This window comes from Astyanax mexicanus, chromosome 12 (assembly GCF_023375975.1).
Source record: "Astyanax mexicanus isolate ESR-SI-001 chromosome 12, AstMex3_surface, whole genome shotgun sequence".
NCBI lineage: Eukaryota > Metazoa > Chordata > Actinopteri > Characiformes > Acestrorhamphidae > Astyanax > Astyanax mexicanus.
Genome location: NC_064419.1, coordinates 4,598,287 through 4,726,612, shown reverse-complemented (window position 1 = coordinate 4,726,612; position 128,326 = coordinate 4,598,287). Strand labels below are relative to the sequence as shown.

The 128,326-nt window shown below is 38.3% G+C and overlaps 6 protein-coding genes across 12 annotated transcripts in view; 3 read left to right on the top strand and 3 right to left on the bottom strand.

Moving 5' to 3' along the window:
• Positions 1 to 8,442: 8,442 nt before the first annotated feature.
• abt1 (activator of basal transcription 1) lies at positions 8,443 to 12,959 on the top strand. 2 transcript variants are annotated; one of them, XM_022670185.2, is made up of 4 exons: positions 8,443 to 8,596; positions 9,493 to 9,843; positions 10,367 to 10,542; positions 11,544 to 12,959. In XM_022670185.2, exons 2-4 carry the CDS (start codon positions 9,495 to 9,497, stop codon positions 11,922 to 11,924), a joined length of 906 nt encoding a protein of 301 aa, XP_022525906.2. In that variant the 5' UTR covers positions 8,443 to 8,596; positions 9,493 to 9,494; the 3' UTR covers positions 11,925 to 12,959. The 2 variants fall into 2 exon arrangements, with proteins under 2 accessions (XP_022525906.2, XP_049341958.1); XM_049486001.1 differs by having other exon boundaries at positions 8,448 to 8,596; positions 9,422 to 9,843.
• A 2,004-nt stretch (positions 12,960 to 14,963) lies between these two features.
• On the bottom strand, positions 14,964 to 31,561 carry comta (catechol-O-methyltransferase a). Of its 2 annotated transcripts, none has more exons than XM_049486003.1 (6): positions 31,334 to 31,561; positions 22,993 to 23,149; positions 22,271 to 22,388; positions 19,913 to 20,106; positions 17,978 to 18,109; positions 14,964 to 16,597 (listed from the first exon to the last, which is right to left on the bottom strand). In XM_049486003.1, the coding sequence occupies exons 2-6, from the start codon at positions 23,146 to 23,148 to the stop codon at positions 16,418 to 16,420; spliced, it is 780 nt and encodes a 259-aa protein (XP_049341960.1). In that variant the 5' UTR covers position 23,149; positions 31,334 to 31,561; the 3' UTR covers positions 14,964 to 16,417. The 2 variants fall into 2 exon arrangements, with proteins under 2 accessions (XP_049341960.1, XP_049341959.1); XM_049486002.1 differs by lacking the exon at positions 31,334 to 31,561 and adding an exon at positions 24,471 to 24,590.
• A 6,515-nt stretch (positions 31,562 to 38,076) lies between these two features.
• cdk16 (cyclin-dependent kinase 16) lies at positions 38,077 to 95,426 on the top strand. Of its 4 annotated transcripts, XR_007441427.1 has the most exons (19): positions 38,077 to 38,512; positions 52,644 to 52,824; positions 57,705 to 57,869; positions 60,918 to 61,051; positions 61,968 to 62,093; positions 67,676 to 67,732; positions 68,766 to 68,880; positions 69,217 to 69,311; positions 70,353 to 70,415; positions 70,692 to 70,815; positions 71,735 to 71,855; positions 73,506 to 73,603; positions 73,922 to 74,027; positions 74,967 to 75,009; positions 76,695 to 76,785; positions 79,964 to 80,041; positions 82,258 to 82,296; positions 85,969 to 89,844; positions 89,879 to 95,426. XR_007441427.1 is itself a non-coding variant. In XM_022670884.2 (18 exons), the coding sequence occupies exons 2-18, from the start codon at positions 52,704 to 52,706 to the stop codon at positions 86,004 to 86,006; spliced, it is 1,614 nt and encodes a 537-aa protein (XP_022526605.1). In that variant the 5' UTR covers positions 38,077 to 38,512; positions 52,644 to 52,703; the 3' UTR covers positions 86,007 to 95,426. The 4 variants fall into 4 exon arrangements, 3 of the variants coding, with proteins under 3 accessions (XP_022526605.1, XP_022526607.1, XP_049341957.1); XM_022670884.2 differs by having other exon boundaries at positions 85,969 to 95,426; XM_022670886.2 differs by lacking the exon at positions 57,705 to 57,869 and having other exon boundaries at positions 85,969 to 95,426.
• Positions 95,427 to 96,546: 1,120 nt separating this feature from the next.
• tsr2 (TSR2 ribosome maturation factor) lies at positions 96,547 to 102,554 on the top strand. Its single transcript, XM_007245819.4, has 5 exons — positions 96,547 to 96,655; positions 98,229 to 98,319; positions 98,522 to 98,613; positions 99,335 to 99,502; positions 100,613 to 102,554. Exons 1-5 carry the CDS (start codon positions 96,551 to 96,553, stop codon positions 100,751 to 100,753), a joined length of 597 nt encoding a protein of 198 aa, XP_007245881.1. The 5' UTR covers positions 96,547 to 96,550; the 3' UTR covers positions 100,754 to 102,554.
• On the bottom strand, positions 102,400 to 123,639 carry srpk3 (SRSF protein kinase 3). The gene is made up of 16 exons (XM_007245817.4): positions 123,560 to 123,639; positions 122,812 to 122,923; positions 121,416 to 122,017; positions 120,756 to 120,864; positions 120,380 to 120,467; positions 119,948 to 120,035; positions 118,805 to 118,911; positions 118,451 to 118,616; positions 116,606 to 116,631; positions 111,554 to 111,752; positions 110,058 to 110,288; positions 108,887 to 108,984; positions 108,319 to 108,426; positions 106,906 to 106,975; positions 106,673 to 106,765; positions 102,400 to 103,177 (listed from the first exon to the last, which is right to left on the bottom strand). Exons 1-16 carry the CDS (start codon positions 123,573 to 123,575, stop codon positions 102,993 to 102,995), a joined length of 2,298 nt encoding a protein of 765 aa, XP_007245879.2. The 5' UTR covers positions 123,576 to 123,639; the 3' UTR covers positions 102,400 to 102,992.
• Positions 123,640 to 124,868: 1,229 nt separating this feature from the next.
• Positions 124,869 to 128,326, bottom strand: part of plxnb3 (plexin B3) — a 151,461-nt gene continuing 148,003 nt past the window's right edge. For both annotated transcript variants that reach the window (XM_022670889.2, XM_022670890.2), the window contains one exon: positions 124,869 to 128,326. This exon is cut by the window's right edge and continues 1,916 nt beyond it. The gene's annotated coding sequence lies outside the window, so the exon portion shown is untranslated.

The following is a 128,326-nucleotide window of genomic DNA, read 5'->3' as shown; positions in this document are numbered from 1 at the left end:
TACACTAGTGCATCTCAAAATAATAGAATATCTATGTATTTGAAAAAGTTACTTTATTTCAGTAATTCAGTTCAAAATGTGAAACTCATATATTATATAGATGTATTAAACACAGAGTGATCTATTTTAAGTGTTTATTTATGTTATTGTTGATGATAATTATGGCTTACAGCCAATGAAAACCCAAAAATCAGTGTCTCAGAAAATTAGAATATTACATAAGACCAATTGCTACTTTGGCAGTTTGGGCAGTGTACCAAATCCTGCTGGAAAATGAAATCCACATCTCCATAAACATTGTCAGTAGCAGAGGGAAGAAGCATGAAGTGCTGTAAGATTTTGTGGGGAAACAAAACTGCACTGACTTTATACTTGATAATAAAACACAGTGGATCAACACAAGCAGATGACATGTCTCTTTATCCAAACCATCACTGATTGGTGGAAACTTCACACTAGACCTCGAGCAGTTTGGACTCTGTGTCTCTCCACTCTTCCTCCAGACTCTGGTCTCTTGATTTACAAATGAAATATTTAAAATTTACTGATGGTGATCAGTGATGGTTTGGAGAGACATGTCTGTCATCTGCTGGTGTTGATCCACTGTGTTTTATTACCAAGTCTAAAGTCAGTTGATAAATTAAATAGTTAATAGCATACTGCATGTGATGTATATGATTCTGAATGCTGCACTAAAGCTTACCTTTAGTCTTACCTTTATTATCTGTAAAATTGACTCCTCACGTTACACAGGTGGTCCATTGTGCAGATGTGAGAATGGGATATTTGTATGTGCGGTAGCGTATACGCTCCTCAGTGTGTGTGTATATAGCTGGTGTTGTCACAGGGGTCCAAGCAGATGGCTGCGTGTTTCTGGGTCCAGGCTGGTGTTAGCGATGCTGTTTGATGTTCACCAGCGTGGTCCGAGCTTCTGATTCAAAGGAGATGCAAACAGCTCTTAAATATTCCACTGAATTACAGGCTCTGCTTTTGCTTTGCAGTCTCCACACAGTAACTGATACCACAGGGGGTAAGCGCTAACCGCTGCATGAATGCTAATCATCCCGAACACAGCAATGCAAACAACGCAGCGCATCTCCGAGTTTATTTTTCATGACTGTCTGTCAATCATTTCTCATGCCGACACACTCGTGGTGCTGTAATGTAAAAAATCTCATCAATCCTGTGCTACACTGATTAGGAACTAAAAAAGGGTGGTTAAACAACTGAAAGTGTGGAACGAGTGATGAAAAAGCATTAAACAGATGAGTGATGCGAGATGCTAGGTCATATAGCTGTGGATTTGATCTTGGGAACCTGCTTTGAAGGAGTACATAAAGTTTGGAGGCTATCAGGGCACAGAAACTCTACGGCCTGGACGTGTAAGAAAAGGAATGGGAGTGAATGGGAGGAACGAGGGATACCTGAAGTCTGATGGCTTCCGGGACACAGAAACTCTATGGATTGAGCATGTTAAAAAATGAATGGGTGTAATGACTGGAATGAGGGATTAAAAAATGACAAACAAGTGAGTTTGGGTTAGTCAGGTTGTGGAATAGACTATAGGCCTTGGCCAGAGTCAAAAAATGTATGAGAGTAAATAGGAGGAACGAGGGATGAAAAAACAGCAAATAGACAAGTGCTTGTTAGTGCAGCTGTGGGTTTGAACTTGGAAACCTGTGCCAAAAAAGATAATTGCGCAGGTGAAAGGGTAGAATGAGTGATGAAAAAAGTCAAACAGATGAGTGGTAGTGTTAATATAGCTGTGGATTTGATCTTGGGAACCTGCATCAAGTTTGGAGGCTATCAGCGCACAGAAACTCTATGGCCTGGGCTTGTGAGAAAATAAATGGAAAAGAATGGGTGGAACGAGGGATGAGAAAAGATAACAAATAGATGAGTGCTGGTCAGTATAGCTGTGCATTAGAGCTTAAGGACTTGCCTTGGTGAAGTACCTCAAGTTTGATGGCTTCCGGGACACAGAAACTCTATGGATTGAGCATGTGCAAAAATGAATGGCGTTAATGACTGGAATGAGGGATGAAAAAATGTCAAATAAGTGAGTGCGGATAAGTATGGTTGTGGACAGCGGCGTAGCAGCAAATTCTTGGCCCTGTACACTCTCAATGTCAGTGGGCCCCTATCCATGCCAGTACACAAAGAACTGGAACAAATCAGGATTTTCATGGGCCCCTCTCTCTACTTGGGCCCTGGGTACTTAGGTCCACTTTTCCCCCCACTACCACACCCATGGTTGTGGATTAGAGCTTGGGGGACAACAGTTTGGTACGTACATTTTGGTGCCTGAGGGTCAAATATAACAATAGCCTTGGCCATAGTCAAAAATGTATGGGAGTAAATAGATAGAAATAGTGCTTAAATAAGAAATAAGTGCTTGTTAGTGCAGCTGTGGATTAGAACTTGGAAACCTGTGCCAATTGAGGACATTAATAAGGCTATTTGTATTTCTTTTGTTTAATAATAATAAAATTATAATAATAATAATAATAATAGTGTTTTACTGAGTATATGACAAAATATTTCTAGAGCCCCCTTTTAATGAATGCATTGAACAAACAGCTTGTCCCTCAAGAGATATATTGGCAATAGAATAAGACATTTGGGTGCCCTAAGCACAAATGAGCTGTTCATCAACTCAATATTTGTAAAAGTATTACCTGTAGCGATTCTTTTTTTCAATACACAATAACATACTGTACGTGTATGTTCATAGTAAAAAAAAATTAAGAACAGCTGACTTTGAGAATAAACTCAAAAAAGAAGTAAAAAAGAAATATGGAATGGCATTACGAGAATAAAGTCATAATATTACAAGATTAAAGTCGTAATGTTATAAGAATTAAGTCGTAATATTTTGAGATGTTGAGTAATTAACGGTTTAGGTCTGCAGTTAGCAGAATGCTACTTTGTGGGTTACAGCAGGCTATTAGCTTCCATAAACTGTTAGCCACATTAGCCTTGTAGCTTTAACTCACAAATAAACACCTGTGGAAACTGTGGAAATGTAATTGTCAACTCTCTCCTGTATTCTCTCTCTCTCTCTCTCTCTCTCTCTCTCTCTCTCTCTCTCTCTCTCTCTCTGGTTGGTTGTTGTTTCTCTAACTGCTTGTCAGAGGAGATTCTCGGCAGGCCGTATCTGCAGTGGTTTGGTGCGTGTACAGATTTGGTGGACAGTGCGCTGTCACATGCATGTCTTTCGCTGTCAGTCACTCTGGGAATCCGGCGCCCTCATAAACGCTCTCGGTGAGGCGTTCCACGTCGTTCACAGTTCTCCTCCATCTGCATCTCAGCTGCCCAGACCATCTTCATCCGGGAACGGCGCTCATCGCTCACATTGGCTACAGTCTGCGGTTCATATTAAACATGTTCTCGTGTCAATTTAGCCGATTTGTCACGTCTCTGAATCGGTTTGATTTTTATCTCTAGTTTTAATATGTACAGCTGTGTTGGATAAACCAGGGGTTCTCAGCCTTTCCACCTCACGACCATCCTGTTCATAACTGGAAAGTGTAATTTCACATTATTTTAAAACAGTTATGGTTGGGTACTGTGGTGGGATGAAGGTGGGTACTCTGGGTATTACTGAAAAATGAGAATTCCTTAAAAAAAAATTATTACACAGAGAAAATAAAAACACCCCATACAAGCTTAGCATGATCACGCCTGTGTTGTAACATAAGTTTTTCACTAGGCTCAGTTTTTCTTGTGCACACAACAATAACACAACAATAAGCTCCTTTTTCAGTGACCAAAAACAGCGTTTTCTTGTGGACGGGAGTTCAAAATGGCAAAATCCTGCATTTTTAAAAACAGTACCACTCTAAATTTTGGAGACACTCTTATGAACTTATCCTGTGCAACAGAGGTAACTCTTGGGAGCCCTATTTTAGCTATCTATAGGCGAGTGTCTCAGCAGAGGAAACATTCACACTGTGAAAGTGTATGAGCAGGTCATTCACAGGAACAGAAATGTTATTTTGTATTTTATTTTGTATAATTTTGTATTATTATTTATAAAAGTGACCAGAGTGTGTGCTGAAGGCTGAAGTCTTAAGCACTGTAGTCACAGGTGAATTCAATATTCTGGTGATTTGCTTCCTGTAGGTGCCATGTGCAGAGTCAGGTGATCAGTGTAAGTTTGTGATGTCGTGGTGTGGTGCATTCTGGGTGATGTAGTCTGGAGATTGAAGATCACAGGAAGAGCTGAGTGCAGAAGGGACAGGTGTGCTTTTAGCGCCAGGCATGACATTTAAAGACAACATGGAAGCCTTTATAGCCTTTATAGTCAAGTATGTGTTGGTATTTTGAAAATTGCATTATTTGTACACATTGCATTACAAAGTATTAAGGTACCTCGTTAATTGATACCTCATTAATTTATATATAGTGCATTACATAAGTCATAAAACCATGGTTTTTACTATATATCAGATTTCCACATATAAATAAATGTAGATAATGCTGTAGTACAGATTACAGCAACATTTCTATCTCTGTATGGACAGAAATATTTTTAAAGTTTAAAACTAAGGGGAAGAAATCTCTGAAATATGTGTTTACATGACCTCAGGTAGGCTAATTATTTTCTATTGTCTTCCATTATTTAGCTGGTTTATCCTTGTAGCTCTGGTGCAAAACTAAAATAGAAACTTCAGACACCAAACACTTACTTCTTCACTATATTTGGGTTAAAAGAAAAGGTTGTGCACATTTTATTTATAGCTAAATCATCAGTTAAAGAGAGAGAGAGAGAGAGAGAGAGAGAGAGAGGAGCCTGAAGGAGACTGTGATGTGGAAAAGTTAAATTCTGGTACTTTTTCCCAACATTATGGATTTTGTCTGCGTTCAGGTAAGCGTGAGCATTAGGACGGCGTGGGATTGCTGGAGGATTTCATCACCAGCGTCTATGTATCTGGATCAAACAGACTCCTGACCCAAAGCTTTATCAAAACAGTCTGCAGTTTTCACACAATACACAAAAACAGTCTGAAAAGCAGCATCAGATGTGCAGGCCGCCAGCAGACGAGCACTTCTAACACACACGCCACTCACCAGAAGTTTCAGGGCGTCTGGATGTTCAAAACGATTTATTTATGTTGGACATGTTGTCAGTTTGTGATAACTTAAAGGACTCACACCATGGAAAATCATGTTTTATCGTGTTTTTGATTTAAAAAGTTTCTTAGCTGTGTGAGGATTGGTGAAGTGTAAAAATCTAATTGAAAAGGGCACATCTGGTCAAAAGATTAACTGCGAATAGTTAAGCAACTTTAGCATGGATATTACGCAACACATCCACTAGAGGGATATTCAGAGTTTCTGACAATAGAGGATAGAGTTACAGGTTTAAGGTTTGGCCACTAAAATGTGCTTTTTTTGGCAACTTTTAAAATTGAATTGTGTCTACCAAAAAGCCTTCAACCTCAACCTACAAACCTCTGTTTACTTTGTTTACTACTGAGACAAACCAAAGCTACTACAGTCCAGTATCATACTACAGTATCATATAACAGACGAGCACAGTGATATTTGAGAAGTGTAATGAAGTTTATAGGATTTACAGAAAGTGTGCAATAATTCTTTAAACTAAATTAAACTAAATTTGAGCACCCTTGTCTTTTGTTGTTCTGAATAATGTAAGCACTAATTATTGGAACACAAAACGTGTTTATTAAGCTCATTGACCCTTGACCTACAGTGCATTCACACATGTGAATCCTGAGAATTATGAAAAAGGGTCAAAGAGTCAATCGCAAGTTTTTCTCCTTTTTGCATATTCTCTGAACATGGGCAACATGGGAGCCTCAAAACAAAACTCTCAAATGACCTGAAAACAAAGATTGTTCAACTTCATGGTTTAGAAGAAGGATAGAAAAAGCTCAATAATCTCAGAAATTCAGCTGTCAGTTTCCACTGTGAGGAAACAGAGTGAGGAAATGGAAGAAACACAGGCACAGTTCTAGTTAAGACCTGAAGTGGCAGAACAAGAAAAATCTCAGATAAGCAGAGGAGAAGGATGGTGAGAACAGTCATAGTCAACCCACAGACCTTTAGAGCTCCAAAGACCTACAACATCACCATCCTGCTTCAGATGGAGTCACTGTGCATCATTCTACTATTTACTATTCACTATTCAGCGCACTTTGCACAAGGAGAGGCTGTATGAGAGAGTAATGCAGAAGAAGCCTGTTCTGAGCACACGCCACAAACAGAGTCGCTTGAGGTATGCTAAAGCTAAAGCACATTTGAACAAGCCAGCTTGAGGCAGCATTTTGGAATAAGGTGCTGTTGGACGGATAAAACTAAAATTGAGTTCTTTGAAGGGCGGTTATTATTTATGCATGGCGGAAAAAGAACACAGCATTCCAAAACAAACACTTTACAGCTCCCCACAGTAAAATTAGGTGGTGGTTCATCATGCTGTGGGGCTGTGTGATCAGTACAGGTACTGGAATCTTGTTGAACTTGAACTTGGTCTCATGGATTTCAGTCAAAACAACGACCGTAAACAGTAAAAAACTGACTACTGACTGTTGCTTATCTATTCGCAGTAACAGAAATGTTGTCCAGCGTACTGAACATTTACAGACTCGTCTCTTTAAGAGTCTCCATCTCTGTGGGCCCCGACCTGCTGAGCTCCTGGGAGGGTCACTTAGGTCAGTGTTAAAAGGAAGAGATTCTCTCATCCTCCATTCCTGCTTTTACATAACTGTGCTATCTAATATGAAACATGGCATCTCTGTGCCGGGGCCCCGGGGAGCACGGCTCCAGAGCTCAGGGGTTATATTTAAACTGTTAGGAGGACCACTGGCAGCGCTGCAGCCCAGCACACAGCAAAAGCCCAAGTCATCTTCTTCAATAATGCAGAAACACACATGTGACTGGCACATGGCCATGCATATTAAAACCGATCAGCTCAGCAGGCAGGAACACACACACACACACACACACATACACACACAGGTACATTTACTCACTCCCGAGCAGCTCCCAGGGAGTTCATAATGGTAAGTAGGAGGGCTGGCCTGGAGTGTGTCTTCATCTCCAGGTTGAAGCATCTCCACTGTGAGATTATGACACTGTGAAAAGCCATTAAAGGGTTAATCTGATGAGTTTTTAATGTCTGACTCACAAACAGCAGTTTTATTCTGTGTGATGAACTGTCCAGACATGGTTGAGACAGAGACTAACATGCTTTATATAACATATCATGCAAACATGACATTTATCAGACGGGGTTATATTATGCACGTCTCGAGCTGCTGCTATTCTTGAACTGGGGCTATTCGTGGAACAGTCCTGAATTCTTTATCTGATAATAAAAAGTGATGAACGTCTTTCAATAATAATAATGTGAACTGCATAATAACATTCCCTAAAGCTCTGTCTCCACCTAGTGTTCAGAAGCGTTATAGACAACAGGAACAATCAGGACATATAAGAGGCACATTTACTGATCTTTGTAAATTTGTAAATTGTGTGTGAAACTTTAACATTATCTTTTAAATAAGTATAATAAAAAAGACTTTTGGGAAAAATGTAAAAAATGAAAAAGTTATTTTCTCAGTTACTTAGTCTGATATTTCCATTTTTGCACAACCTTGTAACAAAAGAAGGTTTAAATTATACCTCTATAATTTTGTTACAAAATGCAGAAATTTGAACAGAAGCGTTTTTCATTAAATTCAGTGTGAAATTTAAATATATATATATTTTTACAATACTTTTAATTTTCCATTTTATTTCATTTTAGATAATTTGTTTTCCTTAAAGGCCCCGGCAGTGTGTAAACGGCGAAAATATAAGAAAAAAACATTGGGGTGTGAACAAACTAAAATGGAAATTAACAACAAAAAAAAAAGAAGAAAAAAAAAACGTATTGTAAAAAATATATATAATTAAAAAAAAATAGGTGTGCTGTAAAAGTATACTGAAAATCTGAATTCCAAGATTTTATTTTAATATATTGGTTAGGTAAGGAAATTCCTCTATAATTATGATGACCCTTTATTTGACCACAAGGAGAGGCAGACTTATATAATTATATACACACTTGGCAAATGTTCGACTAATAAAGAATAAGAATGGTTATAAATTCATTGATATTTTGAAGTTTTTCAGTTTTATTTGTATCCCACTTTTTTCTGTTGGTTTGCTTGTTTAGATTTTTGTTTTGTTATTATTATGTTATATATATATATATATATATATATATATATATATATATATATATATATATATATATATATATATATATATATATATATATATATATATTGGTTGTATAAGCTGTGAATTTGACCTAATTTTGTGTCTATTTCATTATGCTGGACTGTATTATATAAAAAATAATTAATAAAGAAGTTTCTGGAAGCAGCCCCTGGATTCAGCGCCTCTCTCAAACGCTTTCTCCGTGTTCTGCGCATTAATATGACGTCACCTTTAGCCGCACGGAACCACACGTGTGTGTATGTTGGGCTGCTAACCGTCTGAATTAGAGCAGATTTTCCTGTTTTATCGAGGGTTTTATTGTATCGTGTTAATGGAGGAGAGAACCGTGTGACCGCAGATTCAGGTAAAACTCTGATTTTTGTTTATTAGAGGGTTTTAACTAAGATTACTTACCGTCGGTCCTCAGATAAACAGACCGAAGGCTGCTTTCACACCTAGCTAACGTGTTTGGTCCGGTGTTCTGTCGAGTTGTGCTACCTTGTCAAACTGGGCTACCCTAGTGTTTATGTAAGTGTAAAAATACAAAAGATATTAAGGCATGTTTCCAGTAGAAGTCCCAGTAGATGTAGCTAGTGCATTTGGATTGCATAAATCACTGTATTATGGTTAAATCATGACTATTACAAACTGCTTTTGTAATGTATATATGATTATATGTTGTTATTAATTACCATATGCACTTTTGTGCAATGACAGTGAGTCCAGGTTGTTGTATGCACAAAACAAAAAACAGAAAACAAACGCCAAGTCCTGCTGGAAAATGAAATCCACATCTCCATAAAAGTTCAGCAGTGGGAAGCATGAAGTGCTGTAAGAATTTGTGGACTGTGTTGTTTTGGTCCTTCAGCAAAAATAGGTAAAATGACTTCGTATAATAAAAGTCTGTGAGGTTTAAAGCCTAGTTTTAGAATTGGTTACAAGTGTAAACACTTGTACCATAAATAAGATAATTTCCATAATATTTAGGTAACATTACGAGGCTGGAGGCAGCTAATTCCGGTTGTAGTCAGGTCGTATGGATCAGTGATGTTAACAGATGATAATTATTCCAAAGTAGAGTAACTGGTATGCTATTTTCTAATTTTACCTCTGTTTTTTTTCTTCAGTTTTATTGCTTTAAGTTCCCCAAAGATTATAAAACATTTTTTTTTCTCTCCCATTTTCCAAGGCTAAAAGAATCCCTGAAGCATGTAAGTGTAGTGATAATGTAAAATTAAAAAATGTCCTTCCTCTCTGCAGTCATGGCTGAGAAAGAAGAAAGCACTGTGGAGATGGAGGAAACAAACACAAACAGCAGAGCTGAAGATGAGGAATTGGCTGATGGAAAGGAAGATGGGCTGGAACAGGAGGAGGTGGAATGTGCTAACCTAGAGGAAGGTGGAGGGGATGAGGATGAGGATGAAGATGATGATGATGATGAAGATCAGATAGATAATGAGAGCAAGAAAAAGACTGACCAGGACAAGGGGAAGAAGTGTGTCCCGGGCATTGTGTACCTGGGCCACATTCCCCCGAGACTGAGGCCCAAGAACCTGCGGATCATGCTGGGTGCTTACGGAGAGATCGGGAGGATCTTCCTCCAGCCTGAAGGTGAGAATAATAGAGGAGAGGAGAGAAGCAAAGCTGCTTTATTGTGCATCTCTTCAGCTATTTCTTTGTATATGAGCAGTTTATGTGTGAAGGGTGTTTTTTTTGTGTAACTGAGTGAAAACTTCAGCTACACCAACAGTCTTTTATTGTATACAGTCAGTATTGCTGCACATTATTTTGTCTTAGGGATGTTTCACAAATGCACTTTAAAATATGCATATAGAAGATGGGAATTATGGGCATTATCAGATTTTTTAAAAATCTATCTATCTATATAAAATTACCAATTTTTTGGCATGTGAATGCACAAGCATCAACATATTATTGAAGCTGCTATTTTGAGATAAAAATACTAAATATTGCTGCTTTAAGTAAATGTGTCTTACGTGCATATTGTGAAAGTTCCTGACCAAGACTTTCTTTGCATTTTTCTTGTTTCAGTTGATTAATTTGGATAATAAATGTTTTATACAGTAATTGTTTTGCATGTTCTGAGACTTATAGTGAGGATGTTTTATTCTAGATCACTCTGTAACGAGAAAGAAGAGAAAAGCTGGCAACAATGGGAAGAATTTCATTGAAGGCTGGGTGGAGTTCAGAGATAAACGTGTCGCTAAGAGAGTCGCAGCCAGTCTGCACAACACGCCCATGACCAACCGCAAGAGGAGCCAGTTCATCAGCGACCTCTGGTCCCTTAAAGTAGGTGATAAGTTCATTTACTCATCATGATCTTTACTGCAGGGGCTGTTTGAAGGTCAGGGCAGTAGTTTCAAAACTACTTAGTTTTGAAACCAGTACATTTATACTTTTACTTAGAGTTTAATCTACAGAGTTCTTTCCTGAAAACTGTTTGAGTAATTAAAGCACTTCCATTTATTCACAGTAAGCTTAGATTTCCCAATTTCTCCAGCACTCCAACCTCTAACCACTAGCGGCTCCTCCTAGGTAGCTTGTTTTAACACGGTTAGCATGCAGACCACAGTTGAATATACTTAGCCTCTGAATGGCGAAGTAGCTAGCGCTTAGCGGCTAATGCTGCTCCAGCAGTGCTAGCCGGGGTTAACAGCAAGCTGGTAATACACACCTCTAAATGGTGAAAGAGCTAGCACTTACCGTGGTTAGTGGCTAGTAGTGCTAATGCTGCTCCAGCAGTGCTAGTCGGGGTTAGCAGCAGACTACAAGCCGATAATACTTACCTATGAATGGCAAAAAAAAGCTAAGAGTTTAGCACGGTTAGTGGGTAATGCTAATGCTAATGGCAATACTGCTCCAGCTTCGGTGCCTCACGCTAAACTGAAACTCCTTTACAACTCTGTACTTCAGTGAAGTGCGTTTACATAAGGCGCACCGGAATATACGGCTCAGTGTCGATTTTGGGGGAAAATCAATAGTGTGGAAATATGGTATTAGGAAATAGACAAATATTTAGCTGTCTTTGTTTCTAATGAATGTATGAAACTCTCATTTTAATATTAATTTTGCTACAGAAATATATTAAAATGAAAAAATAAAAAAATAAAGGTTTTGTCATACCGCCAATAATATCCTGAAATGATGTTAGGACCATATCTCCCACCCTTATTTGCCCCCCTTTCGTCCACCAGTGCTTCCAGTGCTTGTTTATTTGTAATATGTCTATACATGTGGTTTTTAGCTCATAACTGACTTTTTATTTCCCTGTTGGTTGTTTTTTTCTGCAGTATCTGCACAGGTTCCAGTGGTGCCACCTGAGCGAGAGGCTGGCGTACGAGCAGACGGTCTATCACCAGCGCATGAGGACCGAAATCTCACAAGCCAAGCGCGAGACCAACTTCTACCTGGCCAGCGTGGAGAAGAGCCAGACGCTGGACCGGCTGAGAAAGAAGAAGCAGAAGAAGGGCGAGGCCGTGCAGGACAAGAGCTGGGACTTCACGCAGCGGAGAACGGAGGATGAAATGAGGCTGGAGAAGATGAAGAAGAAAGGCCTGTCCAAAAAGAACCTGCAGAAAGCTCAGGAGAAGAGCAAAGCCATTCAGGAGAAAGCCCAGTCCAATGTGTCTCTGCTGGCTAAGATCTTCAGCAGTGGAAGATCTAAGGACTGAAGGATTGTTTATAGAATTTAAAGTGAGAACTGTACACAGACTTGTACTTGTAGATGACTTTCAGTGTATTTGTACTTATTTCAAGAAAGAAAACTTCCAAGACAGACTTTGAGTAAAAAGATTTTTGGTATAGTATGATATAATCCCAGATACTTGATGAAACAAAGGAAATAAGATCTATAGAAAATATATATTTAAAAATATGTCAGTTGTTTTCTCTTGCCTTTTAGAACATGATTTAAGTGTGAAGAAAAAAAAACATTATTTCTAATGTATTGTCCATTTAAAACAGTTGATTCTAAAGGCTGCAATGCATAAAACATTTATTCATGTATGAAAATACATTTTGCTTATTTCTCATCTCCATTTATACAGTCTTATAATCATTATTTAGAGGGTCTTAAGTTTATATAGGACCATGACCATTTAAAAAACATTTAATTGCACATGTTCTAATGAATGCATTCAGCTACTTTAACTTGCAGCACCCATTTGTTCTTAATTCATCTTAGTTCTTAATTTAAATGTTATTTTTTCGATCTTTTTTAATTGTAAATGCTCGGCTGGCATAAAAAAAAAATAGGGTTACCCTAATTTATTCCAAAGTGAAAATAAATGTAGGTAGGTTGATTGATTGATTTAATTACTAAATTAGCCAAATTAGACTTTTCGTCATTTCGTGTTTAAAGGATATTGTGACAAGGATTCAGTCAAAGCAGAGTTGGGTTGGGTTTAAAAAAAATAAATAAAAAATTCCAGGCCAGTTCTTAAAAGATATTATGTGTTTTTATTTGATAGAAGTGATAACAGCCTTTTTATAAGCAACAACATTGTTAAAGTAACACGTATATATGTAGAAAGGTTGGAAAAAAATACATTTATTTTTTAGAATATGCTACTGTATGAAAATCCAAGGCAATCAGTCAGTTTGAATTATGAATTTCTGTACATACTGTAATTAAAATACATGAACATAATGCACGTGTGGATAAAACACAGTACACTAAACGAATAAAGAACAGTCAGTGGTTGATACTCTTGGGTGATGACATCTGTGATGTAGTCTGTAGTTTATTGAGGAGAAAATGTTAATTCCTCATTATTAGTACTTACTGTTGTGCATCTTACTGTACATTTACACTACCAGTCAAAAGTTAGGACACACCTCCTGATTCCTTGTTTTTATTTATTCCACACATTGTAAATGAATACTGAAGTCATCGAGACTATGAAGAAACAAATATAGTAGCTTAAAAGTGATAAACAAACCAAAATACTGAGTTTCTGAGGCTGGTAACTCTGATGAACTTATCCTGTACAACAGAGGAAACTCTTGCTCTTCCTTTCCTATGGCAAACCTGATGAGTGCCAGTTTCATCATTCATTAGTAGTTGTTGCTTCTCATAATCTGGATTAGAACATTATTTAAATATTCACAATTCACTGTATACCTGTAACTCTACCTCTTCACTACTTTACTTTAACTGATGCTCTCAAACACTTTAAGAGACAAGAAATTCAAGTAATTAACTCTTGATGAGTTCAGCACAGCTGTTAACTGAAAGCCTGAATTCCAGGTGACTCTACTTCATAAAGCTGACTGAGAAAATCCAGCAGAGATGTGCAAAATTGTTTAAATCTAAGCAAGAGGTGCTACTTTGAAGAATCTAAAATATAGAACTATAAAATATTCATACCTGTCAATTTTTAGATTTAAAAATAAGGGATATTTTCCTCTGTCCGCTTAAAGTCGTCCCACCAGCCCAACGAAGGTTCAGTATCCCTTCCATTTTAAGACAGGTATTTTTAAGCAGCTATCAGACAAATCTCATCACAGTTTACATGATTAGCCTACCGTTACCTTTCTTTTAGAAAAATCGCTGTATATCCAGATCTGTTTTAACATCAGCAGCTCCAACTAGCTGCCTGAACTCAGCGACGAGGGGCTTCCCCACACTGACCCTCCTTTGCAAGCTGATTGGCTGTTTCTCCTGAAAGGCGGGACTTTCTCTTTGATCCGGCTCCACGATTGGTTAGGAGACACAGAGCGGTCAGTGCCCTGTCTCTATATCTTTTTATTTTAATATAATACGGGAAATTTACGGGAAAATACTAATACGGGAGGACGGCGGGAAAGAGGAGTAAAATCCGGTAGTTTCCCGGCCAAAACGGGAGACTTGACAGGTATGAAAATATTTTGTTTTGTTAAACACTTTTTTCGTTTACTAAATAATTCCATGTTTTTTTTCTTCATAGTTTGGATGAATTTAGTACTAATCTACAATGCAGAACATTTTATGATGTTATGTAATAACAAAAGTTTGGGAGAAGGACCACGCCGTATCAATCAACCGTCCTATAAATACCTCCCCTAACTAACTACCTCTCGTGACGAAACTTCGCAACCCACCTCCTCCCCAACAACCCCCTTTTTTCTACTCTTCCACTTCTCATTAAATAAAAAGGGGGGGATATAACTGCACGCTTCTTCAGCACGCAGTTCAGAACTCCAGCCCAAATTTCCCCGAGTTCCCTCCCCTTTTTCTTCCTCCTTTTCTACTTCTATCAGGCGTGGTCCGCACTTAGCAAAACAATATTAGAAAACCACAGAATATTAGGTGTGTCCACCTGCTGTTGTTTTTTCCACCACTGGGTGGAAGCAGTGGATTAGGTGGGACAACTGAATGAATTCAGCTTTGTTGTGACATTTTTTTATGAAATAAAATATGTTTTTGGAAAAAGCATCTTATTATCTTATAAAAATACTGATGCAGCCTAAGAATGTGTTTTAAAAAAACAGAACCAATCAAATATATTATAATATTTCTGTCTAAGCCCTGCTTAAATGTATGAGTCTAAAAAGGTCTTTTTGAGTTTAAACATTTACTAAAACCTGACAAAAGTGTTGAACTATTTGATGCTGTTTTGTGTTGAGGAATTGAGAGCAGTTTTCTGCAACAAAAAGCTATTAATCACAATTTAAACCCATATATTTTGGAACCATAGTGTCTGAACAAACCAGAAAACATTTTAAAGGGGTTTACAGATGTTACAGATAGGTTTTTTTTTATTGTCCTTTATGGAATATAGAGAAAATATAGAGATCGCCCAAGCCTAATGTATATGGATTCTTTGGGATGTTAATCATAGATTGTATAAAAGAGTAGACATCTTCTGTGCCCTCTGGTGATTGGCTGCAGTATTTATCCCCTTTTAACTTTTAACCCTGCCTTTTTTAACCAGTTGTTTTACTTACTCACTTACTTACAATTACATTTATATATATAAAACGGCAAGGATGCCTACAATTACATTCTACACACACTGGAGAGAAGCAGCAGCCAATCGCGCACAGCCTACTCTCAACCGGAAATGACTGTCCACCCAGAGGACTGCACCGGGCACTCGGGAGTTTATCCAGCTCAGAGTGTCAATCCAAATCTAGACATACAGTCACACATTCATACATCCACCCCTGTCACCTTTGTAATGTGTGTTTTATAGAAGTTATTTGATGATATTCAAAAAGGGATGGCCCTTAATATGGGTTATAAAATAACTTGTGTGGGCAAGCAGATAAACAGCTAATACTAAGCATCTGATATTGTGAACCCACTGGTATTTTAAAACATAATCTAAAAACTCATTGACTTCCATTAAAAGCTAAGAGTGTTTTATCTCTCTCTTGTAAAGTTGCAGTTTAAGAGATGTTTTTCTTTGGACATGTTTTTTCATGTTTTCTCGTTTCTGATAAAATGCGATTCGATTCGATTTAAATGCTTTTAATATAAAGACATGGGGAGGTTTAAATTTAACTCTACTGTAAAAGCAAAAAAGTGTAAACCTGATGGCTTCCATAAGCTTCCATTTTGGACATCTGTTGGCTTCAGAACATTACAAACAGGAATGTACTGTCCACTTTTATAAACAGGCTATTGTAGGTAGGCCTGTCACAATAATTACATTATCGAATTATCGTACAATAAATGGCCATGAGCTTAATAATTTTTGCAGGCCTCAGTATTGCCTATTTTTTGTTTTAATTTAATTTGATTTACTTACATACAGTATTTAACTTTCTTATATATATTTATATTTCTCTTTCTTATTATTTTTTATCTCTTTTATTTGCATTACTATGCTATTTTATCATCATTATACCAGTGGCTTGAATTGGTCTTTGCAGTAATCACAATATTATACTATAATCCAATAGATTATACTGTAGCTATTGTGACAGGCCTAGTCTATGGTATCAATGTGTGCACACGTGGAAAAACAAACAGTAGGTCTGATGCCATGTCTTTTCCGAGTGTACCACATCTCTCACACATTCTTTTTTATGTTTTAATCCACCTTTACTGAACCTAACCTCCTCACATTCAACACAGCAGCCTTTCTTTGACTCCTCTGACTGTAAATTTGGTCGTTATCCATGATTTTCTAAGCAGAGCTACTGCTTACAGTTAAAAACCCTCTCAGTCTTCTCCTCTCTAACCTAAAAACACAGATTTTTCCAGGCCGTCCTCCACTCTGGTGTACTCCAGGTGGGCTGGGTAGTATCGGCTCTCGTAACGAGGGCTCTTCCTAATGTACTCCAGATATTCCGGTGCTCCCGGGCAGATGACGTTATCAGCCAGCAGGACCGTGCCTTTCCTGAGCAGGCCACACTCCTGGAGAAAGACATTACATTACATTTAGTGACTTATAAATAATGATATATATTTAGCAATAAAGGACATAGAAGTTCAAGGCAAAAACTATTTTAGACAGGGCCTAAAGGTGACAAAGGTGAATAGAGGAGGAAAGAAAGAAGGAAATGAGGTGAGAAGTAGTTAGTTAGTTAGAGGTGTTAGGAGAGTACGTACTCTTTGAAGAGCTCTGTCTTCAGGAGTTTATTATTAAAGATAGTGAGAGATTCTCCTGATCTGGTAGTAGAAGGTAGTTAGTTAGAGGTGTTAGGAGAGTAAGTGTTCTTTGAAGAGCTCTGTCCTCAGGAGTTTATTAAAGATAGTGAGAGATTCTCCTGATCTAAGGTAGTTAGTTAGAGGTGTTAGGAGAGTAAGTGCTCTTTGAAGAGCTCTGTCTTCAGGAGTTTCTTAAAGATAGCGAGGGATTATCCTGCTCTGGTAGCGGTAGGTAGTTGGGTAGGGGTGTTGGGGTAAAATTTAAATACAGAGGGAAAAGAAGGGGAGTTGGGAATGAGGTTAGCAGTAGTAAGTGTGGTTAGGAGAGTTAGGGGTGTTAGGAGAGTAAGTGTTCTTTGAAGAGCTCTGTCTTTAGGAGTTTCTTAAAGGTAGTGAGGGACGCTCCTACTCTGGTAGTGGAAGGTAGATTGTTAGAAATCTTAGGGCAATATTTGGATAGAGAAGAAACAGAGAGGGAGCTGGAAATGAGGTTAGAAGTAGAGGTTAATTCGTTAGAGGTGTTAGGAGAGTAGGTGCTCTTTGAAGAGCTCTGTCTTCAGGAGTTTCTTAAAGATAGTGAGAGATTCTCCTGATCTGGTAGTAGAAGGTAGTTAGTTAGAGGTGTTAGGAGAGTAAGTGCTCTTTAAAGAGCTCAGTCTTCAGGAGTTTCTTAAATTTAAAAATAAATCTTAAATAGATCTCACATCACTTGATAATGTATATCACCTTGCCATGAGCATGCTGGCCAGTGTTCAGCCTCACTCACTCAGGAGAGCACCTGGTAACTTATACTTATATTGAGTTTTATTGGCTATTGGAACTAGGCTTTTTTGGAAGTTAATTAATTAGACAATAATGCAAAATAGAGCTAATTTATTTAATTCTCAGACGTCTTATAAATAGAAATTCTTGAGGCAGTAGATTATTATAATACACAAGTATTAAACCCAAAACTAGAGCAGTAGTCCAGAATCCAGTCCACAGTTCTCCTATAATCCACATCCTTATACCAGTCGGCTCAGACAGCCGCAGAACGATGATTAGCCTGTTTGATCAAAGTTGGATTAAAAAAAAACTGTGGAATGTCTAAATCTCCTCAAGGACTGGCATGGAGACCGTGTGCCACCCTCAGGATAATGTTCTCACCTCAAGCAGCTTAGTGTCGGGCACGTAACGGTCTTTCCAGTGGTCTAGAAAGACGAAGTCAAACGTGGTGATGCCAAAGCGCTCCTTCATTTTGGGGATCATATCGCCGGAGGGACCCTCCACCAGGAAGACCTGGAGAACAGAACAGAACAGAGCCAGGAAGGCTGGTGTTCAAATCCCTTCATTGTGTTTTAAGCTCAGGCTGTTTAGCTTGCATATTTGTGCTCAGACCATGTGACATTTCAATCCCACGCATTATTTCATGCTTCTTATTCGGATGCTGATTTCTGCTCACAGAGAAACACAGCAGCTTATGGTGGTTCCAGCTTTCTACTGCATAAATTACACACTGTTTTACAACATACACACACATATCAGTCACACTCTATATCTCAGCAAAAAAGAAGCACATTTTGTATAAAAAGATGCTGTACATCAATGTAATCATAAGAAAACCTCCACATCTCTCATAAGGCAAAGAAGAACCATAGAGTACCCAGCTAACATGTTAATGAGGGACTTGGGTGTTTGGAACATGGGCTAGGTGGGTTTCAGGTGTGAATGGGCTCTGGGTGGGTGTGTACATGCACTGTAAAAATGAAAAAGTTGAGAAAACTCAAAATTATAGGGCAAATTACTGCATTAGATTTTATTGAAGTCTTATTGAAGAAAACCACCACCAGCTTTGCCAACTAAAAACCTTAGTTCAGATAATTAATTTTTATACGTATAGAAATGTCAATATGAGAAAAGTCTCACCAACTTTTTTATTTATAAAAATTTACTTTATATTTTTAGTTGGCCTAATTTAAGTTCTGCTGACTTTAGGATCAACAAAAAAAAATGTGCCAATGATGTTTTACATTTTACATTTATTAATTTCATGTAGTGGGCACAACAATATTTTTGTTAATTTAAATGAATAACTGGTAATTTATGACTATTACATATCTGTACGTATTGTCAGTTATATAAACTTACAGCTTTGGAAAAAATAAGAGACCACTTAAAAAATATGAGTTCCATTGATTTTACTAAATTTAAAACCTCTGGAATATAATCAAGAGGAAGATGGATTATCACAAGCCATCAAACCACCAAACTGAACTGCTTGAATTTTTACACCAGGAGTAAAGCAGCATAAAGTTATCCAAAAGCAGTGTGTAAGACTGGTGGAGGAGAACATGATGCCAAGATGAATAAAAACTGTGATTAAAAAACAGGGTTATTCCACCAAATATTGATTTCTGAACTATTAAAACTTTATAAATATGATCTTGTTTTTGTCTGTTTTGTTATTTTAGATATTTCTCGTTTTCTGCTATAGATAAATGCTCTAAATGACAATTTTTATTTGGAATTTGGGAGAAATGTTGTCGGTAGTTTATAGAATAAAACAACAACGTTCATTTTACTCAAACATAAACCTATAAATAGCAAAATCAGAGAAACTGATTCAGAAACTGTGATCTTATTTTTTTCCAGAGCTGTATCTACGTAAAAGATTAATCACGGATGATGAAGTATTAAGATACTTTTCTAGTACTGGCTGAGCAAACTGTCTGTATCTAAGAAAAGGGAAAAGTTCTGTTTGGCAGAACCATTAGTATACTTTGGACAATTTTAATAGGTCACATGATGTAAAAAGCTGAAAAAAATGCCAGAAATAAGAGAATAATATAAATATAGTTTTATTTCTTCTTATAATCTGTTAAACCTTATTATTTTTAGGGTCTTTTTAAGTCGTAGTGTTAGACTACACAGAAGTTTGAATGGAGTTTTACTATTGAAAGGAAAATGTAGTTTAATACTAGGATTAATCCCTGTTCAGAAAACAAATCCATAATGTTTAAATTGTTAATAATAAGGTTGTATTTTCTCACTGTGGGACTAATAAAGGATTAACTTGTCCTACACACACACACACACACACACCTTGTCTTGTAGCCCAGCGAAGGCTATGATCTGGCGGGCGATGGCAGCATTGGCTGGGTTAAACTCCAGGGTGATGAGCTTGCTGCCGGGGGACAGCAGACGGGCGATCCTGACCGCTGAATAGCCGCAGTATGTTCCCAGCTCCAGCACCGTGCTGGGGTTCACCTCACTCACCACCGAATCCAGAATAGAGCCTGTGTACAACCACACACACACACACACACACACACACACACACACACACACACAGGGGATGAGGGGATGAGCTGATAGGTCATTAAGAGAGGCAATCAATGACGAGCCTAATGGCTGACTCAAAACATCATTACTGGCCTTTCCGCACCATTAACCCTGTCCTTAGTCTTTGTTATTGATTATTAATCAGCTGCTCCCTATGTGACATGTACTGCTGGTCTATGTAGACAATGAGAGACATTGACTTGTGCCCTATGTAGTGCACAGGGTTAGGGAGTAAAATCCTGTACTTCTATTAAGTGACCTCTTCATAAGAACCACTCAACTTGTATGTATGTATGTATGTACACTAACAGGCCACTTTATTTAAAACTCCTAACTTGTATGTCCACTCACTGGCCACTTTATTAGAAACACCGACCTTGTTCATCCACTAGCCTTTCACTTGCACTTCAGTACCAAGTCAGTGATTAATTAATTAATTAACCATGCTTCATGCAGCTTTATTTAGTGAATGTTAGTGTGTCTTTGCTATCATAATGACAGGAAAAGTACACCTTGTGCAGTTTGAAACACGCAAACGACATGTTATAATTATCTTAATTCATCATGGGTTTGTTATGGCAGTGCAGTCAGGTTCGCTCTGACTTTGGTGGATTGGTATTTTAACGGCACAGTGCTTTGGTGTGTCTCAGCAGAGGAAACAATTACGGAAACAGCAATGTTATTAAGTTACCTTGAAAAAGCTAATCTGCTTATTATTATTCTATTCACGTTTTTTTCTATTTTATGTCACTTTTGGGGGAGGGGGATTTTTCCCGGAAAGCGGGAAATCCCCCTTCCACAGCAACCACCTAGCAAAACCACAGCAACCACCTAGTTCTATTTTGTATTATGTTTATTGTTGGTGTAAAAGGTGGGTTTGTGCACTGCTGTGTGTACTTGTATATGTGTAACATCCGGGGTTGTATGTGTGTGTTGCCAAGATAGCAATGAACATCTGGTGGTTAAGTGTAGTCTATGTTCATTTCAGTCAGTGGTGCAGCTGTGTTTTTTTTTGTTGCCAAGGTAGCAATACACCAGAAATTTACCTAAACACATCTCACTTCCTGACCAACATGCCCAATCAGCAGAGATATGTTCCTAAGCTTCATTTCTATTTAAAGAACAAGTTTATTAGAACCCCCTACTTTGAAAATCTACTAACTGTACTATCTACTCCTCTTTATAAGAAGCAGTTAACATTTACATCAACTCACTGGCCAATTTATCAGAAACCCCTACCTTGTAAGCAAAGTATCTGACCACTTGATTAGACACATCAATGCTGCAAATTGACCTACTTTTAGACTTTATTACTTTACCACTTTATTAGAAAACCCTTTTCTGTACATCTGCTATGTGGCCACTTTATAAGAAACACCTTGTTTATCTACTAAGTGAGCACTTTATAAGAAACATCAATTAGAACACTATGTTTTTCCACAAACTGACCACTATATAAAGAACAGTACATTGAATGTACACTCTGTTCAGAAACTAACCACTGGAAGAGTGTATTAGCTGAAAGATACTGAAGCTAACACAGTGCATAAAGAGATGGGCTACTGTTTCCGAGCTTTAATGTAGGGGTTTCCAATAAAGTGGCCACACTAAAGGTACAGGCAGGTAGAAGGGTAATTTGTTGCTCATTCTTGGGTTAGGAGTTTCCAATAAAGTGGCCACAGTGATGTTATAGGCCAGTCGAAGGTAATGTTGCTCACTCTTGTGTTAAGAATCATTTTCCCTTTGGTCGGTATCTTTGCTGTGTTTCACTGTTTCACCAAGGAATTCCATGTAGTGCTGCTTCACAGAGCAAATAATACAAGCGCATTTTTGCATGTGTGTGTGTGTGTGTGTGCAGCCATGCAGAAAGCTCATTGACCCAGAAGCTGGGCGAATGCCATCATGTCACATTCATAAAGCAGACAGTATGAGAAGCCTCCAGGACTTCCACTCAGGATCAAGATAGAGAGAAAGAGAGAGGTAGAGAGAGAGACAGACATAAACAGATAGTGATAGATAGATGGAAAAGGAAGGTAAAGAAGTGAAGAGCACAGGAACGCTACAGGTGAGTGCAGGTAGATGGGCATGAGAGGATAAAATAAGTAACGAGATGGGCACCTTTCTCGTCTCCCACGTTCATGGCCCATTCAGAGTGCTTGCAGAAGTAGTCGATGGCGGAGATGACGCTCTCAGGATTTCCCTTAGTGGCGTTCTTCTGGACCGCTTTCAGCATTCGCTGTTCAGAGAAAACCAAAAAAGAAACAAAAAAGATCATAAATTAACCTTTGGGGTCAATCATCTGTTTCTTAGAGGGGTTTAAAGCCAACATTAAAAGAATACAGTATCTGATTACAGAGTGTTTTTGAGTTAACTCATCTTTAATGATGGTTTGTATCCATAATTAAACAAAAAACAGTGATTTTTGCTTGATTTATGTCTTACTTCACTCATTTTAAGACTTTGCGTTGGATATTTTATGAAATCTTACTAAGAAAAATTAGCTTACCACATTGACAGATTTTATTGGTTAATATAAGCTTATACAGCTCTGGACCAGTACATCCAGACCAAGACCTTCTCAAATTTTCATCATTTGGTCCAGACTGTGGTTCACAGCAAGTTTTACACTTGTTATTTTGGTTTAAACCAAACTAAAAACTCTCAACTAAAGAAAGCACCCTTAGTTGAGTTATTACTGAGTTAACGTTCTGTAATAAGTTACTGTATCGTTTTAATTTCGCCTGAATGTTTTTACAGCGTGAGACATGGAGAGAGAGAGATACTGAGGAAATGATGTGTAATGTGTAAAACAAATGTGATGAATAACAAATTAAGGTCACCTGAGGTCGCGTGGTCTGGGTGAACTTATCACGGAGTCGCTCGGTGATGAAATCGTGCCACATAAGTGCCCAGAATGCACTCTGTTTAAACCACTTCAGCAGTACAAACAGAAGAGCTACTATCCCAACAGCCACCAGCATACACGAGCACTCCATCCTGAACCAGAGAGAGAGAGAGAGAGAGAGTGAGAGAGAGAGAGAGAGAGAGTTTGGTAATACAGCAAGGTTTGAGAGAAAGGTCAGAAAGAGAAGTTAGTCAGTGGATAAGTAAGAAACAGAGAAGTAGAGAGGGAAGAAGGGAGTAAAGGGAAAGAGAAATGGACAGGGGGAAAATATGGGTAGTAAGCAGGAGAGAAAGAAAAGTAATGAAATGTAATGTAAGAAAGAAAGAGAGAGGATAAGTGAGGGAGAAGGAGAGAGACAGACAGAAATGTAAGCGAGAAAGAGAGAGGATAAGCGAGAGAGAGAGAGAGAGAGAGAGAGTGAGTGAGAGAGAAGATAAGTGAGAGACAGAGAAGATAAGAGAGAGAGAGAGAGAGAGAAATGTAAGCAAGAAAGAAAGAGTATAAGTAAGAGAAAGAGATAGAGAGAAATGTAAGCAAGAAAGAAAGAGAATAAGTGAGAGAGAGAGAAACGTAAGCAAGAAAGAAAGAGAATAAGTAAGAGAAAGAGATAGAGAGAAATGTAAGCAAGAAAGAAAGAGAATAAGTAAGAGAAAGAGATAGAGAGAAATGTAAGCAAGAAAGAAAGAGAATAAGTGTGAGAGAGAGAGAAATGTAAGCAAGAAAGAGAGAGAATAAGTGAGAGAGAGAGAAACGTAAGCAAGAAAGAAAGAGAATAAGTGAGAGAGAGAGAGAAATGCAAGCAAGAAAGAGAGAGAGAGAATATGGCGAGAGAAAGAAATGTAAGCAAGAGAAAGAAAAGGTGAAAAAGAAAGACAGAAATGTAAGCAAGAAAGAAAGAGAATAAGTGAGAGAGAGAGAGAGAGAGAGAGAGGATAAATGTAAGCAAAAAAGAAAGAGAATAAATGAGACAGAGAGAGAGAGAAAGAGAAAGACAGAGAAATATAAGCAAGAGAGAGAAATGTAAGCAAGAAAGTGAGAGGATACAGGAAAGAGAGAGAGAGACAGGTAAGCAAAGGAAGTGATACAGGCAGAATAAGGTAAGAGAGTGAGGTAAAAAAAGAGATGTTAGCAAAAAATTGTGAAAGTTAAAGAGCAAGGGTAGAGAGAGGTGAACAAGAAAGGGAGAGAAAGAGAGAGAGAGAGAAAAAGAAAGACAAAAGGAAGGGGAGAGAAGAAACGGGTCAGTAATTCAAATTCAGCACAGCTTCTCCTCTCGCTCTGCTCTACAGTTCTCCTCCAGCCTGGACCTCCTGCAGCATCTCAGCTCAAAAAATGATGATTATTATTCACTATATATTACTATATACTGTATATATATATATATTAGTATGTAATAAATGCTGGATTACACACCTGGCTCTGTTACTCCAGTGCCACAGCAGCTGCTGTCTGGAGAGGAGAATCTACTGGTTTTGCCGATCTACTTAAACAGGACCTGCTGGGCTGACCTTTGGACCCGGTTGGACATTTGTCTTCAGACCAAGTTACTAATCAACCGGACCACATGAACACAGTAAACAGTGGTGATGGTGAAATGGGCGTGGGTCCACTCGGCTGTCCAGCCCAGGTTCAGCCTGATAACACACTCGCAGATTCACACACTGCGCTGCGGAGAGGAGAGAGTTAACAGAACCTGACTCCTGATCTCTCAGCGGGTACAAATGCCAAACTGCTCCCCCTTTACTCTCTCTCTCTCTTTCTTTCTCTCTCTCTCTTTTCCCTTCAATTCTACTTGTTCTCTGTCTCCTTTATTTTCTCTTTTGGCTTACTCTCACCCTTTTTTTTCCTCTTTCACTTTAGGCCCCTCTGCCTTTCTATATGCCCTTTTTGTACCACAGCTCTCTCTCCCTCTTTTTCTTTCTAATTCTCTTTGGACCCCAATGCCCAATGCCTTAAAAAATTTTTTAAGATCCTTAACTCATTTCTTTTTTTCTGAAACCTTTGAAAACTTTCTATTTACCCTCCTCCGATGTCTTACTCACCCTCTCTATCTACCCATTTTATGCTTCTATTTGGGCCTTCACATCTTTCTTTCTTTCTCACTCTGTTATTTATGTTCTTCTCTTTCACCTTTAGCCGTGCTTCCCCTTTCTTTGCTCTTCTTCTCTTTAGGCACACCTCTTTCTTCTGGTCATTCTCTTCAGACCTTCTCTACTTTTCTCTCTTTCTGTCGTCTTCCAGCTCATTTTTTGCTGTTAAGCTACGAATGTCTCTCCCCACCATCTCTCTATCTCTCTCTCTCTGCTGCCACTGCTTGTGTCTCTCGCTATCATTCTCTTTCCCCTTCCCTATATTATTTTTTTCTCCTTCTCTTGGGTTCTCTTTGCCTCTTTGTTCCTCTCTCTCTCTCTCTCTTTCTTTTTCTCTCTCTCTCTCTCTCTCTCTTCCCTTAAATTCTACTTGTTCTCTGTCTCCTTTATTTTCTCTTTTGGCTGACTCTCAGCCTTTTTTTTCTCTTTCACTTTAGGCCCCTCTGCCTTTCTATATGCCCTTTTTGTACCACAGCTCTCTCTCCCTCTTTTTCTTTCTAATTCTCTTTGGACCCCAATGCCTCTCAAATTTTTTCTTCTTTATTTCATTTTTTTAAGATCCTTAACTCATTTCTTTCTTTCTGAAACCTTTGAAAACTTTCTATTTACCCTCCTCCGATGTCTCACTCACCCTCTCTATCTACTCTTTTTTATGCTTCTATTTGGGCCTTCACATCTTTCTTTCTATCTCACTCTGTTATTTCTGTCCTTCTCTTTCACCTTTAGCCGTGCTTTCCCTTTCTTTGCTCTTCTTCTCTTCAGACCTCCTCTAATTTTCTCTCTCTGTCGTCCTCCAGTTCATTTTTTGCTGTTAAGCCCCTACGAATGTCTCTCCCCACCATCTCTCTCTATCTCTCTCTCTGCTGCCACTGCTTGTCCTTCTCTTTCCCTTTCTCTGTCCCTATATTATTCTTTTCTTCTTCTCTTGGGTCCTCTTTGTTTCCCTCTCTCTCTCTCTCTCTCTCTTTTTCTTGTTTAGGTTCAGTAGGGTGGGTTGAGGAAATCTGGAGAGCTCTTCAGCGCCACTTCCTCAAAACCTGGTGCCAAAAAAGGTGTTAAAATCTGTCGACACCACTTTTCTCACTGTTCTCACAATCTGACCACTGACACGACACTCACGTGCACTTCCCCCTGATAAATCAGCCGGTTCAGATAACAAGAGCAGCATTGATTCAACACACTCACTTTATCTTTAAGAAGACACTACTTATTAATATTTATTACTGATGACTATTTATTGAACACTGATTAATAATATTAATAATAATTATCTTTATATATTTAATGCCCTGTATGATATTTTATAATGAACATTGTTAGTTTTAACAACATTTCTCCCAAATAAAAATTTAGAGCATTTTTTTTTTTTGCAGAAAATCAGAAATACATAAATGAGAAAATGAGAAATAATAAAAAAGATGCAGAGCTTTCAGAACTCAAATAATGCCAAGAAAACAAGTTCATATTCATAAAGTTTTAAGAATTCAGAAATCAATATTTGGTTTGTTGGCTGTGATCATCCATCTTTCTCTTGATTACATTCAGAGATTTTCCATTTGGTAAAATCAAAGAAACACATAATTTTTAAGTGGTCTCTTATTTTTTTCCTGAGCTGTATATCAGGGATATTATCTGTGCTTACCTAGATATTATCTTAGCTTACACTGACCTAACTGTTCACTTCTTTATATACACTGTTAAAACCTGTTAAATTGTGTGCAGCAAAGCATGAAAATGTTTTAGAATGGCTGTTTTTAAGAATCTACCGTTTATGTATTTTGTATGCATGTCAGTACGTTGTATTATGGAAATGTCTTTAAATATTGTAAAATAATATTTTTACCACATAAGCTCAATCAGTACCACAGGACTTATAGATAAAACCCAGATTAGTGTATTACTGTTATAATTCACAGTCTGCCTCAATTCACTTCTGACTCCAGTAGAAAGCACCTTGAACCTGGAACAGGCTGCTCCATCTCACATGACAAAGAGCCGTATTTAATAGGCCGGATTTAGCCCAGTCCTTCACCAGAAAAGATTTACAGTGGAGAACTGGCACAGTAACTGAGCTCAACACTGGCCATCATCTGCATCCAGAGGACCAGATCATTAATGGAGGAATCTGGTGTGATATGGACTTGGGATGTGATAAAACATGAAAACGAGTACAAATCCACCTCTCTTCACCCCCAGCATTCTGAAATACAGAGCTTTTAGACAATGCTCCCAACTAACAGGCTTACACACTTAATTTATCCTTTTACTGCACTACCTCATATCTAAGACTGATTACTTCCACACTTTGTATTTATATATATTTATGTATATATTTTTAAGTCTCAGTTTAGAATTTTATAGTTTAGAGTCTTATATCCCTCACTGTGCTCTCGTATTGTACTACACTTATTGATTTCTACTGTGTATTGATTGTTTCTACTGTGTTGTGTAACTGCTACTGGCTGCTAAGTTTCCTACAGGATCAATAAAGTATCTATCTATCTATCTATCTATCTATCTATCTATCTATCTATCTATCTATCTATCTATCTATCTATCTATCTATCTATCTATCTATCTATCTATCTATCTATCTATCTATCTATCTATCTATCTATCTATCTGGCTTTTAAAACAAGGCACTGAGAATTTAGCTAATTAAAAAACTATTTAAATTAAATTTAGTCATGATAAGTCGACTGACAAGCACAAATGCATTGTGGGGATATGGAAAAAGAGTGCAAAATTATAAAGATGTTATAGAGATTATTCAGCACCAGTTGGAATTCATGCTATTTTCTACAGGATTCATTTAGCAAACTGTTCCCATCTGAAGCTTAATTCCAACAAAACTCAAAATAAACCACAGTCTACCACCAAACTTTTTTTTAACCCCATTTTCTCCCCAATTCACAAGTCAAACTCTGCCTTTTTTCAAACTGCTGCTGATGCAGCATTAGTGAGGCATCACAGCGCACTCGGAGAAAAGCACAGCGACTCGCTTTCGATACATCAGCTCACAGATGCAGCCTTGTGCTGATCCACATCACCCTTTGTGTGATGAGGGGAAAAGCGTCATCTACCATCCTAGAGAGAGAGAGCAAGGCCAATTGTGCTCTCTCAGGGCTCCGGCATCTGACAGCAAGCTGCATGAACAGGATTCCAACCAGCAATCTCCCAATCTCTTGATCATAGTGGCAGTGCTTTAGTCTGCTGGACCACTCGGAGCCCTGTCTGCCACCAATCTTTACATGTGAAAGGAATACATTTGAAAAATATCGTTTCTTTCACTTGTAGGCCAGGTATTACTCGCTGTTAATGTCTGTAAAGTGTGAACTCCTCTGTAGAGCTGATGAGATAAGAAGCTCGACAGGGCAGAACATCAGCCCAGCAGCTAAAGCAGCTGGAGCAGCTGGAGAACAGGCACCTGTTCAGAGCTGCTTCAGGTTTAATTAAAGATTCTATCAGTCCCGCACTGCAGACGCCTACAGACGCTCTACACTCTCTGCCTTTATGTTCTGCTGCAGCGTTCGCTTGCCCGCTTGCTGTGTGGTGAATATAAAGCTGGTCAGAAGGTTCCAGAGGAGCTGGGTTCGCTTCAGTGTGAATAAATTATTAGAGGTTTCCTTTGATTCACATTAGTGCTGCATTTCCTTCAGGAGAAGGAGGAAACACTGCAGTAGGAAATTGAGAGAACATGCCATTTAATGTTCAATGAAATAGAAATGGCAACACTTTCTATGAATGTAATCTTTTTTATACTTTATAAACACATTCATAACATTATAATGCATTCATAAGGCATGTTCATAAACATGGCTATAATGGGTTATGCATTTTTAGAAATATTTATAGCCATGTTTATAATACTATATGAATGCATTCTAGTATGTTATGAATGTGTATTTTTAGAGTCTAAGATGCATTATGAATGTATCATGAAATAGTAATAGTATACAGTATTGTGCAAATGTTTTAGGCACCTGTGGGAATTTCAGTAAAGGAAAAGCTTCTCATCTGTGAAGTAAGTGTTTATTAGCTCAATAAACACTAACTTAGCATTACAATAAATACAAACAGCAATTTTACAAAAAGCAGAGCAGCTTTTACAACCCATTTTTTAGATCTCCTAATCTCTCATCCTCATCTCCTCAGTTTAATAGAGTTATTTCTAGTTCCCATCATATTAATTAACACCTGGTTTGGTAAATTGGTAAATTAGGTAAATCAGGTGAGCTGCTAACGGAACTTAACATAATATATACATATAATATATATGTATATATTATTATTATATATACTTAACTAAAAATGAGAATTCCTTATTGCGTTTTACTGTTTGTATGTTTATTTGCATCTGTTCAAATCATATGTGGTGCTTTTTCCAGGTTCCAGGTAAATTAGTGATTAGTGTAATTTGCTTTGGTGCCTAAACCTTTTTAAACAGTACTGTATATCTATCATTAATAACCTAGACCAACAATAAAAGTCTGTCACTTAACTTGAAGAGCACAAAGACCTGTTATAATACATTATAAGTGATTATAACTAATATTATAATCAAGACAAGTATATTTCATGAGCAGTTCAAAATAATTAGAGCATTATTAAGGGTGTGTTTGTAATTTTGCAGCTTTTTTATTCATAATGCATAATTCTGCAAGTTGGGACTGAGTTTCTTGGTATTGATGTTTAACATGCTATAAACACAGCTAATGATGCATTATGATCACAATTCATAATATACAATAAACGTGGCTATAAGGGGTTATACTGTACATACACCCCTAATGTTGAGTAATACAAATATGGCCCCTCCCTCCTCCTAGTCTAATCTGACGTCCTTTAAGCTCCATCTTTACCATGTTCAACTTGTGCACCATAATGACTCCTCCCATTTAACCCTGTTATCTTACACCTTCCTGGTTCCACTTATCAGAGAGAGAAAAAGGGGGGGGGGTCTCACTTCCCACCACATGCTGAAGTTCACTTCACTCCCCTCACAAATATAATAAATAATCAGTAGCTGTTCTATGAAGTGCCTTAAAAAGTACATAAATTATGCTATTTAACCAGAAAGGCACAAACCTTTGCACTATATATTTATGTATATATGAATTATGCAAAAAGTGTGGCTATCATAAATATTGATTAATGTTAGTAATCAGTAATTACTACGGATGACTATTAAATAACTAAATAATATGAGTGAAACCTCTTTAATACAAACAATAATAATATTTTCAACTTTTAGTAAATATGTACAGTAATATAATATTTAAGAATATAGTTTTTGAGATGTGGTTCTAAGGAACAGACCACATGCACACACACACACACACACACACAAACAAATAAATATAGTAAGTTACAGTGATTATGTTCTTTAAAAAAAATACTGAAATTATTAAATAAATATATTAATAAGTAAAAGGGTGCAGAGTCTTTTTATCTATTATTTTTTATATTAATATTTTTAAAAAGGCAGAGGCAACATACACGTGATGGAAAGAGGGAGACTCCCTTAAGTGGCCTGTTTACACACGCACACACACACACACACACACACACACAGGAGACTCCCTTAAGTTGGCTGTTCACACACATGCAAACATACACACATACCAAAAAAAAAAAAAAAAAAAAAAAAAAAAAAAAAATATATATATATATATATATATATATATATATATATATATATATATACATATATAAACACAGATACAGATTCATAAATACAAATGAAGTAAGTCTCAACAAAAAGCTTGTTCTACAGGACAGACCACATGTATACACCCCTACACACACTCACACACACACACACACACACACACACACACACACACTCAGCACACTGCACGGTGGATTATAACAGCTGCTGTTGTGCTTATGGTGCTCCACAGTGTTAAAGTAATGAGCTCTTCACACTTAAGCCTGTATATGCACACACAAACACACACACACACACACACTGAGCTTTAGGTCAGGCAGGAAAAAAACAGCAAGTGCTGGTGTAGTAAGCAATGCAGAACAACCAACACACACACACACACTTCAACACAGCTGCACAGGAGAATAAAAGCAGCCTCTGCGTGTCCTAGAGAGTCACAGTGCAAACACAAAAGCCTGTTTCGGTGGTGTATCGGACCACCGAAACAGGCAGAATGGACAGGAGTGTGTGCTTACTTCCAGCTGCAGCTGTGTCCACACACCACCAGTCAGTCCCTCTGTTCCTCTCGGTGTCTCTCTGCTTTTTCTCTCTCTCTTTCTCTCTCTCTTTCTGTCTCTCTCTTTCTGTCTTTCTCTATCTCTCTCTGAAAGTGTTTACTCTATGAACAGCACACACTCCTCGTGTTTCTCTCTTTCTGTCCCTCCCTCGCTCACTTGCAACACCTCCCTCTTTTAGTCGTTCTCTCTTATTATGGCGTTCTCTCTCTCTCTTTCTCTCTTTTTCTCTACGCTCCCTCGCTGGTTCTCCCAGTTTGTATTGATGTGAGTTGAATGTGCAGCTCTAGGTCACAGTGAAGCATGAGGCAGGCTCAGGCACACACACACTCACACACACACACACTCACATAGACACTCTCACATATATACACACACACACACACTGGCTCAGTCACATACACACAAAAGCTGAGGCAAACACACACACACACACACACATAGACACACTCAAGCATTAATCATGCTCAGGCATGCACACACACACACACACACACACACACATCCAAAGCTACTCATTTACACACACAGACACACACACACACTCTCTACGGTAAGAGAGAATGGGTGGAGCAAACTGGGCTGGGTTTTAATCCCCCTTTAGCCAATCATGTCATAATCCTCCCCTTTCTTTCTTCCTCCCTCTCTCTCTCTCTCTCTCTCTCTCTCTCTCTCTTTGCTGACAGATAGGATGTCTCACCATTTAAACACATTCACAGCCTCTCCACAGCTTATAGCCACAAGCAGCAGGGATTTCACAACAGCACAGCAGGAAGGGGGGGGGGGATTCACCAAAACACCATAGCTCTGACCACCAGAGACGCCCCCTCTCAGACACTCCATTTACTCAAACACTGAGCTCTACTAAATTATTATCCAATTATATGTTATATCCAATTATATAACATATGTTCAGACATTTTCTGTTTCTGTTAATAGCCTGCACTATATTTAATACTATACAAATTTGTAGATATATTCTGTGCCCTAATACATCAGTACAAGCTGTATATCTACCTATCTATCTATACACACTCTATGGACAAAAGTATTGGGACACCTGCTCAATTATATTATTAATAAAGGGTTTTAAAAACATATGTATTTTCGCAATAATGATACTGTTGGCAATATGACGAAACACTGATTTAAAATATATATATATATATATATATATACATTTTACTATTGCATACAATATGATAAAGCACATCCCGAACTGTGATATTAAAACATACAAGAATTCTATCAGATTTGTATCAGACGTCAATGATCCAGAATGTCATGATACTAATAATAATGAACTCCATATATATCCATATATCCAGGATTAAAGTAAAATAAATGATACTGGACAGATAAGCTGTCTCTAGTCGATATATAATGGGAAATAACAAAAGTGTGAATTTTTCTTTTGCTAAAAACAGCAAAAAATTACAACCCTGATAATGATAATTAGGGGTGGGTGATATGGCACAATATTTCAGGGTATAATATCGTTCACCATATACTTAAAAATGTTGGTGATATTATTACGTACTTCATCATTTTATGTTTATCTGCTGCAGAGAGTCCTATTTTATTGCCAATACTTCACTATGTGCACTAGAAAAGCTGTTTTTTAAGTTTGTTATACCTTTGTTATACCAATAGCAATGGAATTGTGTATATTTGATAAATATTATATACAGTCCCCTGGTTCGACTAGAGCTTGAAATTCTGTGTATCCTGAAATGGCAGAGACAAAACAATGGCACACTGACCTGAGACACACACACACACAGACAGATACTGAGAAAGAGAGAGAGAGAGGGAGGGAGGGAGCCAGAGAGGCTGAGAGGTTACAGGTACTCTGTGTTTTTTCCTCAGTATCTGCCATCTTCACTCCTCATCACAAACTGCAGAACTCTACTGTTATCTGTTAGTATATCTGTAATGCTGATTCCAGTGGATGTACGCCCTACTTATGTACAGTTTATGCATCAGCAGAAAATACCTTTATAAAAGGAACTCAGCATCAGCATCAGATCTACAATTCCAGTATCAGAGCATCTCTGTAAAATAAAAATTAAATTGGATTAGTGCATATCGTAACTGTCTAATGAAAAACATGTGTATCAGAAACTAAATTGACATTTTAGAGAATTAATTGATATTGATCCATTCCTCAAGAAATTTTGACACAGTGTCAAGGACAGCTGTGGTGTTCAGATTAGCAAACATACCATAAACAGGAAACAGTCCATAGGTCATACACGAGCAGGCAATTTCAGAGATACGGCAGAATTGAGGTTGAAGTTAACAAAAGAGGACCACAGGGTAGGAAAAATCATGGTTGGAAAACTAGGATAAACTCGTATGTGGAAAAACAGCAATATTTAGCAAGGTGTGTGTGGCGTAAGGGTGTATTTATATATGGGTGTAGACAGGTGAATTCAATATTCCGGTGATTGACTTACTGGAGGTGTCATGTGCAGGGACATGTGGTCGCGTTAGAAAGTGACGTCAGTGCGTGGTGCGTTCTGGGTAACGTAGTCCAGAGGATGGAGAGCTGTGCTTCCGGCGCCAAACGCTATAGAACACCACAGAAATAAAACATGGATATAACTTACAGTAGTCAGTCTATAACATATATAGCAGTGCAGATTTACTGGCTCACCTCTGAAAAAAAATAACTTCATTCACTGCTATTAATGTCTAAATATCTGGCAACACAAGTGAATACACCTCAGACTGAACAGTGGCTCTGTGCTTTGATGGCAGTAGCCAGCCCTCGACCTCCTTACTAAACACTGCCTACAGCTGGCCCACAGTGGAAGTTCACCATTAGCATTAGCATTAATTAAGCCAAGGTCAGACGTATGGGCTTGGCCTTGCCAACAGCTAGTGTTGCATTTAATTAAGTTCAGCTGCACACAGTCCACACACTGACCAGCTTTTAACCGAGACTGGAGAACATTGCCCACATGCATGTGCATTATTTACCCCTCTTTCCCACTATTTACACTCTACAGGCATGCTATTTTTTCAATCATACTGATTTCATTGTTATATTTTATGATGCTCTTTAGGTGCTATACACCAATAAGTCATTACAATAAAAACACTGACTGATAGTTAAGATAAATAACATCTAATGATCCGGTCCCAATAGAACCTAAAAAGAAGTGAGATCTGTAAATTTTATGCAGCAAGTGAACAGTAAGTTTTTGAAGTTGATGTCCCTTATAGCAAATTTACTCTGGTCCAAATCTGGCCAAGACCACTGATAACATCTGTAACAAATCTGGCAGATAAATTAGGCCTGGCTTATTTTTGCACAGAGAGTTCAAACTTGCACAGATATGTTCTGCACATCTTATTTGATTGGGGCCAAAACTAGCACAGCTCTATACTGAATTTTATTCTATTATTTTTGCACTATAAGGATTATAAGGCACATTATGCGACAATAGTAAGGAACATGGGTGTCACCATGTTTTCCATCCAATTCAGCAGATCTTGCCGCTGGGTGGTGGTGGGGGGTAACTGTTAATTTGAGTAAGTAAAGCGCTTCTTTTTATTTACAGTAAGCTTAGATTTCCAGATTTTCACTAAGGCTGGGTGCAGCACTAGCTGTGCTTAGTGCTAGTAAATGTCGCCTGACAGCGATACGCTGAGGAACCCTATGTGTTCCGGTTAGCCAGGGTGATATTAGGTAGCATTTTTTTCCCACACAGCTTGTTTTAACATGGTAAACACGCAGACTACAGTCTGATATACTTGCCTCTGAACAGAGAAAAGGCTAGGGCTTTGCGCGGTTAGCAGCTAATGCTGCTCCAGCATTGCTAGCCAGGGTTGACAGCAGGCTACAGGCCAATAATACTCATCTTTGAACAGCGAAAGAGCTAGCGATTAGCGTGGTTAGCGGCTAATGCTAATACTGCTCCAGTCTCGGTGCTGAAAAAACTTCACTGAAACTCCTGTATAATTCTGTACTTAAGCGGAGAGGCTTTACTGCTCCTTACAACCTGATTAGTAAAATTCATACATAAGGTGTTCCAGATTATAAGGCTTACTCTTTATTTTTGGGAAAATTTGAGGGTTTTAAGTGCCCCTTACATATAAACATGCTCTAATAAAATATTAATTGATTTTAATGTCCTAATGGAAATTACTTGAATCAAAGGAAAAGCCTACAAATTACTTAAATTGTTAGATATTAAAAAAACGAATAAACATATTAATAAACTGTTTTAAACAGTAACTTACACACAGAAATCCTCTAAATAAGTGTTTGTGTGTCTGTGTTTTACTACTACCTGCTGTTGTGTGCTACAGGTAAGTTAGCTAGTTAGTTAGCATTAGCATTAGCTCAGTGTTATCTCAGACATTTAGTTAGCTAACTAACAATTGCTAAGTATAAAAAATGTAGCTTACCTGGAAAATAGTGTGAACTCCTTCCTTTTCCCCCTCAGTTTTGTCCTTCCAGCAAAATTGACGCCCAAATTATTTATGCACTGTGACTGGAACTATTTAATTAATGTATATATGATAAACATTAAACATAAATATTCTAACAACTAATGATATGTATATTTATTAACAATAAAATATATATTTTTTTTTACCTACATTGTAAATGAATATTTAAGTCATTCAGACTATACAGGAATGCATAAGGAATCATGTAGTGACTTAAAATGTTAAACAAACCAAAATACTCTGTGAAGCATTTAGGTGGTTTCTGAGGCTGGTAACTCTGACAAACTTGCTCTTTTAGTTTTATCATTACATTTTTTAAGGGTCTATGCAACTGCAGTTGAGGATTCTTTTAATGTTCTTGCCATAATATAGATTAGAACATTACTTAAATAGGTATATTCACTGTATACTAACTCTACCTCTTCTCAACTTTACAACTGATGCTCTTAAACACATTAAGAGGCAAGAAATTCAGGTAATTAACTCTTGATACAGCACAGCTGTTAACTGAAAGCCTGAATTCCAGATGACTCTACCTCATAAAACTGACTGAGAAAATCCAGCCAAGATATGCAAAGCTATCTCTATCTAAGCAAGAGGTAAAAAATATACAACATAATTTTTTTTGTTTATTTAAAATAATCCATATGCTTTTCTTCATACTTTGGATAACTTTAGATTTCAGTATCTACAATGCAGACAAATGTTAAATGACGATTAACCACAGATTTTTAAGTGCCTTCAAACTTTGGACTGGTATAGTATATTTTATTTAATATTTAGTAAATCAGAATGTTCTTTTAGCATTTTTAGCTGCTTTTATTGGAACTCTTACTTGGAACATTCTGTCTCACTCTCTCTAGAGGAGAGTCCGGATTGGTAAAAAGTGGAATATAGTGCACAAAAGATGTGCTCCAGGCCCACACTCTTGCAGAAGAGTGCTTCTAGGGGAGAGTGAAGGAGAATGAGCAAAAAAAAAAAAAAAGAAAGAGGGAGAGAGAGAGAAAGAGAGAGAGAAAGAGAGAGAGAGAGAGAGAGAGAGAGCACTAGAGCTGCTGGGGGCTCTAGTGAGTGCATGCCAGAGCTGTGAGTCACTCAGGGGCTCCACTGGCCTGGTTCTGACACCCCCACACCACTAACACACACACTAACACACACACACTCTACTTTCTCTATCTCACACACTCTCTCTTACACACCACATGGTCTGTAGGCCGGTCAAGCTTTCCAGGTTTTAGGTTTCCCCTCCTCGTCCCCATTCAAAGGCCACATGGCCACGTTGACCCTTTATAAATCAATATTTTAAAATGGATATTGATAACCAAGCATGCTTTTAGAATCACAGTAATAACACACAGTCACATAAATGCTCTCTCTCAAAATGGTATGCTCTCTCTCTCTCTCTTGCTCTCTTTCTCTCTCTTTGTCATATACAGTCTCTCTCTCTCTTACACACCACATAGTCTGTAGGCTGGTCAGGCTTTCCAGATTTTAGGTTTCCCCTCCTTATCCCTGTTCAAAGACCCCATGACCCTTTATAATTGAATATTTTAAAATATGTATTTATAACAGGTCAATCTTTCTAGGATTTAGGTTTCCCCTCCATGTCCCCATTCAAAGGATACAAAGTATGGGCTTACCTTCTATAGATCAGTATTTAAAACTGATTTAACACTAATAAACAACTAGAGCTGGATGATATGGCCAAAAATTAAACCACATTTTTTACACACATCTTTTTGAACTGCTGATGCAGCTTCGCGGAGTAGCACCACAGTGCGCTCGGAGGAAAGCGTACCAACTATCTTATACATCAGCTCACAGACGCCTTGTGCTGATCGACATCACCCTAGGAGTGATGAGGGGAAAGAGTGCCATCTACTGTACCCACCCAGAGATAGGGTTCCAGCAGCTAATGGCTAGATGCATGACTGGAATTAATCATTTCAAACTTAAATTTAAATTAAAATATCAGTAAAAAATATAAAAATAGATACAAATAAAACTTGAGGTTTCATTGATAAGAAATTAAGATCAAAAGAAGATAATAATAACAACAGCAACCTGTGTAGAACTTCCTGCAGGCCAGGCTTAACCACTATTGAGCGGAATCCCTGCGATGAGAATTCCTGGCTACAGAGGAATCTCGCTCCGGGCTGCTCCCCTGAGCATTCGGCCTGAATGGTACGGTCTGACTTGGCTGAATGGAATTTGGGTCAGTCCACTGTGCGCCACTTCCACTTTAATAGGGGGGGACGCGTTGTCTTCGCAGGCCTGTACTGTACCGCGGCGTTAAGCAACGTTTAGGTAAACACCTCAAATTAGATCTCAGGACTGTCAGCCATGTCCAGGATGTGAAACAGCGCGGCGTCGGGTCGTGTTTAGGGCTGCTTTGTGAGTGTGTCCCTCCCCACCTCTCCGGCTGGGCTGAGTGAGTGACTCCGGATCTATTCGCAGAAGCCCCGGACCGAGCGACTGCTCCGGATTTGGCCAGGCGGAGGGAGCGGGGTAACAGCTGCTGCTCTGAAGGGTTTTGGCGTGTTTGGAGAGAGAGCCTAGCTGACCATGCTGCGCGCCTGGAGGGCGCTGAGAGTCATGGCCGAGGACTACTGGGAGCACACGGCGGCTTTGGGACATTGCTAAGATTACAAGGGCACGACGGGATCTCGTCCACGGGTAAGAAAGAGCAGGGGCTCGAGGGTTTTTCACCATACGTGGTTTACTAGCTAACCTAGTGATATTAGGTCACGAGCTGGGAATACTGTTGCTTTTGCCCCAGTGCACCATAACGTTACATACGTACATACATAAATACATAAGTACATACAACTAACCTAACCTAAGATAGTTATCTAAGCTATCTATCTGCCCATGCCAGATTGCTGAGCAGCTTCAGCTCCAACACTTCAGAAACAAATCTGGTCCTGGCACAAGTCGTATAGAGCTTTAGCTAGCTATGCATGCATGCATGTAGCTGTATGTGCAAGTGTAGGATTTTTTAATGCATGCATCTACAGTATGAGGTTGGCATTGCATTGGCTAGGCAATGGTTGCTTTGTATTGGCACTGGAATGCATTGAATAGTAATTACATTGGAATTTTTTTAATTCAAAGGGTTAGTTAAAGGCTCGAGCATTTTGCACCATATGTGGTTTACAAGCAAGTAGCTACTAGTTACTTTCACCATATGTGGGTTTTAATGGGACCACCTTTGCTTTTGGCCCTAATGCACCACACCATACACACAACTAGCTTAAATGCATGCATGTCTGCATGTACAGGATGAGCTTGGCTATGCATTGACATGATAAGTAATTGAATAGCAATTGCTGTAAACATTTAATTCAATTCGATAAGGAGACAGAGATTTTTCACCATATGTGGTTTACTAGCTGTTCAGGACACAAACTGGAACCACTTTTGCTTTTGCCCACAATGCACCACACCATACATACAGACAACTACATCTAACTAACCTAACCTAGGCTAATAACTATGCCAGATTGCTGAGCAGCTTCAACACTTCAGAAACAAATCTGGATATGGCACAAGTCGTCTCGAGCTTTAGCTTGCTATGCACACATGCATGCATATAGGTTATGTATATGTGCAAGTGTAGTATTCTTAAATGCATGCATGCATGTAGCTACAGTATGAACTTGTCATTGCATTGGCTAGGCATTGGTTGCTTTTGCATTGGCATTGAAATCGAATAGAGAGAGTAGAAGGGTCAAGGATTTTTCACCATATGTGGTTTACTAGCTAGTGAGATCAGGACCCAAACTGGGACCACTTTTGCTTTTGCCCCCAATGCACCACACCATATACACAACTAGCTATGTTATCTAAGCTATCTATCTGCACGTGCCATATTGCTGAGCAGCTTCAGCTTCAACACTTCAGAAACAAATCTGGATCTGGCACGAGTTGTTTTGAGCTTTAGCTAGCTATGCATGCACTCATGTATGTATATGAGCAAGTGTAGGACTTCTACATGCATGCATTTTTGCATATACAGTATGAACTTGGCATTGCATTGCCATTGAATTGCAACTGGGGTGGAATTAAATTCAAAGCAATGCAATGTGATGCATGGTCAGAGAATGAGAGAGAAAAAGGGAGCAGAGGGCTCAAGTTTTTTTAACCATGTGTGGTTTGCTAGCTAGTGAGATTAGGGCATAAACTGGGACCACTGTTGCTTTTGTCCCAATGCACCACAACATAGACACTGCTACCTAGCTAACTACCAAAACTAAGCTATCAATCTGTCCATGCCAGATTGGTGGTGAATTGCAATGGAATTTAATTCAATGCAATGCATGGTTGCAAACAATTGAGGGTCCATGGACCAGAGAATAAGATCTGGATCTGGCACAAACAGTCTAGAGCTTTAACTTGTTATTCAAACATGTTTGCATGTATATGTTCAAGTATTGTACTCCTTAATGGATGCATGTGTGAGCTTGGCATTGCATTGGTTACTTTGCATTAGCATTAAAATGCTTTGAATAACCATTGCAATGGACTTCACTTCAGATCAGTGCAGTGTAGTGCAGTGCAATGCATGGTTGCAAATGATGCAGTGCAAAAGAGGGGATTGGGCACGGCAGAACAGGACAGATCACCGGGCTAACACTTCAGCTTGCACTAATTCCACTCAACCAGCTGGCTATAACTGGAAACTGTTAGCTAACCTAGCTCATGCAGCTCAGATTGATCAGCAGCAAGCCGCAGAGCAGAAATGCAGGAGCTGTGTGTTATTGGAGCGCGTGGCTTTGCTGTGTCCATCAGCTCTCTACAGGAAGAGGCTGTGTGCATGCATGAGGACGTACAGCAGGGATGCATTTTGCCATGCGTGCATTAAATCAGGAGTCAGATGAAGTAATTACTGGTGAGCTGCTTATACTGACACATGCAGTGAATGACAGAGCACTTGAGTGGGCTTGCCTCCCACATGCAGATTATAATGCAGCGTGTCCCCTGAGATAAGACTGGGGCTGTCAGTCAAGTGCTCCTCCACTGTACATTGTAGTATTTGTTTACTTGCTTTGACATACCTAAGCTTTATTACTAAATTGTGTAGAAATAGTTGGATACTATGCTGTCTTTTTTGATATTGAAACCTGGAGTTTTGTGATATAATATATTATAAATAATTAATATACAATATAGTACTACACTAGGTATTAAACCATATAATACAAAAATATATATTTTAATTTATATGTATTTATATTTTAGAACAAAATATAAAAACACTGGCACTTTCTTTATAATAAAAAAAAGGTTTTGACAAAAAAACTAGGCTGTCTTACACATAGCACATAGGGCAAGTCCTATGTGTAAAGATGCGCAATCTATAATATATAAAATAAATATATATACAGCTCTGGTTCTCAGTTTCTCAGATTTTGCTATTTATTAGTATATGTTTAAGTAAAATAAACATTGTTGTTTTATTCTATAAACTACGGACAACATTTCTCCCAAATTCCAAATTAAAAAAATGTAATTTAGAGCATTTATTTGCAGGATATGAGAAATGGATAAAAAACTCAAATAAGGCAAATAAAACAAGTTCATATTTATAAAGTTTTAAGAGTTCACAAATCAATATTTGGTGAAATCACCCTGTTTTTATTCACATTTTTCATGTATGTGCTCTCAGTATCTTAAATCCCTCAGTATTTGAATGTACACTTAATGTCCATTAGTTTGTGGACAACCCAACTTATTAGTGAATTTAGCATAATATGATCAAAACGCACATATACTGTTTATACAGCTGATATAAATCTGCATACAAAAAGCAGTGACAAATAGAACAGGATGCTCTGCTGAAGTCTCCCATGAGCCTAAGGTCCCTATGCCCCATGCCAGATATTGGCTAGAGGATTGGCTAGAGGAGTAGGAGGGTAAATCCCCTCAGGCATGGCAGTAGAGCAGTGAAACTGGCCTCCCCAGAGAAAATTAAATAATATTATTGCATACGATATGATATGGCTCACCATTAAGTGAGATACTTAAAACAATACAAGAATTTTATTTTAAGATTTGTAACAGAAGTCAACGATCCAGAATGTCAGGATACTAATAATAATGCACTCCTCCAAATACCTCCATATATACAGGAAAATATAAAAGTAAAATAAATGATGGACAGATATAATCTCTCTAGGAGATATAGATATAATGGGAAATGAGAACAGTGTGAATTTTTATTTTGTGAAAAACAGCAAAAAAAAGTCGTTCCCTTATGTGATATTTAAGAATATGGCACGATATTTTAGGGTATAATAGAGTTTACGATATTGAAAAATCGACCAAACACCAAATTGAAATCCTCTGCAATATAATCAAGAGGAAGATGGATGATCACAAGCCATCAAACCAAACTGAACTGCTTGAATTTTTGCACCAGGAGTAAAGCAGCATAAAGTTATCCAAAAGCAGTGTGTAAGACTGGTGGAGGAGAACATGATGCCAAGATGCATGAAAACTGTGATTAAAAAACAGTGTTATTCCACCAAATATTGATTTCTGAACTCTTAAAACTTTATTAATATAAACTTGTTTCCTTTGCATTATTTGAGGTCTGAAAGCTCTGAATCTTTTTTTTTGTTATTTCAGCCATTTCTGATTTTCTGATGCTCTAAATGTAAAATCTATTTTTATTTGGAATTTGGGAGAAATGTTGTCCTTAGTTTATAGAATAAAACGACTTTTATTTAGAAAGTTTTTACTAAAAAAAACTGATTCAGAAACTAAAGTGATCTCTTAATTTTTTCCACAGCTGTAGAAATATTGTGTATTGTGTAAATTTTATATTTTTGCCATATTGCCCAGCCCTAATTCTGTGCAATCATGCCTAGATACCTTTATTACACCTTTATTTTTAAGAGTGTATGCCTAATAACATCTATATATTTTATATGCCATATCTTTAAACTGTACCTGAACACACGGTCTAGGTTTAGTCCTGCTCTGGAGCTCTGGTGAACCCATGGTCAGGATTTCTTGGGGTACCTCCACTGGGTGAAGGCTCAGCTTACTGAAACCGGAAACAGTGAAGTGCAGAGTGCGAGGCACGCTGGTTTAAAGCGGTCCGATGCACCGGGGTGTATCACTCATGCACGGGGTGTATTTGAGTCACCGGATGCTATCTTGGTCTGTGAGATGGTGAAGGCAGACAGATGTCACTGAGGCCTCGCCTGACTCAACATCGCAGCTGATATGTGGGCGGCCGGCGAGGGAGGAGTGGGCGAGGAGAGGGAGAGGGAGGCTGAAACCGAGCTACTGTAAGAGCTGGACAAGGTAGAGGCTGAGAAGTAGAGGCAGTGAGGCAGTGTCTCGATAATATGTCCATAAACGTGGAGGACATGATCTCAGTGCAGTAGCCGCATCAGTGTGGCCTAATGAGGCCCTGAAGTGCCTTCTCTATTATTGATTACAGGCCCTTATAATTAACCATGTTGACTGAAGTGAGCGAAACTGCTTAAGATTCTGCTGCAGCACGGGCAATCCCTCCTCGTGTTTGAATTTAGGGAGGATGATTGAGGGAAGACTCAGAGAAGAGAAGCACACTTAGAGGAAGGCTGTTAGTCATTGCTCACAGCATTGTGGGTTGCGTGTTTGTGAGTCGTGATGTATAATGAAAAGAACGTCCAGTATTGTTGAATCTTTATGCAGTGCCTACTAGGGATGCACTGAAACAGTGAAATGTAACATGAAACTAACATAACATAAAAGGTTTTCATTCATTTTGCCCATTTTTTTTACCATTTTACATTAGGGATGGGACAAAATATTGATATTGTGATGTATCCTATCATTCATCATGATACATTATCGATGTATTATCGATACATTATCGATTATATGTGGCATCTAATATCACTATTTTTATTGAAAAATAGGTTATCTAAATTGCTTTGCTGGTTCAAATTTAATTTCTACTCCCCCCCGATTTTCTCCTCAAATTACATGGCCAATTACCCAACCCATATCACTGCTGATGCCACAACACCAGGAGGGTGAAGACTAGCACATGCCTCCTCCAATACATGTGAAGTCAGACTCCGCCTCTTTTTAAACAGCTGAGTAGCATCACAGCACGCTTGGAGGAAAGCGCAGCGACTTGGTCCTTATACATCAGCTCACAGACGAAGCCTTGTGCTGATCAACATCACCCTAGGAGTGATGTAGGGAGAGAGCAGCATCTACCCACCCAGAGAGAGCAAGACCAATTGTACTCTCTATGGGCTCCGGTAGCCGATGGCAAGGTGCATGAACTGGATTTAAACCAGCATTCTCTCAATCTCTCGATCATAGTGGCAGCGCTTAGCCTGCTGGACCACTCAGAGCCCCATGATGTGACGTTTTGGTGGTTTTTGATGGGTTGGTTCACTGAAAAGCACCACAGTTCTTATAATCCCGAACAGAACTGGTTTAAGAACCAGAGTTCTCTTTGTGGAAAAGCGCTATCTGTGAAACTGACACCAGTAAATCCATAATTCCTGGTATTTGCTTATATGTGAGTATTTATACTTCAGTAACACAGAGGCACGTGAAGTATCATAAAGAATTGTCTTGCGATATATTGAGTATTGCAGAATTACAGTATCATGTCACCATCGTTATCGTGGGCAACGTTTGTTATATTTTATTGTGAGATACCCTACGATTCTCATCTCACATTGTACATGATGGGGCTGCTTTCTAAGAGTCACAAGCCAAATAATTAGTAAATATTAGCTAGCGGTTTGTCCTATGTAGCTTTTTTTAACAATAATACTCGCCTCTGAACGGTGAAAGAGCTTGCGCTTAGTGCAGTTAGCAGCTAATGCTAATGCTGCTCCAAAAGTACTAGCCGGGGTTAGCAGTAGGCTACATGCCGGTAATACTCACCTCTAAACGGCGAAAGAGCTAGCGCACAGTGCAGTTAGCGGCTAATGCTAATACTGAACTAAAACTCCTGCATAACACTGTATTTCTGCAGAGTGGCTTTACTGCTCCTTACAACCTGACTGGTAACATTCATACATAATTAACACCAGATTATAAGGCGCACTAAAGATTTTAGGGAACATTAAAGTGTTTTAAGTATGTCTTATAGTCTAAAAAATACAGTAATAGGATAGATGGCACTATCTTCTTATATGTGCTTTGCCTTAAATAGCAGACATCTTTTTTTTTTTTTTTCTTTTTTGTGGAAGAATGAGCGAGTTATAGGTCAGTGTCCTTCTCCCACACAGTTTCTATGTGTATACAGACTATTTTCAGAACATAACCCACTCCTTCAGTCGTTAGCGAGCCCTCCTGCATGCTGCCGTCCTCCCGATCACATTTTCTCCACCTCAGAGTGATAATTAGAATCTGAACACATCTGCGCTCGGGTGTAGGCCGGCGTAAAGTGGCCAGAGCTCTGTACGGCAGGGCAGAGCTTTTAGAAGGTCACCCCCAACAGTATGTCGCCTTGTGTTCAGACTGATGCCAGTCTCCACACTTTCTACAGGACAGTTTACCATTTTCTCTGCTCATTAAAGCAGCGGTATGGAAGACTCGAGGAGAATGCCTTGCCCCTGGCTACCCATACAGTTGTGGATTATAAATACGTTTTACACCACATACATGAATATAAATCATGCTTTAAGTGTCTCCTCATGGACAGCTGTACACATGCATTTTTTGACAAGCTTTTTGACGAAGAGAAGCATGTGGACTAAGGCGGTAGAATAATATTACTAATATAGGATTTTACACTAAAATGTCACAGCTTACACAGGATTACGCTGTTCTGGAGAGAGATCTTGTTTGTGCAGCTCCACTAAAGTTCCATAGTGCAGTAGTTGCTTTCCAGCTTGAGTCTCTGTTACAGTTAATGGAGCATCAACACGATTCTGAAGCTCCTATTTTATGCTGTATTGCAAAATAATATTGCACAGAGTTAAAGTGTTCCTTACTCTTGTGTAAGGCCAGTATTTTCATTTGCCAAAACAGGTCCCAAGTCACAAGGACTGCCCAGCATTTTAAATGGTGTTTTTCAACCCGAACGGAAAACATACCGCATTTTTCACACTAAAAATAAAATGCTTTAGTTTTCCCAAAAATTAGAAGTGCTCTTTATTTTTGAATTCTACCAGTCAGGTATTAAGAAGCAGTAAAGTCATTTCGCTGAAGTACAGCGTTATACAGAAGTTTTAGTGAAGTTTCTCCAGCACTAAGGCTGGAGCAGTATTAGCATTAGCTGCTAACCGCAGCGCTAGCTCGATCACCGTTCAGAGGTAAGTATATCTGATTGTAGTCTGCATGTTTAACATGTTAATAAAACATGCTATGTGGGATGAACCACTAGCTGATAGCGTCCTGGGTTACCAGAACACTCAGGGTTCCTCAGTGTAGCGATGCCGGGCGGCATGTACTAGCGATAAGCGCTGCTAACCGAGGCTAGCGCTGCCGCTAACCACGCTGTTAAAAAAACATTGGAAATATAAGCTTATTAAAAGTAAATAGAAGCACTTTACTCACCCAAATAAACATTTTTTAAGAGAGAAATTTGTGTAGGTTACTAGCATGGGGACAACCTTGTTCCTTACTATTGTCGTTAAAATGCACCTTATGTATAAAAATATTATAAAAAATGGACATTTATTGATAGAGCTCCTTCCGTAAAATATGGAATAAGCTTAATTCAGCTCTGGAAAAATATCCCATAGTGTTAGCACTAGGGGTTGGTTATAAAGTAATGTAACAACAACTATCTACCACAAAACTAAAGTGCCTCATATTTAGTGCATGCATATAAACTGCAAAAAAAAAACAATGAAATGTAAATATAGTAAATAGCAAAACAAATACATGATATTTTTAATCATATGTCAAAAGATTTTGTATGTGTTAAACTAAAACCTGTGTTCTGATATGTTAGATCTAGTTGTTTTAGATATTAAACATTAGCGCAGGAAAATACCCCATCAATTTGGTGTGATGCGGATCATTATTAGTGCTTTAAGGAACATTTCAGAAAAAATATTTTTGGAAGAAAATGTTCCTTAAGGGTTTCTTAAAGCACCCTAAGTGGTTGTTCCATTGTTTCAAATGGAAGAACCCTCAAGAAACTTTTAGAAACATTTTAGTGTGCTACAACTTGGTATTTGTGTCAAAATCTATATTTTTCATGTACATGTAATTTTATATGGTTTTGATAACTGGGAAGAAACTGGAATACTCCACTGGAATGTGGATTCAAAAGAACACATAGTTTCTCAGTGACCGATACCAGAGCAAGACTGGAGCTATACTAATGTAATATATTATATTTACAGCATAGTGAAAGTCATACTGAACAGCATGTTTAGTTCCTTTCTGCAGACCAAGCCAAGTCATAATTCAAAAGCTAAAACGCTCATTTTCTTGCGATGCTTTTCAGAACGCTGTTTCAGTAAACGTGATGACTGAGCTTGTTGCCATCAAACGCTTTTCTCAGCCCGGGCTGAGAAACATTGCTGCCTTACAGTCTGGCATCATCTCATTCACACTTCTTGTCTGACACGTTATAATTAAGTTGGACCTAATGGGCCGGTTCCTCGCTCATTGGATTATAGAACACTGCAGTGAAGCACACATCACACTTAGCAACAGCAGATGCTGTCAGAAGATCTTACCACTTATTTATATGATAACCACGCGAGCAATACGTCTGTTGACCAATCAGAGTCTTCCCTTTCACAATAAACCATTGTATGAAAATGCTCACTTATCACATTGTGGACATTTGCTTATAAATGGGATTGTACAATATATCATATTGACAATGTCTCAATAGTCAAATCGCAGAATATGGAGTCTCAAATCAAACAAATCATGGTATACATATTTTTTAATTGTTTAAAAAAAAAAACAAATTCTTGTATTTTTAAAAAACATTCTCATCTTCATCTTGCGACTTATCTGTAAGAAGCAGGTTATATCTGTTTAATTTAATTTTCTCCACCTTGGCCATCCCTTAGTCTTAGCAACTGGTTCTGATTTTACCTCTGACCCCCTGAAAAATAATCTGAAATCAGCCGCATGGGATTCCTCTAAATACCCCCTAAATTAAGGCAGTTTTCATAAACACTGTCAACAACTATCATTGAGTAATCCAGCTCAGAATAACAGTTAGTATTGCGTCGAGGCCGGCAGTTGTGTCTTTATAACCAGCGCAATGCCCTTTAGTATTGTTCGGATGGGATTAGTAAAGAAATAAAGTAATTGTACTGAACATCTCCAGTCATTTTTAGTCTTTTTTGAATGCTCCATGTCTGCGGACTGTGCAATCCCATGTCAATACAAAATTCTAGAGCTTTTAACATCCCGAAAAATTACCTTAGGTTCCATTCATCCTGTACAAATCATAATGTGCGTTAATACTTCAGCAAACAATTTGTTTTCATGGCTTTTCTTACAAACAACTCCATGTCTGAGTTGCTGTTGTTCCCAGTTGCTTCCACTGTGTTATAATATAATATCACTGACAGTTGGCTGTGGAATATATACTAGAAATACATTAAACAGGGCTTTGGCTTGTCAACAAATATTAGTGAGTAATCCAGCTTGAAGAAACGGCTAATATCCACTCATTTAGTTTTCAGAAATTAAATCCCACAGCCAATTCCATCCGGTATGCGTGTTGTAGTCTGTGATTCATACTATTTCTAATTAATTCTGTGTATTATAAATATTATTTTTAATAATAATTTTATTATTATTTATTTCATGTGGTATTGTAATTATTAAACTACAGAAATCCTGGTCCTACTGTGATTCAACCCTCTCAGGGACACAGGGATACCAGAAGGAGACACGGAAATCTGATTCTCTGTTTGGTCAAGCATAACTAACACTCACCTAACAAACAGAGGGCATTTAACATTTAGCCCTCAATCTCTGTTCATCAGGTAAAACTGTCACGGTCAGTCCCCCCTTAACTTTCAGTGAGAGTGGAGGTTCAGATCGACCTGTGCGCTGGATAAATGAGCTTCTTCTCGATCCTTTGTGCCTTATCGACTCGTGTCAAATAAAGGAGCATCCCGCCCCCTCCGTAACTAAATCCAGCCAGGCTGCTGCTTAGCTGCAGCTGGTACTGCGGGGCTCAGTCTCAGAGAACATGTGTGAAAAAATACTGAATATTTACGCAATTATATTAAATAAATAAAAAAAGTAAAGGACAAAACGACACCCACAATCACTGTACATCAGCTCATTACACTATTAAACATATTCTCAGCATTTAAATCCCACATATAGTGCCTTCTGTTATCAGAGGATTTAACTAGCCCAATATCTAAGGTTGCCACATTTTTTTATTCTGAACAGCTTGCAAAGTAGGGTTTTTTGCGGATGAAATAAATATTAAAAGTAGTAAAAAAAAAAAAGCATACCTGGACCTCTAAATTTCACCCGCGAGCATCAAACAAGACCAAATTGCCAGGAAAACCACAAACCTGGCAACTTTGGATACAGTCAATTCAAAAGAGCAATACAAAGGAACGTTTTAACACTAATGCCAATTATTTAGTGAACAGTTCACAGCTGTGCCTTGTCAAGAGTTAATAACTTGAATTTCTTGTCTCTTAATAAAGTGTTTGAGAGCATCAGTTGTAAAGTAGTGAAGAGGTAGAGTTACATGTATACAGTGAATAGCTCTATTTGAGTCATGTTCTAATCCAGATTATGAGAAGCAAGAACTACTCAACCACGTAAAGTAATAAAAAATATTGTAAGGAATAAAAGTCGGTCAGTTTGAAACAATTTAAAAACTTAGAAAGTATTTTCAAGTGCAGTCACAAAGACCATCAAAAAAAAATATATGATGAAACTGGCTCTCATCAGGACCGCACCAGAAAAGAAAGAGAACAGGATAAGTTAATCAGACTTAACAGAGTTTTTTGGTTTGTTCAACACTTTTTTTTTTTTAAGTTACAACACGATTTCTTATGTGTTCCTTTATATTCTGGATTACTTCAGTATTTATTTACAATGTAGGAATAAATACGAAAAAAATAACATTGAATTAGAAGGTGAGTCTAAACTTTTTGACTGGTATTGTTCATGCTTTTACAGTAAAGCAGAAGCTGTAGTAATACAGTTTTACAGCTTTATAAGTGCCGTATGATCCAGTGCAGCACAGACTTCCATTATGCTGTATATTGACTGACCTCGTCCCCCTCGAAAAAAGGCCACCTGTTTATGTGCGATACAGATCAGAGAGGCTTTTAATGGAGGTTATCTTTTGTAAACATTGCTCTGCATATCTCTCGGGTTATCGTTGGCGCTGGACCAGCTCTCAAAGCCCTGGAGTCGAACAGACGGGCCGTTTAAACAGCAGCGTGGCTCTTCGGGCCGCTCTGAAAGCCTGAGCTCGGTCGGGTCTTGGGTTTCAGCGGTGGATTTCCGCTGCCGTGCGTGCCTCTGTGTTCACCATCACAACTATCTCAAATATTTTAGTGTCTGCCGTTCAGCTGGTTGCGCTCGCCGTACCTCTGAGTGTGCGGCTCATTGAGAGAAATGAACCCCTGATTAAAAGGCACGCACGAACACCAGAGTAAAAATAGCCAGGCGTTAATGTGCTTCGCTCAGTTACTGCCAGCAGGCCTGGTTCCTCCGGCTGTGCTGTACCACTTTAGATCTGTGCAGATTATGGACTGTAGCGGCTGCTTTCGGACTTTGTGTGTGTGTGTGTGTGTGTGTGTGTGTGTTAAGCTTCGCTTTTGGATCTGAAGCAGTTTAGAAGAAACTCTGGGGCAGAGTAAACTTCATTAGTCTTGGCTGAAGTGTTTAGCTGCTGAAAAACTCGCAGCGGTTTATTGGACTGCTGTGTCAACACAGTCCTGTCCAGCTGATGTTCTTTCTGATCTTCATGTACACACTGCTGCTGCTGCTGTGGAGCTTGTTCTGTAGTGTGGAGTCAGTATTTTTAAAAATTAATTTACCTCATGAATTTACCTCAGCACTGCTGTTCCAATCATAAAAATACCTCAACAGTGTCATTCTAAGCCATACATTTACCCCAACAGTGTCATTCTAATACATACATTTACCTCAATAGTTTCAAGTGTCATTCTAATCCATAGATTTACCTCAACAGTGTCATTCTAATCCATAGATTTACCTCAACAGTGTCATTCTAATCCATAGATTTACCTCAGCAGTGCTATTCTAACCATAAATATATCTCAGCAGCGCTAATCTAATCTTTGGAAGTTTTTTTTCAGGTTCTTCTGCTTTGAACTGGGAAGCCTGCTAGCTTGAGTTCACCACGTAACGAAAGCCAGTGGCTGTAGGAACAGTGTGTGATGGCACTCTGGTGGTAATTGTTTGTGAAGTGAGCATTTCTTGTTGGCGGGGAATAGCGTGTTTACGCGGGTTTGTAGCTCGTGCTGTGAGACCAGTCCAGTCCAGCACTGGAGGCTCAGCGTGAGGCCTTCACAGTGCAGAGCCATCACTTTCAATAACATCCAGCGCTAATAAACATATCCGCCCACAGAATCATCCATCTGTCTCAGACACGCTAACAAGTTTGTTATTTGAAAGTGTTTTTCCCTGAGGGAGGATGTCGACCTTCTGTGATGTAACGTGAAAATGAGAAAGAGGCCTCAGGGGTCAAAGTGTGATATCGCTGCTATTTTGATGGAGGGCTGTCTTTTTTTTTTTTTTTTTTTTTAATTAGTACATTTTAATTTAAAAATATACACTATATGTTTTATTATATAAACACACCCACACAGCTCATCTAGTCTCTGTGGAGAAGTGTGGTTTTGATTGGCTTACTGTAGCAAATGTACTTATGTGTAGAAGGATGTATCCCCAACTAATCGATTATTAATAATCGATTTTTAGCGATTTAATTGATTTATTTATTGCAGCCCTACTTTTATTACGTTGTCTGTGGCATACATTCCTTTGGTTTAAAGCCCCCAGCTTTAAGCTGAGCAGATGAACTGTGTTCTCTGGAATGATGGGATAGGTTTGGCAATGCCAGCACCTTAATTTGGACGTTAGTGACTTTTACTCCAACAAAAGCAGATACTCAATTTAATGCACTTAAAGGAGAACTCTGGTGTAAAATGGACTTTTGGTGTAGTAAAACATGATAAAACGTACTTCCCTATGATGAATATCACACCTCGGTTCTCCCACAGCTTTCTGAGATCCAGCAATTTTGTGCAGTTTGAACAAACAGCCTAGAAGGGGTTTTAATGGGGCATATTCTTGCCTCGGACACGTTTTCATGTATACAGACGGCATGTACTTCCGTCAACATTACGTACTTTCACTCTAATGATAAAGAGACCAGAGGTGGGAGAAAGACTGTGGAGAGACAGCCTACTTATTTAAATAACCCCGCCCCCAAGGGCTGCCTTCACAGAGCTATGGTCCCGCCCATACAGTAATTGGTCCCACCCCGGCTAGGTGTAACCCAGCCCTTTTACACACCAATAACCACACTTTTTTGAAAAAATTAATTCAAAACAGAGGTTACACTAGCTGTAGAATTACAGTATATTGGGAAAAAATGTGATTGAAAGTTGTTTGTTTTGCCATTGAAACCTGTGGGAATGGGTGGTGTTACGCAGCTTTCTGCAACCGAACAGCAGGGGGTGCCCGACCTGTGGTGGCTCCACTTTTATAAGACGACGCTCTGCCCAGCTATATACACTCTATGGAATAAACAATGACTGAGAAGGTGTCCCAAAACTTTTGCTTATATAGTTTATACGACACCACAGCATTATGACTATATATTTGTGTATTTTTTTTTATACAGGGCGACTGAACAGTGGCTGCCCCTCCACCCTCCTCAACTCGGCCCCCCCTGTCCCCTCTGATGGACCGCATGAGGAAGATCAAACGGCAGCTGTCCCTGACGCTGCGGGGGGGCAGCAGTGGGGAGAAGAGCCTGAACGACACCATCAGCTCGCAGGACGCTGGAGCTCACAGTGACTCCGGTACAGTACAGCACACACACACACACACACACACACACACACACCTACACTGCAGCACAAACCCTGCCTTAAACCACATACACTCTCTCACACACGCACTCATCCCAGCTCCACACCCACGATGCACTGCAGCTCATCGGCTAAAACTGACTCACAGCATAGTACAGCTCACATCCTTGAGATTTATGATGAAACCATTAATATCTTATTAATATCTTCAAGGTGTGTGAGTTCAGAGCTCCTGAATCCCACGTTTCCACCCCCGTTTGCTCGATGATCAACTCTAGGTCCATTAAACTGAACACCTCATTATTAGCAATGCACTGAAATGAACATTTTGTCTGAAACCAAACAACAAAAAAAACATTTGGCCAATTGATAAATACTGAATACAGAACACCATTAAATAACAAAATAATCTAAATCAAACAAAAAAAGCAATTACAAAGCTAAAGTTTAAAAATATTTATTGAACACTTAACTGTTAACTTTTTGTATCTCAGCAGGCATACCAACAAAAAAAACATTACATTTACCTCAGGAGTGCCATACCTCAACATTTCTGTTCTCACCTGAACAGGGCAATTTTAGCACTAAATTAGCCTCAGCAGTGCTGTTCTAGTTATGAATAGAGAAATAAAAAAATCTGTAACCACAGATAAATATCCCACCCACTACAGTGGTCAAAGAATATATACAAGAAAATATAAATATAAAAACTATACAAATTTACCTCAGCAGTGCAAATTTTGTACTTAATTTGCCAGTACTATTCTAATTATGAATTTACTTTAGCAGTGAAATTTTAGTACTAAATTAGTCATATATGTTTACCTCAGCAGTGCTGTTCTAATCATACATTTACCTAAGCTGTGCAATTTTAGTACTACATTTACCCCTTAAGTGCTGTTCTAGTCATGAATTTACCTCAGCAGTGCTTTTCTAATCCATAAATATACCTCAACAACGTCATTATAATCCATAAATATACCTCAACAACGTCATTCTAATCCATAAATGTACCTCAGCAGTGCTACTCAGTGCTTCTGTGCTACATTAGAACAGAAAGTAGAACTTAAGGCAGTATGCTGCTGTTACTCCAGCTGTTTGATTCGATAATTAGTACTCTCAGGATTATTGATTATTACCCTTTTGTTCAGGTCAAAAAATAATCCAAAGACTTATTCCGTCATCATTTTGTGTTAGTTATAAAACAAACACACACACACACACTGAGTGTCCGAGTGTGTGAAGAGCGTGCAGTGAGAAACTGGAATGAATAAAAGAGTGCCGACTGTATGTTCATGTAAACTTCGGCTTCCTCCTTCTTGCTATTTTCTGACCAATCATCAGCATGTTTACTTCAGCATGGCTGCTCATCTCTGACCAATCAGCTGCCGCCTGCTCCGTCAGAATGAATTACTTACTCATCTCACCCTTTCAATGAAGCGTCTTGAGTTCTCTGACCCGGCTCCGTCACTCACACATGTAGGGTAGAGAAATATGAGCCTGGTTTACAGGGCGCTCACAGGGTCGGGTGACGTGCCCTGCGAGGAGATATGACAGGAAATTATAAAGCTTATGATGATAATGAGATTAGTCTCATGCTGTACATGCTGTATTATACAGTGCAGTAAAAGGTTAGGAGTGATAGTGTTACGCTGGTCTGTGAATTCTCCAATGCAGAACATTAATAAACCAAAAGAAACATTTCCAATACAGTTTACATTACATTTATAATTACAGACAGTTATACATTTCTGTTATACATGAAGATGAATGAGTTGTTCATTACTGCTCAACCACTGAATTATGCAGAATTTTACATTTAATTCTGTAACAGTATTTAAATATTCAATAAAGTATGGGCACTATTTGGTCCAGTTAAAGGTACTCTGATTGGTTTGAACCCTCAGTGCAGTTCGATAGCAGGTGTTTAAAAAAAAAAAAAAAAAAAAACAGTATTCGGACCCGGGGCAGATCAGAACAACTGGATTGAGACCTGCTAGAGGAGGTCAAATATATAATTTTTGTATTGGAGCATAACTGCTGATATATTATCCAGACAATTCTAATTACCACAGCTGTGAACAAACGCTGTCTCTGCTGCTGCTCCATGCCGCTCAGTCTGTGCTGCATTCACTGCTTGCAGCTGCGTGACTCTGTTTACTATTATTTTTACTATATTTAGTCAAATAAATATATTTTATTTATTCCGGGTTTTGTCACATCGCCAAGAGTATCTTTATCATGAAAATACGATGAAATATTGTGATATTATTTTAGGAGCATTTCTCCCACCACTATTAGCTACTGTAAATACTGGAAATGATGACCTATAATGTGGTTTCTATGATTAATTATTTTATATCTATTATAAAAGATTCAGTATCCCACATATCCTCTTGAGACCCTGTGTCCTCATATGAGGACATTACATTTCTGATTCTCTAAACCATGAGACTTCTTAATTTTTTAAAACATTGACCCTTTGGCCTCATACAGAGACACTGCCCGTACCATCTAGTGGTCACAACATGACAACATGACACTCAATTGTTTGCAAACAGAAGGCAGGAAGCCCAGTCAAAGGTTTTTACAGCCATTCCAGACAAAATAGGGCCAGGTAAAATTATCCTTCACTTCTATGTTTGAAACTAGTTTATTTTCTTCCTTTTTAGCACTAATTGTGTCCTTCTGATCCCAAATGGCAATGATACTTTTTTAATTGTTATAATAAATAAATAAATAAATTATATATATATATATATATATATATATATATATATATATATATATATATATATATATTTTATTTATTTTTTTTTTTTTTTTTTTTTTTTTTTGCAAAAATGACTTCCTACAAAGACAAAGATTAGTTTTTATACTTCTTAGGTCGTAGTAATCCCAAATAGCTAGGAGAAATTAAAAATGTCAGGCAAATGTCCAGGTCTCAGGAGGATATATATAGTGCAGGCCCACATGCTGCAGGTATTTAGAGTTTAAAGGGATATAAAGTGATATTAGAGTGATTATTGTGTTGCTGTTATTTTGTCACCAGTGTTAAATTGTAATTTTCTGCCCAGCTGTGATTGATGATGGGGTGTGTATCAGATCAGGCTCAGCATGCTTTATTTTTCTTTGCTCGTTTGGAGCACTCTGGCTCTGATCCAAACCAATTTGTGGGATTGGTGAAGTCCGGCTGGTCTGATGATGATGATGAACGGCTGTGTGTGTTTTATTATAATGCGCCGGCGCTGATCCGCTCGTGTTTTAACACACTGTACGGACAGCAGAGGGAAATGCGGGCTCGGGTTCGGGCCGAAATCGCTGATCCCCTGTTTTTGGCATCGCTGGTTCTGTGTGTACTAACACTTACAGTGTTCCTTATCAATTGATCCTGTTTATCAGTTTATTATTAACATGTTTATTTGCTGAATTTAATGCATGCAATACTGCGTGTTTGTGTGTTTTCCCTGTTGATTTATTGATTTTAATTTGATGTTTCCCTTTTCTTTTCTTCTTCCCTCTCTTCCTCTTCTCTTTTCCCTCCCCGTCTCCCCCTCTTTCCTGTCACTCCCCCTCTCCCCCTCCCCTCCTCCTCCTGCTGCTGGTTTTAACCCACTGTTTTATTATACTGTTTTATCACACGCTGCATTTCATTTTGTTTCTCCGGCTGGTAAACTGCTACATCCCATCCTACACCTCCTCAATCATCCGCCCCCTCCATCCTCCTTTCCCTCATCATCCTCCAATCATTCTCTCTCTCCCTCCCTTGTGCTCTCTCTCTCTCTCCACCCACACATTAATCGTTTTTTCACTCGCATTTTCTATCTTCATCTCCAACCCCTGTATTTCAATCCTCACTCTTTCTTTCTATCTATCTTACCCTATCTATCTTACCCATTTTTAATTTTCTCTTTTCTTTTTCTATTTTACTTTCTTATTTTACTTTTTCTATCCTCATTCTCTCTCTCTTCCCCTCTTTCTTCTCATATCTTTCTCTTCTTATATTTATTTTTTTTCTCTTTTCTCATATCTCATTTCTTTCTCTTTTTTCTTTTCATCTCTATTTTTTTCCTCTTTTTGTCTTTTTTTCTGTCGTCTCTCGTTTTCTTCTCTCATTTCTTTTCGCTATTTTTGTATTTTTTGTTTGCTCTATCTTTCTATATAAATCTTTCTCTTTTCGTTTCTTTCTATCTTCTCTACTGTTCCTTTCTTCCATTTTTCTTTTACCCTCTCTTCTTTTTCTTCCTCTTTCTCTTTTTCTCTCTCCTTATCTCTCTTTCTTTGTTACTCTTTGTTACTGTTTCTTTTATTCTTTTTTTCTCTCTCTTCTCTACTATTCCCTTCATTGTTTTGTTCTTTTATCCTCCACCTCTCTCTCTTTCTCTTCATTCTTTTATCTTTTTCTTCTCTGATCTATCTCTTTTTCTCTTATCTCTTTTTTCCTCTTGTTTCTTTTTTTTGTTTTTGTTCTTTTTTTTCTTTCTCCTCTCTCTGCTCTACTGTTTTCTTCTCGCTTTTTTGTTCCTTTTTTTCTATCCTCCACCTCTCTCTTTGTTTATCTCTTTCTCTTCCTTCTTTTCTCTTTTCTTGTCTCTCTTTTTTTGTTCCTCTTATTTCTTTTCTTGTTTTTGTTCTTTTTTCTCCCTCTCTTCTCTCTTCTCTAACGTCCACCTTTTCTCTTCTTCTCTCTCATTATCTATCTCTTTCTTTGTTCCTCTCGTATCTTATCTTCTCCCCTCTCTCTCTCTCTCTTTATTCCCACATGATGCTCTGTCACTTCCTATGCCCTTGTCCTCCCTGTGCCCTCCCCTCTCCTCTCCTGCTCTGTGTGCCCCCCCCCCCCCCTTTCCCCCCCTCTCCCTCTCTCCCAGAGGCCATGCCAGGTGGGGGCAGTGCCAGTCTGCGTGGGTCAGTGAGAGGAGCGGGCGGCTCCTTCAGCATGCACTCACTCCTGCAGTCCTACAGCAGTGCCCTCCGCCGCCCGCGCAGCCTGGGCCGCAGCCTCAGCTCCTATCTCAACCACACCACACGCCTGGGTACACACACACACACACACACAAACACACTTTGCATTAGCCATCAAAGACACACCATCTGTAGCAGCTGTGCAGCCTGGGCTCCAGCCTGAGCTCTTATCTCAGTAACCTGCTCAGTACACACACCTGTTTAAGGTAGTCAGTCATGTCCAGTGAAGATCTCCTGTGTTCTCTGTTCTGGTGAGTTTTTAACCTGGTTGATCGGGTCAGACCTGTTTTGGAAGAGATTCCAGATGCCGAGAATAGAGTATAGATTTCCTCATACCATACCCATGCCAGTGCAAATAAATTTTAGTGTGCGGCACATAGTCATGCCAGGTAACCTCTAGAATGTGCTAAAGGGAGCCTGTATAAATCTCCAGACCTCCAGGGACTGGATGGGACATCTGTAACTGTAGGACAGTAGGACAGTCTGATGGACCACAACCTTGAGCAACAAATCAAAATCTTTAAATCTGAAAGAAAAAGCTTTAAAATGCTTCAAATGCTTTAAAAGTTTTCTGATGATGTCACAAGTTATGTGAAGACGTGTCTAACAATCCTAAATTGTCACCACTGGACCTACTGGTAGTTCTCATCAGAGCTTCTGTTAATATGCAGCATCTACCATCAGAAAGAAACCAAACCAGTTTGATTTTAATGGGAGGCATGCAAAGAGAAAACCATTTCTGTCAAAAAAAAATTATATATATATATATATCTCACTTCTACTGTAATATTTCACACTCTTGCACCCAGACTGGGATTGAAAAAAACTGGCGGACCAGTGAGTTTTTCGGCGCTCTCAGTCACATGACATCGCGTTCAGTAGCTCCTCCATTTCCACTCGCTGTTGTGTTTACGTGGATCTCTGTGGAAACGCGCGCCCAAAGTGTAATTACGGTGCGTGGCAGTGGACAAATAGCTATTTTATTTAACATGAGGAGACAAAACTCAGAAATATGCGTCAGAGGACGTCTGAGAAAAACACGGACATGGTCGTTCAGGACGGGAATAAAATCACAAAGGACCCCCATAAAAGAGAAAATTACCCCAGGACCCCCTGAGAAACTAATCTAACCCAGATAGAGCTTAAGGTTTTCCACAGACCAAAGACCAGAGGATAGGTATGTCACAAACCAAACACATTTAAGCATTTGAGTTACATTAAGCACAATTTGAGTTACAATTTCATGGATTTAATCATAAAATCCAGTGTGAATTATACACTGTATCAGAGAATGCTTGAGGAAAAGGTGGCACCATCTGTTCAAAAACTGAAGCTGCAGCAGAAGTGGACCATGCAACAAGACAACAACTCAAGACATTCCAGCAAATACTCCTCCAAGGACTGGCTCAAAAGAAAGAAAAAAAAAGAAAGAAGAGTTCTGGAATGACCAAGTCATTGACCGAAGACCAAAAATCTGAAATAAATATTCCAAACATAACCCACAGAAAGAATTCTGCATGGAGGAATAGGAAAACGTTCTTTCAGTCAAAGCGTCAAATTGTATTACCAGCTATTAGAAGTATAAGGTGTCCTAACTTTTTTTTTCTTTTTTCTTCATTATATTTTACAACTTAAATAAAACTCAAATGTCCATATGTCTAGGTTCAAAAAGTATGCAATTGTGACGCAGCCTTTATATTCATTATTAAGCCGTAGAGATCTAGGTGTTGGCGTGTGGTGAGCACCGTTGAGTAAGGTAGAACAGAGCTGCTCTGTAACTGATCACACCTGAGTCGTGTTCTTAAGCAAATGAGCGAGCCGACTGGAGAGAGCAGCCAGTGGCTCAGGTGTTTAGTAAGAGTGTGTGCTGAGGAGTGTAGAGTTTGAGGAAGAGGAAGAGGAGTGGGGGAGTTTGATGGCCCAGAAAACTGTAAGTATGAAGTTTTTCGTAGCAGATTGTCCTTCAGTGAGGACAAACCGAATGCCGGTTTTTGAATTAGTATAGCAGGGAAATTGCTAAGTACCCTTGTAATGGAGGCACACAGTGTGTATTTTAGTCCCTGTAGGAGAGGAGTATCGGCAATAGAATAAGAGACTCTAGGAGATGGTCGACGATGCAGAACCACAAGTCCAGGGGGTGGGGCTGGATCTTATCCAACTCCTCCTACATTGTGTTTTTTTTTTATTGGTCTGAAGCAGATCGGACCCTAATCCTATCACTTGCCCTATCCCTTGGACCTAAGGGGAGAGTTGGATCAGATCCAGCCTCTTCCCCTGGACTTGTGGTTCAGCAGCAAGTGGTATTTGGACTCTTGGGCAAACATGATCCTATTGGCACCATGCCTACTGTCAGATGTGGTCCAGAGGTAGTATTGTGTTTTCTGGAAAGTTGGTGCTCCATCCAATGCTTTGAATTGTGATGATTTGGGGAATTGCCATTAAAGTAGGGTGGTAATAATCACCCAAAATCTTGACCTCACAAAAACAATAGAGATTCTTTAATGCCCTCAATGCCTTAAAACACACACACTGCCTGTCCCAAACACTCTAATGTTTGGTTGAACCACCTTAAGCTTTGGTTGCAGCAAACATTCACTGTAGCATTGTTTCAATAAGCTTCTGCAATGTCACAACTTTTATTTTAATCCAGTGTTGCATTAATTTCCACCAAGATCTTGCAAGATCCGACCGTTGCGCGAAGCCTTTTCCAGCACATCCCAAGGTCTGGACTCTGTGGTGAACTCTCTCAAACCATGTGTGAAAATGATGATCTCATGCTCCCTGAACCCTGAACTCTTTCACAATTCCAGCCCCATGAATCCTGGCATTGTCATTGTCTTGGAATATGGCCGTGCCATCAGGGAAGAAAAAATTGATCCATTGATGGAATAACCTGGTCTATATTCAGTATATTCAGGTAGTCAGCTGACCTCATTCTTACAGCACATACTGTTGCTGAACCTAAACCTGCAGACCAACTGCAGCATCAACCAACCAACCTCACATCATTTAAAACAATGATAAAACAAGTGTCCCATCTATTGTATTAGGAATAACTTGTGTATGTGTGTGTGTATTTATGTATGTGTGTGTATTTATGTATGTGTGTGTGCATACAGAAATAGTCCATGAAGATGTGAAGATGGGTTCAGATGGTGAAAGCGACCAGGCTTCAGCCACCTCATCCGACGAGGTGCACAGTCCGGTCCGGGTCCGGCTGCGGAACAATCCGGGACGCAAGATTTCCACTGAGGTACATCCACGTTCCCGATCCCTCCCTCGGCGTGATGTGGGAGCAGGGCAGTGTAAATAATGCACGCAGTGGTGATTAAATAAAGAGCTGTTTTCTTTAGAACTGCAGTCGTGCAGCTGGCAGCGGGCGCTCAGTAAAAGGGGTGTTAGTGGGCTTTGACGGACAGGTGTAGTTGAGCGTAAATTATGCAAAGAGCCGACTGTTTTCACACGGATCCGTTAACCCTCTGCTCACTCAACCGCGCCTTGTGTTTCCTAGCACAGTGCCCCTGATCTGATGAATTTGGTGCAGTGGATTATAAGTCGCACTATCAATAAACGCCTATTTTCTGGTCCGGATTATAAGGCACATTATGCGAAACTAGTAAGGAACAGGGGTGTTGCCATGTTTTTCCTTCTAATTTAGCAGGTCTCGTCACTGGGTGGGAAGACCTTTTAAGCTAAGCTAAGTTAAATAAACAAAACTGAGCAACATCTACCCACTCAGAGCAAGAGAGAGTAAGACCAATTGTGCTCTTTCAGGGCTTTGGTTTCTGACGGCAAGCTGCATGGCCGGGATTCTAACCAGCGTAAAGCATGATTTTATTTAAATTATTAAATTTAAACTATCTATCTAAGTACGTGTTTTTGATGAATCAACAAGCTGCACTAGATGATCACAGTCATGCTGTTCCATTAATTGCGAAGTCTCTACCACAAAATTTGCATCACTTTAGACAGCTGGACCACTTGATGTCCTTCATAGTTTAATGAACTAAAGATTTTTACCATTTTATCCATTCAGGGCATATAAAATTACATTAAGTTTTTTTAGGCAACTGCACTTTCTAAGAATGTAATGTAGTTACAGATGGGAAGGATTCAATAATGTATTAATAAAGTGTTTTTGTGTGTGTTTTTTTCTCTCTTTTTCTCAGGATATTAATAAGAGGCTGTCTCTGCCAGCTGATATCCGGCTGCCGGATGGTTATCTGGAGAAGTTCAGTTTGAACAGTCCGCTGTTCGATAAGCCGCTGAGCCGGCGGCTCCGCAGAGTCTCTCTGGTAATTTTACTGTGGAGAATTTTGTCCACTCATCACTGACCAATCACTGTCTTTCCTACTGACCTTACTAACTTCTACTGATCACTTCTAGTGTTTACTACTGACCACATATATGCTACTGACCACTGCCTCATATATACCACTAATACTAAGCTTTTTTTTACTACTTTTTTATTCTTTATTATTTGTATTCCATTTTCTCCCCAATTTACATGGCCACCTACCCAACCCACTCATTAGGACTCCCTACTATCACTACTGATGCCCCAACACACTAGGAGGGTAAAGACTAGCACATGCCTCCTCATCCAATGTGTCTTTACTACTGTCTAGATATATCGTTTAAGCATCGTCATCATTGCGATGTGTGCATGGGCAATAGTCACATCGCAGGACAGGCGATGTCACTTAAGGCAATGAAATCAAGCACGTCATGTTGCAATATTTTGATTCTTGACACAAGAAGTAGATACACAGCGCTGTCTCTGTGTCTGTGTGAGTGACGGGCTGCTGCTGCCTGAGAAGCGAGAGGGGGGGGCAGTAGTAAACACGAGGTAACCGCACGCATGGCCTCAATCCACATGGTTGGGCACGTGCTTGTAAACGTGGGCACGTGTTGAAAGCTGTGCACCTCAGTCCAGCACAGTTTTTTTTATGCAGATATTTCCAGTTACAGCTGAATTCACGCTTCTAATACCAGAAAAACAAACGCTCTTATTTTCATTTTAAAAAGACATTTAAATAACAGATTAAATAACTACAGCTGATTACTGTAGTTTTGCTGGTTTCCTCGGGTTTTGAGTTGAGCTCGGCGCTGACTCAGCTCTTGATTGGTCTGGACGTGAGTCAGCGTGTAGGTGGGGGTGGGGCTAGTGACGTCATGGGCCCTGCATTGTTTAATATTGCGATATACAGGGGTTTGGTCAACGTAACTGAAACACATGTCATTTTAGTGTGGGAGGTTTCATGGCTTAATTGGAGCAGCCTGGTGGCCAATCTTCATTAATTGCACATTATTGCACCAGTAAGAGCAGAGTGTGAAGGTTCAATTAGCAGGGTAAGAGCACAGTTCTGCTCTAAATATTGCAATGCACACAACATTATGGGAGACATACCAGAGTTCAAAAGAGGACAAATTGTTGGTGCACGTCTTGCTGGAGCATCTGTAACCAAGACAGCAAGTCTTTGTGATGTATCAAGAGCCACGGTATCCAGGGTAATGTCAGCATACCACCAAGAAGGACCAACCACATCCAACAGGATTAACTGTGGACGCTGTAAGAGGAAGCTGTCTGAAAGGGATGTTCGGGTGCTAACCCGGATTGTATCCAAAAAAGATAAAACTACGGCTGATCAAATCACGGCAGAATTCAATGTGCACCTCAACTCTCCTGTTTCCACCAGAACTGTCCGTCACCACAATAAATTATTGTGGTTTAAAAACCAGGTGTTTCAGTTTCATTGTCCAACCCCTGTATATCGTCGAAAAAAAGAACATTTGCAATGTAAATTTTTTTCAATATCGTGCAGCCCTATGTCTCCCTCAATGTCCTTAATATTGTCCCATCCATATCCCTACTGCATTCTCCTTTGTCCTTTCTGCTGACCCCTGGCTGCTGTGTACTTCCTGACCTCATCCTGTTCTTACTTCTGACCACTCACTGTATTTACATGCTTATGATGACTCAAATGTCTGTGATTCTCCCTTTCTTATTCCTCTCTACTTCACTACCTCCCTCACACACACACACACACCGATCCCATTCTTGGCCTTGTGTTCCTGCTTGTCTTATTTATTCAGGGTCAAAGCCGAGAGCACGCCGCTGCACATTATCAGCAGTGTGTGCTGTTAGCTGTGTCGGGGCTCTGGGTTCACTGAAAGGGATGAGAGAAGCTCAGGGATGTTTCAGTGATGTTTAGTGGCTCTCTTTCCGGGCGTTCCTGCGGCAGAGCCGTGCGGTACAGTGGGATTTAAGTGCAGGCGGAGACATTAGGAGGGTTAGGACTTATTAATGTGTCAGGAAACAATAAAGGAGCACAAAGCCTGAAGCTTTAGTTCGTCGTACAGTCTTTTCATAATCTCTGTTCTTGTCCTGCTCCATTCTCCTCTGGCTTTGTGTTTTACCTGCTGTAACACACCTAATTCAACTCTACTTTAATAGGAATAAAAGGGGGAAGGGGGTGTTAGAGGAGAGTCAGAACTTTATGGACTCTTTATAAAAAATAGTGTCACCCAGAAAGTGAAAATAGTGTTTGATTGATTGTAATGTTGGAATCAGTTTTCGAAAGGAAAATAATATTGTCAGAAACATTTAATTAATAAAAATGATTCCGCTCCTATATAGATAATAGGGGTGGGAATCGTTTACTATCTCACGATTCGATTCGATTCCGATTTTGGGGGCCACGATTCGATTCAAAATCGATTTTTGATTCAAAACGATTTGAATTATAAAAATGTCTGCTTCTGGCTTATGAATCTTATTGAAAAAAAACCCTCCATAATATACACTGGTCCTGGAGCAAGTAATGTGTTACAAAAACAATAAAATGTGCAGGAATGTGGGTCCTCAGTGACAGAGAAATCACTGGGATATCACAATGACGTTAATGAACAATAAATAAATAATAAATAACACTGCTTTATTACCAGGCTACTAGCGGTGGTGTGTAGGTGACGCTGCTGGGCTGATGTGATGATAGCAGTGAAGCGCTAAAGTTCAGGAGCAGCTGCTGATTAACTAGTTAATTTAAGGTCGTTGTATTTCTTCAGAAAGGGGGCAGGAGGTGGAGAAATTAATTCATATTGTCCATTCCTTAATTCCTCTGTGATGAGGAGCTGAAATTAGCTCTGATTAGCTTATTGTTATTTTTCCGTTCCGCCTTAAATGCTGCAGCCCGCTGCCACCTGTAGCGTTATTTAAGGTGGAACTGGAAAGTTAGCTAGTTAGCTAGCTAACAGTTACTGAAACTAACTACTAGCGATCTTTTTTATGCTTGTTATGAAGCATTCTGCCATAAAACATTGAAACTACACGTTAATCTAAGGTAATATAGTGCTTGTTCTGCCATCTTACCGGTGATTCTCAAACACCTACGCTCTGTGTGTGTCTGGAAGATCTCCGTTTGAAGGGACAAGCCCTATCCCCAGGGTTGCCAGGTCCAACAAAAATACCCAGCCCAAAATCAGTCTAAAACCCGCCCCTCAGAATCGATTTTGGGACATTTTAAATCGATTCTGAATCGTAGTAAATGAGAATCAAGATTCTTATGTGAATCGATTTTTTGGCACACCTCTAATAGATAAATCTTATTTTAAAGTCTTATTTATTGAGCTACAACTGCAAAAGAAGTGTGTAACATGTTGAGTTGTAGAGGTTCCTAATGGTGTCCTGTAATTATCCATCCTATACTTCTTAAATATTCTCAGTTACACAGTTCCGTCTTGTTTTGCTGTGGAGGTGGAGTGTTGGTATTGCGTCTAATAGCACATATTTTTAATTAGAGATAATTGGCTGTTAATGCGGCTGGCAAATGCCATAGTATGTGTGTTCAACAGCATCAGTACCATATTTTTCGTACTATATGACGCACCTAATTTTAAGCTGCACTATCAATGACTGTATATTTTCTGGCCTATTTTCATACATAAGGTCTAACAGATTATAAGGCACAGGATGTGACACTAGTAAGGAACAGGGGTGTCGCCATGTTTTCTTTCTAATTCAGCAGGTCTCGCCGCTAAGCTAAGTAAACGACACTGTGATTTAAAACTCTTTAAAATTCAAACGAGCGCTGGATGTTAATCTACATAGATTCCTCATCTGAAAACCGTTTGAGAGAATAAAGCTCTTCTGTTTAATTACATTAAACTTAGATTTCCAGATTACCACAAAGGCTAGGTGCCACAGCATTAGCATTAGTGACTAAGTGGTTAGCATAGTCCCACATAGCTTGTTTTAACGTGGTAAACACAGGCTACATGCCGTTAATACTCCCCTCTAAACGGCAAAAGAGCTAGCGCTTAGCACAGGTAGCAGCTTATGATAATACTGCTCCAGCAGTGATAGCCGAGGTTAGCAGCAGACAACAGGCAGATAATACTCACCTCTGAATAATGAAAGAGCTAGTTCTTAGGGCGCTTAGCGGCTAATGCTAATACTGCTCCAGCCCCGGAGCTGGAGAAACTTCACTAAGTTGAGTGGCTTTACTGCTCCTTATTTCCTGACTGGGTAAATTCATACATGGCACACCAGATTAAAGGTGATTTTTGGGAAAATTAAAAGATTTTAAATGCACTTTATAGTGTAAAAAATACGGAAAATGAACAGCCAAGGTAAAGCCAGTGATTGCTGGACTTAATGTAACTTTTAACCCTTTGGCGCAGCTACACACTAAGTTTCATTCCTGTTAGTTGATTCTTTCTCTGGGTGTAACTATTTTTTATTTGACATTCAGTGTACGAAATGTACTGTAGAGAAACTGAGGGAACAGATTTAAGCCCTGTTTACTGTACTGGTTACATAAGCTCTTTGGTATAGGGTTATCACATAGCACACAGGGCCAGATTTAATGACTTTGTCTGATGCACACAGAGCCGGGTTTCCAGATATGGAATACTTCTGGATGTCACTGTCGGATTAAAGAAGTCTGACAGCAGAGGCGCTCCATTAAAAATAGTTTTTAATCTTAGATTAACTCTTAACCAGCCAGAAGCTGCCAGAGGGTTCAGGCATCTGTTCTTTAATCTTATACACTGACACGGCAAAAAAAAAGACAGAAACTAGTATTGAGGCAAGCCACAATAATTACATTATTGACTTGTAGTACAATGCATTTGCACAACCTCAATTAATTTATTTATCGAGGAATGCACATAATTAAAATGAGCCGGTACGCCAACAATAAAACACTGGTTTTGTTTGATTATATTTTATTTATTTATATATATATATATATATATATATATATATATATATATATATTTGACCTTAATATCAAATTATACTATGTTTTTCTTAGCAAGCAGAGCATATTAAAAAAAACTGGAATGTTTACTTTAAAAATTGCGGGTTCATTTTATTTATTCATTTGATTTTAGGAATATTTTTTAAAAATGCTTTATTTCAGTCTGAAGGTCTGACTTTTCTCAAGAATTAAAATTTAAAAACAATGTAATTGTCATATTTTTAGGCTATGAAGTAATCATTATATTAGTGGCATAAAATGGTCTTAAAATGAAATTAATATCGTTTATCAAAATTATTATAGGGCAATGTATCGTCCACACAAATATAGTTATTGTGAAATGCTACTAGTATCTTATTGCATGTCCTAATGAAGCTCCAAAATTCAATGATTTTCAATGATCAATGAAATAATTTTTAATTTAACACCACTTAAACTTTCTTCTTATCTCAGCTGTACCTCAGATCAGATGCTCAGCTTTTATTCCTTTAGCTCTGGTTCTGTGTGACTAATTTTGCTAACAAACACACATTCAGAATTGCTGAAACCTTTGACCATGAATAAATATATGAGTATTATGAGTTATGTGAGATATATTGTGTTTTGGTTTGCAGTCGGAGATCGGGTTTGGGAAGTTGGAGACCTACGTAAAACTGGATAAACTAGGAGAGGTAAGTCTGTGTGTGTTCATTTTGTTAAAGCATTTATACACTGAGTTCGACATGCAGTGAGGGGTGGGGTAGTAAGTCCTGATAAACCTCCCTATACAATGCTATAATAAATTGCATATATACAGTTCCAGTCAAAGGTTTGAACATACCATTGTTTCAGTGTTTTTTTTTATTATTTCTTCATTTAAATTATTTTCTTTATTGCAGATTAACCTGAAAGATATGAAAACAAATTATAAAACATATTCTTGCTTAACAATTTTAATGTACAGAATAATTCTGCATATGTTCCTGTATAGCTTTAATATAGTCTTCAATATAGTCTTCAACATAATTTACATTGTAACAAATCTTGAAAAAAAAAAGAAACACATTAAATAAGAGGTTTGTCCTAACTTTTGACTGGTGCTGTGTGTGTATATACATGGTCACTTAGAAGCCTTCATTTGACAGTCAATCGATTAGAAAAAAAATAGGATTAATTACATGATTTATTGAGATGAATTGCACCTTTTCACCTTGTTAAGAGCTTTCAGAAATGGGTAATTAAATGTAAATAAAAGAATCAATGTTTGATTGGCAAAATGAAAAATATGAGAAAATAAATAAAAAGTAACCTACCTTCTGAATTCAACAGGATTATATTGTTAAATATTTAATTAATTAATTAATTAATTAAATAAATAAATAAATAAATATATATTTTTATATATGTATAATAGTTACATCACCAGGCCCTGGTGAACTTTGTAATGTAATTTTATTTGTTCATTAAAAAAACATTTACGTGTCGTTTTTTTTTTTTTTTTTTTTTTTTTTATGTTTTCAGATTTTTCACATGTTAATGTTATGTTAACGTATTGTAATTCTTGCAGTTGTTTTATAATCTGACTAAGAAAATATAACATCCTCTTATTTTATTGCCCAAAATAAAAATTTACGAAATGTAATATTTTAGATTGTTCACAATATCTAAATGAATAATTGGTTTTTGAGGAGCTTTTAAATAAATGAGCGTATCCTTTCCTTTCAGGGCACGTACGCCACGGTGTATAAGGGCCGCAGTAAACTCACCGATAACCTGGTGGCTCTGAAAGAGATCCGGCTGGAACACGAGGAAGGAGCTCCCTGCACTGCCATCAGAGAGGGTGAGTCACAGCCCACAACACAGAACCCAGAAACTGCCCCGTACCAAAGAGTGCAGCTAAATATAGAGGAGTACCGGAGCGACCCAGTCTACTGAATCTGCTTAACACAGTTCCAGAGCTCCGGCCGGGCTGATGGAGGACGGACGGGTCACCTGGGCTGTGTGTGTAGAGGTTACTGGAGTAGAGCTGGGTGATATAACTTAAAAACTCATATCTCTGAGTCAATAAAAGCAGAATAAACTCTTTTAAATACCCTTATTTTCAGAGAAAACAGTGGATCAGCAGATGTCCCAATACTTTTGTCCATTTTGAGTCTTTTTCTCTTTCTCTCTTCAGTTTCTCTGCTGAAGGATCTGAAGCATGCCAACATCGTGACCCTGCATGACATCATACACACGCAGAAGTCTCTGACGCTCGTGTTTGAGTACCTAGTGAGTCACACACACACATACACACTGTTTAAAGACACAAGTACATCCCACTCAGCACCAACACACTCCATCACACTCATTTAGCCATTTAAAAAAAAAATAATATCATTGAAGTTTATTTATTTTATTTCAGTAATTCAGTTAAAAATGTAAAATTCATATGTTATGTAGATGTATTACACACAGAGTGATCTATTTTATTGTTGATGATTATGGCTTACAGCCAATGAAATCCCAAAAATCAGTGTCTCGGAAATTTAGAATATTATATAAGACCAATTCCTACTTTTGGCAGTATGGGCGGTGTTCCAAGTCCTGCTGGAAAATGAAATCCACGTCTCCATCTCCATCAAAGTTGTCAGCAGCAGAGGGCAGCATGAAGTGCTGTAAAATTTTGTGGGAAAACAAAACTGCACTGACTTTAGACTTGATAATAAAACACAGTGGATCAACACCAGCAGATGACATGTCTCTCCTCCAAAACCATCACTGATCAGAAATTAAATTAAGTGTTACATTTCATTTGTAAATCAAGGGAGCAGAGTCTGGAGGAAGAGTGGAGAGACACACAGTCCGAGCTGCTTGAGGTCTAATGTGAAGTTTCTACAATCAGTGATGGTTTGGATAAAGAGACATGTCTGTCATCTGCTGGTGTTGATCCACTCTGTTTTATTATCAAGTCTAAAGTCAGTGCAGTTTTGTTTTCCCACAAAATCTTACAGCACTTCATGCTTCTTCCCTCTGCTACTGACAACTTTTATAGAGATGCGGATTTCAGATTCCAGCAGGAGTTGGCACACTGCCATCAGTACCAATTGGTCTTATATAATATTCTAGATTTCTGAGACACTGATCTTTGGGTAATAAACGATTTAATAGATCACTCTGTGTTTAATACATCTATATAATATACGAGTTTCACATTTTAAGAACTGAATTACTGAAATAAAGTAACTTTTTAATGATATTCTACTTTTATTTTTGAGAAGCACTAGTATAAATTCTATCCTCCTGTTAAAACTCTGTATTTATGATGTTCAGGATAAAGATCTGAAGCAGTACCTGGATGACTGTGGGAACTGTATCCACATGCACAACGTTAAGGTGAGAACCAGAGCACACGCTAAAAGCAGCAGTGCTCCAAAATAGCACATTTTACTGCATCTCTTTTCTCAGCATCTCAGATAACTCACTGTGTATACGTGTGTGTGTGTGTGTGTGTTTGTGTTTGTGTGTGTGTGTGTGTGTGTGTGTGTGTGTGTGTGTGTGTGTGTGTTTGTGTTTTTGTGTGTGTGTGTGTGTGTTTGTGTGTGTGTGTGTGTGTGTGTGTGTGTGTGTGTGTGTGTGTGTGTGTGTGTGTGTGTGTGTGTGTGTGTATAGCTCTTCCTGTTCCAGCTGTTGCGAGGGCTGAACTACTGTCACAGACGCAAAGTCCTCCATCGAGACCTCAAACCCCAAAACCTCCTCATTAACGACCGCGGGGAGCTCAAACTAGCCGACTTCGGTCTGTATTTACACCATCACTCACACGCTCGCGCGCGCGCACACACACACACACACGCGCATCACACAAGCCTGATACCCTGCCGTTTAGCAAACACTGAAAACCCTTTTCTTTTCCCAAAAATCACCGGTTTGCCTAATGTATGAATTCTACCAGGTATTAAGGAGAAGTAAAGCCACTATGCTGAAGTACAGCGTTGGGGCTGGAGCAGCATTAGCATTAGCCGCTAACCGCTATTTCCCTGTTCAGATGGGGGAGTATTATCGGCCTGTAGCCTGCTCCCAACCCCGACTAGCACTGCTGGAGCAGCATTAGCATTACCCGCTAACAGTTAGCAGCTAATGCTCCAGCCTTAGTGCTGGAAAAATTCAGGAACCTAAGCTTACTGCAAATAAACGGAAGCGCTTTACTTACCCAAATAAACCGTTTTCAGGAGAGAAATCTGTTTTTATTTACAGTTTTGGTTACTTAGCTTAGCTTTACGTAACTTAGTTAGCTACTAAAATTGCTGGTTACTATTAAAACTGTGTGGACACCCCAGAAAACGCACAATACAAGTTTAGCATTTCTGCATTAAATATCTCCAAACAAACAACGTTTTTTTTTAAAGCAGCATCTCATGCTTTTTCACACTCTTGAGACTGAAGCTGCTGTGCTGTTAGCTATGTACACACACACACACACACACACACACACACACACTCTATTACTGCTACTGCTGTTTTACTAATTAACAGGATCCTCCTGTATTCAGTCTGGTGTGTTAGGTGAGTAGGGGAATCTGGTGTATGCAGAGGTTTCGCTCCTCAGAACTGAAGGTCACTCAGTTCATTGTGAATCCGGGACTGACAGCAGAAAATATCTTATTAATATATTTTATTTTATTTTATATATATTTTTGGGTTGTTTTTTTTTTTAGGTTTGGCTCGAGCCAAGTCAATTCCTACCAAGACCTACTCTAATGAGGTGGTCACTCTCTGGTACCGCCCCCCGGACATCCTACTGGGAAGCACAGACTATTCAACCCAGATCGACATGTGGTAAGTTAGGAGCCATCCGATTGGACTGTGGTCTTATGTAGGGGTGGGAATCTCTAGGCACCTTCTGATTTGGTTCAATTACAGTTCGAAATACAAAGTCTGTGATGAAATTATAAAACGACTTTTGATCATTCATCTTGATGCATATTTTTCTTCTATATAGGATTTTTTTTCCTCATTGCTCAACTACTTTATACTTTTAGTAAAGGAAAGTAATGTATCTGTAATGATTCATAATGAATTCCACTATTTTAATAGGCTCTTTAACACTATTTCTATTTCTGTAAACAAACAAAAAAAACAATGTATTTCAATTAATCTGATGATTAGTACAAAAATCTAGGATTAATGTTGTTAGGGTAATATTAAAACAAGCTACAAGAAAAGCAGAAACAAAAAGGCGATTATAATGTTGTGGCTGGGCAGTGTTTAATTTGTGTATGAATAAAGTATTATGTAAGAGAGAAGTATGTAACAAAGTTTTTTTTTTTTTTTACTGTATTATAATATCTCAGAGCAGTTTTAATCCTCTTTAAATGATAAAATTGTGATGAGCTGAGTTACTGAGTTTGACTAGGAGCTTTAATGAAGAAAAAAGACTGAATAAAGTGTGGCTCCATGTTCTAACCCAGCGTTTCTCAACCTTTTTTCTATCACGACACCCTTTAAGTATATGCGAGATGTCAAGGCACCCCTGTTTACGGGGGGGGGGGTGGCGGGGGTGGTGCTGGCGCAGTACTTCAGGTGAGAACGGGGGGGGGGGGGGGGGGGGGTTGGGTGCTGGCGCAGTACTTCAGGTGAGAACGGGGGGGGGGAGGGGGGGTGCTGGCGCAGTACTTCAGGTGAGAACGGGGGGGAGGGGGTGCTAGCGCAGTACTTCAGGTGAGAACGGGGGGGGGGGGGTTGGGTGCTGGCGCAGTACTTCAGGTGAGAACGGGGGGGGGTGCTGGCGCAGTACTTCAGGTGAGAACGAGGGGTGTTGCTGGCGGAATATGAAATAAAATAGCGCGTGCATCGCGTGGGGGAGGCTGTATTCGAAGACAGATTGCGTCACAGCTGCGCAGTAATACACCGCCTCTGTGGGTCGCATCCTTCGAAGTATGCTGCCTGTGAATTGGGACAAACCCCGACACGAGCTGACTCTGGAAAGGAAATATGCACGTGAGGCGCAATATTTTGACGGCACCCCCGATGAAGCCAGACGGCACCCCAGGGTGCCGCGGCACCCTGGTTGAGAAACACTGTTCTAACCTACCTTAAAAAGAGGAAACGTGCCATCCGTTATGTGTGTGTGAGAGAAAAAGAGAGAGGCTGAGAGTTTTTAGCCCAGCAACACCGTTTCGACAGTTTGGAGGAAAATGAAGCGTGGATGAAAGTAGCAGGTGGCTCCATGGGTAGCTTGCTAGATTAGCGCTCGTGCTAATCAGATTTAAATCAGCTAAACAAAGTGCGTATCTACATGGTGGCAGGTCTAAATCGATTTGTGGCATTTGTGAATATATTTTTGAATTGTCCATGCCCCAATCAAGATGCATCCAAGAGATGAAAATCACTCCTAGCCTATTGGGTTATTTGTATGATTTCAGTTCTAGAACTAAATGTACAGAGTCAGAATCTACTTAATAAATGTGTGTGTGTACATGTCCGTAGGGGGGTTGGCTGCATCTTCTATGAGATGGCTACGGGTCGACCGCTGTTTCCAGGGTCAACAGTGGAGGAGGAGCTGCACTTTATCTTCAAACTGCTAGGTACTGCATCTCTCTCTCTCTCTCTCTCTCTCTCTCTCTAAATTACATTCTGTCTCTGTGTCTCTCTCTCTTTTCTTTTTTTTTCCTCCCTCTCTCTCTCTTTTCCTCATCTTCCTCCTCCCTCATCTTTCACTCTCCACCTCTCACTCTGCTGATTTTTGGCACTGGATCAGACAATTTTCTTTCAATCTCTTTCTCTCTCTCAATGCATCAATGTGTGTGTGTGTGTGTGTGTGTGTGTGTGTGTGTGTGTGTGTGTGTGTGTGTGTCTGTGTGTGTGTGTGTGGTATTTATAACCCCTCCCGCTGCTTCACACAGGCACGCCTACAGAGGAAACCTGGCCTGGAATAACCTCCAACGAGGAATTCATCTCCTATAACTATCCCCGGTACCGCGCTGACTGTCTACACAACCACACTCCCCGGTAAAACTTCACAAACACACTGCTTCACTTTCTGTAGCTCCAGCACTGGAATATTCCATAACATTTATATTTCGTTCTTCTAATCACTGTCCAATAAGAGGAGGATTTAATTTTGTTCAGTGTTGAGCATGGACCTGTGAGTATATCTGCCAGTAGTCTGGGTGTTTACTGTGTTATAAACAAGCTATGTGAGGAAAACCGCTAGCTAATATCACCCTGTCTTACCAGAACACTCAGGGTTCCTTAGTGTAGCACTGGTGGGCGTCTAGCACTAGCTATTAGCTGCTAATGCTAATGCTGCCGCACCCAGCCTTAGTGCAAACTGGAAATTTAAGCTTACTGTAAATAAACGTAAATGCTTTACTCAACCAAAAAAAAACTAAAACTTTTTTTTCTGGAAAGAAATCTGTGTAGATTAACATCCAGATTTTTTTATTATTTATTTTTTTAATTACCAAAAATAATAATAGTAATAAAAACACATTTTTAAAATGATTAATTCAAACTGCTGTTGCATTATTTTGACGTAGTAAGTGATTATTTTGAGATACTATCTCATGATTTTGTGATAGTATTTTTGTAAAATAACACACTTGCAAACTCAGAATAATGACTTAGTATCTTAAAATAATCACTTAGTATCTCAAAATAATGAGGTGGCAGTTAATCAGTTAAAAAAAATGTGCTGGATGTTTTTTGCTGTTGTTAATTTTGGGTGACGAAATGGTAAATTAGAAGGAAAGCATGGCGACACCCCTGTTCCTTACTAGTCTCACATAATACGCCTTATAATCCGGTGAGCCTTATAGTGTGAAAAGTACTGAAATTAACCCCTAAGACAAGCTTTTGTTACATACACAAGTGTGCATGTATTAGTAAATCTTGCTTTGTGAAATACCACTGCTCTGATTCAGTGTTCTTGGTCTTTCTCTCCTATAGGCTGGATAATGATGGTGTGGACCTGCTGTCCAAACTGCTTCAGGTATGAAATATATCCTGCACTGCTCTACAGATAAAACTCAGGACTGTCATGTTCATTTATATAAACATATATTGTCATTTAGAGCATTTATTTTTAGAAAATGAGAAATGGATGAAATAACAAAAAAGATGCAGAGCTTTCAGACCTCAAATAATGCAAAGAAAACAAGTTCATATTCATAAAGTTTTAAGAGTTCAGAAATCAATATTTGGTGGAATAACCCTGTTTTTTTTTTATCACAGTTTTCATACATCTTTTCCAGAGCTGTACATATTTGCCAACAGACTAAAATATGGAAATATCCATACATTTTATGAGTTACTTTTAAATTATTTTAAGACCATGACTTTCTAAATCTGACAAATTATTAAGTACAACACCATCATTTCAGAGACCACAGTTCCTGAGCTTCACAGCTCCATGCTGGGGGCTCTATACCCCCTGACATCGGGTGCTTGTTCATCTGCTCCAGTAGTTTTCTACTACTGCAGTATGGTGTACAATGACTTTTGAAAAGGGTTTTTTTGTAGTACAGCACTGTTAACACAGACCTGATTTCAAACACTGGCTTATCTCTGAACCGCTGCTGTGATAAGTGGCTGTGTAATGTAAAGGTCAGTGTTTGTGCAGCACACAGGCTCTGTGTGTTTAATGATAAATACTAGCAGTTAATAATAAACATCTTCACTGGGCAGTGTTGATTTACTATGGATTTACTTTGGTTTCCTATTTAAACTGATATATTAGCCAGATAATGGCTAATTACCACAGCTATGAACAAAAACTGTCTCTGCTGCTCCATGCTGTTCACATGCGTGGTCTGTGCTGCATTCTCTGCTTGCAGCCATTAAGTGTTTAAAGCAGCTTCAAACTGCTCAGATATGCACGCTTGAACACAGAATCTTCTCACTATATTTACTTTCTTGCTCATGTGCCAGACAGCTCTGACCAATCAGAGGAGACAATGTGTTTGCATGGTTTATGGGTGCTCATTTTGGTGTGTTTAGGTTTGTGCCTGTATGAAACCAAACCAAACCAAACAGAGGGAGAAACTGTCCAAGTAAACAATGATCCACAATGATCCAAACCTGACTTTCAGGTAGAGCTGGGCGATTAATCGATTTTATCGATTAATTCGAATTTACAGTTAAGGACGATGTGTTTTTTATGAAAATCGATTTTCTCTGAGTTTTAATTTTCACCACCGACGCTCCCCTGAGCTTAGCCCCGCACCCCTCTCTCCCACGCGCAGAACACATTTATGTAATTTACGTAAAAATATTTAGTTATTATTAGACGTGGCTGCCAATTTAAAAAGCAACAGAAGTTGTTAATTTGTTGGAGTTCATTTGTATAATTTCCAACATATTTAGAGTGTTTTTTACTTACTTTTTTCTCTCTCACAAGGTTAATCCTTTACAGCTTCAAAAACATGTATTATGCAAATTAGGCAATGGCACCATTTGGCGACTTCTAGCGACTTTCAGGAGATTTTAGTTGGGGAAAAAAATAGATTTAAATCGAAAATCAGATTTTTTTTGGGCCATATCGCCCAGCTCTACTTTCAGGTGTAAAAAGGTCACTTTAGCCTAGAGAGAGAGAGAGAGAGAGTGTGTGTGTGTGTGTGTGTGTGTGTGTGTGTGTGTGTGTGTGTGTGTGTTAACTTGTGTCTGTTCTTGTTTCAGTTTGAAGGAAAGAAGCGCATCTCTGCAGAAGAAGCAATGAGACACTCGTACTTCCACTGCCTGGGAGAGAGAGTTCTCACACTGCCTGACAGTACGTACACACACACACACACACACACATTTAAACTATTCAGGAGAGACAGGGAGAGTCAGCACTGCCAGACAGAGTGTGAACACACATAAGCAATCACACGCACACACAAACACACACATAAACACTCACACACTCTCACACATATTTTTAATGCAGTAAATTTCCATATGGAGCTCAGAATGATTAGGGGGACCCATATGTTAGTGATTTAAAACAGTCCGGTACAGCATGCAGATTATTAGTGCTTCTCCAAGTGTGTTCAAGAATAAAACTCCCTACTGCTGATCCTGCAGTACTATGGAGATTTCATGGAAGAGTAACTGCACACACACTTTCACACACTTTCGAAACACACTTTTCTCATATTCATAACTGGTATGGACCAAAAGAACATGCATGGCTTGGTTTGTTTGCAGTGTGAAGGCACTTTTAAAGCAGCACTAGGTAGGATTTCCTTGATTTTTTTTTATCTTTTTAAAGAAGTAAAATTACAGCTTGAAACTCTCTGCAGCGCTGCATTGAGGTGTAATAGGAGGAATAGCGGTGCTCTCGTGTCTGTGCCGGAGCTCCTCTGAGCTCAAACCAGACTCTGTAAGTTTTCCGAGGCGGCCGCGTCCAACGCTCGCGAGAACTGCGACCTGCTTTCCGACCTTTAGTTCTAACAGTTCTACAAGGACTACTGATTAATTCTTCATAAAACTAACATAGACACTCTGGCAGAAGCTGGAAAGAGACCGAATATGTCTGTGAAAGCCAGAAAACGAGAAAGAGAAACTAATCCGTGTAATCCTGAAACATTTATTACACTCTACAACTGTAGGGGGAGCCCGCGATCACAAAATCTCAATCCTACCTAGTGGAGCTTTAAGTTGTTTCAGTCTTTTATTCAGACTTATAATTATAGGAAGTTGAGGCAGGCTATTGTTATCCATTCAAAATCAGAAGAAGAAGTATGGGATTATGCTGATTATTTCTGTATCTACGAACAATAAAATGCAAAGAAATGTGTAAATATTTTTTTACTGACTTGTAGCAATATGAGTTTAAACCATTGTTACATTTGAAGGACTATTCAGATGCTTGCAGATATATAAAACTCTGGAGAAAGAACAGCACCAAAATGTATCATTTCAGCTTTAACTGAACAAATTCTTTGCTTGTTAAAATCACACAAATATTATTTATTTACCAAAATGGAGTTTTGACAAAAATCCAGCATAAAACTGCTAAATAAACTTTAACCCACAGCACAGATCTTGTGTGGGCTGTTTGGAGGAGGCTGCCAGCGTTATAATGTCAGTTCAGTGGGCAGCAGTGTTCACTCTTGTGTAGCATTATTTACTTTTCACTGCTTTTATTTAACAACTTTTCAAATTAAAGGACAGTTTAAGTTTTATTTTAAAGAATGTATGCATAGCGGGGAAAAAATGGAGAATTTCGAGTAAAATAAGTAATCCAACATAAAACAGAAATAAAATAAATAAAAAGTGCCAAAATACAAATAAACTTAAATGCACAACAATAAATATAGGATAAATCGAGCTCTCAATTACCACACTAACTCACTAATCATAAGCATAAGTGTATAAGTGATTTTTTAAACCTGATTTAAAAACTGAGACAGAGGTAGCTTGGCGAATAGTGGGTGGCAGACTATTCCAAAGTCTTGGGGCATACACTAAAAATGCACGATCACCTTTGAGCTTCGAACGAACCCTAGGAATGACCAATAAATTCTGTGCTGATGATTTCAGAGAGCGCTGTGAGACTGAGGAGGCAAGCAAATCTGCAAAAATGGGATTGTCTTCTGTAGAGTCTTCTGTAAAGATTTTTTGTTTTAAATTAAAAGTAGTGCTGTTACTCAGTGGGAAGAGAGCAAAACAGCAAAAACCGACAAAAAAGAGAGAAACAAGAATACAACAATAAAAACACAATCAATAAAAAATAGAAGGGTGCGTTCTGTATTCATATAAGGTTGAAGGTAGTTAGTGAATGATAAGAGATTTGTCGTGAAATAATATTGGTGGTTTTCTCGTATTGCGTTCTGGCTGGAGGTCAGCAGGCAGCGTAGCGCGCTGTGTTTCCTGCCTCTGTAATGCAGTTTGATGTGTTGCAGTCGTTACTCCTGCGTACAGGAGCTGCTCAGCCTGCACCTCTCCAGCCTCTCTCAGCTCCCTGCAGCTCTTTCATCCTGTTTCTCATCTTTGATCGCTTTTCCAGATAGACGCACACGCGCGAGCACATGCTAAGCTTAGGCCTGTGCTGAAAAGAGCCTCTGTAACGCAGGACTGAACCCTGACAGTGGGATTCAGTCTGAGGATAAACCTGCGTGGCCTTTAGTAGAGTTTGAGAACAGGGGTGGAGCAAAAGCACAGTGATAGAATGAATTAATGAGTAAATGAATGAAAGACAGAATAGATGAATACATTTGAATAATAAAGATGTGTGTGTATATTTTGTGATAATTTGTAGCTGTATAGCCCATTTATTTGTATACCTGTATCTATATTATATTTAATTTTTACAGACTGTATTCGCAATTGTTCATTTATATGGAAGCGCCAGTCCTGTCAAATGATGCAAATAATGTGATTGTGAGTCATTATTTGAGTCATCTGTAGTTAATTGTGATAAATCACATTTGTTTATTTGGTTATTTATTTGTCATATTAGTGCAGTTAATAACATTTTCATACAGTTAGTCATGACTAGTCACATTCTTTTGTTCAGAAATGATATGATTAATCACATTTATTGCATGCAGTTAATCACGAACAATCGCATTTGGATGGATGGATGGATAAATGAATGAATGAATGGCTAAATAGATAGATAAATAGATAGATAAATGGCAAGATAGATATTCCACATACACAACTGACCTCTAACCCTGTTCATTTACTCATCAAGATTAACAGCACTTTTGTATGCTATTAATAATGGTAAATCGATTTATGTGTGTAGTCAATCAAACTTTAATATATTTTATTTTTTGCAGTTAATCACAAGTAATTAGAGTAATTTTGTTTGTTCCTTGAATTTTGAATAAACTGTGATTTCTAACTTAAATAAAAAAAAAGTGATTTCTAAAGCTTTTTTAGGATATATGGATTTATTTTTAATAAGTCATAATTGTAAGTTTAATAAGTTATATATATAATGCTCTCGTCCGCAGCTACGTCCATATTTGCACTTCAAAACATTCAGCTGGAGAAGGAGACAAGCATGAGGACGGCCTCCCTATCGGACTCCGGTAAGAACACAGTTGATTAGATGTTGCAGTCCTGGTGTATTTTATAAAATTAGGATTTTTTTTAAATATTGATTAAATCTATGGAAATATATCATTTTAAATATATAGAAAAATGTCATCACATAATATCGTGACACTTTGAATATCAGACCCCATATTGAGAGACGTACGGTATTGCAAAGTTCTTGTCAGTACTCAGCACTATACTGATAAAGATAAGGTCCAGTGTCTTCTGTAATTAAGATGTTCTACATCTGAACAGCGTGCATTAATAATGTCATGTTCTGTTAAATGCTCTGGTGCTTTAGATGATGTGTAAGTATTTAGTACGTTCTTACTGCAGAACATTAGCTGAGTATTAAATATCTCCCTCGTGCAAATCAGTCACTGATTTCTCACTGAAGATGAATAAGAAATATGAATAATGCGCATATATTATAGTAGAATTCTAGTAAGTAAAGCAATCTATTGATGTGCTCAGGCATTCCACCGTCCACTACGTCCACTCCGTCCACTCTGTGTTCAGTGACTGGCAGGCAAACTCATTATCTCTCCTACTGAATTCACTCGTCCTTATTCCGCTCACGTCCTCTTCCCTCTCCCTAGTGGAGATTTGTCATTGTGCTGTACTGTACATCCCCTCTCTCTCTCTCTCTCTTTCCCTCTCTCTCTTTCTCTCTTTTTCACTGCGGTGTTCTCCTGCATCAGCAGTTGGGCTGACGATAGTAAACTGATGGTTTGTTATTATTTTAATGATGCTCAATAAAAATAAAGGGGAATTCCTTCAATATTTCAAAATTCTGATTTATTAAACAAAATGTTTTAAAAAGTTGAGGGTTTTTCTGTGTGTGTGGGTCTTCTTTACAGTGATAATGAAGAATAGCTATTCCATTTACTATCTAAAACCACTAGTTTCCCTTTAAATCTAGCAATCATATCAGTTAATTCACCAATTATGTTTTAAATATATTCTTTATCGAGAGGCCCAAGGATTGTCAGTTCAAATCCTTGGTCATACTGTTTCCCTATCAGCAGCCGAAGTCCGAGAGAGCACAATTAGCCATGTTCTCTCTGGGTGGGTACAGTAGGTGGCACTACCTCTCTCCACATCACTACCATTATGATGCTGGCTGGTACAGGCCTCTGTTGGCTGTTATATTAAGAGCTGGGTATCCAGCGCTTTCCTCTGAGTGCACTGGTATGAGTACTTATGTTTGTAAGAGAAAGTTTAGAGTCTGCACTTAATAAAATTTTAGACAGAAATTAATACAAAACTCTAATTTGCTGTATTTTATGCACTATAAGGCGCATTTTAAGCGACAATAGTAAGGAATAAGGGTGTCTCACAGTAATCTACACAAATTTCTCTACTGAAAACTGTTTATTTGGGTGAGTAAAGCGCTTCTGTTTATTTAAAGTAAACTTAGATTTTTTATATTTTTAACAGTGCAGCAAGCAGCAACGTTAGCGGTGGTTAGCACTAGTAAACCCCTCCCGACAGCACTACATAGAGGAACCCCGAGTGTTTTCGTAAGCCAGGGCGATATTAGCTAGCGGTTCGTCCCGTGTAGCTTTTTTTTCATTCATAAACATGCAGGCTACAGTCCAATATACTCGCCTCTGAACGAAGAAAGAGCTAGCGCTTTGGTTAGTGGTTAATGGTAATACTGCTCCAGCCTTAGTGCTGGAGAAACTTCACGAAAACTCCTGTATAACTCTGTACTTTAGCGTTCAGTGGATTTACAGCTCCTTAATACCTGACTGGTAGAAAATGTAAAAGTCGCACTGTTGATTTTTGGTAAAATGTAAGTATTTTTAGTGCACCTTATATAAAAAGGTCCTTAAAATACGGTACTTTTACTGCTGCCATTGATGTTTCCTAATGTTGTGGTTAATTTGACCTCAGGCTAATTGAGGAGCTTCAGATGTCCTCAGGAGAACTTTAAACATCCATTATTAACCTCATTCAGCCCTGTATAACCTCTCTCAGCCATAGATTTCAGCATTTCCCTCATTTTCCCTTTTGCTCACTCTTTCTATCACTCTCTTTATCAGTCCATCTTGCTCATCTCCTTCATCTCTCAGAGGGAATGTTCTCCTCTTTAAACTGCGTTGTTTATTTAGATGCTTTTGGAGTCAAACTGCTTCGTCATTCTGCTTGGTTTGGTAACGTTTTCCATGTTCAATGTTAAATCTGCTGCACTGTTGTGTTCCAGAGCTTTTGCAAAGATGCCTAAGGTTCCGGCACACCTTAGGTACATACAATTACCCTTCTGCTCCTAGCCAGAGGCAAGAAGCTCCATCACTGCCTTCTGTCCCTGTACCCTTCCCTGATGTCCACATTTACTCCTGTTTACAGTGATTAAACAAAAATACCGTACCACATTCCACAGCCATGATGTGACTTTTTCAGGTCGGCAGTGTGGTGTAATATGCTGTCGTATTGAATTTGATGGGAATCATCAGAACTTTCGAAAGACTGGGTGACTGCATGGATCAGAAATTGATTTAACAAGACTTGAGACAGTCTTAACTAATAAACAGCACCCAGTGTACACAAACTGCATCAGTTAAACTCAAGTACTATTTTTGTCTTGCGCAGTTTGGAATTCGTCTTCTGCATTTAATGCAGAACCTACACTGCTGGAGAGTGAGCACACATGCCCAAAGCAGTGGGCAGCCAATTCAGTCTGTCAGTGTTTTTAATGTTACGGCTGATTGGTGTACATGTATACTGTGTAATATATATATATATATTTTTTATAGTCATCTCAATTAACTTTTTTATTTTTTTTGTAAGAAATACATTGAGGGTAATTTAAACTCTGGCCAGCATTTAAATAAAATAAAAATAAATATTTTACATTATTTTCATTTTAACTAAAAGGAGGATTGCATGAAGAAGCTTACAGCAAAAGTAAATGGTAAAAAAAAACAAAAAAAAAAACAAAGCATCTAAAATTAATTAGAAGAGAATGTGTTCATTAAAATAATTTTAAAACATACAAACAGTTCAACTAATTACATTATAATCAAGCATAAATAAAGTAAAAAAATTTAAAGTAGACAGATTAAGTAGTCATAAGTGAATAAGTAAAATAATAATAAACTAATAATAATGATGCGAAGAATAAAATGTACATCATTAACAATTATGTAAGTAAGAAAGCTAGAATAAAAAATAAACCGTAGTGTTTCTAAAATGTGGATTATAATAATTTTGAAGCATTTCTGTTGGTCCAATGATTGCCTTTTTTCCATTTAATTGGCTCCTCCGCCTGTACATTCTTAAAAAAAATTTTCTTATAAACAGATTTTTAAAAATCTTGCTCCTGTTGAGTACATTATTACTCCTGTTTGTGGTGCATGAATACATACATAAATTATCATAATTATCCAGCTTCAGTTTGAGTTTGGTTTTCCTGGTTTTAGTCTGAACTCAACAGAAAGTGCTGATTTAAAGTTGTTAAACTGAGAAGGAAGAAACCATTAAAACACTGCTGTCATGATCCATGAACTCAAACTCACAAAGTAAACACACACACACACACACACACGCCATGTACAGAATCAACAAAAATAGTCAATTCAAACTGACACACACACAGTCCTGAACACTCCTGGTGGTGTTGTGGCCCTGCTGGATGACACACAAACAGCTCTTTGCTAGACAGGTCTAGACAGCAGGAGACACACACACACACACACAGACAGGAAGCTGTCATACTCATTTCGGTGGTAATTTGTTTAATTGGCTGAAATCCCTCCTGTGTTCCCTTCTATGTGTAGTGTTTTCCCTGTCAATAAGGTTTCTGTGTGTGTGTGTGTGTGTGTGTGTGTGTGTGTGTGTGTGTGTGTGTGTTTCTTTGTGTTTGTGTGTGTGTGTGTGTCTGTGTGTGTTGGGGACCTATTTTAACGATCTATAGCTCACTGGTCAATTGCGTATCACTCAGCTTAATTTAGGGTGTGTGTGAGACGGTGTGTCTTTAGTATTGTGAGGGTGAAAAGAAAAATACCCCTTGCGGCTCGAAAAGGCATGAACTAATTCTCTTAATTAATCATGGATGTGGTTAATTTTGGATGTAACGTGAAATAAACCAATCAGTGTTCCACTTGCCATTCCCTTTAAGAGTCAGGTGAGCTCTTTCTTAACAGTGCGGCGCTTTTGTATGTCTCAAGGGAGAATACTGACCTGCTCGTTCACGCTGTGGAAGTGTATCAGCAGCTCATTTAAGGGAACAGCAATGTTTTTTTTTATTTTTTTTTTATTCTGTTTATTGTTGAGTTAAAAGTTGGGTTTGCACTCTGCATTTGTCTCTGTGTGTGTGTGTGTGTGTGTGTGTGTGTGTGTGTGTGTGTGTGTGTGTGTGTGTGTGTGTGTTTAACGAGCGGGTGTTGTTCGGCGCCGGGCACATACAGCGCACATGGGGCACCTATAGCAATGGACTCTGACTGTTGACTGTTGTCATGGTTTTAATCGGCCAGTGGCGCACGTATGTTTCACACAGACAAAATAGGGGTTTGGTCAGTGAGTTCTCTCTCATGTTCCAGGCTGATGGAAGCGCTAGCTGTGGTTGATTGTCACAGTGCTGGCCCTGCTGCCCAGCACACTTCAGTGTTTTCCCTGCTGTAGTACACTCAGCACCACTCATCTGCTAATCATCAAACACTGTTTCTTCTGCTCTCACCCCACATCCAGCTCATCAGCTAATTATTCAGCCCTCAGGAGCTGAGTCAAGTGTGCTGGAGCCGCCACAACACAGTTGTTTCTGTGTTTACTTTCTAGCTCCGCCCCAGACTGCTCTGACCAATAGCTTGTGTGTGCGTGTAGTTATTGTGGTGTATTGTGTGGGTCGTGGACGCTGTGTGTGACAGATCTCAGCATGTTTATGGTCAAGCTGTTTGACGGCTGCTGCTCTGACTGAGCCCTTCTGCCCTGGTTCTGGTCTGGGTGGCGCTGACGTCACACAAGGTTCCAGGCAGTGGAGGGTAAGCGGTGAGGGTGGGGGTGAGGGAGAGTGTGTGGCTCATTGGGCTGCTTGGTGTGTGTGTGATGCCCTCGTGAGATTTCGGAGGGCAGAGGGGTGTTGTTAATGTGCCCTTTAGTGCTGAAGCTCCTGCGTAAATACTGCAGATTTGTCAGCCCTGTGTCAGAGAGCACACACACGATGTGTGTGTGTGTGTGTGTCTCTTTGTTTTAAATGGACTTGCTAAACTAAATAATTTGAAGTACTGTGTGTAATTATTAAAGCATCATAGTTTTAGAATTGGTATTTCTTGCTCTTAGGCTCCCCCTGCAGTTAAGAAGTGTAATTAACACTTTCAGCCACCATTAAAGGACATGCTTACCTGCGTTACTGCGTTTTTTACTGGGGTTGAAAGATACAGAGCTGTTAATGAAAGTGAGAGAAGCATGTGGACCGAGGAAAGAGTATGTTCTGTAATATATCAGAATTGTACACTAATATGGCTGTTAATTTCGTCAGTATTTGTCCAGGTTCTCTAAAAGCAATGGAGCCAATAGTTTAGGTAAAAAAAGGAGCAGAGTTTTTGCTTTGCATGTCCATATGGCAGATTATTTTTATTTATTTATTTATTCATTTATTTATTAAAGCTAATCAGAAATAACCTTCTATAAAAAACGGTTAGGGGATGGCTACACTAATGTTGGGCATAAATGTTTTAATATGGATACTTGTGTGTTGTCTGTCTGTCTGTATGTGTGTCTGTGTGTGTGTGCGACTCTGTGTCGCATGGTTACTTTTCTCCTGTCATGCTGACTTCCCTCCACCTCTATCCTCAGACATTCCTTTTGATGGTCATAAAAACTGTATTTTAAGTGTTTTAAACTGGTAACCCTTGTCTTGCCTCTTTTTTACTAAATACTGTAAATACTTATCTTTCTTTCTCTCTTTCTTTTCTCTCAGTCAACAGCATATCTCAGCGGCAGAGCCTGCTCTTCTGATCGGTTCGATGGAGGAGGAGGAGGAAGAGGCTGAAGATGAAGAGTGAACGAATGAAAGAAGGAGGAAATAAGAGGAGGACGAACGGAGAGAGACGTTTTTATGTGATAACGATGACTATCATGATGTTGAAGATGAAGGGATCCCTGTTTTTCATTTTTCATTTTTTTTTTTGAGTAATTTCTGTCATGTGGCATTGTGTCTTTAGAAAGGGGGAGGGGGGTAAATAGATGTTTACAAGGGAAGACTGAGGATCATTTTTTTGTTTGTTTGTTTGTTTGTATGTATTTATATGTTCTGTTTGTGTCAAATGATTATGCACTCCCTTTTTGCCTGTACATGTTACAGTCGTACTCTCCTCCCACTCCGTTCTGTCAGTTTTAACACTATAAACGCCGCGAGCAGTCACGTTCAGTCGCCTGCTGACATGCCGTTTGCTCTGAGTGTGGTTTTGCTGGCGTGCTCTAGCTTTAGGGGTCTGATTTAAATAATAAGTGAATATTTTTGCAATATAATTTTTTTAATCCTTCCATAAAGACCAACTTATCATGACATGAACGGTAAAAAAAAAAACACAATCGGAATCATCCCTGGATTCACAACGAATGTAGAACAGGTTTAAAGCCAAGTGAATGAAGGTGCAAGAGCCTTCATCTGAGTCTTCCTCTCCAGCTCATCCCTTTTTTCTGTCGCTCTTTTTGTCCGTCCCTCTGATCTCACAGAATTACACAACACAACCACACCACAACACAATCACAACATAGACAAAATAGTTTCACCAAAGATTTTCCCCTCCTTAACTGAGATTCACCATGAAATCATTGAGCTTCCACTTCCTGAGCCCTGTCATACTCTCTGAATTTACTGAATTTACCAAGCAGTATTATTATATTATTATATTAATATCCTGGCGGCTCATTTTTCAGAAGAAAAATGGCTTTTGAACTGTGTATCTTGTGTATAAACTCTTTTAGAGCGAGAATAATTGTAGATATGTTGGGTCCGGGTGTAGCTCTAGCAGGCTGTAATGGTGTGCGGTTATCCCTGTATTTTTCTGCCTGTAGGGGGCGCTCGCTCTGGCTTTGAGGCTTTGGTGTGTTTTGCAGTGAGTGACTGGAGTATAAGTGTGTGTGTGTGTGTGTGTGTGTGATTGTTGAACCAGTTGGTTAGTGTATAGCTCAGGATATAAGACCCACTCATGTGTGTAGGCTTGTGCCTGGTGATGGATAACCGAGTACCAAATACTGTTATGCTAACAGTACATATAGAAATAGGCTGTGTTCCAAACCTCACACCATCACACTGCTCCACACTACTCAACTGTACTTTAAAATGTTTTTGGAACATTTTCCACAGCCACAGCTCTATCCAAAATCCGAAAATTGTGTATGTGATTTCACAAAACACTGTCACAAAATCATCTTCAGTGCAACAACACAGTCGCAGTAGAAAATGCTGAAGAAATTGTGTTCCAAATCGTGTTCTCATCTCCTGTACACCTGTACTTCAGACAAACAGTCTCTTTAGGCCATCAAGATATACAGCTCTTTAAAAAAATTAAGAGACCACTGCAGTTTCTGAATCAGATTCTCTGATTTTGCTATTTATAGATATATGTTTAAGTAAAAGAAACATTATACAGACAAAATTTGTCCCAAATTCTGAAATTAAAATAGTCAATTAGAGAATTTATTTGCAGAAAATGAGAAATAACAAAAAAGTTTTCAGACCTCAAATAATGCAAAGAAAACTAGTTCATATTGGTGCAATAATCCTTGTTTTTAATCACAGTTTTCATGCATCTTGCATGAAATTAGCCTAGTTTTGAATTGGTATTTTCCATTTAAAGGAAAATATAGTGTACTATGATCTACTATTTTTCGCACTATAAGGCGTACCGGATTATAAGACCCGCTATCAGCGAACGTTTATTTTCTGGTCTATTTTTATACATAAAGTGCACCGGATTATGCGACACATAAGGATCAGGGGTGTGTGGCGAGACCTGTAAAGCTAAGCTAATCAAATAAAACTAATTCTTAAAGAAAAAAAATATCTATACATATTTTTTCCAAAAAAAAAAGGTTATTTGGGTGAGTAAAGCGCTTCTGTTTATTTACAGTAACCTAAGATTTACAGATTTCCACTAAGGCTAGCTGCGGTTAGCGGCTAATCACTGCCTGACAGCGCTACACTGAGGAACCCTGAGTGTTTTGGTAAGCCAGGGCTATATTAACTAGCGCTTTGTGCGACTTAGCTTGTTTTAACATGGTAAATTCGCAGACTACAGTCCAATATACTCACCTCTGAACGGCAAAGGAGCTAGCGCGGTTAGCGGCTAATGCTTTTACTGCTCCCGCTGTGCTAGCCTGGGTTAGCAGCAGGCTACAGGGCAATAAATAATACTGAGCTCTGAACAGTGAAAAAGGCAGCACTTAGCACAGTTAGCGGCTAATGCTAATACTTCCCCAGTCTTGAGTCTTGTTGCTCAAGAAACTTCACTGAAACTCCTCTATAACTCTGTACTTCAGCAGAGTGGCTTTACTGCTTCTTAATACCTGACTGGTAGAGTTCGTTTATAAGGCGCACTCACGATTTTTGAGCAAATTAAAGTATTTTAGGTGCACATTATAGTGTGAAAAATACAATAAACTCTACCCCTGTCTGTGAATCCGCCCACTGTAACTACAACTTTAGCCCACAACACTGAACTGTGTTAATCATATTTCTTTATTTGGTGAGATTAAGCTTCATCTGACATGACTGACATCCCCTTGATCTGGTCCTGCACCCACTTTAGTATTAGGGACATCGCAATATGCCTTATGGCAAAAGATTAATAATAAATAAATAAATAAATAAATAAAAGCAAAGCAATGGATAAAAATATCCCTCACAGCCCCAGTTTAACCATTTACTTATGTTTGATTATTTTCTACTTGGTTATCTACGTTAAGAGGATTCCGTTACCATCACAGGCCTGCATATGTGTGTGGAAATCTGTTGGAGTTGGATTATACAGATCAGATGAGTATTTGTTAGCATTTACAGCAGCCGGCTGTAGCCCCCCTTATGCTGTACAGAGGGACAGACTGGTCACTCAGGCCTGTTTGACCTTGGAAAAGTCCAGTCTGCATTATTGTGAGCAGTGTAATTTGTTTTATTTGTTTTTTTAATGTTTTATTTTTGCTCTAAATGAACACTAAATTCTTCATTTTATTAATCAACACACTCCCTAAAAAAAAAAAGCCATTAGAAACTGTGATTGGTCAGAATACTCACAGTGCACTGTCATTGGTTATTGTGAGGGCTCATTTGCAAACAGCAGTCTTCTGCAATATCAGTATTGGAAAAAGCCAATATTGCAATAACTTGATAAAATATTTTAACTAAATATAATTTTTGTTCTGCCCCTCACAACACTGAATGCAATGCTACACACCCTTACACATCCAGAATGCAGTGTATCATATTAACAGTGGGTGGAGCCTATCAGATTATGCTGTTCTCTCTGTTAGCTGTGTTAACTGTCCCTTTAAAGGCTGATTTCACCAATGTTCACATGTCTCTGCAAGTTATTTACAGTATATTGGGTGTCAAATGCTTATTAACTGTATTAACTATTTACACTCTAAACTAATGATCGTAGAAAAGCATGGGCAGAGTGGTCCGGATTCGACTGGTTAGAATGCCAATGATGTAGCTTGCCATCAGCTGCTGGAGCCCCGAGAGAGCACAATTGGCCTGGCTCTCTCTGGGTGGGTACAGTAGATGGCGCTCTTTCCCCTCGTCACTCCTAGGGTGATGTCGATCAGCACAAGGCTGCGTCTGTGAGCTGATGTATCAGAACAGAGTCGCTGCGCTTTTCTCTGAGCGTTAGCGCTGTGATGCTACTCGACAATGTTCAAAAAGAGTCTGACTCGCGTATCGGAGGATTTGTGCTAATATTTATGCGAATATTGGCACATTTTTTTAATTTCGTAATATATTTAATATTGTAAGAAGGCGGTGTTACACTTGGGAATTAACAGCCCATCAGCACACCAGTTGAAACATTACACTTACTGGACAATTCAGGAGAAAAATCTGCTCTGTTTCTGCTCTGTAAACTCAATGAAGGCAGTCTGAGACACCCTTGATCATGGAACAAAAGGGAGGTGGGTCCACTATTTGAGTTGATGAGTCTGGCTCATATAATTAACTTTTACTTGATAATATTATTCAGACACTGAAATTGGATGGAAAATGGACAAATACTCTTTAAAATAAAACATAAAAGAAATGTAATCCTGTGTGTTTAACAAAGTCAATATACGATCTTCAGAATAAGAAAATACAATAAGCTATTTTTTTCAAATTCTAACTGTTTTTAAAAGCAGAAATCTTGGAAAATTGGTGGAATTTCCCTTTAGGGCGTTTCTGTTTACTACAATAAATTATAATGCTGTTTCTTATTTTCATTCTTTTTTTTTTTTTCCTCAAATAGAAGTGATCAAAGAATTTAAGTTAATTGCAGTTAATATTGTACCCCCTCCTCCTGCCCCTCTGAGATTATTTATATATGAGTATGGCTAAGTGTGAGTGTGTGTGTGAATGTGTGTGTGTATGAGATGGGAATAGGGAATAGACTCTCTGAGGGTAGTGTTAATAATGTGCATGGTGTGTCTAATGAAGTGGAAGACTGAGGTACATTTGTAAATAGCCTTAGACTTTATTTATTTTATTTTTTTTGTTCACAGATCAGAGCAGTGGACTGGTCAGTGCAATGAGAGGAACGGTCAGCTGTTTTTGTGTCATTTTTAAAACTAAATATGAATATGATGTTTTTGTTTTCTTTTTTTTGATCATTATTATTATTAATGTTACCGTGTTCTCATTTTTTTTAATGAGGAAAGTCTGGTTAGGCCGATAGCAGACGTGGTGTAAATGCAGTACGTGGTGCTGATGGATTATTTTCTGGTGTCTTTGATTCTGCAGGCCGTGAAAAAGCGGCTCTTCCAGTTTAAAAGCTTCCGTCTGCAGTGTGGGTTCAGTGGAAGGGCTAGAAGCGGCTTTAATGCTGATGAGAATTCCACACCCTGTCGAAATTTCTGCAATAACTGTTAAAACTGCGCAATAACCGTAGGATTTGTACCGGAACCCTCTCCAAGATTGAGCCCCGTGGATTTGCATGTTTGTGATGAAACTGCGAGATTCCAGTCAGATTTGTTGTGTGGTTAATTAAAGCTTATTAGACTGTGTGTCATTTTAGAAGGCTGTTTTTTACTGCCTTCTTATGGAGCCCAATAATAATCTGTGAGGTTTTATTAGAAGTATTGCTGAAATCCAGTTCCCTACATGGAGGCGCGTTCTGAGCCAGTAATAACAAACCGCCAGACAGTTGTCAGTGTGGGTTTATTTTTTTATGTTTAAAGCCTTTTTAAAGGGGCATTTTAATGCAACGTAATCAGTATTATTATTTTTAATATTCATTCTTTTTTTTAGTTTATTTTCAGTGTGTTGTAAAGAGTCGAGAGTTGGTCCCTCTTAATTCAGAGCCGTTTTTATGAACACATCTTTTAACTTTCCTTTAAGTCTGTATGTGTGTGTGTGTGTGTGTGTGTGTGTGAGAGTGTGTGTTAGTCTGGGTAAATGAGTGCGGGATGTGGTGATGTGTCCACTGGTGTATACATGTGTACATTTACAATACCATAGAAGTTTGAAGTAAAGCTATAGCCACAGTTAAGGCTCATTACACTTCTTTATAGATTTGTTAGGCTGCTGTACAGTGGTCAGCCCGTGTCTCCTGATTTATCTCCATTTTTAAAGAGGATTCTGCTCATTTTTGCAGCTGTGGACAGTCACCATGTGTAGATGCATCACTCCCACAGTGGTCCCATCCCCAGTCCCACTATTAGAAACACCCCAAGTCCCAGTTTTGTCTATCTATCCAAACCCATAGTTTAGTGTTTATCAATCCTGCAAATTTAGTGTTTTTTTCTGCTCCAATCTCACCTGATTCAAGTTATTCAGCAATTAACAAGCCATTCAGAGTTGCAGGGCTATGTTAAACCAGGAAAATTCTCAAAATTCCTTCACCTTAAGTACTACTACCAGTACCAGTCCCATCCCCAATTGCTATGCCAAATATTAGCCCAATCCAATTCCCAACCCCAATCTTCTACCAAGTCCTATATCTAACTCCCACCCTACCCTCAACTTCCAGTCCTATCCCCAAATCCCAGTCCCATCCTAAACTTCCAGTCCTATCCCCAAATCCCAGTCCCATCCTAAACTTCCAGTCCTATCCCCAAATCCCAGTCCCATCCTAAACTTCCAGTCCTATCCCCAAATCCCAGTCCTATCCCTAACTACTAGACCCTTAACTCCCAGTCCTATACCCAACTCCCAGTCTTATCCTCAACTCCCAGTCCTATCCCCAACACCCAGTAGTATCCCCAACTCCTAGACCTTTCCCCAATACCTAGACTCTAACTCCCAGTTTTATTTCCAAATCTCAGTCCAATCAACTCCTACTCTCACAGCCCAGTACAACATTCAACTCCCAGTCCTTTTTCCAAATCTCAGTCCAGTCCCAGTCTCTCCAGCCCTGGTCCCACCTCTAAAAATGAGAAATGTTTAATGTGGAATTCTGAATCCCGTTTGTTATATTTAACATTGACTTTGTGTTCTTGCTGTCACAATAGTCCATCCTTCCACCAAAGTAAAGTGTGTATGTATGTGTGTGTAAGAGCGAGAGTGTGTGTGTGGGTAAGAGTGAGTGTGTGTTTGGTTTAGAGCTTTGTTAAAAAGGTAAAACTGTATTGCAGTTCATCCCAACGTTCAACATTCTGAAGGACTGACTGATGCAGAATCATGGCTGACTGTTATCTCCACACACATCGACCCGACCGCACTTTTGAAGGACCCTTTTTCTCCGGGACGTCCAGTCGGATCAGCGCGGACCCCCACGGGCTCGTCCTGGGCCTGTTTTAATGACAGTTGTGCAGGAGGAACAAAAAAAATGTGAATTGTGTTTTCAGGCAATACAATTTTTGGCCCAAACTCGACGTTTGTTGTTTTGTTTATTTTTTCCTTGATTTATTTATGGCTTCGGTTTTTACAGATCAGCATCTCAGAACTGAATGTACAGATTCACACCTGCAGTTTACTCACCTGTTACACTGAGTTCATGATTTTGTACAGGGTTAACTCTTGCTTCATTTGCATATTTGGAAGACATTTATTTAACTTTATTTGAGCAACATTAACTCAATCATGAGCCATCAATTATTGCTTATTAATGAGCAACTGAGCTTCCTTCCACTCACACAGCTTACATTCAGCTTGCCTTTGCAGAGAATAAAGGGATATTCACATCATTTTTCAACCTTAAATCTGAGATTATGGTTTAATGATTAAGATTAAGCCTAGTCTTGGGCTTCACAGCATTATTTTAAAGGTGAAAATTAGATTTTCTATTAAAAGGAAAATATAGTCTACAGCCCTTATATATTGCAACTGTAGCTTATGATCAGTTACTACAGCCAGTGTCTTTTAATAAGGGTCCCTGTATCTAAAGCTATGGCTGGATGATTCAGACCAAAAATCAGTATCAGTTTTTTCTTAATTTCGTTTGATATGATATAGTTCTGATATTAATTTGAACAGTATAAAAGTATAAAAGCCACAGAGAAATGGATAAAGATCAACAGATGTCTGCACCTACAAACTACAGTAAAAGAATTTGCCACTTTATGTAATATGGTAATGAACATCAATTAGTGACAGATGCTGTAAAAAAAATGGAAATTTAAATATTGGAAATGTACATAAGTGCATAGCCATTTTTTAAACATTTTCTTTTTGTGAAGATATATAATATCTTCTTAATACACCTCTGGGAAAGTTTCTCTGATTTTGCTATTTATAGGTTTATGTTTGAGTAAAATGAACATTGTTTTATTCTACAAACTACAGGCAACATTTCTCCCAAATTCCAAATAAAAATATTGTCACTTTTATTTACAGAAAATGAGAAATGACTGAAATAGATGCAGAGCTTTCAGACCTCAAATAATGCAAAGAATAGAAGTTCATATTCATAAAGTTTTAAGAGATCAAAAATCAATATTTGGTGGAATTACCCTGGTTAATAATCACAGTTTTCATGCATCTTGGCATCATGATCTCCTCCACCAGTCTTACACACTGCTTTTGGATAACTTTATGCTGCTTTACTCCTGGTGCAAAAATCCAAGCAGTTCAGTTTGGTGGTTTGATGGCTTGTGATAATCCATCTGCCTCTTGATTAAATTCCAGATGTTTTTAATTTGGTAAAATCAAAGAAACTCATCATTTTAAGTGGTCTTGTATTGGCTGCACTATTCTTTGGAATTAGACGAGCCAAACTACAAATGGTGTCCACAGACATTTGGACATATAGTGTGATCTGAAATGTGTTGAATAATTGTCTGGGATAACTGATCATAAAATACAGGTGCTAAATATTAATAACCAATGGCTTATCGATTAATAGTTTAATCAAAAAAGAGTCTTTTAATCTACATTATGCACTTTTAAAAATAAAGGTGTTACAAAGGGTTTACACCAATATAAAAGCCTGACATGCCACATCATGTCATTGGTTAGGAAATTTATGTTAAGTTGTGTCCCATGACTTTTGCCCGTCAGGTTGTTCATTTCTATTCTGACTCTATTCTTTTCTTTAATTGCAATCCTCTCATTAAACACTTAAGACAAGGTGCGGCAGCAGCATCAATTTGTAATATAATAACAAGTGTATTTACTGTTATTATAATATATTATTAATATATACAACAAATACCTGCCAGACTCATTCTGAACAGTTTTTAAGAGCTTTTATCTTAAGTGTTTCTTATAAAGTAGAGCGTATATTTAAAACATCTCATCATTTTACTGTCCGTCCTCCTTTTAAACTTTAATCTCCACAGACACTGTTTTTAGCTCATCCTCTAAACGACGTCCACTAGTTTGATAATTACTCTGCCGTGTTTATTAATAGAAATGATTATAACTCATTCCTGAGATGACTGCAATATAAACATTTGCGCCTCAGTGTGTTTCGTGCAGCAGCTTGGGTTTGTTGACTGCCTTTAGCTTTTATTATCGGTCTCAATACCAAAGTGATATAAAAACCTTGCATGGGTCCGTCTGAATCTTCCAGGATAACCAAAATGCTGATATTTTACTTTGCTTTGGTGTTTCTATTCAAATAAAGCCAGTTTCACTTCAGCACACTGCTGTTATGAAGAGAACAACACATATTTATAATAATCCAGATATGTTAAAGAGATATCTTCAATAAATGTTGTACAATTCTGTTTATTCATTGTATTTAAAGAGGAATATATAGAGTTCAATAAAGAGATGTTCCTTTCTGAGGATTATTATTAAAATGCCTCCTGTTTGTGCTTGTTTATTGATCAGAGAACAGTACACTTTCACAACTCACTAAAACTCACAAATCACTAAAAAGGCTTAAGATTAGATAGGCTGTTTTAGTTACTCTGCCTTGAATTATGAATAATGTATGTCTCTGTTTTGATTGGCTGCTCCGTATTGTATCTCATTCAAAATTCTGCATCCCATTATGAACTTATTATATTATTTGCGGTAACTTTTTTTTGAGTGTGTAATATATAACATAATAGATTTAGTATAATAGTATTCCTTATATATGTGCTGTAGTGTGGTTCTGACAATGTGCTATATCTTGCAGCAGAGCTGATCAAAGTCTGGCCCTGGGGCCAAATGTGGCCAATGAACAGATTTTAATTGTGTAAATGTTGCAGTAGATAGTGTGGTAAATCTGCTTAATTTTTTTTAATATACAAAAAAAATCATTTTCCTTTTATTACTTTATTTAAATATACACTTTCTCTTTTTTTTCCAAAATATTTATAATATAATATATTTTCAGTATATTGTTTACAGAATATATGTTTTTCATTTTTTCAGGTTGGGGGTGAGGACAAAAGTCGAACAGTCTCCATGTGCAGTCTCCACCTAGAGGTGTGGCTCTTATAAAAAGAATACAATTAGAATTTGATTTTATTTTATAGCATTGAAATACATAGATATGAGCAAGAATAAAAGCTATGGATAACAGCTAGGTTACTATTAGAGTACTGTGTATTGTTTATATGAGGGAAAATTATATTCAATTTATATTAAATGGTTGTATATATATATATATATATATATATATATATATATATATATATATATATATATATATATTTTTTTTTTTTTTTTCATTAAATTGGCCGTTTTTGTTGAATTTTGAAACTTAAAAGTTAGGTTGTTCTCCCTTTCTTCCTTTTTTCCTTTTTCTATTTTCTCTTTCATTTAATTTCATTTCTATTTATTTATTTATTTCTCTTTCTTACTTTCAGTATTTAAAGTCTTTATTTCTCTCTGTTTATTTTCTCTCTGCTAGTCTTCGCTCAGTTTTTGATGGTTTTAATCGGTGATTGATTAGCGTGGCTGGGGATCTCAGCGCAGGCTGTGTTATCAGGGATCGATGCGTTTGGTCTGTGGGGTAAAGATGGCGGCGGCGGTCTCGGCTACACGTGAGTTGTTTGGAGAGGGAGTGCGCGCGGTTCTGCACACCTGGCCGGTTTTACAGGTACATAACCTTTAACCCGGCGATACCCGGTAATTTACACAGAGAAAACTCATCTATCTGACCTGTTATTATAATATCAGGTAAAGATATCGCGCGGTTTTATCTCAGTAGTTGCCGGGTTAGCTTAGTGCTAATGGGAACAGCTGCTGTGACTGAGTGTATAGCCTAACTGTTAATACACTACAGTGTCTGTACAGATTACTGTGTTTATAATAGTACAGTTTAATGTGTATTGTGTTCATGTTAGAATTTTCTTTATATTCTTGTGCAGAAATGGTGCAGTAAGTTTCTCTGTTCCCTGTTAGGGGACAGTTTATTTTTCCAGACAGGGATTAAGCCTAGTCTTGAACTTCACAGCATTTTAAATGGAGATTTTCCATTAAAATTAAAATATAGTCTAGAACTAATAACTAACTAATCCAGAGCCCTGAATGATCTGTCTCTCCTCCACAATTTAAAGTGGAACAGAAAATCCTAGCTACTAAGAAACTTAATTAAACACCACAAATAAACCTAACGTTATTTCTCGTACTGTCACATGGTAGGCTTTCTTAAATGATCTCTGTTTTTTAAGGATTTTACATGTTTCTTTTAACAGCTTACACAGTACCAGTCAAAAGTCTGGACACAGCTTCTCATTCAATGTGTTTAATTATTTCTTACTTTTAGTGATTTTCTACATTGTATTTTAATTTAATTTAATCACATTAAAACAATTAAGAGACAGATATAGAATTAGATAGTAAACAGTAAAAAAGAAAAAAAATTGTTTGTCTCCTGATCTAAAGCTGATGAACTGAGATGGTGATATGAGGTGATTTAATTGAGCTGGAGCTGGAGCTTCACAGCAAAGTGAAGAAAAAGCAGAAACTATTGTTCAGCACCTCCAGGAACTCCTTCCTTCAAGACGCTGAGAAAACTATCCCAGGTGACTCTCCCTCATGAAGATACTCAGATTAAAATCTCACAAGAGTCTGCAGATCTGGCCTCAAAGTTAAATGGGGTGTAATTTCATTGTAAAGAATCATAAAAAGAACACATTGAATGAGAAGAGGTGTGTCCAAACTTTTGACTGGTACTGTATGAATGTTTGTGTTACATATTTGACTTTTTGAGACTTTTGCATTAATTGTCTTAAAGTTTTCAATAATGTAAAATATTTTTTAAAATCCTGTAGAGTGTAAGGTTTGATTAATTTTGTGTTTTATATGTTTTAGTTTAATCAATTTGAGCTCAAGTTAAATTCTCAAATATGGCATATATGTACATCATATTTAAGAATAAAAGTTATGGATGCAAAGTATTATTTTTTATTTTTTATTTTTTTAAATAATTGTTTGGAAGGAACAACAGTTGTTCCTGATTTTTTTTATTAATATTAACTTATGCTTTATAGATAGACAGATGCTTTATTGAACCCACAGGAAATTTAGGAATTATTGACCATTGAGGAAAACTGGTCAGATCGTAGGGTTTTGACTCTGTAAATCCACTAAAATCCAGTAAGTCCTGGGACATAATGACCCGGTATATCTTTGTACATGTGCTTCATCATGATGGTTTGTAATTCCAGATAGCAGTGGATAATGGCTTTGGTGGAGCGTACAGTCAGCAGAAGGCTGAGTGGATGGTTGATGCAGTTCAGCAGTATTTTCACGACAACAGTAAGAGCTGTTAAATATTGGTTTCTTCTTTTCGAACCTACAACCCTGTGAATACGTTTTTCAGAGCTCTAATCACTTCACTAATTCGGCTATTAAATATACAACACCCTGATGTCTATCTGCTACTCTGCTACAGGAGAAGTCTGTGTATAAAGCAGCAGTGCTGGACTGTATTGAATGAACGTTTGTTTTTGATTGGCAGGTGATCTACAGCAAGATGAAGTGGAGGATTTTCTATCTGATCTGATGAACAATGAGTTTGATACCGTGGTGGATGACGGCAGTTTGCCACAGGTTTGTTGTTTCTGAACAGTAGAAGTGAATCTGTAGCCAGGATTACATTGATGATTTATTCAAATTTCAGTTTATCTCCATACTTCACATGAATGTTATTTTTTTGGTACATTGTGAATCTGACAGTTAATCTACGCACTTTTTCAGTGATATGTGTTTATGTATTTGTGTTTGAATGATGAACGGACCAGTAGAGATGCTCCAGAATGATTTCACAATCCATTAGATTATTCAAGTAGTCATGGAAACAGTAAACTCTGATTTATCAGACTGTAGTAAGATCTAATAAGATCTGTAGTAAGATTCTGTTGCAATAGGAAAATCTGCTTATTGACTTACTTGTGATTTCCCATCTAAAAAAGAAGATTCTGTGTTCCTGCGCATATTTCTGTGCAGTTTGAAGCTGCTTTAACACAGAAAATTAACAACCACAGCACATATCATGTGTGTAAACAGCATGGAGCAGTGAAGACAGCATTTGTTAATGTGTTCTGGCTAATACATCAAATTAAACTGCATATTTGATAGAAATGCGCAGATTTTTCAGACCCAACTTTTTCTTATTTTTTTTTGTCTGATAGTTCTATGTCTATTTTTTAATTGTATTTTTACTGTCCTTATTACTTCCTAAATCTGGCTCTTTCTGTGTCTCTCTATGCGCATCTGACTGTGTCTCTTTATCTGTCTGTCTGCATTTGTGTGTCTCTGTGTTGTGTCTCAGGTGGCGCAGAAGGTGTGTATGATGTTCCAGCAGTGTCAGCAGGGTAAAGTGGCCGAGGTCAGGGAGCACATCAGCCAGCTGGAAGCTAAAAAGGCTGCTGGGAGGGCAAAGGTCACACCTGTTAAAACACCTACAGAGGAGGACGAGGACAGCGAAGACGATGAAGAGGTTTGTTCAGCAGACGCTACTTTTTATTTATTTTTTTTAAATGCAGTATCAGTTATGTAACTGAATAAGAAATTACATAACTGGTCACTGTGTCTTGTTAAGTAAAGGGTGTTGGTATCTGTGTATAAATATATAGTATTATATATTTATATATATATATATATATATATATGTATATATATATATTATAAAATAATGTTAATGTTATATAACCTTGACAGAATGAGCTGCTTTTCTTACCAGTCGTTTCCACTTTGTTGTAATAACAGTTAACAGTGGAATATTTAGTAGTGAGGTCATTTCACGACTGGACTTTCACTGAGATCCTGAGAAAGATTCATTCTTTCACTAATGTTTGTAGAAGCAGTCTGCATTACAGTTTAGATTCTCTGCCTGAGGGCTCAAGAAAATGGTCTGTGATGTAGGCGTCTGTTTTTAAATCTATTTTTATTTTATATAAAGCAATATAGCAAAGTAACAAAATCAAACTGTGTTAGAATGTTATAATCACACAGCTCTAGAGCTCCTCCACTTATCTGCATTTCGCACTTGACTTGCAGCTCTGTGTGTAGCTGTTCTTACTAAATATTGTTCTTAAATAATAGGTCTATGCTTCTTCAGTGTTGCAATGTTGTAATTAACATAATTCTAAACAGATTTCACTAATTCAAACAGCCCAAAAATGTTTTTAAAAAGCACAGCTTTAACACTCTACTTACTAAAAAAATGTGGTGTTTGAATCGGGTTTGGGCTCATTATCATTATTATTAATAATAATTATTAAATTAATAAATTATTATTATTATCACTATTATGGGTGGTTTGGGTTGGTCTTGGGCAGAATGTGCACAGACTCGGGCCTGGCTGGATTGTTTGGACCTGACCTATGCTCTAGTCTCCATGTATAGTTTTTTTTTTTTTTAACTTTTACACACTTGTAGCCGTGGAAGTGATTGAAACCAGTCAGTGATTTGGATGGGTGAGCGAATACTTTTGAATATGGTATATTTGTATATCAGTATATTGTCACTGTGGGACAGTGCAGATATACAGTATATTACACAGTATATTACACACTGTGCTCTTTTCTTTTTTACTTTCTCTGTTTAGTCTATGGAGTGTGATGAGGCGGGAGCAGGAGGAGCGTCAGTCAGCGGAACAGTGGTGAACAGACAGCAGCCTCCTTCAGCTTCAGCTCCAGCCAATGAGGAAGAGGACGATGGCTGGACTGTGGTGCGCCGGAAAAAGTAAACACCAAATCTACAGACATGCAGGTTAAATGGAGCACCAGTAACTTGAGTTCTGAAGAGCTTCAGGCTGATTCTGCTCAATTCCACTGATCAGCTTTTTCACACGGTGCTGAGCTGCTCTGTCTGAATGGACTTCTGGGTTCTGGTGGTAAAAGCAATAGTATTTTTTATATTACAGTGCTGAAATATCACAGCTGGGTATTTATTTAAAACAGCTCTGCCTGTATTGTGCTCCTCCTTTACAAACACTCTAAAGAGCTCTGTGTTTCTCCGGCTGGTGTGTGATCTAACAGTGCTGTTATATAACTCAGTAATGCAGTAAGTGTTGCAGTCAGGCCTGTACTGTGTCCAGACTTTGGGATTTGTTATGGAGTGTGTTTTAGTGGACTGTGGACATTTATTTAACAGATGGTAAAGAATAAGCTGCAGCAGACGGACCTTCCTTCATTTCCTCTAGTCTGTCCTCAAAAATCTGGCCTGTGGAATGAATGGTAGTGGTGAGTGTGTTTTTAAGTGTGTGTAGATGGCCCTCTTGTGGCCAGTGCAGGATCTGCAGGACTGTAGCTTTGTATGAAGAATCACAGCAGGTGCTGATTTTACTGAATGAACTTCACTGAACTTATTTCGAACTATACTAAACTTGAGTGTCTTAAGCCCGATCTGGACAGGATTAGTGTCTCAGGGGGTCCTGGGCTAATTTTTTTTCTTTTATGGGAGATCTTCTGTGATTTTATGTCCGTCCAAAATAAGCTTGTATATGTTTTTGTCAGACATCCTCTGAGAAAATTACAAGCTGAATTATCTACTGTTTTCAGATGCAAGTTTTATCAGTGAGTAGAAGTGTGAAATATTTATATATATTTTTTTTACAGATGTCCCCCTGAGAAACGAATCTGGTCCAGATAGGGCTTTTGTTAAATGCAGGTCAATGAAAAATACATGCATTGTTTTGTGTTTATCACTGTCATGCAAAAACCTTCTATCTCCTAAACTTCACAAGAGAAATTTGCATTACGAAATGCTGATGCAGGGAAACTGCCAAATATTGTAAAGTGGCATAAATGGAGATACAAGGTTTCTGTCTGATGGTGACTGTGTAAAAAAAAATCTCTGCATACTTTATTATCCTCTTTTCCTCCTGTTTTTCAATGGTCAGTGGACCCCACAAGAGAAATCAGTACTGATAGGCATGGTGGTGTGTAACTGTGTACAATTGGATGTGATACAGCAGTGCTGCTGGAGTTTTTAAACACTCACTGACCCTCCTATCTAGCTCTTGTAGATCCATCATGTAGATGGTTTGTGTTGGTCATCCTCTAGTCTAGTTCATTATCAGTGCCCACAGATCGATCGCTGCTGGCTGGATATTAGTAGTTGGTGGTTTATTCTCAGTCCAGCAGTTTCAAAAGTGTTTAAAAACTCCAGCAGCAATGCTGTGTCTGCTGAAGACAAACTGTCCAAGTCAGATTTCTCTTTTGGACCCCCTGCACCTTGTTTTAGAGCTAAGTAGCTATCGGCGTAGGTATTTATAGTCTAAATTACAGAACTATAAAGTAGAGCTGATTAAATGGACAATGTACAGTGAAATGATTTATGTTTCAAAACCTTTATAATTGTTCAAAACTCCCCAAAAACACTGCCACTACATTTGATTGTGATGGTTTATTTGTTGGTAGTACACAGGTTCAGTAGATCATATCTTTATTTTGTCAAGTCTTCATACAGTGCTGTATGTTCACAAACAAGCATTCCTCACACAGCGAACAAATATATAAAAAAGTGAATGCTCTTTTTTTTTCATATTCCACTTTTTCTTTTGTTTTTACTTTAGGGCATGTCAAGGCACTATTGTAACATATATATAAACAAACATGTGACCATCCTACACACACATAGAGATGACCATATGATGAAAACCGTCGACAGACAACAGACGTCTCATCTCCAACAACAGAGATCAAAAGCTTCTTTAAATAGATTTATATTTTTATTTATTTATATATATATAAAAAAGAGAAATTCATAGTTTTTTTTTTTGAGGTTCTAGCTAAGAATACCATGTGCTCAGAGTACGGGTTCTTCGGTCTTTTGCTATAAATACTGACAAGACGTTCTGAAACTAGTGCGCGTGTCTGTGGGAGAGGACAGGGTACCAAACTGACCTTGGAGATGTAGAGACTGCACTAACGGTGACAGTGGTGAGAGTGTGGTGGTTTCAGAAGTGAGAGAGTGTAGGTGTGTTAGGAGCTGAGCCAGGGGTGCTGCAGGCATTGTGCTGCAGTCGCTCGTTTCTCCGGCTCGAACTCCAGCATGGTGAGGAGGAAGTCACTGAACTGAGCCGCCTGCTCCAGCGGCCACTCGTACTTCTCCAGCAGCACCTCGAACAGACCCCACGGCTTCAGATTACTGATGTGCCTCAGCTCACCTACACACACACAAACACATTTAACCTCTTTAATGTTCCAGCCTATTTCACACATAAAATTACATACATCATCTTATGGGTTTCTTCTGAAACATTAACATCTTAATTAGAGGCAGGTTCATGGAGTAATGCTATTGAAAAGCCTTAAAATGTGTAATAACAGTAAAGATATTGAAATGATGATGTAATGAAAAAAAAATAGTATTAAAAACAACTTGCATTTAAAAGAGATCAATGACTACAAACTAAAGATTTCAGGTCCTCAGCCCCTATAGTGAGAAACCCTTCAAAAATAGGTGTCCATTTTTACCATTTTCAATTTGAAGCTGATTTCAACCACTGAATTAAAGTTATTTAAACTGAAGTAGACAGTGAATATGCAGCTTTTGCATAGTCAGTGTTTCTGCAGTGTCCCTTTGTAGTCTACAAAATATAACGAACAGATTTTGCAGAAAATAAAGTGTTATGTATTATCTACAATTATGGCCCAACTGGTAGCTTTTTTCCACCAACGTGGAACCAGCGTGGTTCTTGGATTGTGAACCTAATTTTAAACTGTTTGCCACGTTTCCACCAAGTTCTCTTGGTAAAAAAAAAAAAAAGTGTGCCGCGAGTATTTTTATCAGGTTTAAATTAATTTGTTTATAACATTTAGCTTATTGTCACTAATATGATCAGGCATGGCATTCTGTTGGCAAAGCAGGATAAAACCAGTCCAAAGCAGTTAATACAGGGGCTTATCAATTATTAACACAGTCATGCAAAAATTGCAAATTGTATTTCCATAGAAATGTTCCAAAATTACTTGAAATAAAATCTTTTTACATGTACTTCCATAGAAAGTTTAGAAGGTTTTTGTAATAGTTACAAAATAATGCCCAAGTATGAATCACTTTCAATTTTTTTCTTTTAAATATTATTGGAACAGAAGCATTCATTTCTAGGTGTTGAGCCACAGTACCCTGACGGCCTACGACCAAAACAAGAAACAACTGTTCTTCCCCCCTACTGGTTCTTTACCCTCTACTGGTCAGCCTAAATGAATATGATTTCTGTCACACAAAGCCTTGTATCTTCAAAATGGTAGCTTTACAACAGAAGGAGAAACAGTCATTATATATTGACCTTCTACTGCCAAAGCAAGTCAATATAAATTTATTTTATTCAAAGTCATTTTTGAGCATTAATGTTTGTTCATTAATTATGGAATTTTAAACCATTGTTTTTGCACAACAGCAACAATAAATAAGCAATAAGCTTCTGAATGAACTGTACTGGACTGGTTTTCTCCAGCCCTGCAGAGCTGTTTTGCATGTGTGTAATCATATTTTCCAGGCAGTGTGTGATTTATCAAGCAGCGTGGGCCGTCCACAGACAGAGCAGGTGACGACTAGAGTTACAGACACACAAAACCTGCCCAGCGCTCAGGCTCTGCAGCCGCAGGTTAGAAACTTCACGTACACACACCCCCATATACACACCCATATACATCCACACAACCTGCTGCTTTAGTCACCATATGCAATAGGAGCTTCTCTAATCAGGGATCTTCCCCAGACCTGTTTTTGAACTAAGAATATCCCGAGCAGCTGTGAGCTCTGACACCAGCTTTTCTCACGTGTTCCCCTTTATGGTGAGTGAACAGTAGTGGTGTGACGAGATCTTGTGGCATGAGATCTCACGAGATTAAAACGTGACGATATTTCTCGTCAAGCCTAAACCTCGCAGTAGGTGAGCTCTGCGGTACAGTTTAAAAGCTCTGCACGACAGTGCTCTTATTGTCCCAAATATTCACAGCCCTAGTAAATGCTGTAAGTATGTGCACGTTCCATAGACAGTTGTACTAATCCCTTAGCTCTGTACTGTATTAAAAAAAATTCTGTCTCTGTTTGCACTTCAAGCATAGTCTTAATATGACTGGTTATGGTTATGCATAGTTAAATTACAACAAATTTAGAAATTTATTTTTAGGAAAAAAAAAAATATATATATATAGGCTTAATATGACTGGTTGTGGTTTGCACTTATTGTTTGCCCTATATAAGACCTAGAAAAGTTTTATTTTTATTTTTTATTCTTATTCGTATTTCTATTTCTTATAGAATCAATGTGTGAGAGAAACCAGTCTGTTAATTGTGCGATATATGATTTTGTCAAATAAAAAAAACTCTACTTTTCAAGCCATTTTTTATTTTTGAGGTTTTCTTTAAAATTTTATTTTTAAATCTCGTCTCGTTCTTGTGATATTAGTGTCTCGTCACACCTCTAGTATCTTTACTCCGTTGTCCGTTACTGCCTTTTAAAACTCACAATCAACAATGCAAGATGATCCACATCAGCTCTTAACTACAAATCAGACTCCAACAAACCCTGCTGTCCGTCTGACACACTTCTAATGGGTCTAATTTCCAGTAAACAGTGGAAACTGTGATAAATAAGAAAGTCTTTGTGACTCCAGCTCTGAATTGGAGTTCAGTTTCTAGAGCTCAGATCCCTCCTATTTAATATGTCTCACAACTGAACTTGGAAGTAGAGCTGGAGCTTCACCGCACTACCAAAGCACATGACACGCACAGCCAGCTGCACAGCTGTGGGATACAGCAGGGGCTGGAGCTGACTGCCATTCTGAAAATAAATTCTTTCTGGGTTTACAATGTTGACAATCTGTGATTGGCCAATAAATAAACCCATGTCTAGCCATAAATGTCTAGCCATAAATATGTGAAATGGGCTTAAGATATATTTTTCCATTTCTTAAACGACATGTAAATTAAGATGTATAAGATCTATGATATATGAAATGTTTATATATTCAGTAGTCAAGACACTCACAAGACGAGACGAGATATGAAACTGGATTCACAAGAATGAGTCGAGATGAGATTTTAATCATATAATGCAAACTAAACAGACTGCTTTCTCTCACAAATTGAGTCTATAACAAAAATAGAAACAATATAAAATAAAAATAACTTTTAGGTCCTATATAGTGCAAACAATGAGTGCGAACCACACCAGTCTATTAAAACTATGGTTTCTGTGTTTTCTCTTGAGTTTCTTGTAACTTAACCATAACCAGCCATAGTAAGACTATGCTTGAAGTGCAAACTGAGACAGAAAGTTTATTTTTTCCCCCCCAAATACAGCTCTACACTATTTACGCTATTTCTCCTGTGTTGCCAGATCCCTTTTAAAAAGTTTATACAAAACTGTTTTTATTTTCTTCTTGCGATATCTTCGCGTTTTAATCTCGCCACAAGATCTCGTCACACTCCTAATATTCAGCAACAAATAAACTGTTACTTGAACTGTTAAGTGAGTGTATAGTGAGATATAAGTGAGATAAGGGTATGATAGAACTTTAAATGGACTCCTACATGTGAATCATTTACATTATCTACTATGCATCAACCTACATTAATGATTATGAGTGCTCCAAACTCGATGTTGACCTAAAACAATGATACAAATATATATATATTAAAAATATCTTACCTCTGCGGTTGAAGTACTCTCTTGAGTATCTTCCTGAGAGAGCGAAATGAGCAGGAATGGCGCCTAAGAGCTCAATAACATGAGCCAAGTGATCTATAAAAAACAAAACACCACACAACAGCTTTCAATACCATCTTAATCCAAAGCATCTCCATTAATGATAGAGAGAGAAAACACTGAAATAAAGAAGCAAGTGTTCAGCAGCAAACAGGAGGAGAAAACAGTGCACTGACCTTCATCTCGAGTGTAGTCTTCCCCTGAATGAGGCTCAAACAGATAGTCCCCTGTGGCCAACTCAAAAGCCTAAACAGACAACATAGCATCACCATTAGTCCCATCGCTGACAGCCTCGCTGCAGTCACAGCGAGTGCAGCACTCACTGTGTGGGGTCTGAATGAAGAGAGCAGCAGTGGAGAACACAAGCTCTCTTCTGTAGTATTGGAACAGTGAGACCATTTTTTTTTTTTTTTTTTACTCCACAATATATAATATTATCACTGACAGATCTTTTAAAGATTATTGAAATGTCCAAATAAACAAAAATAGACAAACACTTTTTTAAATAAAATATGCAGCTTAGTCAGTATACTAAGCACTCAGTATACTTAAAATAAATAAATAAATAAATAAATAAAATAAAAATGTTCACAATATGATAAAATATCACCACATTGTCCAGCTCTAATTCTTTAAATTTAACTTAGATTTAATTTAACATAATGTTAATATTCATTGCCATTGTGTATTGTTTTTTTTTATAATTCAGATTTATGGCAAAAAAAAAACAATTAAACTGAGATACTTGATGTACTTCAGCCATTATTAAATCAGTTAGCAAAGGTGTACATGCAAGTAGTGAAGAAACTAGCAACACCATATGGACAAAAGTATTGGGACACCTGTTCATTCATTTTATTTCTGAAATCTAGGTTATTAAAAAGATCCTGCTTTTAATGGAGTTACTCCTGGAGTTCCTTTTTTTCGTAAACTTTTTACAAGATTAGGAGAATCACTCAAGATTTGATTACATTTGATTACATTTATAGCAAAAGGAGCATTAGTAAAGTCAGGATGTTGGATGATCAACACCATATCTCAACTAGACGAAGCACAGATCCACAACTAGTAGCTATATAGCCCTCTAGTCCTTACCTTCCTTTATTGATAGTGCCAATACCTTAATGTCTATTTACCCCACAAGGAGCGGTTTAATTGTACTTCAGTACCTATTTTTAGGGACTAGACAGGCTGTGTGTGCAATGGATTCACACACATCTGTGTCAGTAATGGAGTTCACAAAGATTTGGATATATAGGAGCACTGTCCCAGGCAAGGATGAAGCAAATGGACTAGACAGCATTTTAAATGGAGTTTTTCCATTAAAAGAATAATGTAGCCTACGACTAGTCTTTATCTCTGTCTGGGGAAACTGACACATATTGTATTTTAGCCTGTTGGCTGAACCAAAGCTAAGCTCTAGTTCTACCTAACTAAATAAATTCAACACAAGCATCACAAGCCAAAGACCTTATTTGAGCCAGCATTTTCTGCTGATTGAGTACAGTCTACAGAGCAAGGTTTAGGGCTTTTAGCATTTTCTAGACTGTTAAACACACAGGCATACTGGGGAAAAATGAAAGTCTCACCATGCATGCTGTGCTCCAGATGTCTGCCGGAGGGCCGTACTCTGCCCCAATCAGCACCTCCACCGCTCGGTACTGGCGTGTCTGGATGTCCTCGGTAAAGTGTTTGTGCTGCAGGGGAGAAGGATGGCAGCAGGGTTTGGATTTCGATGCATCATCCAGCAGTGTGAAGGTGTGTGTTCACAAGATTTTAACACAGCTAAAAACTGCTGGGCAACACAGCAACAGATTAATCTACTGCAGACAGACAGAGTACGGTCTGGCTGTGCATGGAGAGCATTTCAGATTATGATTATTATTCAATAAAAAGCACTTAAATTGAACTGTCTAACCTGCATGTATGTGTTGGCAACCACTGGGACACTCACTAGAAGTACTGCACAAGAGTCTTACCACGATCATAAGTCTCAATTAGAAACTGATATTTCCTCCTAATTCAATCCTCTGCAATACCTCTGGCTACATAAACCCCAGGTTGTGAAAAACAGTTGAGCCTCTTGTTTTCAGGCTGCAACACATCACAAAGATTAATCTGAATCTAAGCAGAATGAGATTAACAGGTAATACTCACCACCCAGCAGGCGTTGCCCAAGTCTGCAATCTTGATGCAAATTTTATCCGCATTCTGAGGGTCAAGAGGGTTCACCAAGAAATCTGCAGCACTGAAATCTGAAAAGACCACCAACAAAAAAAGACACATGAAGATGTTAGAAACAAAATGATACAGGTATTGCATAGTTTTTTACTTCCCTAATATAGAAATATAAACTAGTGTTGCGTTTTGGTTTCCTAAGACTACCTTTTTTTTCTGTGCATAAATTTTATTAGCAAGGATTCTCAACCACCTAAGACCCTGAACTCTAGCATGGCATGCATTTTATTGATTAATGTAAAAACAAATAATTATCTTTTTACATGATGTACTTTCTGAGAAAAATCATATCCACATATTATGAGGACTTTAGTTTTATATTTCAATAGAATGAAATATAATATTTCAATGAAGTTGCAATTAGTAGTAAATGTGCAAAACATTTATTTATTTGTGCCTGAACACAGCTGCTTTAACACAAAGTAAAATCTACAAACTACAAACTGTATTTACTATTCATTTAAATTTCTGAACAGAATCAATACTACAATGTGTTAAACTCTTTTGCCACCACTAGGTGGCAGTATAAATGGCCTCATAAGAGGCCCTTATTGTAAAGCAAAATTTAGTGTTATGGTCTAGACAATCTAAAACGTGATGTCCACACATGTGAGAAAGTTACCTCAGAAAAACAGGTCAAATAAATACACACCAACATACTGCATGTAAAGGTCTGGAGACACCTGGCTATTTGGCTATGCTCATATTACAAGGCTCTTTTTAGTCAGTTCAGATCTTGACTGTTCACATTCATAAATGTAGGTTTGCTGTATCTGTTTTTAATGCAAAAAAAATATGTACCTGAATTAACATGCATACTTGCATACAGACCCTATATGTCACATGTCCACAAATTAAATATGTATCTAATCTAACATCACCTATGAAATATCCAAACAGCCCTCAGATACTGTTTTTGAGACACTGGTAATGTGAACGTAGCCACTGATCCATCACCATTCAAACCTCTCAGGCATTAAAACCACATTTGGTCCAAGTTTCAATCAATGCTTTGATTAAAACTTTTGAAAAGAGAGTGTTAACAAACTTTTAAAGTGCAGTAGATGTAGAAAAAAGTCTAAAAACTGACTGTTTGGAGAGGAGAGTGACCGCTGGCTGTCTCTCTCTGTGGAGTATCCGGACAGTGTGGAGAGCGCAGACTCCGAGGTAGCAGACAGGATGGAGCTGGACGTGCCGGACAGGGCTGATCCAGGACTGGAGAAACGCAGCGGGCCGTAACCATTGCAGCCGTCCTCAGGACAGTACGAACCGGACTCAGGACTGCCCTTAATGCCTTGTGGATAGTGCCCGTTTCCATTCACTAACACAAAATAAACAGAAACAGCATTATTTTTCCGCTTTTTTATAAATATATATTTATGTAAGTTAGGAATAGTTCATATAGACCAGCATCAGCTTAAAGTTTTGGGCTTTCAAACATTTTCAAACTTGTTCAATTTGTAGCACCAACTCTGCTTAACTCTGGGATCCAATTCCTCACATGACCAAAAACACTAAACTTGCTGGCCCACAGTCCAGGTGTAATTATAGGAAGCTCTACTGCTTTCTTGGGTTTTTCTGTCCTTCCAAACATTTACTGAGAAACATTGTGGTTTTAAGCTCAGTGTTGTTAGTTACTATAATTTTTATTCTAAAAACTGTCTATACATTACTCTGTATTTCCTATGAATAAAGATTCAGTAACTATTGTAAAGGATTTAGATATTTTTAACTATTAAATTAATATTTACCACTCTAAATAATTATTAACTACAATAAATGATTGAGTGCACTTAATTTTGAATCTCCTAAAATTAATTCAGTATCTACTAAAAATGGTGGTACCACTTTAAAATATAGCTCCTTTATAAAGGGTTTATAAATAGTTTATAAAGGAGTTTATAAATGGTTATAAATTAAGTTGAAAATACATTAAAAACATTATTAAGCACAAACATATAAAGATCAACATTGAAAAAGACTTTAATAATCTAGAAATATAGACGTCAGAAGTATAGAAAGTTAGTTTAGTCATTTAATATATAAGTCAGTTTTTATTGTTAAATTAATAAAGTTATTAACAAAATGTTAATGATGACAAAGTAAGACTAAGTAAGACAAGCATGTTTAAGATGTGAGGTTTAACAATATAAATGTGGAATCACTATTTGATACACAACAGGCCACTGTTGCCCTTTCTATTTATGTGTTGTAACTGCTTATTAATGGTTTATAACCTAATTATTAACTATTAATAAACTCCTTTGTAAACTATTCATAAACTCTTTATAAAGGAGTCTTATTTTAAAGTGGGAACAAAATGTTTAAATATAAATATGTTTTATCTACTATAAATGATTCAATCACTGCCACTAAAAAGATTCAATTGCTGTTTTGAATGATATAGTGTCTGCTATAAATGATTCAACAACCGCATTGAATAAAATATGTAACTTATTTATGTCTGAGGGTGAGAAATTGAAGTTTGGACACTGGACAAAGCTTCCATCACTAATAAATCAGCCACTACCTGTACTGTACTATTGTTTTGATATTTTGCCCTAGGCCAATGAGTCTTTTTCTCACTCTGTGCATGTGGGTCTGCCTCTTCTCCGTTTTCACTGAGCCTCCAGAGTGTTCGTGTGTTTCCAGAACCTTCTGCCGGTCCGAGGCCGTCTATTTCTTCCATTCTCTGCAGATCGTGTAGCCTCTCATCCAGCAACCTCTGCTGCCGCTTCGCTTTTCGCTTCAACTTCTTCTTCTTGTTCTTCGACAACTTGCCCATCTGGACACACAGACAGACAGACAGACAGACAGACACAGGAGGAAGCAGGTCAGACGGGGGAAAATGAATTGAATTTCAGACACATCTGAGACTGCAGTATCAAAGACTCAACTACAGGCCAATGCCAAGCCAGCTGCATCAACAAGCTCAAAACCCTCTACAGATCCTTCACTGTGACGCCTTAGCTCATCAAACCACAACAGTGTTGGAGTGCAGAGACCAAGAGATGGGAGTTTGCCTTTGTGAATTGTTATTTAAAGACAAGGGCTTCAAGGGGTACAGTGGTACGTCATTCCAGCACTGACCCCAACCCCCTGAGTGATGTTGGACAGTTAATTTAGTTCTTAAAAAGGCTTGCAACCCTAAAGTTCAATATGTTATAAGTTACTACATTGGCAGTATGGTTGCATCAGTATGAGAGAGTATTAGAGTAATTCTCAGAGCTGGATTTTTTCCTATGCCAGTTGACAGCCAATTCCCAATTACTCTTTTGTACACTACCCCTTGTTTTCATGTGTAAATTCCACTTTCAAGTGGAAGGTGTATAATCCTCCCCCTAACAATTGGGACAACTTTTCATGCACCTTTCATGCTAAAAATAAAGAGACCACTTCAGTTTCTGAATCAGTTTCTCTTTTTCTGCTATTTATAGATTTATGTTTGTGTAAAATGAACTTTTTTTTTATTATATAAACTACAGACCACATTTCTCCCAAATTCCAAATAAAAATATTGTCATTTAGAGCATTTATTTGTATAAAAAAAAGGCTGAAATAAAAAAAAAAAACCCACAGATTTCAGACCTCAAGTTCATATTCATTAAATTTTAAGAGTTCAGAAATCAGTGTTTGGTGGAATATTCCTAGCTTTTATTCATAGTTTTTTAAGCATCTTGGCATGTTCTCCTCCACCAGTCTTATACACTGCTTTTGGATAACTCCACTTATGCCACTCCAGGCGCAAAAGTTCACGCAGTCCTTTTTGGTTTGATGGCTTGTGATCATCCAGCTTCCTCTTGATTATATTCAAGAGGTTTTCAATTTGGGGTATCTTATTTTTTCCAGAGCTGTATATAGCAGTGGACCGCTAAATTTCAGAAACTTAGCCCCTGGTTAACTAGTTAGTTAAATTTTTGGCCATCATATGTCTTTAGAAAGGTCAGCCAGGCCCACTAACCAGGGTTAGAAGTAACAGCCCAATATCAGGGGCTAGATCAGAAAGCTTTGAGTCACTTTTGAGGGAGCTATGGGTTTACACTGACACAGCAGGATCAGAACCATGCACTGCAGGACACTCGACACCAGCAAGCCATTTCCTGCTCAGCGACTATTTCAGGAGGGCAGTGCTGTCGCTGAGTGCACAGACTGACCAACCTGTGACATGTTTTAGTCCCCAAGCCGGGGGATCCTGCCTAAACTGACCAGCTGAACTTCTACGACCAACATAAAGACAACACGGCTGCTCCCCCTGATTTAGCCAGGCATTCTGGGAATGCCAGACGAAGGCCAGCAGAGCTGCCAGACATAATTCCACTGTAAGACTGGCAAAACCAGCATGGCTCAAAGTGCCTCACTGTACCACGTTTTCAGTTCTCCTACACAGTAAGAAGAAGCCATCTGCTGAAAAGTTTGTACTCGATCAGCACCCGCTGAAAAATCGTCTCTCATAGAAGTCTGTGCTGGAGGACAATAAGCAGAAATCCTTTGAAAGTACAGACAGACACTGATGGTGATTAACTCTGAAATCCTACACAGCTCCAGCTGAAAATACTCCCTTGGGTTTCCATCAAACTCTGTTCCTAGAATGAGGGCTGTGAATTTAGTCCCCTAACAAACGCAGAGTTGAGAGGATGTACTGCTAAGAACTAACTCAACTCAAGTTTAAACACATCCATGTTTTCTTCTTAAATATTTCATGCAAATATAAGTATTATATTTACAAATATAAGTATTGGGACACCTTAAACTCATTGAATTCAGGCGTTTCATTCAGCTCCATGATGCATAAAAGAAAAGTTGTAAAAAGGAAAACCAAGTATTTTTTTAATTGGCTAAAAAATATCAAATATGTCTCTTAAACAACATACATGCAAATTAATATTTTTATGCAAGTCACATCAATTATTTTGCAATTGTTTTGCTGCACTGCAAGTTCTAGGCAATAATGATGATAATGGTATTAAAGGCAAGATTGAGTATTTTTTCTCATACAGGGGGAAAAAAAAAAACTCTAATCTGAGCATTATCGTTCACATGTCATTCAAATCTGATTGTAATGCAAACCACCTGAAATTGTGGACTGGATCTGATTTAAAAAAAATCTGATTTCATGTGGTTTCTCGCTTTCCATATCAATCAGAGTATCAAATCAATCTGGATACAATCTAGACATGTCAAAAACTGGATTTGGACTGGCAGTCTGAACATAGACTGATTAGACTGATTTGAAAAGTCCACACCAGTCTGAAAAAAATCAGATTTGTATCATGTTTAGGCAAAAAATCTGATTTAATTAACTTCAGCCTGGTACTTGTTAGCCAATGCAATGGCTTCTAATCAGCCTTTTGAGGAAACACACCAAACCACACAGTGAGCATTAGTAGAAGGTATTATTATATTCAGACACAGATTGGTAGGCTACACTAGAACTAACTAAAAAACAAACTGCATTGTATTAATGTACTCTAGTTAGTAGGGGTGTAATGAAGCATTGTGACACGATGCATCGCAAAGGAAAAATTGGACAATGTGCATTGCATTGATTGAACACCAGAAGTTAGAATTCTGCTAGAAAAGACGGGAGAACCAGTGGGCGTAAGCAAAGGGCGGATGATATGTCAATTTTTTTTTTACATTAGCCAATCACACAACTACTTTTTGAGGTCAGTCACTTTTTTGCTGCAGACTCCCTAAGGACTTTGTTTTTTGGTTTGTGGGTTTTTTTTGTAATTCAAAATAAGTTCCAAATATCATGGTTTCAAAAATCAAAATCAAATCAACGAGTGCATCATTACATCCCTACTAGTTAGTCACTAAACCCAAATCACAGTGGTTACACTAGTTAATTCATGGAGTTAGTACAGCACACCAGCTACTGAACTAATGGCATCAAAACCCCTGTTTGACACTGACTTTCCAGAACTGTCTTTACAATAAATCACACTCCTTCAGAATCCCTATGGAAACGCTCCTGCTATTTCACTTCAATCTGACGCTCATTCATATTCCAAGCATATATTCCGAGCAGTCTTCTGTGGCTTGCCGGCACTTTGTGAAATTACTCCCTAAACGCGTTCGGAATATGATAAACTGACACAATGGAAATGGATATGGGCTCATCTGTCATGGTTGAGAGTTTCCCCATGGGAGTTTACCGTGAGGAATCAAACTTTTCCAATAGAGAGGAAAAAAAAAAAAGAGTGTATCAGAATAAACCCATTTTCTGTTCTGTTTTTATATTCTGTCAGTTTTTCATTTTTTATTTCTGCTTCAGGACAGGATTTCAGCTACATTAAAGCAGGTTAAAAGAAACCGTGAGAAGGTCATACTGGTTTGAAACACTGTGGCATGCAAGGTGACACTTCAAGACAGCCTGCTACAGGTTTGTGAAGGGAACCAGTGCAGAGTCAGCAGATACGAGAGAAGAACATCAAGACCAGAATTCACTGATTGGGAAAACAACCCACCCACTCCCACAACACTGCTGCAGCCTACATATGAAGAAACGCTTGACAGTTAAGGTTAAAAAGCTAAAATCTTTAAATTAGACCTAAGATTATTTAGTTCACAATCTGAACCAAACCATCCAACCTCAAAATCAATTTTCCCCATACGGACACTAATTCTCTTTCAATTCTGAATCAATAATCTCTACTTAAAGGCAAATATGTTTTTAACTGAAGCTCATGACTAAAGAATATCATCTAAATGTAGGTCACTATGTTCAAAAAAACTCAAACACAGGCTCAGACTGGATTAATTCTTTTCTTCCTCCACTATCCCATCCAGCATGTCGGCACTGCCTCTAACCAAGTGGGGAAACAAGTTCATATTCATAAAGTTTAAAAAGTTCAGAAATCAATATTTGGTGGAATAACCCTGGTTTTTAATCAAAGTTTTCATGCATCTTGGCATTATGTTCTCCTCCACCAGTCTTACACACTGCTTTTTGCCTTTACTCCTGGTGCAAAAATTCAAGTCAGTTCAGCTTGGTTTGATGGCTTGTGATCATCCATCTTGATTATATTCCAATTTGAAAAAAAAAAGTTATATATATTATAAATAAATGGGATGTGATTTAAAAAACGGAAAATTGCTCAAATATCCTTTTGTCGCACCTTATTTTTTTAAGTGTGTTGTCCAACCATAGACCAACTTAAACAGAATGAGCACATTAACTAGTATCAACTGGTTCTGTGCAAATTACCTAAACTCCTGCTGAAATATCAACTGTTAAAAGAACACAGTACCTCAGATTACAACCATAACCAAAACAGTGTTAGTCAGCTAAAGATCAGATCTGTGTTCACAAACAGCGCAGCATGTTGAGTCCTCACATTGTTCTCAGAGTCAACTCTACAGACATATAAAAATGATAAAGGGCTAAAATAGAGAAATAAAAAAGCAGCATATTTTAATCTCTAATCTATAAGAATCTCCCTTCAAATCACCTCAAATTCCCAAATCAGTGGACCTGGCCGTGTGGAAGTAGTCCAGTGCATTAAGCCCACTGAGAGTGGAGAGCAGCACAGAGAGGGTTAGAGAGGGACAGGCAGGCTGAAGCAAGGTCATGTGACTGCACCAAAAAAAACCTACAGGATCACCTCATACAAGCAGGCACTGCTCTCAACGTACCTGTTTGTCCCTTGGAGCCGTGCTAACTGCCGTCAGAAGAAGAAGAAAAAGAAGAAGAAAAAGAAAAGGAGGGAAGAGACAGAAAACCACAACGATGAGGGAGGAAAAAAAAACAGAGAAAAAGAACAACAAGACACAGTTAGAAAGCAAACAGAGACAGAGAGAGGAAATGAAAATGATTGGAATATTCACTGAAGACACAGCAGCACCACAGAGACAGAGATACAACATGCAGATCAGTCACGTATTAAACAGCAGGTCTGTATAAAAGATCTCCTCTTAACGTAGAGCTGAGCTGAGAAAAAATCATTGCTCAGAACAAAAGTTTTAATGTTCCTTTAGCTGGGTCACTTGCGGAAACACGTTAATTGTTTCTTTATTTATATTTTCCATATTTGTGCAAAGCTGTTTTGCAAAAACATGAGGTACTTTTTATCCATCTATTTATACTATATACACTGATTTAAATACTGAATCAATTTTCTATTCACATCATACTTTTTTGCTTCAATTTAGCAAAATGTTTTAAAACACTTTAAAACACTATGTCTCCATAATGCTTGCGGTCATTTTGTATTAGTGTGCAATACAAGAAAATTATTTTGGTAGGCACATAAGATGGTATTTATTTTCCCTAAATTATTAAGCTAGCAAATTCTAATATTATGTATCATATTTCATTCATGTGGCCTTTAAAGGTTACACATAACTTAACATTGTTTTCTAAGTATTAATATTCTTACTAAATATATCAGTACTCGTGATATAACAAGAGTCTTTAAAGTTAAGATGCTAATCTGTAATATACTTTGGTACAGGTTGTTATAACAGTCAGTATAGTGCTGCCTACGTTGTGGGTTTAGGCCTCTTTTGTTACGTCACATGTTTATACTGGGCATCTGATATCGGATCTCTGTCAGCTATTCGGCTTGGCAAGTTCTCTTTCTCAGACGACTGACCTCATACACTTTATAAAGGCATAATAAACAAGATAATAAGCCTGGGAGAGTCAGGATATTGGATCACTAGTTTGTATACATTGCAATGTCTGCAAAGTCGGGCTGGCCGATATATCATTAATATCAATATAACTGAAACTATAACTAAAAAAAATGCACATGTAATATACCTGCTATTCAGTTAACCTTTGGAGATACATGAATCTCAATACTGGCCCTGGTACCAACATCCAATACATAATGCACACTGCTGCACTAACGAACAGATTTTCGCTCAAGTCTGCATTATAAATATTCAATCCCAGATCCATTGCACAGGAGACGGCAAAAGAGAGAGAGAGAGAGAGAGAGAGAGAGCGCCTTGGAGAAAGAGAAGAAGATATGCACAGAGAGGAGAGATGCAGAGAGAGAGCTAGAGAGAGAGAGAAAGAGAGAGAGCCTGAGATAAGAGGGAGAAGGAGATATGTTCTTCATTTTATATTATTTGTTAATTGTGTTTTATATATACTATGAGATTTTTTTTTGTGTGTGTGAACAGGCAGTCATTAAATCATTTTACTGCTAGTTGTGCTGTGCATGACTATGCATGTAACAAATATACAAGAGGATATATATATATATATATATATATATATATATATATATATATTATATTATATATATATATGAAGAGATATTTATCATCTGTAAATCACATCAAGATACGAGTTTTAAGTCATATTGTCCAGCCCTAGTACAGAGTTAGTAAGCGTGCATTAATACTGTGTAGTAAGTATTGTAATGTAATTTATTAAGTAAACGTTAAGTTCAACAATGTATATTTGTTCAACTGAATTTGGAACTGAATACAGAATCAGTCACATGCAGAGTATCACACGTTCTTTACCAGAAGAGCCCGATGGAGGAGGAGCTCCAGACTTCTGCCACAGTGTTGCCTCCGCCGCCAGCCGCCTCACGTATACATCCGTCACATCCAGCAGGATGTTCTCTGGCTTTATGTCTGTATGTATGATTTTGCATTTGGTGTGTAAGTAGTCCAGACCCTGTAGAACCTGAAGTTCAGAGGGCAAAAAGGTTGAATATGTTCAAATAGAAAAAATATGTATATATATAAAAAAAAACATTATTGTCTTCTGGAAATTTCTGTGAGGTGAAATATGCTAATTTCTCTATTTTAATCATGGCTAGCCACATTAGCATTTGGTCTGTTGACCTATGCCTTTGTCCAGCCGTGTCATACCTGTCGGAGGATGCTCTTCACGCAGACCAGAGGCATTCCCATGTAGTTGGACTTGATGATCCATTTCAGCAACTGATGCCCGAGCACCTCTAGCACCATACACACATCTAAAGAGTCAAGTGGTTAAGGGGCAAATGCTGTAGGTAACTGTGGAGGTCAAGCATCACGTCAAGCATCACTTGGTGGATGGAGAGAACAGCAGCTTTCAAAGGGAACAGAAGGAACAAATGGCTGGGTACTTTAAGTAGCCAGTCTCAAAGCCACACTACTTTAAAGCTATGTTCACACACCAGGTAAATGTAACCCAAATCTGATCTTTTTCTTTATATGTTACACATATCATTTGTGCAGCAGTGTGAAAAGCATAAAACACATTTATTTATGATGATTGTAATGCTAATTTGGGTCAATTCAATATGTGATACTGAAATCCGACATAGCAGATTCACAGCAATGCTACTCATGCAATGTTCATGTTAAATATACAAACACAAGTAGAGAGGAAAATGAAAAAAAAAAAAAAGTTGTGAATGAGGGTTTCAATGGCGGGATAATAAGGTAAAAGGCCTCATAAATATTTGGACTGATGTGTTGGTCTGCTCACACCTGCTCGAAGTTTCTAATGGGGATGTAATAGAGGATTAATAAAGGATTTTAAGAAAAATGTTAGACATACAGTGTTAACTGGTGCATCTAAAGCATATGTGCCTAATCCTGGTCATTGACATCCACCACCCTGAAGATTTCAGAAACAACACACCTAGCTTTTGACATGAGATTATCCTGAATGCAGTTATATAAATCAGGTGTATTCCATTAAGAAGGCAATAAAGTATCATAGCCTGTTGAATCTATATCACAGCCTGGCGTGCACCTCTCCAGAAATATAACTACGCAATGCACAGCGCAGACAGCAGCAGCTGTCATGAGTCTGCTAAGCATTGTGTTCCTGCCCACACATTCCCCACCTTCACGACTTAAACTGCAGAACTATAAATGTGCACAACAGTGTACGGCATCGATTAGACAAAGAAGAATAAACCAACTTTATACTCTGCAGGGGGTAGATCTGTAGGACAAGGATTGAGCACTTCTGATCTAAAGAAACAAACACATTTTGAACAGGTCAATCTGCAAGGATACGGACACCGTTAATTCCTGATATTTTAAAATCATCGATGAGCTGAACTACTGTGTCCCGTTTCGGGTCTGTGGGGTCGCTGTCTCGAACCTATTGGAAACATACAGTCAAATGACAAAATTACATTTATTAATTTAAGATTTCTTCTATATTTTAACCTAGATTAGATACAATGGTGTAACTCATATGCTGTTATTTGAATGGATTCATTCTCCACTTTTCATTTTATCAGTAAAATATTACCTATGTTACTTGCTGAAAGCCTGTTCACATGCACAATCATGAATCCAACCCATTTTCATTAAATTCAGTTAATTTTCTATTTACAATTAACATAATGATAACTTTGTAATTGGAGTGCCAATATGTCTATATGCTAATGTATGTGAATCAAAGATGTGTGTGGAAATACAGAACAAATGTTTGTCACTTACGCATTTCAGTAGTTTAATCTCATCCAGTGCAGTCTCTGTATAATGTGGTGCACTCTTTACCACCTTCAAGGCCACAAAGCGCTTTCTCCTACACACACAAATACACACAGACACATTTAAAAACACTACGAGTGTGGGTCAGGGCCCAAATTGAATTGAATCAGTGGGTGTAATGTCTGCCCTGCTAAAAAACAAGCTGATAAACTAGTAGTATTTGGAACAAGGAACACCTTGCTATATAATAAGCAGCTGACATATTCTGTATAATCTAATAAACACACAGAATATGACTTCAGTTTTTATTACAGGTGAATCAATAAAATGCAGTTGAGTTGTTTTCAGAATTAGACATGGCATTTCTGAATGGTCTACTCACTGAAGATCCCAGCACAGCCAGACAGTGGAGAAGTGACCCCATCCTAGCTTCCTCACTACATGATATCTGCCATTAAAGAGGTCTCCAATTTTCACTGGGTAATAGCCTCCTAAAACATGAACAAACATCAGGATTAAACTTCATTTATGATTTATTGTATTAAAAATTTAGATATTACAACACTAAAATCTGCCTGGAAATGTATTTCTAAATATTATGCAGTTTTAAATGCATAAACAGCTTAAACAATTATATGCAGGGTTCATACACTTTTTAACCAATACATTTCCATGATTTTTACATGACTTTCCCATGTTTTTAAGGCAAAAATTTTATGACCATGCGATCTTGAAAACATCAGTGCAGATATCTACCAGAAATCAACTAAAACTTTAATGATAAAAAAAATAATAATAATTTAAGCAATGAGTGTCAGATCCTGAGAGCTCCATTGTGTAGGGCTACATTACTGAATTAACTGAGCTGATGTATTTGTTAGCTCAAAACAGATTTTCTTAGTCAATAAATGGAAACACACACGTGTGAATTGCAAATTTCCATGCCTTCACCAAAACTTTCTGGGTATTTTTATTTTTCCAAAACTTATCCAGGCCATTATATGCATTTTAAAAGCGGCTACTACTTTATCAAATGTCAAACCTCTGCAGTAATCTGCTGGATTCTCCTGCTCTTCATCATCTGACCCAAGTAGTTCTGCTGGAGGTGGGGTAAAGTTTGGTGGGGGTGGGCTGAGAGCCTGTGGTGGGGTTGTCTGACTGGATAGTACTAATGGAGTAGGTGGAGTTGTGGAAAAAGCAGAAGGTAGGCCAAGGGAAGGAGCTATGGAAGAAGTAGTTGTCTCTGGTGATGGTAGTACTGTATGTGAGGGAAGCTCTGTGACTGGAACTGAGATGGGGGGTGAGGGAGGGATTAAGATGGGGGGTGAGTGCGGGGATGAGATGGGTGGTAAGTGTGGGGGTGAGATGATGGGTGAGTTAGGTTCTGAGATGGGGGGTGAGTGAGGGGCTGAGTTGGGGGGTGAGTGACGGGCTGAGATGTGGGACAAGTGAGGGATTGAAATGGGTTCAGAGTGAGCGATTGAAATGGGTTCAGAGTGAGGGACCGAGACAGGGGGCACAGGCTGAAGGTCTGGGGGGCTTTGCGAGAGGTTTAGTGGAGGAGAGGGGGCTCTGTCTGGAGGAGTGGTGGGTCTGTGGACGGTGAGGATGTGGCAGAAGTCATCTGAGGCCGGGATCTGGGGCCTGTGGACATTGTCATAAGATAAATGAGAAAAAAAACATAGCATGGTTAATTACAAATATATTAACATTAAAACAAGGGCAATAGTAATGTGCTTTAGTACTACACCAACCAAAGGGTCTTATAGTCCCAGACATTACCACTTCAGTGGACTGGATCCTACCCATTTCTACTAAAGTCTTTGTACTTGACTTAAAGGTGCCTTGCTATTAGTTTCAAGCAATGCGTCTTATGCGTCATATAGAGATCCACGTAAACACAACAGCGAGTGGAAATGGAGGAGCTACTGAACGTGATGTAACGTGACCAAGAAAGCCAATTGCAGTCCAGATACAAGAGTTTTATCACTGAGTAGAAGTGTGAAATAATCCCAAAACTAATCCCGTCCAGATAGGGCTAGTATCTCATAATTAGGATTTAGTATCTCATAATTTGAACTGTTCTAATATGCAGAAATGAGTCTGGGCTCCTATGGAATAACAGAATTCAACATTTCACTCTGGTTGACAATGTTGTGCAAGTAGAAAGAAGGGCTCTGGATGTGTTCCTAACATGAGCATTGTTGAGGTTACATTAAAATAGGAACACACACGTAGGTAGAGAGAGAGAGAGAGAGAGAGAGAGAGAGAGAGAGAGAGAGAAGGAGGGGAAAGAGGGCATGAGTCAATGTGCATATCTGGAGAAGTGAGTCCCTCGACCGCCCTCATGTATTTTTAGCACATACTCACACACGGAGAGAGAGAGAGCAAACCCAGGCGCACAAATCTGGGCCATATCCCAGACTGGTGCAGCTTACCCGAGCTCCAGGCTGGGGACGAGCTCCCTGGTGGCTTTCCGGTGCTTCTTGCTTTTCTTTTTGTGTTTCTTGCCCGGGTTGCTGCTCTGCGGGAGGCTGTTAGCGCTGGACACTGTGTGTCAGAGAGCACAGTTAGCTGACTAGCTAGTTAGCCAGGTTAACTAACACTATTAGCATAGCAGTTAGCTAGCTAAACTAAGCTAAGCTAACTAGCTATTTTAGCTAACCTAGCTCACATATTCACAACCACAATTCTTGCCTCTTAACAGCATAAACTCATTGAGACAAATACATTTTAATAGTTTAGCAAATGAAAACAGACACTATTTAAGGCTGTCCCTGAATGTAAATTATTTTAACATATCATTTTTATATAATATGTTTCATAGTTCTTTCCAAATACAAACCGCTCAACAAACGCTCACTTGGGCCGCGCTCCAATCCGCACCCTCGCCTCCTACCGCTAACACTACATAGGCCACAATCCAAACCAAGACACTGTAGGCTATGTCCGCACCGACAAAGCGCCCTAGCTAGGGCAAGCGTTCTCTAATTGGACAGCGGCCCAGGATTTGCTAGCATAAAACAGCTCTGCTTGTAAGAGGAGCCGCAGAACAGCGCTAACATCGCCCGTTCTTGACTTAAACACTTAAATTACGGTATATTACGGCGTAAACGACAACAATACAACTGTTCGTATCTAAAAACACACTAAAACGATTTAAAAGGCTGTTTAAAAACTCCTCACCGTTCGTCGATATCATCAGGGCTGCAGCTGTCAGCGCGAGAACACTTTCTGTGCCTCTGTCTGCGCATGCGCGTGAGGGAGGCTTGGCCCCCTCGCTGAGCAAGTGATGTTTGGGAGAACAGCTAAAAATAAATAAATGAATAAAATAATAATAAAAAGTGCATTAACTCATAAGAGCCCAGACCCAGCTCTGGAGTTTGAATTAGAATTTGAATTAGAGTTAGAATGCAAATTTAAATCCGTTAAATTATTTATATTAGGTTTTTTTTGGTCATTTTGATAAAAAGTGCACATGACTTAAAATTCCAATGCATAACATAAATGCCCAACTTTTTCATAACTGTTTAATATAACATTTTAATCGTATTTTAACATTTTGTTCTAGAAATTGGTCGACATCTAGTTGACCAAAATAGAAAATATGCAATTAATGCACTGAATTGTTTAAATGCTTGGTACATACATGTAGAAGCAGCAAATACACTTTTAATTTTAAAGTCAGGTGAATGAACACACATTTACACACTGTCCTGGGATCATGCACTCAGGATGTTCAGTATATGTCATTATTAGGAATTTAATCAGCCCTTTTTTAACAATCTATAGACAAGCAGTCAACCATGCTAAGTGTCTTTGCCATCATTTACATTATTGTTATTTTTTTATTATTATTTATGGCTGACACTCGTATCCAATGCAACTTACAAAGTAATTCCTATTACAGAGTTGGCCCAGTGTAGTGTTAAGGAGTCTTGCCCAAGGACTCTTTTTGGTGTAGCCCAGCATCCACTCACCCAGACCTGGAATTGAACCCAGGTCTCCCACATGGTAGCTCACTTGCACACTTGGAGCTGTTATCCACTGATCCACACCATCATAACGACCCCCCAAAAAAGTTGAAAGTTTCCTTCAGCTTTCTGTTCCCGACAGTAGAAAAGGTTTAGAGCTGTCATATATATATATATATATATATATATATATATATATATATATATATATATATATATATATATATATATATATATATATATATATATATATATATATATTGAACATATTTGAAAGAACAAACATGTAATGTGTGCTGTGATGTTAAAAAATATAGTTAAATAAATTATAAATTAATTATAAAAAAATTTACATATGTAAAGCACTATAAATATAAATATCCATAAATTGATTCTTTCCCAAATCTGATAATTGACATATTTTTTTAATTCATGTTGAAATGACCAATACACATGAAAACATAAAAATATATAAATAAATAACAAAATACAAACAAACAAACAAAAAAAAACCCATCCAGTTTCACTGTTAAAATTATAACTTTATTTTTTTTTATTTCTCATACAAATTTCATGATTCCACTCATTACAACATTTTGGCTCCCAATTTCTCCACAATGGAGACATTATGGTATGTATAACCAAGTTGAAAAAAAAAGAGAAAAAAAAAATGATTTTTTTTTTCTTCATAGTATTTACAGGTACATATACACAGCTGTTAGCAAACTATACCCAGTACAAATACAAAAAAAGAACTGGAGTCTAGAACAGAAGGCCTAGGCTCTTTTTAACCCCAGTTCCTTAAAAAAATTACCTTTTTTCCCCTTGTACAAAAAACTGTAAAATATGGCAATTGGCAAAGGCTCCACGAACACCGTTCAGACAGTCCGTACAGAACCGTGTCTACTGTCACTGTGGTGGAACGCTGAGGAACATCAGGAACAGTGCTGCAGGATTTGGCGAGACGGCGAGTTCCACAGACAGTTCGGGAAGAGGATTCAGTCTCTGTCTCTCGCTTTTCTCTCTGAGAAAAGTCTGTTTTTCTGGAGGTTTTCGCAGGCTGTCGCCTCGCCGCCATACACAAGGGCTTGCTAACACACACACACGTTACATTCAGAAACACACACTCAGATCTGGCCAGTGGAAAACCACAGGCACAAGTGCCATGCGCCCAGTAGCATACTGGCCGAAAAATAAAAAAGCCAATCAAATCAGCCAGTCAATCAAGCATGCAGAAGTCTAGAATAATTAAGACTACACTGAGAAGCCAAACACATTCAAATTCAGCCTAACAAACAAATAAACAAACAAACAAATAAACAAAAAGAAAATAACCCTCATATCTCTCCAGGGTTAGAATATTGTCCTGCTGTGGTTTAACCCCTCCACACACGCACCCCATCCGGACATTAGTACGAACCCTGATATCTCTAAATTACACATGAACTGAATAAATACACTAATAACATTGTCTTCATCATATCCCCCCCCCCCCTCACACACACACACTTACACACACAGGCCCCTAACACACACACAGGAGGAGGAGCCTGATGTGGATGAAAGCAGTCAGTCGTCAGCAGTACATGCTGGATAAATATACAGCACTGTGCAAAAGTCTCAGGACACAGGAGAATTCTTTAACGTTAAACACTTTTAAACATTTATTAGACAAATAATTAAATAGAAATTGTGGGCTGAACGAAAGCTATGGCATAGTATTTTTTATTAGTTAAATTTTACAAAGAAAAAAGTAAAGTAAAAGATTGTGCTATAAATCCAAAAGTTTGTGAACAGCCTTTTTAATGAATGCATTCAGCAACATTTCTTACATTTTTAAAAATATTTTTTCCTCCCCAATTTACAAGGCCAATTACCCAACACCAGGAGGGTACAGTATACATCAGCTCACAGACGCAGCCCTGTGCAGATCGACATCACCTTAGGACTAATGAGGAGAAAGAGCACCATCTACTGTACCCACCCAGAGAGAGCAAGGCCAATTGTGCTCTCTCAGGGCTCCGGCAGCTGATGGCTCTGTTTATAAATAGAAATAAAAGGGGAATCTGTAATACTCATGTTGAGATGAGACACAGAATTCAGCACAACATAACAAACACATGAACCACGGTTCCAAATCTGATCCTAAGACTTTTAGGTCAGAAAACACCCTAAGACCCTAAGACTTTTGCACAGTTCTGTATATACGTATCTCTTCAGAATACCTTAGGAAAAAACATATGAATGGTAAGGTGAATAAAAGCTATCAGTCATCAGCAGCCCCCTTTATTTATCTGAGACTGCAAAGTCCGTCCAACAGTACATACCTTTTATTTATAAAATTTTTTATTGACTTTCCTACACTTACAGTCGCTCAGCTTTAACACGAGTGCCTGAATTAGGGCACACACCCCTTTCACACTATCAGGAAACACACTAGCTTTCTAAACCATTTCTAAAGGAAGGGAAAAAGGCAAGAGTGTAAACACAAAGTGCTACAGGCAAAGAGTAACAAAAATGTAAAAAAAAAAAAAATCTAATTCGAGCTGTACTTCAGAAACATCAAGAAAAAAGAATTTACAAATGATTACAATCCTGTTTTAATTCTAAAATAATTTCTATGTACAATATCCTCACCTGGGACATCTAAAAAACGAAAAAATAAAATAATAAAAAAAAATAAATCAGATCGAACACTCGAAGTCGGAACATTTCAAAACTGAAGAACGGTGGAAAACCCTGTTAAACAGAAGGCGGCTGTACACACAAGCATACAGGAATACTGAATACTGAAATCACCAGGAAGGGTAGCTGTGACCCTGAGATGCTGAGAAGCTGCGGTCAGATTAATATTCTTCCAGTGAAAAATGTAAAAAATTATAATTATCAAAAAACAGAAGAATAAACAGAACAGTGGTGTAAATGAAGGTCAGAAAAGAAATCAGTTCAGGCCAGCCCTTGTCTTTCCACACTAATTCACACAGTCTACAGCTGTGGCTCCGTCTCCTCTCCTCTATTTGGCAATTAACGTCAAGCTTGATTACTGTATACTGTAATTGGTAATCGATATAAAAGGTTACAAAGAAGGCACATTTGGTAGTCGTGTATAAATAAGCGCTATTTACAGTACAAATAAGTTAGTTTCTATTCAGTGTCTGATCTACACGGGTTCCCAGGACAACTGCTGCTCTTTTTTTATTATTATTATTATTATTTTAAATCACTGTAACCAAGCAACAAAGCTGACTGGCTCCGCCCATCGCCCTGACCACAAGTCACCAATCACCAATCACACGTGCTCTCACTCACCCGTTTCTAAACGCCACGTCCTACGTATTTTTTTTCTCGTCCAGTTTTATGTTGCAACATTTTAGCTACATCTGAGGCAACACACGTTAGCTTTAGCATTAGCTCCACACTCTTTCTTTTACCCTCCCCACCCCACTGTACACATGTAATATATATATTTATATTTGATCTAGTCTTTGAAGTCTAAGCAGCAATCACACATATATCATATATCAAGACCATGTATCAAACCTTCTGTCCTTCAGTTAATGTATTGGTAATTGGCAGCATTTCATATATAAAAGCCAACATGATTTTTATCAGGTAAAGAAGAAGATAAACAAATAAATACAGCAGAAGAGCACAACATCAAGTTCTACGAAGTATTACATTTCTGGTTCTTTTTCTGATTACGGGTATTTTCTGATTTTGGTATTACAAATAATAAAAAAAAAACAATAATAACAAGACAATCCCAAATAAAAAAAAAGTTAGTGCAGAATGAAAAATGCAAATAAAAATAGTATTTATTTAAAGTTTCGCTCACTTCTATTTGTTTGCAGACAGTATGACCTCAAAGACGTTTCATATTTGTCATATATTACAGAAATATTTTTTATATTATATGGCAGAAAAGTAAACTGAGATGTGACGACAACGATTATGTATTATCCTGGAAGAATGGGACAAA

Coding starts and splice junctions, on each gene's coding strand:
- comta (XM_049486003.1), bottom strand. CDS start 23,148: ATGGAGTGCTCGTGTATGCTGGTGGCTGTTGGGATAGTAGCTCTTCTG. Junction 22,389..22,992: donor CCCAGACCACGCGACCTCAG/GTGACCTTAATT, acceptor TTCTCTGAACAG/CGAATGCTGAAAGCGGTCCA. Junction 18,110..19,912: donor TCGCTGGGCTACAAGACAAG/GTGTGTGTGTGT, acceptor TCTGTTCTCCAG/GTCTTCCTGGTGGAGGGTCC.
- cdk16 (XM_022670884.2), top strand. CDS start 52,704: ATGGACCGCATGAGGAAGATCAAACGGCAGCTGTCCCTGACGCTGCGG. Junction 75,010..76,694: donor TGCTGTCCAAACTGCTTCAG/GTATGAAATATA, acceptor TTCTTGTTTCAG/TTTGAAGGAAAGAAGCGCAT. Junction 80,042..82,257: donor GGCCTCCCTATCGGACTCCG/GTAAGAACACAG, acceptor GTTGTGTTCCAG/AGCTTTTGCAAAGATGCCTA.
- abt1 (XM_049486001.1), top strand. CDS start 9,474: ATGTCCTTCCTCTCTGCAGTCATGGCTGAGAAAGAAGAAAGCACTGTG. Junction 9,844..10,366: donor GATCTTCCTCCAGCCTGAAG/GTGAGAATAATA, acceptor GTTTTATTCTAG/ATCACTCTGTAACGAGAAAG. Junction 10,543..11,543: donor GCGACCTCTGGTCCCTTAAA/GTAGGTGATAAG, acceptor TTTTTTCTGCAG/TATCTGCACAGGTTCCAGTG.
- tsr2 (XM_007245819.4), top strand. CDS start 96,551: ATGCGTTTGGTCTGTGGGGTAAAGATGGCGGCGGCGGTCTCGGCTACA. Junction 96,656..98,228: donor ACACCTGGCCGGTTTTACAG/GTACATAACCTT, acceptor TTGTAATTCCAG/ATAGCAGTGGATAATGGCTT. Junction 99,503..100,612: donor ACAGCGAAGACGATGAAGAG/GTTTGTTCAGCA, acceptor TTCTCTGTTTAG/TCTATGGAGTGTGATGAGGC.
- srpk3 (XM_007245817.4), bottom strand. Junction 120,036..120,379: donor AGATTAAACTACTGAAATGC/GTAAGTGACAAA, acceptor TGTTTCCAATAG/GTTCGAGACAGCGACCCCAC. Junction 116,632..118,450: donor TCCTCCATCGGGCTCTTCTG/GTAAAGAACGTG, acceptor TTCTGACGGCAG/TTAGCACGGCTCCAAGGGAC.